This window comes from Lutjanus erythropterus, chromosome 23, assembly GCF_056507025.1.
Source record: "Lutjanus erythropterus isolate fLutEry1 chromosome 23, fLutEry1.hap2, whole genome shotgun sequence".
Taxonomy (NCBI): domain Eukaryota; kingdom Metazoa; phylum Chordata; class Actinopteri; order Lutjaniformes; family Lutjanidae; genus Lutjanus; species Lutjanus erythropterus.
Window position 1 is genome coordinate 28,165,189 of NC_139339.1, and position 144,179 is coordinate 28,309,367.

General features: G+C 38.7%; 4 protein-coding genes, 1 long non-coding RNA gene, 2 other non-coding genes and 2 pseudogenes across 8 annotated transcripts; 7 read left to right on the plus strand and 2 right to left on the minus strand.

Moving 5' to 3' along the window:
• Positions 1 to 12,950: 12,950 nt before the first annotated feature.
• Positions 12,951 to 13,618, minus strand: LOC146306328 (uncharacterized). Its single transcript, XR_014769111.1, has 2 exons — positions 13,537 to 13,618; positions 12,951 to 13,347 (listed from the first exon to the last, which is right to left on the minus strand). It is a non-coding gene; the product is annotated as an uncharacterized LOC146306328 (long non-coding RNA).
• A 754-nt stretch (positions 13,619 to 14,372) lies between these two features.
• LOC146306329 (uncharacterized) lies at positions 14,373 to 18,510 on the plus strand (annotated as a pseudogene).
• Positions 18,511 to 19,534: 1,024 nt separating this feature from the next.
• Positions 19,535 to 24,779, minus strand: LOC146306330 (uncharacterized; annotated as a pseudogene).
• Positions 24,780 to 42,359: 17,580 nt separating this feature from the next.
• LOC146306331 (uncharacterized) lies at positions 42,360 to 46,638 on the plus strand. Its single transcript, XM_084712595.1, has 2 exons — positions 42,360 to 42,709; positions 45,434 to 46,638. Exons 1-2 carry the CDS (start codon positions 42,526 to 42,528, stop codon positions 46,534 to 46,536), a joined length of 1,287 nt encoding a protein of 428 aa, XP_084568721.1. The 5' UTR covers positions 42,360 to 42,525; the 3' UTR covers positions 46,537 to 46,638.
• Positions 46,639 to 53,670: 7,032 nt separating this feature from the next.
• Positions 53,671 to 87,887, plus strand: senp3b (SUMO specific peptidase 3b). Of its 2 annotated transcripts, none has more exons than XM_084712593.1 (12): positions 53,671 to 54,026; positions 59,626 to 59,751; positions 61,282 to 61,995; positions 70,309 to 70,422; positions 70,854 to 70,965; positions 72,718 to 72,865; positions 75,078 to 75,125; positions 76,257 to 76,334; positions 79,640 to 79,777; positions 80,589 to 80,672; positions 82,879 to 82,929; positions 86,309 to 87,887. In XM_084712593.1, the coding sequence occupies exons 2-12, from the start codon at positions 59,664 to 59,666 to the stop codon at positions 86,417 to 86,419; spliced, it is 1,686 nt and encodes a 561-aa protein (XP_084568719.1). In that variant the 5' UTR covers positions 53,671 to 54,026; positions 59,626 to 59,663; the 3' UTR covers positions 86,420 to 87,887. The 2 variants fall into 2 exon arrangements, with proteins under 2 accessions (XP_084568719.1, XP_084568720.1); XM_084712594.1 differs by having other exon boundaries at positions 53,673 to 53,756.
• Positions 87,888 to 92,789: 4,902 nt separating this feature from the next.
• LOC146306333 (eukaryotic initiation factor 4A-I) lies at positions 92,790 to 106,768 on the plus strand. Its single transcript, XM_084712596.1, has 11 exons — positions 92,790 to 92,904; positions 94,239 to 94,281; positions 94,781 to 94,913; positions 95,715 to 95,854; positions 97,575 to 97,743; positions 98,658 to 98,767; positions 99,052 to 99,195; positions 102,027 to 102,164; positions 103,397 to 103,486; positions 103,976 to 104,055; positions 105,002 to 106,768. The coding sequence occupies exons 1-11, from the start codon at positions 92,882 to 92,884 to the stop codon at positions 105,144 to 105,146; spliced, it is 1,215 nt and encodes a 404-aa protein (XP_084568722.1). The 5' UTR covers positions 92,790 to 92,881; the 3' UTR covers positions 105,147 to 106,768.
• On the plus strand, positions 96,664 to 96,802 carry LOC146306334 (small nucleolar RNA SNORD10). The gene has a single exon (XR_014769195.1). It is a non-coding gene; the product is annotated as a small nucleolar RNA SNORD10 (small nucleolar RNA).
• Positions 97,994 to 98,134, plus strand: LOC146306335 (small nucleolar RNA SNORD10). The gene has a single exon (XR_014769196.1). It is a non-coding gene; the product is annotated as a small nucleolar RNA SNORD10 (small nucleolar RNA).
• Positions 106,769 to 130,671: 23,903 nt separating the features above from the next.
• Positions 130,672 to 139,661, plus strand: LOC146306336 (transcription factor Sox-19b-like). The gene is made up of 2 exons (XM_084712598.1): positions 130,672 to 131,700; positions 137,615 to 139,661. Exons 1-2 carry the CDS (start codon positions 131,039 to 131,041, stop codon positions 137,874 to 137,876), a joined length of 924 nt encoding a protein of 307 aa, XP_084568724.1. The 5' UTR covers positions 130,672 to 131,038; the 3' UTR covers positions 137,877 to 139,661.
• Positions 139,662 to 144,179: the final 4,518 nt, after the last annotated feature.

Genomic DNA, 144,179 nt, shown 5'->3' on the forward strand with positions numbered 1-144,179 from the left:
ATACCTGCTAACTAGCTATCTAATCTACATGTCAATAAGGTCCCCTAGCAACATCTTTTAACCATTGTCGAAATGTCGTTTTCTTCTCAACATAGACGAGCCAAGCACAGAGTGTATCTAAGTTTTTGGGGTTTTTTGGTTTTTTACTATGGTCGTGTCGAGAAGGGAACTCCAGACATATGAAAGAGAGCGATCATTTTAACCCAAGCTATGATCTCTGTTTTTGTCCCGAAGCAGATTTTAACCACAGCATTGTGATATGACAAAACAGTCAAGTGTTTTTGCAAATCAAGAGTTCCTCTTTTAGACATGATCTTTTCCCAGGATGGCAAAGGAATGACCCAGCCTACTCTGATTGGCTTACCCTGATTCTCTGACCCTTACCCCACCCAGTTTCATTCCTCATGCCTAACCCTAACCAATACAAACAAATGCAGCTACTACAAGTCATTCCTTCACCATCCTAGGAAAAAGAAAAATGGCATACAGGAATCGGGAAAGGAGAAAGTTGACTAGGCTTGGTCAGCTGTTATTGGAGCACAGAGCAAAAAGGTTCCGCCTTTGCTCTGTGTCAGCTTATTTATTTTTATTTTGCTGTTTGAAACTGTGATTCAACAGCATTCGGTTGCAGTAGCAAATAGAAAACTGTAGAAAAAATGCAGGAAAAAAACACCTAATTTGTGCCAAAAGTTTAACAAAATATTCAAATGAACCCTTCATTCATTCGTGGCCCTCAGGCGGCCTCAGCAGCCTGTTACTTTACTGATACTTGAAGTTGATTTTGATAAGTGCAGAACCCTGAAAGTCCTGAAGGATGAAATCTTATGTTCTTATCTTATGTGCACTGGATAGTTACATACTGCAAGTTCGATACATGGTTTACACGTAAGTTTTTAACCACAGCTAAAAGGTGTATTTCCTAAGGTATAAGATGCATCTTGTGTTATAACAACTGTGCAAAACTTTAGGATATTATAGGATATTATCATGGTATTTATCAAAAATCTGAAAAAAGAATGCTATCACTCAAGTTCATATTTAACTGTCTGCATTTTGTCCCTTTTTTGGCAAATGAATTACACTCAAAATATGAGTGTAGGGAGGTGGAGAGATAGTTTGTAACCACAACTGTGGTAATGTACAAAAAGTGCAATTACATTATTTACATTACACAGTATTAGAGTATTATTATCATAATATAGATATTTCATTTAAACAAATAAATCGTGGTTATTATTAATACCAATGTATTCTCTTATGAGAGCAAAATCCATGTTGTATGCACTAAAAAAGTATTTCATCATAATTAATTTATAATCCTTGTGCCCTCATATGATCATCTAGTGCTTCAAAGATAAGTAATCTTTCAGGACGGGAGAGAAATTCTTTGAAGAGTTGAATTTGCTGAACAGACTTTGGACTGTGGCTGCCTTCTCACTCCTCAGTGTGTATCATCGGTCTGTCTGTACCTACCGCCCTTAATATCAGCATGTGTGTGTCTGAGTATGTGTGTGTGTGTGTGTGGTGTAACCACTGTACCAGACTGTCAACCATTGTGATTTGACTGGCGGAAGGGAGGTGACTGAGCGCTGTGATTGGCTGCTGGCTGTCTCTGTTGGCATGTGAAGCTCTATTTGTGGACTGGATTAGTTTGTAGCGTAGCTTTAAAAAAAAAAAAAAAAAGAACTCAGTCTGAATAAAGGGATTGTACCTGATGTGAGGAATGCATGTGTGACTGGCTGTGTGAGTGACAGCTCCTCCAGCTCCTCTCATCCAATGGGAGACCCCCGCTTAAGCCCCACCTCCCCTCCTTCCCTCCTATCAGATCCTTTATGCATGTCCTGAAGTCGACCCCGTCCCCAGTATATCCTCCCAAACTCGGACTGTTATTTTCTGTAAAATTTGTACTTTTGAACAAAACTATTATGATATATCTCTAATGTTAGGTACGTTTGATGTTAGCAATAACGTAAATACATCAGTAAAGGAATATATTTGATATTTAAATACAGTGAAAATATAAAGTGATAAAACAACAATGATGACGGATAGAGGTTGTGTTTTCAAAGCAATATTATTCTGAGTATCCACTAAAACTGAGTGCCATAAATCTTCTTTCTTGTCTGTTTCTGTTTGTTTGACTTTGTTTCAGTCCTCTGCCTCATCGTTGTCTGTTCCACTCACTAGTACTGTATGTGTTCGAGGCTTCTGTAGCTGCCCAGTATGTCTCTGTGTATCATGAATGCTGACTTGGTTAAGCTATAGCAACAGAAATAAAGACATCCTGCTGCTTCTGTCCACCGCGAGCTTCTGTTCATCCTCACCACGGCGCACCATCAGCTGTGTCAGAGGTTTTTAACTCATGAATCCAGTCAAAAAGGTTCAATTTTCAGATATTCTCCCACACTGCAAATTACAGTTTTATCAAGATCGCAACAACAGCAATGACCTCAAATGCAAAATATACAGTCATCAATATTTAAAGTTAAAAGTAGTTGTGACTTTTAAACTTTTAAACATTGCATCTACTGAATAAACTGTGGTCCTCTTACTAATCTTGACATTAGAGTAGAGATGATAACAATTAATCGATGATTGATTAATTGGTTGTTAGGAATTATAATGATTAAGTAAAATTTAATCAATCTTCCTATCAAACAAAGATATGAAAAAAGTGATTATTTTTATGACCATGTTAAAGTATATGTGTTTAATACATAGACTGACATTTTCAAATGTCTTCTTTTCTCAAGATTTAATAATTTATTACCATCTTAATGAAGTATTAATTGGGATTAGTCTTGGTGTGTCTTCAAACAACCATACAAAGACATATCAACAAAACCAAACCAAACAAATTGGAAAATGGAAAATGTCCAAAAAAAATTACATGTCAAGATAAGATAAATATTCACCTTTAAAATAATCAATAAGAATAAATAAAAGCAGATGCATTCTGTCCATTCAGTAAAAACCCACTCGGGGACACAGTTAAGTAGAGTTGATGAACAGACCTGAAGGTGAGGAGTTCAGGGTCCTCACTGCCTCAGGATATATGCTGTTACAGAATCAAGTGGTACTGCTCTGAATACTGTGTAAGCTTTTTCCTGAAGGAGGTGGAACAAAGAGTGTATTGGCAGGGTAAGAGGGCTCTCTAACCATTTTCAGACCCAGTATAAGCATGCTTGTCAAATCTTGGCCAGTGATTTTTGATGCTATTTTCACCACCTTGTTAGGCTCCGTCCTATCATGAGCTGAGCAGTTACCACACCACAATGTGACAGAGAATGTAAGTGCACTCTATCACACCTCTGTAAAAGTCAGGCATCCCAGCCTCTGATACATTAAACCTCCTGAGCTGCTGCAGAAAGAAGTATCTCTGATGAGCTTTCTGTATATTTCTGTAATATGATCTGTACTCATCATTGATAACCAAGGTCTGAAGCTCACAATCTTTGTTTTTGTGGAAGTCCACAATCATCTTCTTGGTTTTGGAGATGTTTGAGGTGAAATTGTTAAGGACACACCACTCCTCTAGTGAGGAAACTTCTGCTCTGTATGTAGATTCATCAGTACAAGAGATCAGACCCGTCACATCCACAAATGAATAAATGATTAAAGAATAAAGAATGAACGAATGAATAAAGAAGAGGGGACAAAACACAACCTAGGGGAGCACCAACACTAATGGGTGGTGACTGAAAATGAGATCTGTTGGTCAAAAAGTCAAAGGTGAGTTCAGACGGGCAACTAACACCAATCTTTAGGAGTTTGTCATGCAGCCTAGCTGGAATAAAGCAGAACTAAAATCAATAAAAAGGACACGAGCATAAGTAGCAGTGGCTTCAAGGTGCTGCAGGATGGAGTGACTGCAAAGGGATGCTACATCTTCTACAGATCTACTCTCCCTGTACGCAAATTGAAACAAATCAAGTGACACCCTGGAAAGATAACTAGTTTTTCAAACACTTTCATAATAACAGAAGTCAAAGCTACAGGTCTATAATCATTTAAACAGCTCACATTTGTCTTAGGCACTGGGACAATTATGGAGGATTTTAAAACAAGCTGGAACCTTACATGAACTCAGAGCGTAATTAAAAATATCCAACCAACAATCCAAAACCCAACAAGGCTTCCTTTACTGTCATAAATGACAAAGAAAAACAGAAAATCCTCACATTTAAGAAGCTGGAACCAGCAAATGTTCGCTTGTAAAATAGCTGAAACAATTTATCAATCATGAAAACAATATTTATTTTGATCGATTAAACAGCTAATCGTTGCAGCTCTGATGTGACTAAGGTTTTCACAGTTGAGTTAGTGCCATTCGCTGTTGAAAACCATTTGTTGCCGTTGAAAGGTCTGAAAAATCAAGTAAGTGAGCCTGAGTTGAAATATTTTATCACTCATGCTGTTCGCAAGGACGAGATTAAACTTTCACGATCAAAACTTAACTTCCACCTTATATGATTATTAGTTCAGATTTATTGAGGGTGAAAATGCTTTTGGTATAAGCAAAATTTTATTTTTTTTTAATAATAATGATTAATTGATTGATTGATCGTTAATTTTTACTAATGATAGATTACAATTGTAAATATGTTACAGTCATTCCTACTTTTATACAAGACAAAATGATGAAGCTAATTCTCCTCAGGACTGATAAAGAAACTGATAAAGAAGATGTAATCAGATTTTAGATACATTTGGTAAAAAATTGTGATTACTAGTAGGATTACAGTTTTAAAATAAAGAACTACAGTATATCCTACCATGCACAGTACACACACAGCTGCTAATTCATTATCATGGTCTGTAGTGAAACAGCTGGACAAACTAACAAACATGAAACACTTAGAGCTGCAACCATAAATCTATTATTGATTGACTATTAAATTAATCTCCATCTATTTTGATCATTGATTCACTAACAAAGACCACGCCAACATAGATATGCTTTTGAACAGTTTATTGGTTATTAAGGATGGAGGAGAGCTTGGTTGATGAAGTGGAGGTCTGAAGGGGGGGTGCGGGATGAAGGGAGAGGGATGTACGGGATGGGAGGAAATGGGGAGGGGATGTAGGGTTTAAGGTGTTGGATGGATGGATTGGTATGGTGGAGTCGGCTGGTGGCTGGAGGACCATTTGGACCCGGGCGAGGTTGAGACTCTGGGTGGGGGTACAGTCTCTTGTAGTCTCCTGGTATTTGGAGCCTCTATGGTTCCTATATTCAAGCATAGGAAAAAAAAAAAGAGGTGGTCAGGGGAGGGAGGGATGTGGAAACAGAGTCAAAGGGTAAGGAAACGATGAGGTGTGTTTTGTTCCAGAATGTTGTTATAAAACTTGTCATTTTTTAATGAAAAAAATGTCCAAATTCCCTGATTTCAGCTTCTTAAATGTGAGTATTTTCTTTATTCTTCTCTGAATATAAACTGAATATTTTTTTAGTTGTGAACAAAACAAGATATTTGAGGATGTCATTTTTCACCATTTTCTGGCTTTTAATGGACCAAACAACTAATTAATATAATAATAATAATAATAATAATAATAATAATAATAATAATAATGATGATGAAAATAGAGAAAAAAATTGACCCACTAATCAATGATGAATATAATCATTAGTTGCAGCCCTATAAACACTATATAAGGCTAAACAATTTCATCATATTTTATATTGAGGCAATCCAAATGTAACTGAAAGTGATCAAGTTTCATTACTTTAATATTGTGATACTTGGATAACATTAGCAGGTAATTAGTAACTGTATCAGAATACATTTTTGAAGTAACCCTCCCAACCTGGTCAGGATGATATTGATATCTTGATATGAGACTTTTAAAGGTTGTATTACAGTAAAGTGATGCCATTTTCTATTATTTGCCTTTATGCACTTTGTCATTAAATCCATATTACTGATGATTATTGATCAAAAATCTTTATCATCACGCAGCCTGAACTGCTTCATATACTGTTGGCTAGTTTAACTTACAGCAAAGCATCATTTTCTGTAAGATCATCATGTGTCTGCATTATCTGAGAAACTACTTTACATTATTTTAGAGAAAACATGTATATCATATATTACAGAATAGCCTAAATATATCAAGTTATTGTTTATAAGCCATGTTGCCCAGCCCTAATTCACACTATGGAGGAAGAAGAGTAAAGCAGATGCAAAACTGACAAATTTAAAATACTAAAAATAAAAATGAGATACCATGTCAGCATTATGACAGAGAAAGAGCAAGAGAAGGTAGAGAAACAAACTCGTTTCCAGAGCTGATATAAGAAGTGGTTACATGCTGCCACCTAGTGTCCTTTTAATGTACCTACAGCAGCTGAAGAGCCTCATACCAACTGTATTTCTAAGTCCTGTCAATTTTTTTTTAATTATACATGATTCAAGACTCAGAAGTGACATTTTAAATTTCAGTTAATTTGCTAAAGATAATGAATGGACAGATCATGTTAACAATTTTATGTTCAGAGCACTGTCTTTAAAAACAGTTAAATTTGCTGAAGCTGCCACACACATTTACCTCAATCCAAGTTGTTCTACCTTCTGATTGGTTAGTTCAGTTACATGTGAGTCATAACCAGGAAGTGTTATTGTGAAGCTGCTGAAGTGTGTAGAACTGTAAATAAAAGTTAGGTTGTATTTCTGCTGTTTCTTCTTAAGAGTAATCCAACCAGCATGCATCAAACCCTCACGTCACAACTGTAAGGAATGTTTAGTGTTAATTACCATGTTACCGTGGTAACAGTCAGAGCTGCCAACAGATCAGCAACACACAACAACAAAAAAAAGAGGAAGACACCTTTGGTGCTCCTCTACACAGTGCGATTAACTCTGTTTACTGTCACTGACACTTTTTTCCATATCAAGTGAAATGTCCCTGTAACTGTTGAATTCCTCCAAAAGACCAAAGATTTTCTGACAGGGTAAAAGGAGCTAAGCACTTAGTTGCGTCCACTTTTCTTTTTTTTCAAGTGTGACTACCTGTTATATCTAAACTACAGTCAGAGACTGTCTTTGTGGAACCGGCCCCTGGTTCAACATATCTCTCTATTAGCAAACACAGCAACAGAGCAGAACAGGAAGTTATCAAGTGACATTTATGATAGTTATAAGATGACAAAGCATCAGCTTTCACCATGTGCTCTGTGGTGTTTGATGAAAACAGACAAAACCAACAATATATATATTTTTTTTTTTCATTTTCATCAGAATGTGTCAATGACCAATTGAAAGTGACAGCAGAGTTGCTGAGTTTGTGTCCAACACACAGCTAACTAATATAGTATATATGAAAATGTATAGAAGCTGCTGTTTGTATTTATTTGTTAAGTATAATGAGAATGTACATTTTCAGAAATATTGCACCTTCTTGCAGCCAGTTTGAGAACTTTGAACTTTTAAAGTGACAAAATCACTTGTGTGTGTCTGTGTGTATTCCTGAATGTGCATGTGTCACATTATGGTTCAATCACTGTCATGGTTGCAGCAGGTGTAGCTGCAGCCTGTGTGGGACCAGAGCTGACCATGTCCAGACCAGACCTTCGTCTAGATACTCCCGACTGCTTTGGGCCTACAAACCCAATGTTTAGGTTCTCTTCACTTAAGAACAACCTTCCTCAGTCAGTGATGTGGTTTCTCCAGTTCAGTCATTAAATGAGGACAGGTTCTGTCTCCCATCCTGTCTCATCTGGTCCCATCCTGCTCTCAGAGTATGAAAAATGACACTATGATGAGATTTTCAATGACAGCAGGATGTCTTTAAAATCACAGTTGTTTCACAGTGTTTCGATGTGTGATGGAGGATCTGAGAGGCATCACACTTTAAAAAGACTTTATACTCTCATGCAGAGTGAGGATGGGAACATGATATCAGCACATCTGCATCTGAATAGACAGCAGTGATCAGGAAGTCAGCTCAGAGTGACATGTGTGACACACAAAATGATCTAGCAGCAGACTGGAGCTCACAGAGGAACATGATCTGATCTCCTCCGCTGTTCTCACATTTTCAGGTTGTGTCAGAGATAACATCCCTGATGTCTTTCCTCCTGTGTGTCCCACAGTGGACCTGCTCTCATCATACTGCTGTGACTGATAATAAACTGATAATAGACTCTGGACTGCTTTTCATGTAAAGATGCAGTGTGTCAGATTTACAGATTGTCAGAAAAGGAAAATAATATGTAATATGTTTTTTATTATTGTATAATCATCTGCAGAGGTGGGAAGTAACTAATACAAATACTTTGTTACTGTAGTTAAGTGGTTTTCTCAGATATCTAGTATTCATTTTGCTTAAAACTTTTACTTTTTACCCACCTACATTTGAGCACAAAGATCTGTATTTTCTGCTCCTTTGATCATTTTTATTCTTTACAGAACATGCATTTAAAGAGCAAACACAAAAGCAGACAAATATAAAAACAATAGCTACAGATTATCCTAAAAATATGTAACGTATCCACTTCACTGGTAGGCTGCAGTAAACAGTAATGTTTTAAGCCCTGATTTAAATGAGCTGACAGTTTCAGCTGACCTCAGGTGTTCTGGAAGTTTGTTCCACAGGTGGGGAGCAGAGAAACTAAAGGCTGCTTCACCTTGTTTGGTTCTGATCCTGGGAACACTGAGTAAACCTGTTCCAGATGATCTGAGGGGTCTTAATGATGTAACAAGATGAAAAAAAAGACAACACGAAGAATTAGAATCTGCATTTTCTGAAGATGTGTATTTGCTGTATCTGCCACTATTGCTGCCACTCGACAGCCCAAGTTCATGTCTGAAGATACCACTCAAAATTAAAGTGACATAATGATATTTCATTAATAGCCACAAGGTGGCACTATCGATGCCAGGCTTCAATATCTTATGGACATGCTTATGCAGGAGCCACGTATCAAGTATCATCTCATTTAAGGAAACAGAAATGGAGAAACATCGAGTATTAATGTTACTGTAGCACCCCCTGTGGGGACGATTATTTGAAACATGACAGGTTTTAATGTGGCTGCACGTACAATATTCACAAATTTGGTTAAAATCTAAAGGCATCAGGCCACACCTCCAAAAGTCTGATATCCAATTACAGACAAACGTGATATCAGAAAGCAAGCTTCTGGTGCTCTAAATATGGTATGTAACAAATTTAGTGAGGATTGGATGGAAATGTGCCAAGTATTTACCTGTTAGGCACCCATACAAAGCTCTGTTGTACAAAGTTACTGAATGTGGTGAAGGGCTGCTCAAAAGCATTGAGTGAGACAGGGCTGTTGTTGAGTCCCACTCTATTCAACATCTCCAGTATGACACACAAGCGAGTACACCCCTACAGCTTGTATAGCAGTATAGATTTACTGTCCTCTGAAAATAACTCTAACACCATTATTGTCTAAATAGCTGGCAACTGTCCAAATTTTGCCCAAAGTGTCAATATTTTGTGTGGCCACCATTATTTTCCAGCACTGCCTTAATCCTCTTGGGCATGGAGTTCACCAGAGCTTCACAGGTTGTTACTGGAATCCTCTTCCACTCCTCCATGATGACATCACGGAGCTGGTGGATGTTAGAGACCTTGCGCTCCTCCACCTTCTGCTTGAGGATGCCCCACAGATGCTCAATTAGGTTCAGGTCTGGAGACATGCTTGGCCAGTCCATCACCTTCACCTTCAGCTTCCTCAGCAAGGCAGTTGTCATCTTGGAGGTGTGTTTGGGGTCATTATCATGTTGGGAAACTGCCATGCGGCCCAGTTTTCGAAGGGAGGGGAACATGCTCTGCTTCAGAATGTCACAGTACATGTTGGAATTCATGTTTCCCTCAATGAACCGCAGCTCCCCAGTGCCGGCAGCATTCATGCAGCCCCAGACCATGATGCTACCACCACCATGCTTGACTATAGGCAAGACACAATTATCTCGGTACTCCTCACGAGGGTGCCGCCACACCTGCTGGACGCCATCTGTGCCAAACAAGTTTATCTTAGTCTCATCAGACTTGGACTGTTTGTCTTCAGCAAACTGTTTGTGGGCTTTCTTGTGAGCCAGCTTCAGAAGAGGCTTCCTTCTGGGACGACAGCCAAGCAGACTGACTTGATGCAGTGTGCATATGGTCTGAGCACTGACAGGCTGACCTCCCGCTTCTTCAACCTCTGCAGCAATGCGTGCAGCACTCAGGCGTCTGTTTTTTGAAGCCAACTTCTGGATATGATGCAGAGCATGAGGACTCGACTTCTTTGGTCGAGCCTGGCGAGGCCTGTTCAGAGTGGAACCTGTCCTGTTAAACCGCTGTATGGCCTTGGCCACCGTGCTGCAGCTCAGTTTCAGGGTGTTGGCAATCTTCTTATAGCCTAGGCCATCGTGGAGAGCAACAATTCTATTCCTCACATCCTCAGAGAGTTCTTTGCCATGAGGTGCCATGTTGAACATCCAGTGGCCAGAATTGTACCCAAAGCACCAAATTTAGCAGCTCTAATCCATGACACACAAATTTGTATGGTTCAGTCAAGCAGGCAAAAACATGAACATGATGAATAGGACAGGTGCCTTTGCATGTTTGAACGACATGTACAGGTATCACTAAGGGTGTACTCACTTGTGTTGCCAGCTATTTAGACATTAATGGCTGTGTGTTTTGTAGAATTTGTAGAACAATGACAATTACACTTAGACTAAAAATGAGAACAAAATGACCAAAATAAAAAATGAACATGAAGAAAAAATGTTTTGTATCTTATAAATAATTCCTGGTGAATCGATTGTTGCATTTAAAAATATTGGTAATTTGCAACCCTAATTTGGAGTGGTGACTGTGACATCAACGGTTAAAAGTAACTAATACCCCAAGTAGTTTTTATTTAAGTTTATTTCGAACACTAGTACTTTTACTTGTAATTGAGTATTATTTTAGTAATGCAACTGTACTTGTACTTGGTCACAGATTTTCAGTCGTCTGATTATAACAGAAACAAAACTACTCCACACTGCAAATTGGAACACAAAGACAAAAGCACAGATGAAAATTCAGACAGACAGTAAAGTGTGGCAGATTACCTGAGCACAGTGACTCACTGTAAACAAGGAGCTACGCTGACAAAGTACAGACTCACAGCCCAGAAAAATCATGGCTGCCCAAAGAGGAGTGCTTCTGCCAGCTGTGCAAAGAAGAAAAAGTAGAAACAGAGCTGTGTTTTCTGACAAAATTCACAAAACTCCAGCCCGTCTGAACCGAATGTTTCCCTAAGTTTAAACAGATCCTGAGGACATACAGAGAGCTGTAATGTAGCAGCAGAATATGTCTCCAACTGCAACACTGTGAGTTAGCGACAACCCCCAACACCTCTACACACACACACACACACACATACACACACGCATGTGATTTATTGTCAGTGTTATTACTGTTATTACTTTATTATTCCGATTATTATTCCTATCCCTGCTTGTGCTTTAATGCTACTGTAAAAGTATGTTTCATTACTTATAGCCTGTGTTTTATTTGTGTATTTTGTATTGTGAATATACTTTTGCAACACTGTATTTTGTCATGGTCAGATCAGAGCATGGCTCATAGAAATTAACTGAAAAGACAGCTCTGAAAAAACAGACGTTTGATGATGATGATGATGTAAATTTTTTGTTTGTAGTGTTAAAAATGTGGCCACACTGGCGATGTAGTGTTATGACCCAGGTCGTTACATCAATGTTTTTCCCCTCCTTGCCGGAGGGTGGTGTTATGTTACTATTTGTGCTCTTTCCTCAGCATGGGCGTCGGATGATGATTGGCTCTGAGGCTGAGGCTGCCTACTTGAAAATGGCACCTGCCGGCGTCGAAGCATCTCTCCTCTGTCTCCCGACTCCCAACCTGACCGTGCCACGCCGTCCTTTTGTGCCGTGCGGCCTGGAGAAGGCTGACGCTGTGGTTTATGTGTTGCCTGATGCAGATGTGAAAATACTGAACAGAGAGCAGTCCTGGTAGCAGTAGGGGTGAGAAGCCCGTTTATTTTGTAAATACCTTTTTTCTCCTGTTTATGTTAGGGAGGCAGGTAAGATACTTGTATTTCGGTTATTTTACTTTGAGATCTGTGTGGTATTGGTGTTTTTACTGAAGTAAAGGATGTGAATACTTTATCCAGTACAGCTAACCTGTCTGAAGATTTATCATCTTCCTCTGATTGTTGTTGCTTTATAATGTCAGCTGATCAGGTTCTCTTCTCAAAGTTGTTTATGGTGACTTCCCAGATTTTCCTCCAAGACTCCATTTTATCAGCTAATGCACTAAACTCTTCCAACTATCAACACATCTCAATCTGCTGTATTAATTATCAGCTGTACATTGAGCCAGTCACTCTCTGCTGAGGTTGACGATGTGTAAACCAGCAGCATTCAGATGAATGCTGAGGGCGCAGGTTCTGTGGCCCCACCAAGATTCTATCTCTTGTATGGAGAGGATCCAACTGCGCATGTACTTGTAGTGAGAGGAAATGGGCCAGAAACACGTGACCTATCTGTGACTTTGGATATTGTAAGATATTTTTTACAACACATTTTAGTACAGATTCTATGTTGTTGCTCATTTAAAGAAATATACAGTATATATTTTAAAGTAATTAAGTAAATAATTCTTCACTGAAGTTTTAGGATGTGGGGAGATGTGGGGCGGCACCCTAGTGCCCTCTATTGACCAGCCACCACTGGTCAGATGGAAACATTAAAATGTGAGTTGGAGCATCACACTGGGACTGGCTATGAAGTGGAGGCTTACCTTGGGCAGGGAGGCTTTGGTTTTGTATCCCAGTGCCGCAACACTCAAACAGGTGAGAGGGTGGCCATCAAGGTTAACAAAAGTCACCCCGATGTTCTTCGTATGGTAAAAACAGAAATTGCCATGCTGTCAGGGACCAAGCAGTGAGGCAATGAGGAGAACAGGAATTTGCTGAAAAGAGGGTTTTTATTTACCCAAAAAATAATGCCAGACAATATAAATCAAGAACTTAATAATTAGGTCTATAAAAGAGGTCAACAAAATATAACTATACTCAAAAATGACAGCAACAAAACTGTGTTAACTGAACAAACTGACCTAACAAAATGAAATGTGAGGGAACATATATACCGGCTTGGCCAAACCAACTAACACAAAAAGGGGAAAACAAAATGGTATCTACTAAAACTAATACACAGAAAAAACAAACTAAACCCAAAAACCCCCTCTGACACGGCTGCAGATGGTACGGCCTGATGAGCTGGCCACAGGATTTAACAGGTTCCACTCCTGTGCCACACCTTTTGCCCGTCCAGGAGGAAACCACCCCCACCAGCATGGTAACTCAAAAAGAAGAAAAAGAAAAATGATTAATACAACAGAAAATTACTAAATCTAACCTTACAGTGTGAAAATGTGTGCACTCCATTTAAACAGTGTAAAGCTAAAGGAAAATAAAGAAATTATAACTCAAATAAACTGTAGTGTGGACCTGAATTGTTTGGGGTGTGGTTGACTGCAAATTAAACTAACCTGTGCATTGAACAAAGAAGTGAGGTGAGTGTGCATGGTTTTACCCTCAACTGTCCATTTGTGTGGCCTTGGCCATCACACATGCTGAGTCGTCTGCACGGTTTGGATCTAGACACTTGTAACATCATCAAGTGGAAGGGATTTTTCTTTGACAAGGAGCAAATTTATCTCAACTTGGAACTCCTTGATCAAAGCCTGTGTGATTACTTACACCTTACATCATACATGTCTCAAAATAAACTTATTGGGGCAAAACACTGACAACAGCTCTCACTTAGAAAACACACATTGTCACTCATAACACACTGACCTAAAATCACTAACAGCAGGGAGCATTAAATGATAAGAATAATAACACATTTTCACTTCATTTGTTGTAATAAAGTATATGTGACAAGAATGAATCAGAAATGCTGTTTCCTCGTTTAATCTTTGCATATAGTAATTTACTAGTGAAAAATAAAAGCTTTGTCTCTTTGGTAATGAGACTAAAAGCAGGACAAGTTGCAGTATATAATAATATTCTGGTAAGATTTTCTACATAACGTCACTGTTGGGCAGAAACTTTGTATTTCCAAAACTGTTACTTTTCAGGAAATGAACAGTGAAAACTGTGTTTTTACCGAAAGCTGCTTAGTCAAAGTCAGTAGCTCTTTAGAAAATGTTTCAACAGTTATATATTTGTAAAAAACTCACACACAGACATAAAGGGTGACCAATAGCAATGATTTTCTGCAGATAAAAAGTGGTTTGCAGGTGGTGGACTATGATCGCAAAAAGAGTTTGGATTTTGGAAACATGGTCACCGACTGCATTTAGTGTGAAAACAACGATAAATGATCCACAGTTTGGTCCATGTAGACTTCTGTTTCACTGACTGTGTGGCAGAGATGGGAAGTAATGAAGTACAAATACTTCATTACTGTACATAAGTAGATTTTTCAGGTATCTGTACTTTACTTGAGTATTTATTTTTCTGACGACTTTTTACTTTTACTCCCTACATTTCAACACAAATACCTGTACTTTGTACTCCTTACATTCTCAAAACTGGCTCGTTACTTGTTTCAACCAGTGCAGATGACGACATGACGTAAAAGACGTAACAACACAGAGAGGGAAAATCAACCGCGGAGAGAAGGCGAGGCGAGTTGAGTGAGTGTACAGTTTGTGACAGAGAAAAACACCAGGAGCATCATGGACGAAGAAAGTGAAGCAGGAAACATTGCTGACAACAACGGAAATTTTAATTAATTTAGCACTTTCTGTAGGTCAGTTTACAATATTAGCAATGCTATGGGAACACGTTTTGATAGCATTAGCAGCACGCAGGCCTGAGCTAACACTAGCTAGCTAGCATCTAAAAAAAAAACCCAGATAACCCTCAATTCATTGCCATCGTGCCACTGTTGGGAGACGTTACTCTGCAGGGCTATCTGCCAGAGGTCCCTCTTGGGAAGGTTTAGGGTGAAATGGTGGTTTGGGTTATAAGAAATATGTTTTCTGGCAGAAAAGGCTAACGTCCCCTGTGTGCCACTAGTAGTCTATCTACGGCAACTCCTCCCAAAGAAAACATATATATAACAGTTGTAATTCTGTCCACTGAATTACTTTTCTCTTCTCTTTGTGTATATGTCACTCCTAGAGAAAGCACCTGAAAAGGTATAAGACCTCACTTCACCTACTTTGAAGAGGAACTCAACCTCAGATGAAGGCCCATCCAAACAACTTAAACTGTGGGAAACCAAAAGAGTGTCACAAAAAAGTGTGGATGATGCCATTATAAACTTTGTTGTTCAAGATCTGCACCCTCTCAGTATTGTCCAACAGCAGGGGTTTAAAACTCTAGTGCATCACCTACAACCAGATGTGGTTGTAATGTCCCGAGGTACCATGAAAGGCTGCCATGAGTGAGGTGGAGTTCATTGCTACCACTACTGATTGCTGGACAGCACACAGATGAAGTTTCATTGGTGTCACAGCACACTGGATAGAGCCTGAAACAATGGATAGATGCTCTGCTGCTCTAGCATGCAAAAAGCTTAAAGGATCACATACTTTTTCTGCACTTGCTGGTGCCCTTAATGACATACACACAGAGTACAACATCTGTGACAAGATTGTGCACACAACTACTAATTTTATTAAAGCTTTTTGAGTCTACTGAGAGCTGGATGAAAATAATACCACTTGAGGGGGCAAGGCCGAGTGAAACAGCAGAAAGAGAGAACAGTGAAGAAGAGGAAGAGGGGGAAAACGTTGCGGATCTTGAGTTTGTTGAAGCTGGAACCATGTTGGATGAAGATGATGGCCTGGAGTACCAACTGCCAAAGCATCACCGCTGTGCCTGCCACCTTCTGAACCTGGTGTGAACAGTTGATGCTTCAGAAGCAAATGCCAACACCATCTACAAGAGACTCTCTCGTTCAGCATTTTCAAAGTGCTGGAGTCTATGGAACAAAAGCGGTAGATCCACTGCAGCTTCAGAGATAATTGAAGAAAAATGCAAACTCCAGCTCTTGAGGCCAAATGAGACGAGATGGAATTCTCTCTTCCTGGCCGTGGAGAGGATTGTAAGGATCATGAGAGAAAAAGGAGAAGGAGCCATTATAGCTGTGTGCAGTGCGTTAAAAATTCCCATGTAAGTACCTGTCAAGTTCTTCTCTAAGCCTTTGTGCACTTCCCCACTTGAAAGGGTGAAGACCCCAACTCAGAGTTTTTAAACTGGATTTCACTCGAATGATGAAACAGTTTTTCCTTTTTTCTTCCTTTTATTTGAAGATAGTTCAGGTAGTTCGCTTAGTTCAGTTAATTCAGTTCATTCAGCATTTAGCTCATTCAGTTCATCATTTAGCAGTTCAGTTCAGGTGAAAAAGCCTCTAACAGAAAAAGAAAATGCAGAAAAAAGACAAATATTAAATACTGCATGTAAACATTTAAATCAGAGTAATGCAACCAAGTGCCACAGGTAAATAAACAAATAGATACATTCAAATATTCTTTCTATATACACAAGTGATTAAATTATATCAAATGCAAATGAACTTAAATGGTTCACAACAACCCATGTTTTAACACTGCATTTTAGCAGTTATTATAATTAATTATTTTAAATCAAAGTTATATTTCTCAAGTTTCTATTAAACAAATTAAAACTTCTCATATTTCAAATCATGCAACCATGCAGTGGTTTAAATTATGTAAACACCCATGAAATGTTTTAAATACAAAATGTTTTTAACTCTGAAATGTTTTTAACACCCATGAGTTGAAAAATGTACGATTTTGGTCAATCTATCAATTAGCAATTAAATGCATTCAATAACATTCATTCTTATCACAAGTAGCCCCTAAAGTGCCATGAAGAAAAAAAAAACTATATCGTGCGCACGAGATACTAAAACGTGCGCACGAGATATTAAAACGTGCACACGTTTAAGCTAAATCTTGTGCACGAGATAATAAAACATGCGCACGAGATCATAAAGGTCCCTTTGAAAAGTACTGTCTTCTGTGAAGTCTCCGTCGCTGTCTGAATGCAGACCCCTCTGGATCCAGCTCGGACAATATGACTCTTACTTCTTCTTTTTTAACTTTTAGGCCATTTTCTTGGCACTTGGTAAACATCCATTGATATCCATGTGTGATGCCCACTTAATGAATGTTGTTCATTTTGTTGTTGTGTATTATTTGTTTTGTTTGGGAAATGCTATGTTCATGTTGGGTCAAAGTAGATAACTGCAGTGTCGGCTTTGCGTCAGTGGGTGGCAGTGTGAGACCGTTGTTTGCACTGGTCTGTGGCCAGGACCGTTGCTCTGCTGGTTTCCTCTCATAGCAACAGAGGATCCAGTTGAGTCCAGTCGCGTCTTCCTGCCTCATCATTGTTCCTTGCATTACAGGACACACACATATAACTGTTCATGGGTGCCGCAGCCCGGTACCTGTAACACATGCATCTTCCCCAGATGCAGGACCTTCCTGGATGAAGTCAATAACACGGCCTAAATCTACATAGTCCTTCTGTCGGCTGAGCCTATTGTTCTTCAGTATGCGCAGCAAAGTACTCCTGGTGATGATTATCCTATGTCTCCTGGCAAGAGCAACAAGAATGTCATTATATGACATTCCTGTGAACATCTGAAGGGGTTACTACCGAGAGCCGTATGCATGGACAAGTCAAAGCTGGGAAATAATTGTATCTCGAGCGCACGTTTTAGAATCTCGTGTGCTTGATATAGTATCTCAAACGCATGTTTTAGTATCTCATGCGCACGATTTAGCTTAAACGTGTGCACGTTTTATTATCTCGTGCGCACATTTAAGTATCTCGTGCGCATGATTTACTATCTCATGCACACGTTTTCATATCTCGTGCGCTCATTTTACTATCTCGTGCGCACGATATATATTTTTTTTTCTGCAAGACACTTTAGGGGCTCCGTATCATTTCAAGCATTTTACACGGCAGGTAAATTATAGACACGCTCCCAAAGGGTCAGCACAATAGCCACGTGTTGCCGAGCAACCGACTCTGTGGCTAAGCTAGTGGTAGCAAACAATCGCTGTGATAGAGTCTGGCACAGTCTAGGCTTTTAGCCCTGCTAGTTTACCGGCTGCCTCTCTGATGTTTGTTGGCGTCTTCAGTGCACAAGGTTTGAGTAAGTTCTAACAGGCCATGCCAGCTCCTCGTTCACAATATGTGAAGACGGTGAGCCCATTTGCAAAGGCAGTTGATGTTCTTCAGGGACAGGCCAGTGTGGTACCCACAATAACACTACTCAAGACTAAACTCCAGCACCTTCGACTTTCCTCCAAGTTCTGTGGGCCTTTGGTAGATGCTCTTCAAGCAGGATTTGAAAGGCGTTTCAGGCAGATGCTCACGGATCCAGAGTTTTTGCTGCTGCCATTTTTGTCCCCAAGTTCAGGACGTGTTGGACAAGTGACGATGACATCCTAAAACTTGGTAAGTGCTAAAACATTTGCTTAATGCTTATTGAATATAATAGAGGAACGTTTTGAATCTGAACTATCCATAACATACTGGGTAGTTGTTTGTCATACAATAATGTAAAGTGAAAGTCACATTCATTTTTGCAAACAAAATCACAATCCTATGCTAATCATGTTTTGTGTTTCAAAAAATCATTTTACAAAACATGTTGGCATAAAAATATTGGGAGCACTTCACAATAAAGGTCAAATCATACACTTAAGTATGGCTAACTAATGCATGATTCATGAGTATGTAATGTCTGAATTAATGGTAGGACGTATCATGAATTAAATTCAATTAATGATCAAGTCACTATGACTTCATGTAATTAGTTCACACTCTCAATAGTTAACAAATATGTCACTTAGTTGGCACCTAGTAGTGAAGCACGATGGCAGTTGTGATTCAAACTGTGGTTGTACCTGAAACTTGTCCGCAGCCAGTCTTGCATACTCAGCCTATTTTATTTTATTTTATTTTTTTGTGTACATCCATGATGTACTTTTTTTTTGTTTCCATGCCAGCAACATGGCCAGAAGCATGATGTCATCCCATTTTATTGTTTCTGTAGCATAATACTACTTCTTCAGATCTTTATATATTATAATTTACATTACATAGTACATTGCATTTTACATTTACATTTTAACTGACCTGTTTTTCTTTAATAATGAACTCTAATTCCTGGTACTGTAAAGAATCAAAACCAGACATGAGCTTTAAACTGAAATGAATTAAACTTTTACATGATAATACTTGACCATAATTTGAGATATTTTATTGAAGGAAAAGAAGCAGAAATATGCATGAATTAGCTTTAAAATTAAGTGGACAAGAGTACATGACTAAGAGAAATTGTGTGAGACTTAGTTGGAGACTTATCCAGTGAAAAAATATGGTCCAACAGCAGTTTCACAAGGCTGACCAGTGACTTCCACCTCACACAGTGTGAGGTATTCTCGCCTTCCAGGAATCACAATGTTTATATAACGGCCTTCCATTCCATTACACACATAGGTTTTGGAGGTCCCATGTGAGGTAGACGTGATCACAGCACATCTGATGAAAAGAATTATGAGAAAGACAATGTTAACATAGATCATAGATCACACCAGATCCCTCCAGAAATTTCATGATACTGTTGACCCTTCCTAAGTCATGCCCCTTTTGACTCTGCTCCAATGAAATTGAGCCATCTTTGTATCTCAGCAACTTTCTCCTTTCCTATCTACGATATTTACATAAGCTATATGTTAGGTTTGTCTGTTTTGAAAAGGAAAGAAAAGTTTGAAGACATATGTGACCATATGTTGTTTGTACAGGAGAAGAAGAAAGATAACAAAGGTACCAAACTGGCTAAAAGGGTCATATGTTTGATGGTGCTGTTACCTGGGATTAGCATTGCCATTGTTATTGAGGGAATTTCCAATGCGTATCTCAGCACCATTGATCCTTCCTTCACAACAATCTCCTCTGTTGGTGATGGTCACAGTGTTGATTTTGTACGTCTTCAGGATGTCCAATCTCCACCATGGATCTTTATCACCCTGTGTGTGGCTGCAGGATCCCTGGCGCCAGTTGCTATCACGGTTTCCATCGACAGCTTTTTCAGGGACAGAATTCTTATACAAGGAGGACTGAATCACCTTTCCACCTTTAGCAATGTTTTTATCATCTGAACAAAGTCCTAAAATTAATAATTAAAGTTAGTTGAGGAAGGCACAGTATTATTACATGTCTTGATCTGATCAAAGTCGCTAAAGAACAGGCAGTCACATTTGATCGAACATTTACTGTGATGATCTGCTCAAAGACATCTAGTGGGTATTTAATATAGTGCAACTCACCAGTTGGAGTAGTCTTTTCACAAGGCTGACCAGTGACTTCCACCTCACACAGTGTGAGGTATTCTCGCCTTCCAGGAATCACAATGTTTATATAACGGCCTTCCATTCCATTACACACATAGGTTTTGGAGGTCCCATGTGCGGTAGGCTTGATCACAGCACATCTGATGAAAAGAATTATGAGAAAGACGATGTTAACGTACGAACACTGTGGATAGATCTCACCAAAAGTTTCATGATACTGTTGACCCTTCCTAAGTCATGCCCCTTTTGACTCTGCTCCAATGAAATTGAGCCATCTTTGTAACTCAGCAACTTTCTCCTTTCCTATCTACGATATTTACATAAGCTATATGTTAGGTTTGTCTGTTTTGAAAAGGAAAGAAAAGTTTGAAGACATATGTGACCATATGAAGTTTTTACAGGAGAAGAAGAAAGATAACAAAGGTACCAAATTGGCTAAAAGGGTCATATGTTTGATGGTGCTGTTACCTGGGATTAGCATTGCCATTGTTATTGAGGGAATTTCCAATGCGTATCTCAGCACCATTGATCCTTCCTTCACAACAATCTCCTCTGTTGGTGATGGTCACAGTGTTGATTTTATACGTCTTCAGGAGGTCCAGTCTCCACCATGGATCTTTATCATCCTGTGTGTGGCTGCAGGATCCCTGGCGCCAGTTGCTATCACGGTTTCCATCAACAGCTTTTTCAGGGACAGAATTCTTATACAAGGAGGACTGAATCACTTTTCCACCTTTAGCAATGTTTTTATCATCTGAACAAAGTCCTAAAATTAATAATTAAAGTTAGTTGAGGAAGGCACAGTATTATCACGTCTTGATCTGATCAAAGTCGCTAAAGAACAGGCAGTCACATTTGATCGAACATTTACTGTGATGATCTGCTCAAAGACATCTAGTGGGTATTTAATATAGTGCAACTCACCAGTTGGAGTAGTCTTTTCACAAGGCTGACCAGTGACTGCCACCTCACACAGTGTGAGGTATTCTCGCCTTCCAGGAATCACAATGTTTATATAACGGCCTTCCATTCCATTACACACATAGGTTTTGGAGGTCCCATGTGTGGTAGACGTGATCACAGCACATCTGATGAAAAGAATTATGAGAAAGACAATGTTAACGTACGAACACTGTGGATAGATCTCACCAAAAGTTTCATGATACTGTTGACCCTTCCTAAGTCACGCCCCTTTTGACTCTGCTCCAATGAAATTGAGCCATCTTTGTATCTTAGCAACTTTCTCCTTTCCTATCTACGATATTTATATAAGCTATATGTTAAGTTTGTCTGTTTTGAAAAGGAAAGAAAAGTTTGAAGACATATGTGACCATATGTTGTTTTTACAGGAGAAGAAGAAAGATAACAAAGGTACCAAACTGGCTAAAAGGGTCATATGTTTGATGGTGCTGTTACCTGGGATTAGCATTGCCATTGTTATTGAGGGAATTTCCAATGCGTATCTCAGCACCATTGATCCTTCCTTCACAACAATCTCCTCTGTTGGTGATGGTCACAGTGTTGATTTTGTACGTCTTCAGGAGGTCCAGTCTCCACCATGGATCTTTATCATCCTGTGTGTGGCTGCAGGATCCCTGGCGCCAGTTGCTATCACGGTTTCCATCAACAGCTTTTTCAGGGACAGAATTCTTATACAGGGAGGACTGAGTCACCTTTCCACCTTTAGCAATGTTTTTATCATCTGAACAAAGTCCTAAAATTCATAATAAAAGTTAGCTGAGGAAGGCACAATATTATTACATGTCTTGATCTGATCAAAGTCGCTAAAGAACAGGCAGTCACATTTGATCGAACATTTACTGTGATGATCTGCTCAAAGACATCTAGTGGGTATTTAATATAGTGCAACTCACCAGTTGGAGTAGTCTTTTCACAAGGCTGACCAGTGACTTCCACCTCACACAGTGTGAGGTATTCTCGCCTTCCAGGAATCACAATGTTTATATAACGGCCTTCCATTCCATTACACACATAGGTTTTGGAGGTCCCATGTGTGGTAGACGTGATCACAGCACATCTGATGAAAAGAATTATGAGAAAGACAATGTTAACATAGATCATAGATCACACCAGATCCCTCCAGAAATTTCATGACACTGTTGACCCTTCCTAAGTCACGCCCCTTTTGACTCTGCTCCAATGAAATTGAGCCATCTTTGTAACTCAGCAACTTTCTCCTTTCCTATTTTCCGATATTTTGATATACTATATGTTAGATTTGTCTGTTTTAAAAAGGAAAGAAAAGTTTGAAGACATATGTGACCATATGTTGTTTTTACAGGAGAAGAAGAAAGATAACAAAGGTACCAAACTGGCTAAAAGGGTCATATGTTTGATGGTGCTGTTACCTGGGATTAGCATTGCCATTGTTATTGAGGGAATTTCCAATGCGTATCTCAGCACCATTGATCCTTCCTTCACAACAATCTCCTCTGTTGGTGATGGTCACAGTGTTGATTTTGTACGTCTTCAGGAGGTCCAGTCTCCACCATGGATCTTTATCATCCTGTGTGTGGCTGCAGGATCCCTGGCGCCAGTTGCTATCACGGTTTCCATCAACAGCTTTTTCAGGGACAGAATTCTTATACAAGGAGGACTGAGTCACCTTTCCACCTTTAGCAATGTTTTTATCATCTGAACAAAGTCCTAAAATTAATAATTAAAGTTAGTTGAGGAAGGCACAATTTATTACATGTCTTGATCTGATCAAAGTCGCTAAAGAACAGGCAGTCACATTTGATCGAACATTTACTGTGATGATCTGCTCAAAGACATCTAGTGGGTATTTAATATAGTGCAACTCACCAGTTGGAGTAGTCTTTTCACAAGGCTGACCAGTGACTTCCACCTCACACAGTGTGAGGTATTCTCGCCTTCCAGGAATCACAATGTTTATATAACGGCCTTCCATTCCATTACACACATAGGTTTTGGAGGTCCCATGTGTGGTAGACGTGATCACAGCACATCTGATGAAAAGAATTATGAGAAAGACAATGTTAACATAGATCATAGATCACACCAGATCCCTCCAGAAATTTCATGACACTGTTGACCCTTCCTAAGTCACGCCCCTTTTGACTCTGCTCCAATGAAATTGAGCCATCTTTGTAACTCAGCAACTTTCTCCTTTCCTATTTTCCGATATTTAGATATACTATATGTTAGATTTGTCTGTTTTAAAAAGGAAAGAAAAGTTTGAAGACATATGTGACCATATTTTGTTTTTACAGGAGAAGAAGAAAGATAACAAAGGTACCAAACTGGCTAAAAGGGTCATATGTTTGATGGTGCTGTTACCTGGGATTAGCATTGCCATTGTTATTGAGGGAATTTCCAATGCGTATCTCAGCACCATTGATCCTTCCTTCACAACAATCTCCTCTGTTGGTGATGGTCACAGTGTTGATTTTATACGTCTTCAGGATGTCCAGTCTCCACCATGGATCTTTATCATCCTGTGTGTGACTGCAGGATCTGTGGCGCCAGTTGCTATCACGGTTTCCATCAACAGCTTTTTCAGGGACAGAATTCTTATACAGGGAGGACTGAGTCACCTTTCCACCTTTAGCAATATTCTTAGAAACTAGACAAAGTTATAAAATTGTTAATAAAGATAGAATGAAAGAGGATTTATTTACTGATTTTATCAAAAGTACTCTCTACAGCAGGGGTGTCAAACTCATTTTGGTTCAGGGGCCACATACAGCCCAATTTGATCTCAAGTGGGCCAGACCAGTAAAATTGTGAAAGTAAAAGTGTCTGTACTGTACGTGTGTGTATGGAGGAGCTGCATTGACGCAGAGAGGAGAGATGCTGCAGCCATGTGATAATAAATTACATCAAAATTTAAATGTTGCTGCTCATCAATACTCTGGTCTTTAATAACCCCCACATGTGAAACACAGTGTGCTGTACAGTTGTTTGGATTTAAACGGATTTTTGTAATTAAAATACTCGAATTATTCTAGGAAGCTTTTCGACCCTAAAATGAATGTATTCTCTGTAATTTTCACACTTTGCAAAGTCATCCCGCAGGCCAGACTGGACCCTCTGGCGGCCGGTTTTGGCCCGTGGGCCATACGTTTGACACCCCTGCTCTACAGTAAAAAAAATAATAATAATTGGAGGTGCAAAAATATTCTGCTTGTCTATATGATACAGATTTGTGTGTGTGTGTGTGTGTGTGTGTGTGTGTGTTTCTTTGCCTATTTTTGTTAGAGTGAACCGAGCCCTTAAAGATGCATCTCATTTGTTTACGATTTGATTAAACCAGTTTAAAGAATAATCTCACCAACAAGGCCATTTGTCTGTCCTAGAACAGCCAAAACGACAAAGACCAGAGTCAGAGTCATCATCCTGTGGAGAAAGTCACATTTCTACAGACCACTGATGTTATTAAACCTTAATTTAAACATCTATGCATTTATACATATACACAGTACACAAGTACATTTCAAAAATTGTTACTTCACAAGTTTCATAATTTGAACATCAGAGAGGAAGCCCTGCCTTTACATCCCATTTTCATCTTTACGCTGAAATCTAGCAAGTGTGGACTTTTCTTGCCCCACACCATCATCCCCCTCCATAGATCATGAAGCGCTTCAAACATTAAGTGCCTGGTAAATTTCTGGACAAAGGGTGTAACACAAAGCTTCCATCTTTTTAAGTGTTAGTTTATGTTTTCTGTTTGGATTACACCAGAAGTGGGTCACATTTTCTGCATTTAATAGTTTTTTCTAAATGTACTGCCTCCTCAGTTTATTGTATGTGTGGAAACAGTGAATACAGAACAGAAGTTAGTAGAAAAATGCAAGTCGGAACTGAATTGGACCATTATAAGCAAGAGTTCCTTTAAAAAAGTCTAAAATGAAAACTTGGTCCATTTACTTACACTTTGTCTCTGTAAGTCTCTGAGCATTTAACTTAATATTACAGTGATAATACAGATGTTTTCAAACATCTGTTTAGAGCACATCATGTCTAAATGTGTACAGGTAATGTGCTCTGTACCCTAAATCAAGGTCCCCAATATGAATATGAAAAAGAAAAAAAGATGATGACCATAAGAACAACAGGAAAGTAACGATATAAAAAAGTTTCTTTCTACCATGACAACAATCTTTACCAGGTCAAACATTTAAAAAAACTATCACTAGACTACCAGTATATATTGGTCACATGCATTTTTTTTGTTATATACCCTTATTTTAACATTTGAAATAAGACTTTCCTTCTCTCTTGCTCTGTGCTGAATTGTGCAAAGCAGAATTTCTGGCAGCTTGTCTTTATTAATATCAGAGATGTTTAAGGACTGTCTCACAAAACCTTCACCCTCGGTCAGAAAATTAATATAGCTTCATCATCTGTAATACTAATAAAGTATAACCCAAGTACAGTGATGATTATTGTCACTTAGTCCTGCTATTGGACTATTTGTTGATGAATGAGTAGCATCAAATATTCTATTCATTCAAATTTATTATTACCCTCACATTTTCACATTTGAAACATTATAATAACCAACTGCAAAAAATGAAATTAAATATGGGAGAAAATAAAAGAAAGCTGTCATCAGTCAGTAATTCTACCAAAGACCTACCTCTCTCAGTCTCCTGGAAGTATCTGTGATGTGCATATCTGCACAGAGAGCAACTCTTTTATATTTTTTTGTAGAGTTACTGTTTGATTAAGGAACATCCTGGTCAAATATAACAGTTTTGATTTTCACACCTCACCCAACCATGTTTGATCACATGTTTATGTCCTCTTATTTTAAAAAGGCATGCATGTATTTGTGATGTGTGTGTGTGTGTGTGTGTGTGTGTGTGTGTGTGTGTGTGTGTGTGTGCGCGCGCGTGTGTGTGTGCGTGTGTTGTTTCTGGCTTATTTGCTGGCCATGTGTTCATCTTTTAAATTCCCGCTGGAAACTTTTTCTTTGTGTTGTCCATGTCTGGTTGTGTTCTCTGCATTTTGCTGTACTTGTTTTGTTATATTTTCTTCATTTGTTTGTCTTTTGTCTATTTCCATGTGTTTTCTTTAGTTTCAGCTTGTTGATTTCTCAGTGTCACCGTAGTTTTAGTATACTAACCTTATCTGCTTTACCTCTACTTTAACAAAACAATATTTTCTTGTCTTTAACCACAATAAGATCAGATACAGAAACAAATCATTTTAACAGATTTTTTTCTGATAGGCCTGGGTGTAATGCCTGTAGTCATATTGTAATTTTGTTTGGCAAAGAACAAGGAAATAATGAGATAGGCAACAGTTGCATAGGCACTGATGTCATGGTGAAAATGTTAGTCAGTACTCAGGATTTTATTAAGCAGACGTTGTACATAACTTGCACAGTACAGACCTATTAGTCCAATCTTCTATGATACACATAGCTACAAGCACTACCACCTGCAAAAAACACAAAACACACACCTTCTGCATTTGTTTCTACAGGGATTTTTGAGGTGGCTTTTATGTTTTTGTTGTATCTTTAGTATGGCACACCATTCACTGGTTCGTTCATGCATGACAAAGTCAGTTTAATTTGTCCACTGATGCAAAGACAACCGGATAACTGAACAACCTTTTTCTGAAAGGCGTAGCAACTACCAACAACACAGACGAGAAGAAAGAACAATCAACACTTCTTTGGAAATACACCGCTCCTCTCACTTTGCTCATGGTCACTTTGCCCCTCCCCCTCCTCTCCTGCTATGCTGTGAGTTGTTGCCTTCGTGCAGTTACACGACTCAGCAGAGGCGCTGCTGGCTGTATGATGGCAGAGAGGAAGAGGAGCGCAGTTTGGAGTTATTTTACAGTTGCAGACAAAACTACTGCAAGCTGAAAGAATTTTCTCAAAGGCAGGACAGTAAGTAAGTCAGAAAAGAAGTGCAATAAAAGGGAAAAATGTAAACGTTATTGTTTCTGAACAAAAACCTATGAATCTGTAGTTCTCAGCATGGGGACAGGGCCCAAAAGGGGACCTCAGGGAATAATTCCTTGGACACAGGAGGACTTTGGGGGTTAGGGGGTCGTGAATGAGAGTCAATAGCAGTTTTTGCTTTTCTTTAGCACTTTTTTTTAATTTGCACTATTGACTTTATTTTTCACAAACAATTGTGTATAATGAAAGGGAATTTTTTTTTTGTTATTTTGTTATATTGTTTATGAACAAAAACTGAACTAAACTGAACTGAAAAAGTAAAATTTAAATTTAAAACATTTCTCAGTCCTCGGTTCTCCAGTAATAATTTTGTGCAGATTTCATTTGCAAATTGAGTTTGTTGATAAAATTGCAAATATTGAGTTAGTTAATACAAAGTATTTTTATTTGCTTGTGTTTTATTATGATCATAATCATGATCAACTAATTAAAGGAAAAATCATAAATTCATTCAATGATCATGAAAATTCAAAATTTGCACATTGATGATGCATTCACTTCATGAACTATGACGCTTTGCTCTCCCCTACACAAAAGAAGTAGGGCTGAAGGATTTATCGTTTTCCGATCGAAATTGCGATTTCAGACAACGCGATCACGTGATCGCCAAAGCTGCGGTTTTTTGCAGTGCTCCTGAGGGCTGTACTACGAAGCAATCTCAACACAGCCAGGCTTTCTTTGTATGATCTGGATCAACAAAGCCTAAAACTGCAATCAGAGATAACGGGTATCATGATGGTGGTTATCAACTCACTTTCTTAATCCAGGCTTTCGTCTTCAAACTCTGTGCGCGCTCACATAAAAGGGGCGTTTGTTGCTCATTTCACTCTTCTTCCGCATGAAATGAAGCGATCGCGAGCCACTTACTTAAGTCAAAATTATCAAGTTGTTATAATTATGAGCTGTGGAAAGTATACTAAATACATTACGGCAAAAAACAACATTGTTGCTGCAAATAAAGCAGGAGAAGAAGAATGATGTCAGAAAATGACTGATGGACTAAATGCGGTCTTAATGCTGCCGTTTATTCTAACATGAAAACCGCACATTAAACAATAAAACTCCATACAGCAGATTTAAACATGATGAAGTCTGTCTGACACTGTCCTATGATGACAGAGACGTGGACATCACTGAAGTTTTTGGCTAAACGAACGTAAGATGAGTGTAACTGATTTAAGATTGTCCGTGATAAATGATGATGAATTTTCTGATCAGTGATCTGAGCTGCAATATCACAAAGACAAAACAGATAACAGTAAAAAGTATTCAAAGTGTCTGTAGTTGCTTCATCATTATTTTACTGTGTGGATTATATACGATGTAAATTTAAAGTGTTAATATGATCTGGAGCAAACGGGAAAAATGACTCTGCATCACCAAACGGAGGTTACCATCATGACAGCGCGATGTATACCGTTTGTGCCGCTGTTTCATTTTTACATTATATGGATTCGTTCTGTGATATAACGAACATACAGCTCAGCAGCTTTTCATTTTTAATGTCTTCCCTCAGTTTAAAAGCTATATCGCTCATAAACAACCTTGTTAGGACAATTATAAGTTAAAGAACGGCGTGTTTTACTGACGATTTAATCATAAACTCTGAACATAACCTGCTGCCGACCAGGTTATGAGTTTAGCATATATTACCACGGTGATCTAGCAGGTTAAAAGAGAGCCACTTTTGTGACGCTGAAAACCCTGGATTTAGACTCAACATAGCTCGCTAACCCATTTATCTCGCTTCGTAGTTACACTCCTCTGACGTGCATCACAACCGACAATGCAGCGAACGTCATATGGAACTTAATGAATGGACCAGACCAGTGTGTGTGTGTGTGTGTGTGTGTGTGTGTGTGTGTGTGTTTGTTTATTAATTTATTTATTTATATGGATTTAATGTGATGATGTGTGCGAATTGTCTTCAGTATAGTCAGTAGTTTTTCTCTTAATGTTATTTTTCTTTGAAGCCCTCACAAATACCTAGTTTGAATAATTAATAATGATTGTAAATGTTACTATACATTGTGAATATTGCACTGAAGCTTGATTTGAAGAAAAAATCGTGAATCGAATTGAAATCGCAATATCTGCCAGAAAAATCGCAATTAGAGCTTTTCCTAAAATCGTTCAGCCCTAAAAAGTAGATACGCTGCTTTTCTAAGTAAAAAGTATTGGTATCGGTATCAGCAATGCTGGCCCTGTATTTACTTGGTATCGGATCAATACCAAATTTTGCAGTATCGCACACCCCTAGCTGGCATCAGGGCCAAGGAAGAAGTCGAAGAAGTAGATAAAAATTCTTTAGTATGTGGTTTCTTTGGAGAACATGCCTGACAGAGCTGCATCGTGAAAGACAGTTTCAGAGAACCAGTCTAAATGCTGATGGTGTCAGTATTCTATTGGTTTTACACTGTGAAATCAACATTTACTTCATAATTATAAGTTAAAGCCAAACACTTGTCTGTTGAGAGTTTATCAGTTTGTAAAGATGATTTGTGCATCCACCCTGTGATTCGGATCTGCTCCAAAAGTTTATGGGTTCTTTCTTTGGCTCATGCTACACCTCTCCATCAAGTTTCATGACAATCAGACCTGTAGTTGTCCCATAATCCTGCTGCTGAACAGAAAAAATGGCACTGAAAACATAACTTCCTGGTGGAACTGCCAAATTTTAAACAAATTTAAATTTCTTTAGGTCAAAATCTGACTGTCTCAAGTATGAGTATAATGGGAAACCCCATTATCAGAACAGGATGGTTAGACCTTATGTTACCAAACCTGAACTCTGGTCTGGGATTTTGCAGAACGTTTCTCTGTTGATGCCTTGTCTGCCAACAGAGTTGAAATACAGCCTCATTATTACACTAATTTACAGATCCATAAGATGTTCCCACGTTCTCAGGAAGAGTTCCCCCTCACTTTTTAAAGTGTAAGTAAGTTGATCCAGTTTCAATTGTTCGATATTTGTTTGAACAAATTAAATGTTGGAGGTCTTTGTTGTTTCCATTTGAGCAAAATGCACATCTTTGCTACGTATGATATTATGTAATCCTCAAATAGTTTCAGTTTTCTCCATTCCCAGAAACTATGGATGAAAGCTGTGGGAAGCTGAGTGTTGTAAATTACATGAGTGGATGAAGGTCATTTATATTATATTATTAATAAATGGTAAAGAGGTCGATGAGATTAAAAGACAAAGTACCCAACTAATCAGGCCTTTTCTCTGGGCAGCCCAGTAGTACAACTGGGCTGATCCAGTCCACCTCTCTCTTTAGACTTAGTTCAAGTGTTGAAAGCTATTTTGGGTGAGATGTTCTTCCAAATAAAGGAGCTTATTGATCTGTTTATGGATTTAAAAAATGCTTTGTCTAAATAAAAGGGAAGTGACTGGAAGAAATAACTGAAATGTGGCAGTATAGTTCATTTTGTAGTCTGATATCCTTCCAAATTTGTTGATGAGATCTAACACTGCTGGAATTGACCCCTCTGGGCTGGTTGAGTACAATCATACAATGAGATTCTATTTTCCCAATTTCAATTCCAAAAATGTCTTTACTCATCCATCTGGTCTCTGCAAAATGGGGATACTGGATACTGGGGGATAATGGACACCCCTGTCAACATCCTCTATAAAAATGTACATTTTTCTGTTAGTGTCACTTACACATATTTGAGTTTGTGGGTTGCTATACACAGACACGATCCACCCAATACATCTATCACCAAATAAATATGACCACTCAACCCTATCAAATTCTTTTTCTTTCTTACCTCCACTGAGGAAAATGGAGAGTTCAACTGATCCTGATGATCTTCAGAGATTGAGGCCAAAGATATCTTTTCTAAGAATGTGCAGATATCTGGGTCAGCAATACCGTTTTTTAAATGAACAGAATCATTTTAAATCAATATTTTGCATCAAATTGTTGATTTATTTTAGTAAGTAACCAGTAATAAGCAGAATAATGCACAGTGAGCAGGTAAATATTGTGAAATAAACCATGACAGGGTTGTGAGCCCACTTGAAAAGTAGTGAAGTAGATTACATAGAGTAATGTAGACTAAAGCAAGAGCAAAATTATAAACTTGAAAACACACTGAAATATGAAATATTAAAATACTACTATAAATATAATAGTTAGAATTTGTTACTTCTCACTCATGAGTCATTTCAAGTGTCCAAAAATGACATATGTTTACATATGTAAACACAACAGGTGCTCTTGCGGTAATATGATTCTTGTTTTGTAGCACAAGAAAGTTGTTATGATGACTTTGAAGAGTGTCTAAGTACACACAGGAAGGAGGTTGTGATGGCCCCTATCACTTTCTACAAACAGTGCTGTATAGACTACAGTACAGTTTACTGTGATGGTTAACTGCAATTATCATGGTCAAGCCCATTTCGAAGAAGTAGTATATTTACTCTTTTAAAACATCCCGGAGTCCAGCCTCTCTGTCCAAAGCAGGGGTGTCAAACTCATTTTGGTTCAGGGGCCACATACAGCCCAATTTGATCTCAGCTGGGCCAGACCAGTAAAATTAAAGCATAATCTATCCATTATTCTGCCGATTAATCGAGTAATCAGATAAAAAATATTGTGTGTTCTGCATTTTTTTCTATTACATTTCTTTTGCTTTATTTAAGAACAATGGTAATATACAAAAGAGAAGATAAGACAGGTCTATTAAATGAACAACTATAAATTACTAAAGTAAACGTGTACTGTACGTGTGTGTGTGGAGGAGCTGCATTGACGCAGAGAGGAGAGATGCTGCAGCCGTGTGATAATAAAATACATCAAAATTTAAATGTCGGTGCTCATCAATACTCTGGTCTTTAATAACCCCCACATGTGAAACACAGTGTGATGTACAGTTGTTCAGATTTAAACAGATTTTAGTAATCAAATTACTCAAATTACTTGAGGAATCCTTTCAACCATAAAATTAATGTATTCTCTGTAATTTGCTACGGTTTGCTGCCATACGTTTGACACCCCTGCCTTAGCAGATAAATAAAGGCTTATTTCATGGTAGTCTCACAATACTGGAATTTCTAATTTTGAAACAATACTTTTAAAATTATTGATATTCGATAGAAAATTAGAAATGATGGAAAGAAGACAACACTGTGATTAAATAAGAAAAGGTGGAACTATGTGGGTACTGCAGCGATGTGTGTCAACACACTGTTGGTGAGAGGAAAGAGTGAAAAAATACAGCTGGTACCAGAGTATCAATACTGTTAAAAATGAATATTAAAAGCATTTCAAGTATTCAGTATCAATATTACCAATATTTGGATATTTTTGATAACACTATTTCCTAGGGTTAAAACTTTGGAAATACAAGAAATAGAAGAGGAAAGCTACAAATACAAGAAAACATTTATTTTTGAGTTGCTATGATACAAAATATGTTGCCACAACATAAAAAATAATTCTGGATGAATATAGAGTTGCATTTTATAGTGCATCAGCGTAAGTGAATGTATCATTTATTTTGTCTACAATTAATCATGGGACCTCACTGAATTAAAACCACATGAACTACACATTGCAATTTTATTTCCTTTTTACAAGGTTCAGAGATGGCTTGAAGTCTCTAGGTGTCCTAGAGGCCCTGCAGAGATACCCTCTACAGGTGAAGACCTTTTTCGTGAAGACTGAAAAGGGTCTTACAGCAACTGATGTGGAGAATCTCTTCCACATCATTCACTCTGAAAGAGGGAGTAATAGATTCCAAGAGGAGTGCTGGACCCTGGCTTTCTGGCAAGACTATCTTCAGGATGCTGAATGTAAGTATGGCATTTAGCACAATTTGAAGATAAGGCATTATTCTCTAAATTGTTTTGACCGCATCATAGTTGTACATGGTATTAGTAAAAACTAACATATAGTGTTTTAATTTGATCAATTTACTATGTAGTACAGTTGATATGTACCATAAATGTACTGCAATTACATTTAAAATTAAGATTGATTCATAGAAAACATTGCATTGTATGGCAAATTAGCAAATGCACATCCACCACCATGAATGGCTGTTCTGCGCAAATAATATCCTACTTATATATCCAGCTGACTAAGACAAGATTAGCCTGGATTCAGTAAGGCTCTTACCAACTCTTTTTGTCTTTTATTTGCTGCTAAATTAATCAGTATATTGACCACATTGTTGTGAACTTTGCCTATGACATTTTCAGCAACCCATTTTCAGAGACAAGATAAACAAGTGGTTGGTAAGCAAGTTTCAGCTCTTGTTTTTTATTTGCATCATTTTACACAGAGCAATGCAACAGCATGACAGGCTGTAAACTTGACAAACCGAGTCTCTAAGTCACCACAAAACTAACTGTGATGGAAGCAGAGAAGAGTGATAGAAATGCTGAGTAGCATGACATGCTGTCAGACACTTCATCAAGATGCACCCGCAGAGCATGCAGGGCAGCTGATGCTTGTTTGCTTCCCTTTTTTTGTGTTTGTTTTTGTTACTGACAGGCTCAGATTGTTATTGTCAGTGTCTGAAACATTATTGAAAGGATTATGACAATGAGAGACCTTAATTTAAAGACACAACACAACACAGAGCAAACAGAAGTGTTCATCCAGACCGGTTACAAAGACATGAAAAAATATAAAGTAAAACAATCTAAGTTCTACATTTCTGCATATATTTTAAGCCATGTTTTGTATTTCAGATTCAATAAAGTGCAGTGAATGAACTTTTCTTAGTTTTTTTAAAGTTGATAAATATGAGACACTTTCTGCATTGTAGTCAAACAGTCCTCTAACATGTCAATGTTATCAAACTGAATAAGAACTTTAAAAGGGTTTAATCAATACAGTTGTACTTTATGTGTAATGATACATAAAAAATATACACTGCACTTGTATAGTGGTAAAAATTTTGTTTTTCATAAAAGAAAAGTCTATTTTAAGCATTTCTACAATGTTTGTACAAGTATTTGCACATCTGAGGACCTGTAGATTTCTCTTGTACATTGTTTTCCTTTAAAAGGCCCTTTGAAATTGAGTATTTTACAAAATAACACTTTATATTTTGTGATTCTCTAAATTACTTAACATCTAATATAACAATGAAGCGTGTTTGTCTGACACCACAATGACTTCTATATGATGAACAGTAACATAATAACTTAGCTATTCAAGCAAGTTCAATCCCATGGTTTCCATCATCAGTGAAGGGGTTAACTGCCCTTAACTGGTGGTGGTGATCATAAGGGGGCTGCACAGGCATATGATTGAATGGTCTTTGATGTTCAGGAAGTTGGAGCATCCCATCTGTCCACAGTTGTAGTGGGGAGCGACTTTCCATTGTCCTCAAGCTGTGGTGGTTCCACTGGTTTACAAACTCATCCACAGATCTGTTTATTCTTGGGAGGTAAACACGGTGAAGACCCCTAATGTGAAGTGGGTCGGTGCTATCAAAATTTCAGCATTTTCCGATATTATCAAAGCTACACAAAACACAATCCCATGTTGAGGCAGAACACCAGCAGTCATCATGGCAGCAGCCTCTGACTCCTGCTGCCTGCACAGGTGCTGTCAGCGCCTCCATCAGGTCAGCTGCACCTCATGAGCAACCAAGGGTGGAGTAGAAGAAAGCAGAGGACAACAGCAAAAAGAAGACATGTAACACAGCTGATAAACAAAAGTGGTGAGTTATTCTCATCTTCAGAATTCCTTCAGAAATTTGAAGTACTGGTGAAGTCCCTGCAGGTTCTGTTCAATTTGAAAGAACTGTAACCTTGCAGAAAGTAACATTATCAGCTCTAATCACATTTTCATTGGTGATATTGATATTAGAAATAAAAGAGGACTGATTTGGACTGTTACAGACCCTGCAGCAAAATTCTTTTGGTTTTCTATTGTCAGTGATTTACAGTGTTTTTTGCAGTTGAGATAAAGAAACAATATTTCATGTGTTTTACTGTGATAATTCAAATGCATTTTGAAGAAAGATGCAAATCTTTATCAATTTAAAAATCGGTATTAATGTGCAGATGAATGTATTTGATGTGATGTTGTATTTTGTGTTGAACAGGTTGACTGATTATTCCTGGTAAATTCCACCTCCACAAATTAAAATGGTCTGGCCCCAAACCTTGTTTTCATCGATCTGATGATGAACTGAAACAATACAGTACCTTGACTGAATGTGTGAAGACTGAAAAAAGCTAGAGACTTTCAACATTTTAAATGAAATCCACTTTATTTGAACTTTTTATCTATTTTTATTCAGACTCTTAAAAAATGAAGTAATGAATGACCCCTATGACATGTACAAAGTTATTGTACATGCCAGTTGTTTTTTTATATTTGTACTCTGATATATCCTTTTGTACCTCTTTGTTGTAAATAAATAGAAGTTAATGACTATATGTACATATATATGATTTATCTATGTATCAAACGCACATCGCCTGCTCATCATTCTTCCTCCATCCATTTAACTACTACTAAAATGTAAGAGTTTCTCAAAACAGTGACTGACGTTGGTTGGAGAGTGTTGTGGAGGGGTTTATGACAGTGACACTAGGGGTGGGAATCTTTGGGCACCTGCCGATTCGATTACGATTACGATTCAGGGGCTACGATTCGATTATAAAACGATTATTGATGCATCTTTATGTATATTGATGCACTTTTTCACAAACACATTTCTTTTTGTCTCACTGAATAAGCATTCGTCACTTGCAATTTTTAAAAACAGCGCATTTGTAATAAGAATTCATTTCGATTATATTTTATTAAACTATTGGAAATATGTGCAAACTGGAAAGTACCAACAGTAGCCACTGGTAGCCGCAGCAACAGCAGCCTGCCGTCTCCCCGACTCCTCCGTCGGGTGGAATCGAGTTACGGCTTCTCATGTTTGTTGTGTTGCCAAAGTATTTTATTTTAGCTCGACACAGCTTACATATAACGTGGCTCTTGTCCAGTTCGCTTCCGCCGTCGACGTTGTAGAAGCCGAAGTGTTTCCACATGGCTGCTTTTAAATTAGAAGGAGCTGTTCGGACCTCATGGCGAGGTGGCTGCCGGTCGGCCATGTTTGTTTTCCGCTGTGCGCGTGTCGCTCCAGGTGCGCGTCCCAAAGTGTCCCGGCGATGACGCGTACCGCGCTTCTTAGTTCCACATTATTTAGAAGCTTCTGTATCACTTTAATTAACAGATTTAAGTAATCGAAATTTGGACGTTTGTGAATCGATTCAGATTCGTCCACGTCCGAATCGCGATGCATCTAAGAATCGGAAATTTCCCCCACCCCTAAGTGACACAGAAGGGGATGGTGGATAGTGGACTATATGGGCCCAGTAGCTGCTTCCTGTTGGTTGCTGCACTGTGGCAGGGAAGGAGAGAAGTGGTAACAGCTGAGTGATGAGGGAGAACACTGGAGTGATAATGGGGACAGTGGATGGGAGCAGGTAGTGAGGGGAAGCAGGAAAAAGAGGAGAAGGATAAGGACAGCCAGGGAGGATCAGAGAGTGATGAGTGGGAGGGGGAAATGAAAAACCTTGTTTGGAGGCCTTCAACTAAAACTAACAAAATTAATGAGAGCACAACTTGTTGATATTAAGAATGTGAGAATGCTTAGGGATGGAAAGTTGTTGATTAGGTGCAACACACACAGCCAAGTAGAAAAAGCAAGGAAACTGCAGTGTGTAGTAAAAGTTAAAGTCACAAAAGCTGTGAGAGTTGTGAGCAGAGACCTAGTGAGTGTAAAGTGGTAGTAACAGGGGTTCCCCTTTGTGTCAGTATGAGGGAACTGGTCAAAAATCTGAAAGTGGGTAACAGCCAAAGTGTGCACGGGTAAGAGAAGATGTGCAAGGTGTGATGGTGATCGTGTACTAGAGTGGGTGGACAGGGTGGGACACAGGAAGGTGCTGATTTGTAGTGTCAGCACTGTAAGCATTAAATCAGGATTAACCGAATGCCACCAAGACATACTATGTGAAATATCGTTCACAACTTATGAATAACCAAGCAGGGGAAAGAAACTGTCTTCATGGAGCGGCAGACACAGGCATCACAGGAAATGAGCAGATAAATTAGCCTTCTCAATTTAATTAAATTTATTAATCAAAAAGAAGGTAACCACGAGAGAACATGTTGAAATAAATACAAATATAGGGAAAAGTTTACATACACTTGTAAAGAGCATGCATATCATGGCAGTTTTGAGTTATGATTCCTATAACTCTTAATTTTCTATGACTGAATGATTGAAACGCATTTTTGTCACAAAAAACAATCATGCATTTTGGTTCTTTCATGAATTTATTATAGGACATTACAAGACACAATACACATACAGCAACTTGAATTATCAGTTTTGGTGATGTAGAAAGTTGTGTTAATCAGCTTCTTGTGAGTGATTAGACTGCAGATGATTTTTCTGAGCTAATTTAAACAGGGCCCATTTGATTCATTCATTACACAGACAATAACCGTACAATGGGAAAGTCCAAAGGGGGCTGTTTTTCTGCCAGTGGAATAACGAAGGAGGAGGATTACCTCCAAATTGTTCAGGAGAACCTAAAATCATCAGTAAGAGGGTTGGGTCTTGGACACAGTTGGGTGCTCCAACAAGACAATGAACCCAAACACACAAAGACTACATCAGGCTAGAATTAAGGTTTTAGGCTGGCCTTCCCATTGTCCTGATTTTACCCCCATCAAGAATCTGTGAACTGTGCTGAAGAGACAAGAAAGAGAGCCAGAAAGCCAACAAATTTAGTTGTACAGTGCCAATTCTGGAGTGGAGTGGTCAAAAATACAACCAGAAGCTTGTGGATGGCTACCAAAAGAGCCTAACTGAGGTGAAAATGGCTAAGAGATATTTAACCAAATATTAGCATTGCTGTATATATTTTGGACTATCCTATCCTTTGGATATTTTGGATTTCCAGAAGACCTGTAATACATTTATGAAAGAACCAAAATGCATGATTGTTTTTTGTGACAAAGTGACATGTGACGTGTTTTCAAAGTTATAGGAATCACTGTAAACTCTTGTCTTTTGACCACAAGTGTATTTTAAGTGTAATTAAAATTCAGGGGGGGGGGGGGGGCATCGTATGAACAAGGGGTGTCAAACGTATGGCCTGCGGGCCGAAAACGGCCCGCCAGAGGGTCCAGTCTGGCCCGCGGGATGACTTTGCAAAGTGTGACATATTAATTTTAGGGTTGAAACCATTCCTAGAGTAATTTGAGTAATTCGATGACTAAAATCCATTTAAATCCGAACAACTGTACAGCACACTGTGGTTTGGATGTGGTGGTTATTAAAGACCAGAGTGTTGATGAGTGCAGACATTTAAATTTTGATGTAATTTATTGTCACATGGCTGCAGCATCTCTCCTCTCTGCATCAATGCAGCTCCTCCATACACACACGTACAGTACAGACACACAGAGGAGGTCAGTGTGATTTTCTGACCCTGTCTGTATCTTTTTTTGTATTTTCCCTACATATTAATTCACCCGCGATTCAGTTTTCACAGCAGCAGAGAAGCTGCGTGTGGAGGAGACTGTTGTTAATGACAGAGTTTATTACAACAGAAACTAACGTGATGGTTAATGACATCGACACCAACCAGATGCACTTATAAAATAGTGTCAGTGAATGTGTTATTTCAGCGAAGTTGCATGTCTGAGATGCTGTGAAGTCTGTCAGTCAAGATCAGCACCTATGACAGTGATCTGTGTGAGATATCCACCTAGGATTGGCAGAGGCTGAATGAGGGAGGGTTGTTGTTATTCCTGCTATTCATGTGTGTGTGGGGTAAGCTGACGAGCGGGAAGTTGTTGAAGGAAAAAAGTGCAGAGAACACCTTGTAAAAGCAGACATGTTTTTTTATTTTGGTGTTGGCTACGACCCACAATAGCCTGTGTTAAAGTTCAGCAATAAATAGCCGGCAAACCGAGGTAAGGGACGCTACAGTATAAGGAGGCCTATACGTAAAACAGGAGAGTCTGTGTTTCTCTGTGAGAAACTTTCAGACCTTCTCACAGCAGAGTGAACAGGTGAGGGAGGAGGAGGGCAGACTGATCACTAATCAATCACTGATACCGTCGTCCTCTTGGACTGATTAAAAAAATAAAAATGCCAAATTGGTGACAAACCAAACCTGGGTGTCCACACAAATAAAGTCTTTCTGTGAAACACTGCAGAGTGTAACATCATGCTGTTTACAGACAGTCTGCTGTCTGTAGTTTGACAGAGAGACAGAGAGGGTCGTGTCTAGAAGGGAACCCTAGACCCGCGAAAGATCGTGCGAGTTTGATTATTTTAGTAGAAATAACGGACACAAATCTCGTGAGAGTTGTGCAAATACCTTCTAGACAAGACCGAAAAAGGTGTGCAGCGCGGTGCCGATGTTTTAAATGTGGCGGGCCGCCATAAATAAAACACTATTCACTGATCCACAGAGAGTCACTGAAACACTGATCACTGACCTGCTGTGATGGAAAAAATACTCAGATTCTTTATTTAAGTAAAAGCACTAAAACCACAATGTAAAAATACCTAATTACAATTTAAAAATCTTGCATGTTGTCATTTCATTTTTTGAAAAATCAACATTTTTATTACTTTTGTTGTACTTTAATGGTATTCTTATTGGTATTTTTTGATGACTAAATACAGACCTGCAAACTCGTAAGAGGAGAAAAAGGTGTCATGTTGGTAAACCAGTCCTCTGTCCTCTGGGGGTCTGGGAGCGTCTGTCCTGCTCCAGAACAAAAATGTTGTGATTTTAACATGTTAACAAAACATTCTGGTGACTGTTTCAGTTAAAAGAGTTAGTTCCATCTTCTCTTTGTGGTTTCTGCAGACATTACTACCTTTACTTTTACCTTTGTACTTGGAAAAAAAGTAGAAAGTAAAGTAAAAACAGTAAAAGTAAAGCTACTTTACTGAGTATTTTTACTTTAGCAATTTATAGTTGTTCATTTAATAGACCTGTCTTATCTTCTCTTTTGTATATTACCATTGTTCTTAAATAAAGTACTGTAATAGAAAAAAATGCAGAACACGCAATATTTCTTATCTGATTACTCGATTAATCGTAGGGCTAGATTGTATGACCCAAAATTCATATCATGGTATAAATTGAATCCCTTCACGGTAACGGTATTTATCGCAGTATAAATGTTGCGGTGTAAAACTTATAATGGAAGTGTTTCTGAATGGGTTTTGTAGTCCCTTAGCAAAACTAAATTGATTTTAAAAACAAAAAAAAAAGCAAAGATATAATGTAATTTTTTTGAGCATTTATTGTGCAGAAGAACAACAGAAGTAAGGATAGTGCCTCAGAAGTACAAAAATTCTTACAAAAATAAAGTGGATATTGTAAACAGTACTTCAAGTAAGAGAGGTTTTCAATAAGGCAAATGGCAAAAACAGTGAAAAGGTTCTGTAATCCTGTAAAAATCTGTACAAAATACCTAAGTAAAGAATGTGAGTATTTTTTCCATCATAGCAGGTCAGTGATCAGTGTTTCAGTGACTCTCTGTGGTTCAGTGAATAGTGTTTTATTTATGGCGGCCCGCCACATTAAAAACATCAGCACCAAGACATAATTTTCTATTTTTGGAGCTGCGCACCTTTTTCGGTCGTGTCTAGAAGGTAACTCTCTATTTGCTCGCGAGATTTGTTTCCGTTATTTCATCTAAAATAATCAAACTTGCGCGATCTTTCGCGGGTCTAGGGTTCCCTTTTAAGTCCCATAAAAAGACCCATAAACAGATGCAGCAGGGACTGCAGTTGCTGCACCCAGTAATCAGATGGGAGTTAACAAGAGAGTGTATGTTAAAACTGGGACAGTCAGAAATGATCAGGATCTGTTGAATGAGGTGTTGATTACTAATTCAAGAATGACTAGTCAAGAGAAAAATATTTCATTCACATGGGTTCCAGCTAGAGCTACACAATATGACGTTTGAGCATCGTCATCACAATGTACGTGTGCGCAATAGTCACATTGCAGGTCCTGCGATGTAGGAGGCAAATGAACTAAACGTGTTCTCAGCTAATTTCAAGGGTACCTGACACACACTGCGCGCAGCGATCCACCAATCACAATCGTTCTTAATCAGTTTGCCAAAGCAGACCACGCCCCTGTATATGGAGTGAGTCACAAGATCAGTGCAGGTTAATTGTCCACAAGATGGCAGCAGTGCAGCATAACATAAAGTGCTATTCAAGTCATCTGGTGAAAATTCCTGTATTTTTTCATGTCGCAATATATATTACAGGGTTAAAAAAAAATCCCAATGTCAGTTTTTTCCAATATCGTGCAGCCCTAGTTCCAGCACATCTGGGCATTCTGACCAATGAAAGGGCAGACAAACTAGCAGTCAAAAAAACGGACAGTGGAAGTCAGTATAAAATTATCAGAATCAGAAGGACAGGCATAGTGTGGAGAAAGGTAGATCATCAGTGGCAGCGGTACTTAAATAATACAGTAAAAGGCAGGCATTTACATTCAATCCAAAACACAGTTGGTTGTTTCAGAAGTAGAGGGGGAGCAGTACAGTTTACATAACTGGGAAGCATCCGACTGGTTTTTGTGGCCATTGTCAGGAAGTTGAGACAGTTAGGTATTAATTGTATGCAGAAAGCTTACGCAGGAGGGACAAGAAATGTTGGTACAACTACAGAAAATAGGACGGATAGAGAGGAAGGTCAAAAGTATAACTGAGTGTGCTGACAGTAGTCAAGGCATTAAGTGGCTCTTTACCTTTTTAAGGATGACAGGAGTAGATAAACGACTGTAAAGTGATGGTGACTGGGCGTAAACCTACAAGGGGGCAGTAGTGCAACAGATGGATACAAGCTGCCGATAAACAGAAGAAGAAGAAGAAGAAGAGAAGACTTTTTCGGCAGCTCTCATTGGACTAAATGGGCGCCATTTATGCATTCACTATGTAGCTCATTATAATATATGTACGTACATCGTCTCTTCCTCGTGCTGCCTCCATCTGTTTAACCACCCCGCGATGCTACGCCGGTGACGTTCGTAAGTGCGCATGCGCAAGAGTTTCGCAAAAGCAGGGTTCACTTCCAGACGTGACCACGAGTCGGGCCTCATTTCTGTTGTTCTCCGGTGCTGACACGTCACAATGTCTACAATCCAGTTACTGAGAGCCTTCATCAACCAGCGATTGACTGTCGCCGTTGAGGAAATAATCGGCATGTTTGAAAGAACAATAACTGAATACGAGGAGGAAATCGATCGCCAACGGAGGCTGCTGGGAGCTGAGCAGCTGCCCGGCGGCATGAAGATAACGTTAAATACCGACACAGGTTTGTCACAGTTAAGTACGAGGTCACATCGTCATTTTAGCAGGCGTAGCTCATTTGTCAGTTGAGACATATTCACTTTTGTGTTTCAGCTGTTATAGAAAACGGTTCAGCGTCAGCTGTCTGAAACACGCCCCCCTCTTCATCACTGTTGTGCTAACGTTAGCTCCCACAACAAGCTGCAACACCACAGAAGGCTTCAAATGTCAACAGATCTGTCAGCCAGACACTAAATGACAGTGGTAATGTTTCAGAAGTAGCGTTATCTCTCAGGTAACTGATACGTTACTTTATTGTAACGTTACTGCAACTGCTCTGACTAAAAACTAGTCAGCCAGTCAGTAAATACAGAGTGAAATATACAGTGTCTATAAAAAAGTATTCACAACTGTGAATGTTTTCTCCTCTTATTGCTTTTAGAAATGGAGTCATGGTTAATATAATTTTTTTAACAAAGAAATCTCTGAAATGTCAAAGTGAAAACAGATTTCTACTAAGTAATGTCAATGTAAAATATGTGACTGCATTAATATTCACCCACTTCAAGTGAATATTTAGTAGACGTACCTTTGGCCACAGTCACAGCACTGAGTCTGTGTGGATAGGTCTCAGTCAGGCTTGCACATCTGGACACTCCAATTTACTCCATTCTTCTTTGCAAAACTGCTCAAGCTGTGTCAGGTTGCAGATGGATCAGTTGTGAATGGCCCTCTTTAAATCCAGCCACAAATTCTCTGTTGGATTGAGGTCTGGGCTTTGACTCACCCACTCCAGAACATTCACCTTGTTGTCTTTAAACCATATCTGCGCAGCTTTCACTGCTCTTCCAATGCATAGTTCTCTTGCAGACTGAATTAGATTGTCCTATATTTCCCTATATTTTTCTGCATTCATTTCACCCTCTACCTTTACCAGCCTTCCTGCTGATGAGAAGCATCCCCACAGCATGATGCTGCCACCACCATGCTTCACAGTGGGGATGGTGTGTTTGTGGTGATGTGCAGTGTTTGGTGTCTGCAAAAAACACAGTATCTACTCTGATGGCTGAAAAGGTCCATTTGGTCTCATCAAACCGAAGAACCTTCTTCCACTTGACCATAGACTCGCACACTTGTCTTTTGCCAAACTCAAGTTCAGATTTAATATGAGCTTTCTTCAACAGTGGCTTTGTCTTTGCCACTTTCCCATAAAGCTTTGAGTGGTGAAGAACCCAGGCAACAGTTGTTGTATGCAGAGTCTCTTCCATCTCAGCTGCTGAATCTTTTACCTCCTTCAGAGTCATCACAGGTGTCTCCCTCACTAGTCTCCTTCCTGCACATTATTCAACTGAACTCCAGGGAATGTTCAGTGACTTTGAATTTTTTTGTTTCCATCCCCTGACTTGTACTTTTCAATAACCTTTTGGAGTGTTCTTTTGTCTTCATGGTGTCCTTTTAGCTAGTAATGCTGATGACCCAGTGACTGGAGCTTTCAGACACAGGTGTCTTTACTACAGTCACTTGAGACACATTCACTGCACTCAGGTAATCTCCATTTCACTAATTGTGAGACTATAAGCACCAATTGTCTGGAACAAACAAAATATATTTACCATGATTCCATTTATAAAACCAATAAGAGGAGGTGAATACTTTTTGTAGTCACTGTAAACACTGAAACAGGATAACCCAAACTGCAGCCTTAAAGTGACAGAGAGTTGTGTCAACACCACCTTTAAAGGGATAGTTCACCCAAAAATGAAAATTGAGTCAATGTCTACTCACAGTCATGTCTATTGAAGGTTGGGTTTCATTTTTTTAATTCTCAAAACACTGCTGGAGTTTCACATGAAAACATTTCAGAATCACCCGAACAATGGAAGTGAATGGTGAGCAGTTTATAAAAGATAAAAACAGTCTCCCCAAAATAAACGTAAAATGAGACCATACTGCTCGTCTGGTGTAATCCTCACACCACACACACACAGTACAGAGGGTGTGCATGAGCACGTGAATGTGGCTCCAAGCTAGGGATCTTCAGGCTAAAAACATGGTGTGAGTGACATGTTTCGAATCGGCTTGGCATGTCGGGGATTTAGGAGACTTGGATTACATCAAATGACTAATATGGAGGCATTTTATTTATTAATTTATTTGAAAACTGGTCACCATTCACTTCCATTTTTTGGGAGATTCCGCAACACTGTTTTCCTGTGAACCTCCAGCAGTGTTTTTTCAGAATTGAACTGAAGCGGCTGCTGCAGAGGACTAGCAGCCTCAGTGCATGGGGTGCATGCCCTACTAACTGAGCTATAGGGATGCCCCAGCACCAATATTTTTAGTAAAGAATATTCAGTTCTATGAATATGTTAACATGGAATATATGAAAAGAAAGAGCAGATATCCTTGTTTCAGACATTAAAAAATGTTTTGTTTGAGCTTCATTCTTTTTTTTATAAGCTGGTTGGTTGCATAAAAAAATCCACTTTTCCGACAGAAAACTGGGAAAACAGTTTTTTTTTTAAAGAGACATTTTAAGGAGAATATCAGTGTCACATTTTTATCTGACCCGGCTGCAGCACAAGTCCCAGTGGCTGTAGTCCCAGCAGCCCGGCTCTGTGGTTGGGTCATGATGCTCTCTGACCTGTGGATCTGCAGCTGAGCACTAATGTTTTCATGCTAGATACACCTTCTTCTTCTGCTACTGTTCAGTCCCTTTTGCATGACATTCTGTATGTTTGTATCTCAGGTGTGTCTCAGGACATCCGGTGTCTGATTGTCAATGCAAAGATTCCCCCAGATGAGCAGGAGTTGAGCCTCAGTCTGGACCAGGAAGCCCCAGAGGCTCCATGCATTAAAGAGGAGCCAGAGGAAGTCTGGATCCAACAGGGGCTTCAAGGACTGGAGGGGAATGATATCCCAGAGTTCCAGTTTCATCCTGTCTCTGTGAAGAGTGAGGATGATGAAGAGATCGCTCAGTCCTCACGACTTAAAAGACAAATTGAGGAGCACAGAGAGGCAGATCCTTCAGCCAGCAGTCAAGCTCAACAGAGAGAAGCTGGAAAGAACTGTGGAGGATCAGAACCAGCCTTTGACTTGGATGTAGCTGGTTTTTTAAGAGCAACCAGTGATGGTCAGTTATTCCTGTCACAGTGTTTTAAAACTGAGACTAAAAGCTTTGATGATGACTGGAACCACATGACTGAATCTATACCTGTCTCAGACACACTGAAAGGTAATGAGGCTTTGTTCCATAAGAGGTGTCATAATCAGAAAAAACTTTATAAATGCCCAGTGTGTAGGAAAACATTTAACCATAACACAGCCCTGCAGAGACACATAACATGCCATACAGGGGAGAGGCCATTTGACTGCACTGTGTGTGGTAAGACATTTAGACAAAAGGGAAGTTTGCATATACACATGAGAAAACACACTGGAGAGAAACCTTTTAGTTGCTTAGTTTGTGGTAAAAACTTCACCCAGAGTGGAACGTTAGCTGCACATGTGAGGATTCATACTGGAGAGAAGCCCTTCAGCTGCTCAGTGTGTAAGAAGAGGTACAATGAAAGAGGGACGCTAGTCAGACACATGAGAGTCCACACTGGAGAAAAACCATTCACTTGCACGCTTTGCGGTAAAAAATTTAGTGAAAAAGGCAATCTGAATAAACACAAGAGAATTCACACAGGAGAGAAGCCATTCAGTTGCAGCGTATGTGAGAAGAAATTTAGTTTGCTTTCACACCTTAAAAACCACAAGTGTCCTGGTAAGAAGAGCAGTGAAGGTGTGGAGCAGATGCTTCAGCTGAATTGTCCAAAAGTTACAGTACAATTAAGCAGGCACACATAGTAACCCAAATTCATGGTGTTTATAATGGATAAATTGACAATAGAGTTCAGCAGGCAGAAGAACTGAGCTTAAACTGCAGAGTGTGTATTTTCAGAGCAGTGGGCTTTTAACGGGCTTAACTTTACATTGACAGACAACTGACAGATGTATAAACAGCTGATCAACTTACAGCTCCAACCATTTTAATAACTGAGTAAGCAATTTGAGTCAGTACACAGATAAGTCCAGCATGTTGTTGTCAGCATACCTTTGCACTGGAGTGGTCAAAAAATCCATCTGCCATCAACACCAAATTTCTCAGATACAGTTTGTAGATGTACTGAGAGCTTCTAAACACCCTGAATATCAACCATCAGTTATTTCATGTCAGACTGGACTTTTGTTACTGTATGTTATTTAAAGAGGCTTTTTGTGACAGCTGCTTTAAATATTTTGTCATGAGTCTGAAGTTTGTCTGTGACACTTAAAGGGATAGTTTGGATTATTTGAAGTGGGGTTGTATGATGCACACACTGATAGTCAGTGTATTAAATACAGTAGTGCAGTCATTCCCAATCAAGTCATCATTCATGACCCACAGGTGGGTCACATGATAAGATTTTATTTGGGTCACCAAATAAATAAAAGACTGTTGAAGAAATTCTGCAAAATGTAATATTTATATCTGCAGTACACGAGAACTTTGATCAGGCCTGAAAAGTTGAGCCTGTAGCAGGCCCAAGCCTGAATATTCTGCCCGAAAAAGACCCGAACCTGTCCCTCATTAGCATATTTCATCCCAAACTAAGTTACAGCCCAACGTTTTTCTTGACAAGGACAATACATGGGGCGGGAGGGTTGAATTGGCAACAACAAAACTGGGGAGAAATAAAAAAATAACTACTTAACTAGATCTGTGCTGAACCTGACCCAACCCACTGGGTTCGAGTCAGGTCAGGTTTGGGCATAGATCTCAAGCTTTACAGTACACCTTTTCTAAAGAATTAGCATGTGTTGTTTTACTGGTGAGAGGAAAAAACAAGAGCCCGGTAATTCTTGAAGGTGGCTAAAATGTCCTTAATATGTTTAATATTTTCAATTGAAAAGATATTGTGTAATGACAACTCAGGTTCACAGCTCATTGTAAAAATTGAAATAGTATGTTTTTTTTTATCATTTCTAAACCTCAAGTTTTCAAGCTTTTCTAAAGAAATGATTTGAATTTAAGATTATTGGTCGGCTCAATTTTTTTTAGTTTATTTCAGAACTCAAGCGTTTGAGTTGGGCTCAAACTCTAAAAATTTATTACAGTAAGTTGCCTTGAAATTCTGAATTGTCTCAATTTTTTAAAGGTTTGTTTTCCTGATGAGAAGAAATAAAAACAATATGAGCCTGTTCACTCAGCCTACATGCACTGATTTCTCATATAGAAAGTATTTAACATGTCCATGTACATGTGTCAAGAAAATATAAGGTGATGTGGAAATGAGGGTAAAAAAAAGTCAGAAACTTTAATTTATTCTATTAGGCACCACTGTTTGACCAGCACCTCCCATCATCTGCAAGATAAAATGACTGATTTGCCCACAGAGTCTGCTTTGTTTGGAGAGAGCAATATTCAGCAATTTCCTGAAAGAAAAACTGTTTTGCTTCAGTATGTTAGTTAGCTTAGCTTCCTGCACCAATACTCGTGCTGCCTCTCCAAACTGTGGGCATGCCAACACTGAATACGTGTAAGTACCTTGTACAACCCTGCATTAAATAATGTGAAATATTCCTTTATTGGCAGAAGTGTGTGTGTGTCCTGACATCATTGTGTGTTACACTTATGTGTTTGTGTTAGTGTAAGTGTTTTGCAGTTGCTACATCTCTTTGAAACCTTTGTTTGACAGTATTAATCAAAAGAAAACATACACTTGTTGTAGTTTTGGCCAATTAAAGATGCTGCTAATCTACTGGGGAGTAATTGTATCTTTGAACTGTATGATTCATGTCTGAATTCATAAAATAAACATAATTCCTGTAACGTTATTTTCAATAAAGACATCCATTTTGTTTTGGTATGAGATACTGCACTGTCTAATGACATTTTCATCACACAAAAAGTGCTACTCCTGCATTTTGTAATAACCACCACATAATTTATTTATTTTCAGTGGTGAAATGTAACTAAGTACACTTATCAAGTACTGTACTTTATTTGAATATTTCCACTTTATGCTACTGTCTACTTTTAGGTGCCATAATCTCAGAGGGAAATATTGTTACTTTACAAATACACATTTTAATGGCAGCATCATTACTGTCATAATTGTAATGAATTTGTAATAATGTTGAGTGAAACAAACATTGTTTGGGCTCTGGGCAAGTGAGGCATCATTTTCAGACTTTAAAGATGATTGGAGAAAATAATCAATAATAAAAAATAATCATTAGTTGCAGTCAAAATGCAAAATTTTCAAAAAGAGCTCCACCTCAAGAAACTACAATAGGAAAACCCTGCTTTTACATTGCATCTTTTAATATATACTGTATAATGCCTCTGTCACTGAATACTTGTAGTATTCTATACTAAGGATAGTTCAGCCAGTCATGAAAGTTCAGTTATTATCTACTCATCCTCATGCTGATTGAAGGTCAAGTTTATTTTGTTAGTCCACAAAACACTGCTGGAGTTTCACAGGAAAACAGTGTTGCAGAATCTCCCAAACAGTGGAAGTGAATGGTGACCAGTTTTCAAACTTAAAAATCAACAGAATACAGGCACCCCATAGCTCAATTGGTCCTCTGCAGTGGCCACTAGTTTGACTCCTACCTGTGGCCCATTTGCTGTGTGTCATGCCCCCAATTTTTTTTCCCATTTTTGAGTGAACTATCCCTTTAACCATATAATGCTGATTTAGTTGCCTGACAAAGGCACCAACTAGCCTTACAGAGTAAACCCTTTTTCATTTACATGGCTGCTTTATGCCAGCTAGCTTGTTGTCTAGAAATGACATTAATTGCACCTCATTTGATATTGTTTTGTCTGGTGGAGCCGTTCATTGGCTAAAGAAACTTAAAATTAAACAGAGAAAAAACAAGACAAAAAATGATAAAGAGGAAAAAATAAGAGAAAACATGTTTTACATCTTATTAACTATTAATGAGTAATCAAGTAATCAAGAAAGAATTGAACTATAGAATTTAGCGATCAGTTAAGGAAAATGCACAAAATTAGCAGCCTTAATAGGAAGCCAAGTCTACGTACAGACAGGTGGCACATTTTCAAACATGAAAGTTTGTTCTTCTTTTAATGTGCTCCAAACACATGGAATAACTTGCAATGCACTTTAAACTTAAGAGTCCCTGATAACTCTGGGAGATTTTAAAATTATGCTTAGAAGTTTTAATGTTCTTACATGCACATATTTTAACTAGAAATTGTATTAATCAATTGTAAATTTCTTACTGGCTCCTTTTACTTTTTTTTTTTTTTCTGTCTTTTCTTCTTCTGTTTCTATTGTATTTCTGCTTTGTTGCCTAATTGTAATCTCGGCATCATTGAAAATGAGGGCCACCCCTCAATGTATTCCCGAGAAATACATAAAGGTTGAATGAATGAATGAATTTGTCAGACGTCTTTAGAATGCTATCATGAAACATAATTTTGGTTGATAATAGCAGAATAATGTCTGACTTAATGTGATAAAGAGGTGAAATAATAATTTTGTACATAAATGTGTATTTTACATCAGCAGTAAAGAGCTGGAGAAGTTTGGAAGTACACCTTAAAAATGTTTGAAAACTTTGCGAAATGTGTACGAACTCTGAAAATGTGATTTGAGTTCACATGTGCAGATCTGATCTTGAGGACTTCAGAACAAACAATGTCCTGGGGACCCCTGTGATTTCTGATGCCCCCCTAAGGCGGGTCCAGCTCTAAGGCTGGGTCACACCAACTAGGATTCATTATTAGACCTGATTTAATCTGACTTTAAATTATGTTGCACCAAACTTTTTCATTAGCCCAAAATTAGGTAAAATTCAATTTCAAACTGTAAACTTCAGATTAAATTGAACTCTGTTTCACCAAAAGTTTAAACTCCAAATTTGATCCAGTCTTAACATTAAACTCAAACTTGAGGAAGTTTAATTTGTAAAGTTGCTGCCTTTTTGAGATGGAATGAGCAGAATAATCAAGTTCAGTAATCAAATTTTTCTGAAATGAAGAGAAATAGAGCTTGCTTGAAAATAATAAAATGTTTTGATTACTTTCTGGCTAATGTTAGCTAGCAAACAATGTAACATATTATTAACTTTTTAGCTAACATCAGCCAGCGAGCTATGTAACGATTTTGTAAACTTTTAGGTACTTTTAGATAATAAACCAGGATTTCAAGAACTTTTTTTCTGGGGACCCACTTTTTAAAAATCAACATCACAACCCAGTTCACAATGTCCTTAATAATAAATCTTGTTAAGTAAATGAATGGTCCTGACCTTTTTTATTTCTATTTCCACATCCTCTTACATTACCTTAACTAGAGCTGCAATCACTAATCAATTGTCAAATTAATTGACAACTATTTTGATGATCAATTAATAGCTTGGAGTCATTTTTTAAAGAAAAAGAATGTCAAAATTATACGCACAAGACCACAATGCATGCTGAGGATGAAGTAAGAAAAGCACAAGTAAATAAAGATACAGTGGTTGCAGTGCATTTTGATGTTGATAAAGCCTAAGGTATGTTCTAATAAAGTTGCATTCAGTGGTTATTGGAGGTAAAATATTCAACTGGATTAAGGACATTTTAGATGGAAGTACTATTCAAGTGAAGATTGGGTAAGAGCTATCATGGAAATATGTGGTAGAAAATAGAACACCTCAGGGGAGTGTGGTAAGCCCAACTTTATTTTCCATAATGATGAATGATATCTTTGTAAATATTCCAGTCAATATGGGGAGGGCGTTCTCCCTGTGTCTGCGTGGGTTCTCTCCGGGTTCTCCAGCTTCCTCCCACAGTCCAAAGACATGCATTCTAGGTTAATTGGTGACTCTAAATTGCCCCTAGGTGTGAATGTGAGTGTGAGTCGTTGTCTGTCTATGTGTCAGCCCTGTGATGAACTGGCGACTTGTCCAGGGTGAACCCTGCCTCTCGCCCAATGTCAGCTGGGATAGGCTCCAGCAGCCTGCGACCCTTATGGAATAAGCGGTTACAGAAAATGAATGAGTAATGTAATAATAATTATTTTTTATGATTATTTATTTTATATTTTGTCGAAGACAGCGCCTGGAGCCAGCCCTTTACATTTTCCCGCTGTTTTTTATTGCACTCTCCAGGTTTTTTCCTGTTATCTGGAACAAAACCTACTCCAGAGCAGGTTAGGTGTTTAGTGCCATGGTGATGTACCACGGTAGAAGTGAACCACTGTTGTGGTATTGAAAACCCAGAGTTAGTCCTGAAAATTGCCTTGATAACCACAAATCCTGCTTCGTAGTACAGGCCCCAGTTTTCAAACATAAAACACAACAGAATATAAACACAAAATGCTTCCATACTGCTTGTCTGATGTAATTCAAGTATCCTAAACTCCCTGCAAGCCAAGTTGACTAAAAAATGTTATTTACACCATGTTTTTAGCCTGAATCTTCATTGTAGATCCTCAGTTTGGAGCAACGTTCACAGGCACATGCACACTGTCTAAACTGGGTGTGTGTGGTGTGATGGTGTGCTTTAGGAGATTTGTATTACACCAGACGAGCAGTATGGAGGCATTTTATGTGTTTGTTTCCAGTTATTTTTTTACGTCCAAAAAGTGGTCACCATTATTTAGGAGATTCTGCAATGCTGGTTTCCTGTGAAACTCCAGCAGTGTTTTGCGGACTAACAAAATAAACACGACCCTCAATCAGCATGAGGGTGAGTAGATAGAGAGTGAATTTTAATTTTTGAGTGAACTATCCCTTTAAGGTCACAAGGTTGGCAAGTATGCCTGGAGGCCACCACAATGAAAATCACTGAGCAGAATACAACCCACAGTTGCAGTTATCTCAGCCTAGACCAGGGGTCTGCAACCTGAGGCTCCAGAGCCACATGTGGCTCTTTATCTGTTCTCCAGTGGCTCCCTGTGACTTTGGCAAAAAATGATATGGAAATAAATAACATTACATTTTTTAAATATTTTTCATGTTTTGTTCTTGTAGGTCTATGAAAAAGTTGAGACAGCTCAAAATTTCAAGCCAATATCCTGCATACATAGTACATCAGTTTTGAGCCCAAGTCAAATTCTTCAGTTTTGAAAAAGTTTGACCAACTACTGATCTTTGGTTGGTTGGTTTGGTTTGGTTTACTTTTCTTCTTTAGATAAATTTAAATATTTAAATTTTAAAAAACCTAAAATGTTGTATTTAAAAAAATATAGAATTATAGAAACCATATAATTTTAAGGCAACAAAATAGTAACAGATCAGGTTCACAGTTAACTGTGACCAAAATTTTGAAAAACAATTTTTTTGAGTTTCTCTAACTTTAACTTTTACTGTAAATCTATCTAAGGAAGAATAGTAAATTATCTAAACTAAAGGTCAGCACAAAGTTTGTAAAGAGTTGGGCACAGAACTCAAAACTCTGTACACCAAATTTCAAAAAAGTGTTAATATTTCATCAACTAAAATATCAAAAACTGTGTCTATGGCTCGGTGTCTTTTCCTCTAAATTGTGATGGTGGCTTGTCTTCTTGAGTCTATGGCTGCCAAAAAAAAGTATGTGAAAAGAGAGCATTTGATAGTTTCGGCTCCAGACAGATGCCCCCCCCCCCCCCCCTTTTTTTTTTTAACCAAAAATGGCTCTTTTGATCGTAAAGGCTGCAGACCCCTGACCTAGACAGTGGAAGCAGGAAAGAACTAGTTTGTTCCAAGCCAAGACCCTCTTAAATTCTTAGCTAGAAAATAAATGAGGCTAATTCAAAGAGAGTGTATGCTGTAATTAATTGTATCATAAACTTCACAGAAATTAAGGGACAAATTAACAAAAATCTGTCTCAATCTAAGTTTGCCGAGAAATCCATAATAGAGGACGGGTGTATTACTGCTGATTATTTACGAATAGAACGAAGTTGGGGGTCAAAAACGAAAGGCTATCCTTAAAAACATCCTCTGTGACGCCATTGCTGCGCGACCGACTTGTAGTTGACATGAGAGCGAAAAAGCCCAGTGATTCGGCTCAGCGCATTCCTCGCACAGACCTTCTCAAACCGGTACAGATTGCTCCTGTCGACCTCTCGTAAATGGTTGACTGCGATTCACTATTTCTGTTCAATATTTGCGGTTTTCTCTGAACCGGAAGACCTTAAAGAAATCAAAGTTCGCAGGGAGGTGACATCTGGCTGCTCCACACCTGACTTCATTGAATGAGCTTTAACGGCAATTAGCATTTGTTTTGGTTCGACCCTCTTGCGAAATTGAAGGCGCCCAACTTTCAGTCGGAAGAAGCTGAACAAACATTCATATAAATCTGCAGGCTAACGGTAAGCATATGACTGCAACGGAAAGCTGTGTGTGGAAACCGGGCATTTTCTGTTGTTGCTAACATGCTATCTGCTTACCCTACGCATAGCTAGCTAACGACAACATGGCTAACCAGCCAGTATTTTAGCATGGATAATAACGGCTTATGAAAGAACTCTGCTTATTTCAGGTTGTTTTTAATCTCGCTGTAGCTGCCTCGACATCCCATAATTACTACAAAACAAGGTTTACAAGGAGAATGAATGTTATTTTGGATCAACTGTGATGATGGTGTTGATGCTAGCGCTAAAGGCGCACTAGCTAGCCTCGGTGAGGACTATTTCCTGCACCGGAAAGAATTGTTCTCATCATAGAGTCTCTCCTGCACGGGACACAGGCCGCACCAAACGATTCACTGTTATTAACGATATTTCACTCAGTGCCTCAGTTCCTCCTGTAGCCGTTCATTGCTTCACTAAATCTACTCAATGTAGCTAGCAGGCTAAATTGCACATACGCTGTCCGACCAGGTGCACACAGTATCAAGACTCCCGGTGATAACACAGTGGTTCTTTTCTGCATGTGAAACACAATGACGTGTATTTTGGATCAAGTTAGAGGAATGTATTCAAACTCGGGGCTTGCTAGGCCGTTGGACTCCATCCTCATTAAGAGAAAAAGGCTTCAGTTCTTAGTAAAGGGAATATTCGGCAATTTTTCACGTCCAGTCAGTGCTGATGATAAATGTCAGGTAAATGTACAATAAGGCTTATGTCAAAAGTTCTTAGCTACAACATCTGTTATTCTTCCAGTGATGTCACTGGATGTAAGGATGAATTATCTCTATCTATGCGTTTGTGTAGCCAGGGGGCGTGCTAGATGACTATTCTCATCACTCAATGCCAATTTTGGCCATCAATGTACTGGCTATAGAGCAGCGAAGTCACCCCCCTGCTGGTGTGTCCCATTTGACGATTGGAGGGAGAAAGTCATGTCGTCACTTGTGTGACTTCTAATTACATGTCTTCACAGTCTGATACTTACGGGGATAGTTGACCCAAAAATGAACATTAAGTTATTATCTACTTACTCTCATGCATGTTTAGAGTATTTATTTTGTTAGTCTGCAAAAAACTGCTGGAATTTCACAGTGTTGCAGAATTTCCCAAACAATGGAAGTGAAAAAATTTAAAAAACATAAAATGCCTCCATACTGCTTGTCTGGCATAACCCAAGTCTCGTAAAGTCCCGACATGCTGTTTGCACACAGTCACACCACACACACCCAGTTAAGACTGTGTGCATGTGAATGTGGCACCAAGCTAAGGATCTACAGTGAAGATTCAGGCTAAAAACATGGTGTAAATAACATTTTTAAAGTCAACTTGGCATGTTGGGGCTTTAGGAGACTTGGATTACACTAGACAAGCAGTATAGAGGCATTTTATGTTTTTATTCTTTTTTTTATTAGTTTGAAAACTGGTCACCATTCTCTTCAATTGTTTGGGAGATTCTGCAGCATTGTTGTACTGTGAAACTCCAGAAGTGTTTTGTGGACCAAAAACCTAAACCTGAGCTTCAGTCAGCATAAAGGTGAGTAGATAATGACCAAATTTTCATTTTTAGGTGAACTATCCCTTTAAATGATTTTATGATAAACTGTGACTTTCTTGAATTGTAAAATAGTCTTTCACATTTGCAAAATTTTATATATGTTATTCATGGAACGATTCAAATGGGATCAAAAAATTATTTGTCAGTCACAAGACATCTTTTTTTCGGAAGTACGGTTGTGTCAAGGGGTGCCACCACAACGGTGGTGATAACACAGCAACATAGGCCTGGTACAATGCTTTGTGGTACATGTAGGCTCTGAGCAGGTAAATGTTTATTACCTTCTCTTAGTGCACACTGAGGAATTTCATCCATATGAAAAGTGCAAAATATTCCTTCTAAAGGCATTGAACATAAGACAGTGTCTCAATAATATGCAAAATACAACTGGCTGCCACCTCACTAATGGTTAAAACTATAATTCAGCACAAAAATGACAACTGCCAACATTTTTCACCATGTTCAGAACAAACACAAAAACTCACAGAAGGTAACATTTGCATTTTGGCACATAAAATAGCACACTTAAACTGCTTGCTCCAGCACTAGGCTAAAAATGGTCTGTATTGGTTCCTAATGAGAAGAAATAAAAATGGTGAGAGGGCCTATTAATGCTGGAGCTGCAACCATCATTCAAGCATTAAATTAATTTGCCCAGTATTTTGATAATTGATTAATCTGTTTGAGTAAATTTTAAGGGAAAAAAAATCATATTAAAAAATCACTTTTTAAAAAAAAGAAAACATTTTCTGGTTTCTTTACTCCTCTCTGACAATAAATTGCATATCTTTGACTTGTGGACAATTGAGGATGTCATCTTGGAATTTGATTAACATTTTATGGACATAAGGAAATAAATATACTCATTCAGTTAGATCTAGAAAAAAAATATTTCAGTGAAGAATTTAAGAGGTGTTCAAATGATATTAAAACCACACGGAAAATCATTAATCAGCTGCTACAAAGAGAAAACCTCCAATCTTTTTGGATGGTGACAATTCTTTCAATCCATTTAATATAGCTCAAAAATTTAATGATTTTTTGTTAATATTGGTTATGAATTAGCAAATAAAATCTCTCCTTGTCATGGTAACCCATTGGAATTTATCCCAAGTAATTTTCCTATTATCTCTTCTTTTAAGCCCCCTGATATCCATGAAATAAATGACATAATTGATGAATTAAAACCATCATCAGCTGGTCATGATAATATTTCTGTATATCTTGTCAAACAGGTGAAACAGTCCATACTGCAGCCACTGGTTCATATTTTTTCATTGTCTTTGAAAACAGGCATTGTCCCTGAGGATTTAAAAATTGCCAAAGTTATACCTTTATTTAAAGCAGATGACCCATGTTGTTTTAACAACTATATACCTATATCTATTTTGCCATGTTTTTCAAAAATGTTAGAAAAAAATGTATATAAACAAATTCTTTTTCATTTAGATTCAAATTCAATTCTTTAGAAACATTAGTATGGTTTTCGAAAACATCACTCCACTTATGTGGCTCTGCTTCACCTGATGGACAAAGTTTACTCTGCACACTCTGAACAATGAGTATACTTTTAATATTTTCATTGATATTTCAAAAGCTTTTGATACAGTAAACCATCACATTTTATTAGCAAAATTGTATAAATATGGTTTTCAAGATGTTGCATTCAATTGGTTAACTAATTATGTCACTCATAGAAGTCAGTTTGTTTGTGTTAAGCTTTGCTATTCTAACAAAGCTAGATTACTGTGTGGGGTCCCCCAGGGGTCCATTCTGGGATCATCATTATTCCTCATCTATATAAATGATTTATCTAATGTTTCAAATATTCTTTGCCCAATAATGTTTGCTGATGACACAACTCTTGTTCTCTCTCATTCAAATTTTGATTCACTGATGAAGGATGCTAATGCTGGTTTAATCAACTATGCTACATGGTTCAGATTAAATAGGATGAGTCATCTTCTTACCATAGACTGTCTTCTAACACTTATTATAGTCTGATTTATCCTTATCTTTCATATTGTAATATAGTTTGGGCGAGTACTTTTCCAACTACTCTCTACAAAATTTTGGTCCTCCAGAAACGATTTGTTAGGATCGCAACCTGATCAGAGTCGCACACCTCATCTGCCCCGTTATTTCAGAGACTTCAGATTCTCACCATTTATGATATTAATATTTTTCAAATATGTGTTTTTATTAGGGATGTCCCGATACAACTTTTTCACTTCCGATACAATACTGATATTGCAGCCTTGAGTATTGGCCGATACCGATATCGATCCAATACGATATCATACATACTTTTATTACTTATTTTGTAGTGTGGAATGTTAGAAAAGGCTTGATCAAGTGATGTAACTCAAACAGAGAACAATAGTCAGCAACCAGAGTCACCTATGGATAGAAGTGCTGGAGCGGAAAATGGACTGCTTATCGGAGCGTTTATCGGAGATTTCAGATGCAGTCCGATAAAATCCAATACTCGTTTTTTGGCTGATATGGGACCAATATCCGATATCAATATTGGACCCTAGTTTTTATTTACAAAACATTTTTAATTGAAGGGAATATTACTGAGCAGTTCACAGCTTATTTTACAACAAATTCACAGTTGCATTCATATTTAACTCGTAAATCATCAGCTCTTCATCTTCCGAAATTCCTTACTTGTAGAGGTCAATTTTCAATAAGATTTAAGGAAACTAAACTATGGAATGATTTTTTCCACCTGGCAAAAACCTGTATCTCTATAAACTGTTACAAAAGATGCCTGAAAAAACATTTAACTGCTGTTTTGTAATGGGTTTTCCTTATGGCTTACTGTCCATGCTTAAATTTGTTTTATTCATTGTGAAGCTTTTTTACTATTGCTCAAGGGTCAACATAGTATAAACTGGTTTCCCATCACATACACATCATACAGGTTAACATCGTCATACATATCACATACTCACATTTTTTGCTCTTAAATTGATTTTATAATTGCTGTTTTTTGTTGTTGTAATCAAACATACTTTGTCACTAGTAGTTTGCCATCACTTGTATTATTTTATGTACTCTTCTTTATTTTTCTGTATTTTGAGTTCTTAATTACTTTGTGAACATTTTACAAGGTGGAGGCTTCAATTTTTTTTTTGCCTCTCCCTGCACTGTATTTCATTATTCTTTCCTTTTCTTACCTTTTATGTGTGTTTTAATCGTGCAAAAATAAACTAAACTAAACTCTAAAGGCTAATGTTGGACAGTTAAAATCTCACCTCCTGTTCTGGCTGAAGAATAAACAACCTGTGTTGATGTGTCTCCTCAAACATTTTCTCATCCAGACTCATTTAACTTCTGCGTCTGTTTTTCTCACGGCAAATTTTTACTGCAGCAAACTGTTGCAGAGCGTCTGTCTTGTTTAAATCTGCTTACACAGGAGATCACGTGAAATCACGTCCTGCGAATCCCATGAGATTTCATGATATCGCGAGACCACATTCAGCTGATTCATAATCTTAATATAAAACTATAATAAGCCCTGGCTGTAACCTGGAGGACTTTGGAGAAATTTTAAATAGTATTTAATGAACATTTAATAGTCAGTGTCTTATTATGAATATCCAATATAACTTTTACAAGAAAATTTGCAAAAATGTTTGTGAATGCTGTCAATTACAGTTCTTAGAAAGACTGAAAATCGGAATCAGCCAAAATCGGAATTGGTAGGTCAGACCCTTATAAAAATCGGAATCTGCTAAGAAAATTGAAATCGGTGCATCTCTACTAGCTACATGTCTATAGAAAGTAAAGTAGCTTGCTCTGACCTCTGAGGTGGTTTTCACTGTCTTACAGACAGACACCGGTCGAGTTCTTGGCTCACTTTGATGTGACAACAAGCAGGAACTGTGTGCCACGTCAGACTGATTTGTAAACTTCACAAAATTCAGTTTATCAAAGCAAATTGTGAGCTGACTGTATGGTTGCATTCCCACTGTAGACTGTGCTTGTTGTTTGTAGGTGACGAGCTGGCGCAGGTCGTGGGTTGTCCGTGGATAATGCGAGACAGTGGCGGTAGCCTGGCCCAGAACCGCTGGCAGGGAGACCTGGGTCTGACCGCTGTGGGGCAGGACGACACAGGAGGAGGTAGACATTTTACTTCTTGTCAATTGTATGTTCACATTCTCATTAGACTTGCATTGTATGACTTAGACCATAGGTGCTAACGCCTGGTCATAAGTCAACACGTGAACAGTCAAAAAATATGATCATACAAGCTGCTCTCTAAATAATGATTATTTTATTGTTTATTAATCCGCAGCTTATTTTCTTTATTAACTGTTTCATATACAGAAATATCAGAAAAGAGTGAAAAATTTTTGATTGAACCTTTTGATTACGATAATAAGCCAGTCCCTTCAGAGAATTGCGATCAAACACCAACCTTGCAATTTGGTCCAACCACAGCAGTTTTTCCACGTTTGACCAATCCACCAATCATAGCAGTCCACTGCTCAAATGTCACACGTGTCAATCTCAATGAGCTGACTTAATATTTTAGAATTTCCCTCTTAATTTCCCTTCTTAATAACTTTATTTATTTTTTTTGTCATGGTTAATGAAAAGTAGGTTTGTCATTGTTATTGACATTTATCAGTGCTCTGTGCACTTTTAGGTTTTATAATTTTGCAGACAGACAGTCTTGACTGAGCCCTGGGCCTTTTTGGTAAGGTTATTTGTAACACTCAGAACAGAGTGTGGTTTTATTCTCCCTGGAGGAAGGTGCCTTTGATTTTTATTGAATTATACCAAAAACAATCACAAGGTTGTTTTTTTTTGCAATTTAATTGCAAAGAACACTTAAGAACACCTCGATATACACTTTTTTTTTTTTTTTAGAAAAGCTGTCATGTCAGCATTTTAATCCTGCAATATAGGCGAAATACATTCTGTTGAATTAACTTTGCGTATTTATTGTCTAGTTTGCAAACAAGAGAGAATGTATTCAGTGTGACATCTTGCTATGAGCATCCCTGCCTTCTTTTAATGTTCTTTATTCTTTTTTAATGTTTTTAAACTGTTTGCCCTATTTTAAAACACTTTATATTGTTTTGAAAGGTCCTATATAAATAAAAACATCTGTTATTATTAGAAACTTTAAACTTTTTAGATTAAATTTCACCATCTGAACTGATACTCACATTGCAGGCCAGTGCTCTGTATGGCAGATCTGTTGACATCATCATCAGTGAATTTGTCTGTTTGTCCGAATTGTATATCAGTTGGTGGGTGATAATATTTTTATCAAATCTCCCTACCGAATCTGAATGTTGAAACCCCCTATCTAATTAGCTTTAGCTTTCACAATGTTCAAATAACTAAAACTAAATATTTCTGAAATTCAAGTCAGTTACTCATGAATCTTATCAACAGAATAATAATATACAATGAGTCTGATAATTGATAATTTGTTTAAGTGGTTTTACAGGAAAATATGCCAGACATCTCCTAGTACCAGTTTTTCAATTATGACAGTTTTCTCTTCACATATTATCTATGAGCTCTCTGCTCTGTGATGTCAAAGCCCAACAGTCTGTTCATTTGTATGTGAAATTAACTTGAGTAGTATGTAACTGAAATGAAAATCAGTTAATGACTGCTCATGTTTGTGTTTAGGTGGGATTCCTGGAGATCACCTGATAGTCCCAGTGTCAGGACACAGTGTGCCCAGCCCCATGCACCTCAGGCTGGGGCAGAAAGAGAAGGTGTGGACAGGAGAGTATTTAGACGAGGAGGAGGAAGATGGGATGGGTAGGATCGAGGCAATAGGAGACGAGGAAGAAGAAAACAATCTGGAAGGGGATGACGAGGGTGAGTTTGAGGTCAAGGGTTGGGATAACAATGAGGAGGAAGAAGAAGAGGAGGAGGAAGAGGAGGTGGAAGATGAAGGAGACCAGGCCCAGGTGGAGTGGGAAATCCCAGACTTTCCTTCCCAGTCCACCCAGCACCCTCTTTCACAACAGCACCAACAATATGGACCACAACAGAAGGCAGAAGAAAGTGATGATATCACTGTAGAGGATACTGTCTCCAAGGCTGAAGCAGGGTTCTTGTTCAGGTCCCACCTCAGCAGGTACAGGGCTCTGAGGAGGCTCAGGCGCTGGCAACGTTTGCGCCACCATGGAAGCCTTGGATTTCGGCTTGCCCAGCACTGGAAGAGCTGGCGCCAGCGGGCCCAGTGGGTGTGCTCGCAAGGACACCGATGGAGCCGGAGAGGGAAAAGGTACGGTCTGTATGGCAAGCAGAGGAGGACAAAAAGATACCAGCAGTCACCATACACCGATGGAGAAGATGACAGCGCTGATGAGAGGTTCTCAGAGTCTGGGAGAGGTACTGACATACACTACATTTATTTCTAAAAGCTAAAACCGACCATGTGTTAGTGCATTTAACTAATTACTCTGAAATCCCTACTTGTACAGATAATAAGACAACCTTTAAGGCTGTTTCATAACTGCTTTATCGGCAGCCAGCAATGTGCAACAGGCTTCATGTGCAACAACAGAACTTCCTGTTTATTTCACATTAAAAGCCCCCACTTCCTCCCATTACATATAACTATATAATCTATTAGGGATGTCTTGGGAACTGACAGTTTGGTACTAGGTTAGTGACAAAACTGAAAAATGTGACAGTTCTTGGTTTTTTCAGTAGTACCTATGGTACAGGAGCAGGGGTCGCGTTAACCGAATATTTTCCGTCGTTGACCGTTTTTTTAAAACGGTGACGGAAAAATCTGAAGGTCATCTGTCATTTTGACAGGTTGCAATTCACACCCCTGACCACTTGGTGGCGGGTGAGCATATTAATTAGCTATTAGGTACGTTCGAGATGAACTGCGCCTCGCCTGGAGAGTAGAGAGATCAGGCGGGCACAGCAGGAGGTGGAGACAAAAAGCTGCAGTCAAGTCAGACAGTTTTCAGTACACTTACGAGAGACTAGAGGAAGAGACACGAACATCCTGTTAGATCACCTGTAGGTTACCTGTAGTCTGCAGATCATGCTCATAGCTGAAGAAATGCGTTCTTGATCGATGATTGAAGTTAAAATAGAAGAGATCCTCCTTTTGACGCATGTAACATCTGTTCTTTTATCTGCCTTGTAAAGCACTAAACTGTTCTTTTGATAAGTCATATATATATAACCTTTATTATTATCAGACACAAAATATCTGCTTGCTGACAGATTAAAACTTCATTGCACAACAGAAGACCGATATGTCCAGCATTAAATATTACAATTACACAGAAATTTAGTATTTTATACAACACGTGGTGTTTGTTGTCAAAATTAGGAGCCAATCAGAGCCTGCCAGCTTGTCAATCAGGTGACAGCCAGGCATTTGCAGTCGGTGGAGAGCAGCTGCGGCATCTGGCTCTACAAACTGCGGCCGTCTCGATCTCGTGAGGTTATCGTTGCCCACATGTGCATGACGTCAGTGCAAGTCGGGATCAAGTCGGACACAAATCTAACCGCCATGCACTATGCGGCGATCACTGCTGATCAATTCTGCGCAGGCCTGGATCATCTCGAACGCACCTAGTGTCACAGCAACTGAGTGTCAGCAGCTGAAGTTTCTTCAAAAAGCCCAATAACATTGATGGAGTTGATAAAAGAGGTACGGTGTGGATTCTCTGTTAAGCTTGTTCGGACTGAATATTATTAATATGAATGAAAATTAAATGCTATTGAATATGTCATTATTATCATTTTAAAAATTAAAGTGACGGGTAAAAATAGATTATGACGGGATTTTTATGACCCTGTCAGTCAAAATGACAGACTCTAGCGCAACCTCTGTACAGGAGATGTAATTCTTCCTCACCTGACAGACGTAGTATATACACCTGGAAGGCGGCTGGATTTGTGAGATCACACAAGAATCCATCTTACCAGCCTCCGAGCTATCCGTTTGGGTCCGCACTGGAGGTGGTACAAGCAGGTTCAACATCCTCAGAGGGACTACTGGCAGCTACAGGTGTGGTTTTAGATTTCAGACAGCAAGATCATCCATGGAAACAATTTGCCTCGAACAAATAATGGTGTCTCCTGAAGAGGCTAGCATATATACTGTGATAGCATCAGTTGTATCAGAACTGGAGAGTAGAAGAAGTAGTGCAGCTGCAGCCACAGCTCTGCCTCAACTTGTCAAAAAGAAAAAAATATAAACAGTCATCTATGGAAATAGGTGTCCATGCATTCGAGGTGGATCATTGGGGATTAATAATAAATTTACAGTAACCAGAATACGAATTAGGCTTGGGCTGTATTCTTTTTTTTCATACCTTCAAACCCTCCTAATATTTTAACGGGATATACAGTGTTAGGCGCCATTTCTGTGAAATGGCTTAACTACATTGTACTCCACTGTACTCACTACTTCCACAAAGTAGTGGAGCTGATCATCAGAGTAGCACTATTCCCACATCTTGGAAATGATGCATGCATACATAAGATGCAGCCGTTATTCATTGACAAACTCAAACGTTGTCCTCAGTGATGCTTGCTAAAGTGTTAGATTTCCTTTATCATCTGGACTGAATCCAACATAACCCAAAACGGGGGCAGAGATTTTTCTTCTTTTTAAGTGGTTAGTCCTGAAACTTTATCCCCTTTATTTAACATTTGTCTGCTCTGCTGACCCCTGGTGACGTAAGCTGTACACTAAAACACAGCGTCTCCCAATCACTTTAATAGAAAGAGGAGTGTCTGTATTTGACAGTATTGAAAATCATACCCTCAGGATTTCTTGACACTCTGGTATACTGTAATACCTTTATACCACCCAATTCTAATGCAGATGTTGTCAAAATCTTCAGACAAAAGAAGGAAACACTTCCAACTTATTAACTTACCAAAGCAGCTCAGAGGGTGAGTGAGTGAGTTTCACTTCAAGTTAATGTTAAAATCACAACATATTAAAAGTTTTCACCTTAGTAGTATACAATACCCTTAGTTCTGCCTAAGGCAGCTGTGCTGCTATGTTGCCACTTATGTTCCACAACGTTTGCAATGGCCAAACTCCAAAGGCTAATGTAATGTAAATGCAGCTCATCGGCACTCGTACTGTCATCAGAATAACAAAATACAAAGTTAGCATTTTGTGTCTCATCAGTAAATTTACACTACTGCTGCACTCTTAGTTCAAATTATATTTAAAGTTTAGTTCACTTTTGCATTACTTTTCCATGGCTTAAATTTTTGTTTTTAACTGGGGTATCAAGTTGGACATCATGAATCATGGAAAATCACTGGTATTGGGGCCAACTACTAAATTTCTGGTATTGTGACATCCCTGTAGTACATAACTTAAATGAATACATAAATAAAACATATAAATTCTTATGCAGAGAGTTATTTTCAATCTAAAATCAATTAATATGAGCTTTCAATTTCAAGAATCAAATCCAAATGCAGACTTCACTTCAAAGACGACACAGTGTTGTTTACCAGCCGTTATATCACACTTTTTATCACATAGACCTTCCTTTTAAAGAAGAATTTGAAAACGTAAATGATAGTTGTCAGGACATTAAACCAGTGATTTGCTAATTTTTACAAATCAAGACTTGATAGTTTGACAATGGCAGAGCCATCAATTTTAAATAAAAAATGTTTAATTTTAATTGAATCGTGACCATTTTAAAGTCATATAGAATCATCTACACAACAAAACAATAACACCACATAGCATGTTTATATAGGCCTTGAGTATTGAGTAGTCTTTAAAGTGATAGTTCACCCAAAAATGAAAATTCACTCAATATCTACTCACCCCTGTGCTGATGTGATGGGGATGGGTGAAGATCTCCAGTTCACAAAACACTCCCGGGGCTTCAGTGGAAAACAGCGTTGCAGCCAAATCAAGTACAATTGAAGTGAATGGTGACCAGTTTTAAAATGTAAAAAAAAAAGAACCCAAAAATACTGCATTTATAAAATCTGACATGTTTACAGTCAATAAAATGTTTTCTTCTTTCACAATTTTAGTGTACATTTGGGTATTTAAATACCTAGCTGCTGGCAGGTAGATCAAAGATGGCAGGTAAAAGAGCCCCTACATGAACCAAATTGGAATCAGACAGCTGTTTCATGTGCACTTCCCAATTTATAATCGGATCTCCTGAGACACATGTTAATACTAGGTGTCAACAGGGCCTTAGTGATGGGTATCTGTGTCCTGAGATTTTCTTTCGGTGGCTCAAAAAAACTCAATGAGACAATATGCACTAAAAAAGGATAAAGGAGGTCAGTGTGGAACACTGAACTGAAAAAAAAAAAAGAGAAAATTGTTTTTGTATTTGACAAATTCTGACTGAGTACAGCCCAACGCTGTCTTTCTTTGCTTCATTCTGCATCCTAGTGGTCACTCCACGTGTGCTGCATTTGCCATAACTCCTGTGTGCTTCATTTTTTGTCCCCATGTGAATGCGTGCCTACGTACATATGTGATCATTGGAAATACAGCTTGTCTGCAGCTAATCTCAAATAATCCTTCACCGATCAGCTATTTTTTAATGCACATTTATGACTGTATGCTGAAAGATCTGTGATTCAGAAATCTAGAAAAAGCCTTTGTGCCTTTGTTTTTATGGCCACAGGCATCATGTTTTTAGGTCACCCCATTCTAGTGGCAGCAGCATCTCAAGAATACCTTGAAGGAATTTGCTCTGTCCGCCTGTGGAAAAATAGTCTCCAACTGAAGACAGCATGTTTCTACCTGGAAATTATTCACGGAAATCACACATATATAGCAAGAACTTCCATTTTGTCAACAAAAAACAAATCTTAATACCTTTTCTTAAATTCCTTCAAAGCTATAGGTCAATATAGAGATAAGTCTCATATTAAAATCCTTCAAAGTCTTCACTACAGACATTATATGAGTGTGGACAGACATGGATGTAAACTGTAACTTGACTGGTTGGTGGAGACAAACAACTGTGAGGCAGTAATTTTAGTTTTTGACTGCTCTGTTTTATACGACCACTGACAGCTGACGTCTGACTCTTCTTAACCAGCCACTAGGGGCTGCAAGCGATCAACAACTGCTTCAGTTTGACATGTTGTTTCAGCTCAGGGCAACATATGTGGAGGTCATGTTCATGTTGGCAGAACTTTATAAATCTCTCCTGGTTGCATGTGGCAGTTGCCTGGTGGGGATCTGCACTCTACTGAGTGACCTCCAGTTTCTGCTGTGCCCTCCCCTTAAATTTCAGCCATTCCTCGTCCTTGCTCAATGTCTTATTTTCTCTTATAATCCCTTGTTAAATGTTGATTCTTATTTTCTACATTAAATTCTCTCAGTTTTAGATAACAACCTAACACATGTTCCTCCATGTTTGAGAAACACCACTGCACCGTTCCTTTCCACTCTGGACATTTCACTTGTCAGCCATTTCATATTTCTCTTCTGTGTGACGTAGTTTTTTCTGCAGTGCTTTGATCTCATCAAGTCTTTGGTTGTGTCCCCCCAAAAGTCACTCAACAGGCCAAACCTCTCACCTTGTTGTATGCCTATCCCCATTGTCGCTGAATAGTTTGTGGGGTTGCCATGTACACAAGTAAATGGTTAAAAAATCTTACAAGTAGATCATTGGACATTTCATTTATTCAAGACTTTTAGGGGATGGATAAACTTTTAAAAAATGAGCTGCAGTATTTCCAGCAGTAGGACGATGTACATGGGATTGTGTGAAAATAAGCTGCAGTGTGTGTTTATGATAATGAAGGAACTTGTCACTCAGTGCATCAGTGCGACTCGTTCTAATACCTTTTGGACAACAATGGAGCTCTATGGCACAGAGGAATACAATACCAGGTTTTGATACACACACACACACGACAGTGTGATCTGCTCATTGTTGGTTTGGGTCTGCACATGTGGTTTGTTAAATAATTGACAAATATAGAATATCACTAGATTTGTCATTTATTCATTTGTGCTGTTCCGCCCAAAGTTAGACAAGAAAGCTGTTATCAATTTAATCACTGTGCCTTCACTAGAGCAGTGTTTCCCAGAGTCTTTCCTGGGGACCCAGTTTTAAAAAATGACAAAGCATCATGATCCAAAACAGAATAAGCCTTAATCAGTACATTCTGGGAAAAGGTAATTTGTGCATAAATGAACGTTCGTGACCATCTTTACTGCCTTTTCTGCACCTTGTAATATCTTGACACTTTACTGAAAACACATCCACAGGTTAAAACTATAAATGAGAGAGAAATTGAGCCCATCTCATTGTTATTGTTGTTGTTGTTGTTATTATTATTATTATTGTTATCATTTTTATTATTATCATTTTTATTATTGTTATCACCATCATTATTTCCTCTCATCACTAAAACAATACACATTTTAAATGCTTTATGAGAGGTGTACTGCAGATATAAATCCTAATTTTGCAGAATTTCCAAAGTCTTTCATATATTTGTTGACCCAAATAAAGCCTTCTGTGACCCACATGTGAATTCTGATCCAGTCTCTGAGAATGACTGCTCTCGAGCAGTATTACTTTTTACACCCAGTACCAGCATTATGACTGACATTAAAATACGGTGACACAGACCTGCCCTATTCAGCTACGGACAGTTTGTACAGGAGGTAGATTTATTCCTAATAAGAAGATTATTTATTATCGACTGTGTCAAGTCAGTGACTTGCTGCCATCACATTCTAACCTCTAGCTAATCATGGATGCAAGCTCTGTGCACCTACATGACTATATAAACCCGAGGATGTGCCAGGCTGTTGTGACTGTGTACCTGCTACTGAGGCTCCTGACTAATTGCATTAAGAAATTAAATATTCTTACACTTAACAGAGCAACACAACCTTTCACCTTCTGTATTCAACTTCCTCTCTTTTACTGAAATAAGATGAGCATAACTTCATAAAACACACTGAGTTTTACACTACACATGTAAAACTCACCAAAATGGTCTTTGTTAGTCTTTCCACTCCTCTAAACCCCACCAAGTCTGGTTTGCTTGAATTAAATCTTTAATTTACCGTGTGAAAAGAGTGTAAAGACTCTGACTCTGCAGGCTGTTTTCCTCTCACTCCTCACTCAGCTTAGAGCACTCATCGTTCAGCAGAGTGGGTGTGTCCTGTATCACTGGATGAGAGCGTGGCACTAGGCAGCGTCTGTCACTCTGCAGATGATTACATTGGCAAAATAAAATGAATATCACCACAAAAATCGTCCAAAAAAACTAGCAATGGATTCAGCTCATCATCAGTGGGCAATATATTCATCCAAATGCCCAGCCCAGTTTTGATTATATGTTTTTAATTTACTTCATTTTTAAATTTTTTAGAGATTCCGCAGTGTACCTGGAAGGGAAGCTCAGGTATCACCAGTGGAACTCCGGTGAATTTAGGCACCAGAGTGAAAAGCTGGTAAAGTGTTTGCTGTATCTTAGCAGGGAGGTTGAAGTAAGGAAACCAGTAAGCTCTTCCTCTGTCACTGCCTCCAAACCTCTGAATCTGTCTGACATAAAGCGTGCTTTTCATTACGTTGAATTTTGCCTCCTCGTCTCCTCCATCCTTCGTTGACCCAGAAGTCGTTTCCCCTCTGCCTTGATGAAGGATTTTCCAATTGCTTAAATGCACCTGGAGGAGACGAGGAGCGAGGAGAGGAGGCTTCTGGAGGAGCTCAGAGTGAGGCTACACCGGTGTATCCTACGTGGAAGTCTTTTATCAATTAAGGGGCGTGCTGTATAAATGACGTGCTATTTAATTAAATCGTTTTAATTACGCAGTTTATTCTCACAGTTATGTGATTAAACACAATATCATGCACTGTCAGTCTGTGTGTGATGTGTCTGGCACTTTAGGATATAAAGGTGACTTTTTTGAGTGATCATCAAACAACACAAACCCATGCATATGCAGATGATTTAAAAGAAAGTTTAAATGATCCACATATTTAAAACAAATTACAAAATTACAGACTACTGTGAGTTTTTAGAAATTGTTCATAAGTAAAGGCTTCTATGGGCATCCAGCTGCAATCCCTTTGACAGCTAATACAGCTGTGCAACAAGGCCTCAATAACTGACGCCGCTTCAGATTGACGCTGTGGAACAAAGATTTTTCATTTTGGAGTTTTGTCTCCTCCATCCTCATGTTTTTTCCTCGCATCCCTCTTTCATTTCCTCGCTGGGTGAAGCTAAGACGCGAAGAAAGGAAGCGAGTGGAGGGGACGAGGAGACCAATTTACCATGAAAAGCACCCACTGAGTAATCCACTCAGGTTGCAGCTAGGTCTTGAACAATGAAAGCAGAGCACAACCTGGCATGCAACATCTCAACATCCTCTCCTCATCATCAATTTACCAGCTTTATCAACATTTTTAGAACTATGTGAAATGCTCAAGTGAATCTTGGATTTATTGTGACAAGATAAACATCATTCACTATATTATCTTTATAATATTTCTCTTCAGTAGCATTTTGTGTCAGTTGTGGCAACATACAACAACTCCACCCAATGTATCAAGCTGTACCTGAGCAAGGTGTTCCACTACACAACATTGTAACTTTCTAACTTTAATTTATTGAAAAATATTAAATCTAAGAATAGAGAAATATCCATAGAGAAAAAATTGTATGTATAATTTCTTTGCTTTTCTCTGGCAGATAAACGGATAAATGGCTGCTCTCTAGACAAGCAAGAGGACAGAGGGAGACGAGAAGTGGAGGCCAAACCAGTGGAGCTGTCCCTTACTGAGGAACACATGAGCTGTGTGACTGGTATGGATCAGAGGAACTCATTTCGCTGCTGGTCAGATAAATTGAACACTACTTTTTTCCTGTCTTAAAGGGTTTTATCCACATTAGCATTATATCTTTGTCATTGTCTATAACACCAAAACAGTAGGCTAACAAAGAGCAATGTTTGGAATGTGAGGCCAAGACCCGAGCAACAAGTTTGTTTGTGGTGAAGTTTTGGACTTTTTCAGATTTTCTTAAAACTGAGAGATAGATGGATAGATTTTTATTCATCTTTATATGTTTACAATCAGTTGTAATTAATCAAGAGGGAACTACAACAAACTCATTTTACAACCTCGTAAGTGATAAATAAATTACCTTGTGTAGACAGTGGTTTTCTTTTCACCGTTGCGTGCTTGTCCAGCTTGTTGAGAAGATGGTGGTTTAATTATATCATCTTCTGTCTTAAGGTATTCTTGAAGAGTCTCTGCAGCAGTATGGCAGCTTGATCCCCATCCATGTGGACGACATTGCGGAGAAGCTTCAGGACATCTTCGGAGAAAGCTTCTCACAGCCACACAGGTCAGACCCAGTCTTTGGTCACTGTACGTCAATACTGACTGTACTGTCAGTATGGATGAAGTCATCTGCTCATTCCTCGTAGATGGTAAATTGTGAACCTTTTTGGCACTAATATTAGCCTTTTTATGGGGAAAAAAATTTTAACTGGTATATGAATATGGTTCATATTGCAGTTTGAAAATGTCTCAATGTTGTACTGAATTGTGTAATGCTTTATTCATAATGTTGGTATTCGAATTTTAAATTAAAATGAATGGAAGATTCACAATAAAAAATATTCTGCTTCAGTCCATATTTGTTGGTGATTCAAAAACATTTTCACTGCACTGAAAAAACTCCTTGCTCTCCCGCTGACCGCACACAAAGGGAGGCACATACCAGTTAAAAACAAACATATCATGTATGCACGCAACAGCCACCTCAGTAATGGTTAAAGTTCTATACACGTCTCCACCAGACTGAAGAGCAGCTTCTTTCCTCAGGCTGTGAGACTGCTTTATTCATCTTAAGCGCTCCACCACTGTTGCTGTAAATGATAAATAAATGTCCTTGTGTCCTTGTAAAAATGACAATTATAGCTGCTTGCCAGCAGTGAGTCGAGGCTGGGCATTTTGAGAAGGAAGAAGAAAACGGAAAAGGAGGAAGACAAATGGGAAATACCAGCAAGGGGACACTGCATTGATGAGGCTTAACAAACTGCATTTTTTAAAAATTCATACTGATCTTTTCCAAAAAAAAAAAAAAAGATATGTGGTAAAAGTACAAAGACCCTAAAACAAAATAAGAGAATATAATAGTTACGTGAGACATAATGATGAAGTGCAGGAAGTACTTTACATTACATTTATGCCTTTACCAAACGCCTTTACCCAAAGCGACTTACAAAAAGAGGATTAACAATCAAGCTACATAGAAGAGGCCCTAGAAGAGTATCACTAGATCAGGCGACAGAAACTGCAACACATCTGTAAAATATGCCAAAGTAAAATTACATGGCTACTGAAAGGATAAAAAATACCTAGGTATTTATTTGTTAAATCTTGTTGCACAAAGCCTAATGTTGCTTTACGTATAAAGAATGATCCCAGTCTCTTCCACACAGTGAGGCATGGATGTTAATAATTAAACACTGGTATTTATCATGGGTATGAACTGAAAAAAGTGGATTGATGCATCCCTTCTATAAAGTCAAATTTTTATTCTTAACCACCTCTGGTTGTTCAGGATAATTCACTGATCACATTATCTCTGTCTATGTGTCTGTTATTCATTATCTAGTATGGGGTCTCAGTTTTCAGTGTTGTAGTTTGTATTTTTACGTTTGATCTGGAAAAGTCTTTGGTCCTGACGAGAGATGTCCTGATGGTCGTGTAACAGGTCCCATAAAATTTTGTTATGATTCTCTAGATAAGGAATTCTGATCTTTTTTCTATATTAACCCAAGGTTAAAAATTGTCCATTTTGGTTCTTGACAAGACATTGTGAAAAGCTGTGGAGATGAAGAGAAAAGTGTGAATGAGCCAATGTGAAGTTGTACAGGAGAATCTGTCATGTGAATCCTTAAAAATCTTAACACTTTGTCATTTAACCACTGCTGAATCGTGGGCAGTAGAATTCCACACTAATCGTGTGATATTCATTAGGAGATCTGGAGGGTTGGTTAAATTAATTCATAACTACTGAAGTGACGCTGTGTAGGTAAATTAAGTAAAATACTTATTAGTGTGTCCATGTGCTTGATTTGTTCTTCAGGAAAGCAGTGGTCCAGCACCTAATACAATCCTTCCAGCGCTCGTCAGGATCAGCCCTGGCTAAAACTTTCAGGGTCAACTACAAACGCCACGTTCTGACCATGGATGACCTCGGCACTCTGTATGGACAGAATTGGCTCAATGACCAGGTACAGCACATCTTTAACTTTAAATACTGTTGGCTTTAACACAATGGACCTTTTTCCTGTCATTTGAAACGTCTTCGTGAGAAAAACACAGGTGAAACAAAGTTTTGTGAACTATGGCTCAGTTTTGTCAAGTGTGTCTGTGAGCTCTGGCAGTGAGCCTGCATGCACAATACCAGGACTCTGGAACAAGCTCATCTGAATGGAATGCATTCATTTTAATGTTATCAGTTATACCTGTGCTTTCATTGCTATGACATGTTAAAGTTTCTGCCCTAAAAAATGTTATATATGATAAAAGATGTGCTAGATGCGCAATTGTGATAAAAGATACTTCTTATTAGCGTCATGGTTATAGGATTTTTCCCATAACCATGATGTTAAATACAACCCAATTCTAAAAAAAAATTTAATTTGATGCTTGCAACACATTCCAAAAGAATTTGGGACAGGGGCATGTTAACTACTGTTTTCTCTGAATTTTGAAAGTGACATTTTTTCCCGTTGCTTGATTTTCTGCATGACAGTTTTTCAATAATCCAGGATTTCTGTTGTCATATTTTGCACTTCATAATGCGCTGCACATTATCAGTGGGATTCCTTTACTGTAAGGCCATGCTGCAGAATGTGGCTTGGCCTTCTCTTGCTGGAATAAAGAGGAACATCCTTGAAAAAATGTCAGGATAGCAGTAGGGCTGAACAATTAATTTTAATTTTATTGCAATACTAATATGAAATTTAATGCCAACATTCTGGCAATTTTCAGATTGCAGGCTGTGCAATATTTTTTAAAGGCAAAATGTTTGTCAAAATACCATTTTAATTTTAAAAAATATTGTGGTGTTGCAGAGGTGTCCTGACCAGTGATGGATAGTAAGAAAGTACATTTACTTGAGTACTGTACTTAAGTATGTTTTTTTGGGTCTTTACCTGATTTTTTTTTTTTTTTTGAAAACTTATGACTTTCCTTCCACTACATTTCAAAGACAAATATTGTACTTTTGACTCCACTACATTTCTATGAAGGTTGTCGTTACTCATTACTTTTAATCTAAGTATAACTTTGAAGTCAGCTGTTGCTGTTTTTTCCTTTCTAAAATGCAATTGGCCGCATGCTGTGTTCCTCACAGTACCCGCTCTCAACTGGGACTGATGTAAAACCAAAAATACATCATCCAGGCACTCTGTAACAGGCACAATCAAGCTCCCGGTCTTTCATTCAAACAAAACTCAGTAATAGTGACATCAGGAGAAAGACTTAATTGAATCCCAAGACATTATTAAAATTAGAAAAAGAGAAATAATTCAAGGTAGGCTTTTAATGTTGGATTGTTTTATTGGAGTGAAAAATACCACATAATTCATGTATGTACTGCTCCTCAAGCCAGAAAAAAATCTGCTGTGATTTAATACAGTTACATCAGAAAATGACAATAACTGTCCTTTTTGTTTTTGATTGTATTTCTATGCTTTAGTTTTTATAGGTTTTCTATAGACTTTGTGTAACAGAGTGATTCTACAAGCAAGTCAGTGCATCATTAGGTGGTTTCAGAGAGTTACAAGCTTCTGTAAATGCATCGTGAAAACAATACAGCAGTGTACTAATATTAGAAAATGTAGGTTGTAATCTGTATTTTTTAATACTTAATTTTTTTTTTAAAGTAGTTAAGTATTAAGTATTTTTAAAAGCAAGTATTCTAGTACTTTAACTCAAGTAAAATTTTGACTGAGCAACTTTCACTTGTAGATGAGTAATATTTGACCAGGAGTATCTTTGACTCAAGTACTGGGGTTGAGTACTTCGTCCACCACTGGTCCTGACCAACACATCATTTTCTAGACTTCAGAAAATATCTTTGTATAGTTCAGATCCCTGAAAAAAATATAACGCATTATAATTGTTTTAATGTGTTTTTCAATGACAGTGAGAATAATGATGTAAAACTGATGCTTTCCTTGAAACCAATAAATTATTAGAAATCTTCGGATGCCTTTTTTTTTTTTTTTTTTTAAATGGCATCCTGGGAAGTAGCAGGTCCCGTGTCAGGGTTAATGAATTACACGTTATCGGATTTGTGCATAGACATGTTTAGTCACCATTTTCTGATACTGATAAATCACTGTTTAGAAATCACTTTTAATCACTGCTCACGTTTTAGAAACGTTACTCCTTTTTCAAGTTGGCATCTTTCTTTGTTGTTGTCATTTTATTCAGGTTATGAACATGTATGGTGACCTGGTCATGGACTCTGTGCCAGAAAAGGTAAGGAAGTAAGAACAATGTCCTGTTAACAGGGCTTTCCACCATTAGAGTTGGTGGATTTCAAGCACAGGCGTTTACACTACACAGTGTGAAGAAACAGGAGGGTGACAGGCAACAAAGGCCTCACTCAAGATTTGACCCATACACATGAATGTAGGAGGAAATTTAAACTTTCACCAACATTCCAAGTTTGCAGATAAAACTCTGAAAAATGAAATAAATAATAAATCATGTCTGATTCATGTCGAAGTCAGATTTAAAACTGGATATGAAACTTGACATGAGTTATCACAGCAGAACAAACTATTCCATACGAGTGCTGAAGTGGAGCACCGAGTGACCTGTCCTCCTCCTGCAGCTGCAGCAGTGAGACATCACTGTTTACTTTCTGTCAGCATCAAAGCATGATAGACAAGGATTATTAACGTGTGGAACATGTTTCTGTTGGTAGAAGACACTTAAGATAGATTTTCTAGAAGTTTCTTCATCACCTTCATGTGAAAAGTGATGTCTACACTGCTGCTTTTAACCTTACACTATGCATCATCTGATGGTATAATTCTGCTTTTTTGTACTTTATTAGCCATGTATGAGACAGAAGTGACTAAAACTAAAACTACAGACAGTCTGTTATTTTCTTTGCTCCACAAAGTACTGATTGTCCAGTTTAATCTGCATCACAGCTCCTTTTGAATTTCAGGTCCAAAATTTTTTTGTTCAGGCACCTGACATGGATTCTATTAAACTGAGTGGCAAAATTTTAAAATCTGCCACTATTATCATTATTCTAATATGCTTTCTGTTTTTCAGGATTATGATTGAATAAAATGCTAAAATTTAATGAGACGGGTTTTGATATTTATTTTTGGGACAAATTAATTGTTACATTAATTGAATGATTAAAAAAATGTTTGATTGATAAATTAATCAATTGATCAAATAAATTAAATTGTTAGGTGCAGTGCTACTGGCTGTTGCAACTAAGAGAACACATATTTAATAGATTCAAGTATTATATCTAAATTTCATTACAACTGCAGTAAATAGTAAAACAATTTGTGACAGACCCTTGACAAAATTAGTTCAGGAAACATCACCTTACTTTTTACTTTTCTCTGTTCTCTTCCTCAGGTTCACTTTTTCAACAGCTTCTTTTATGATAAGCTAAGGACAAAGGGCTATGAAGGAGTCAAACGGTGGACGAAAAATGTAAGTGTGTGTCCAAACCTCCCCACTGCTTGAACTGTTTTTTAGTTAAGTTGTTAGGCAGGATATTCTCCGAGTCCAGATTGTGTTACACATGTTTTGTAATGTAAATATGTAACCATCTTGTCATTTTAAATCAAAAAGTAGAACAGTGTCCCATCCTTCCCAGCTGAGATCCCCTATTTGTTAAGCAGTTAATTCATTCTGTTATTAATTGATAATAAATAAATGGCAGCAGGCTAAGTAGATGTCTGTCTCCCCATCTCATGTCTTCCAGTCCTCTTCCTGGATGTTTCAAGGTTATATGGGATAATCCATTCAACAGTTTTTTGGGTTACAGACATGTTGAGAGAAGAGCAGACAGAAGAGAGGCTCTGTGGTGCACACTTGTACTCTCTCTGTCAATAACTTTTTCATCTTCTGTGATGTGAAAAATCAGATCTCCACACAGTCAAAAAAAGTAAAAATGTGCAGCATCATCATTTAGTGGAGCTACACTTTAAAAAATAGAATGAATTAACAGCCAAATGGACATCAACGGCCATTTTACTGACAAAATATCCCCAGTGATTAATTACATGTATAGTAGGAAAGCTCTGATTACAAGTGGTCACTCAGGACACATCTGGAGATGAATTGAAACACCCAACATGAACTGATGCAGCTGTCTACTTGTGATTGGATCCCTGCGGACACATTAATAACCGCAGTAACTCCAGGTGTCACATGCACAATAAAGTTTATATGTTTGGGGCTTTTTTGTATAGCTGAAGGGTACACATGAAATGGGGCAGAGAGAGAGAGACGTGATGAATTGAACCAGGCCACCCAAATCAGTGAATAAACTTAAAGTTGGGTTTTTATACTGTAATCAGATAGGCAGCAAATTTACTAATCATACTTGGCTTACCTTGATATTCTTACCCCAACCACATTCACTCCTCATGCATAAACCCAACCAAACAACAATGACAACAAGCACTAGCCAATCAAAGGCAGTGGGGCGGGTCATGCCTTTATTATATTAGGATTCAGTTGGAGCTCTATGAGATCCAGAGAGATGAAGCTGGACTGAGTTGTGCTCCACCCGTGTGTCTCTACAATGCACATTATTATTATCATTTTGGATTTAACTGTGTCTTAATACCTGTTCAAGGACTCATGTTCTGTTAAACATTTATTTATCTTAAACTCCCTCCTCTCTTTTTTAGGAGGATATTATTTAACCATAGTTTTATTGTGCTCATTTGATGTGTTACTTTTGTTAGTTCCAATACTCAATTGTGAATAAATGCAGAGTGTAATGGTCTGTAAATTAAAATGTACATGTTCTGTATTTTTTGCATAGTTGTTAGGGGTGGGTAAAAATATCGAAAAATCGATGCATCGAAATTATCCGCCCCCTAGTTCAATATCGATTAAGCAAACCCTCTGAATCGATTCACCTCCTGGCCATTGGGGGCGCTGTGCGCAACATCTTCGTGTGATTCACGTTTTAAGGACGGAGGCTGCACGCGGCCAAACAACAACAATATGTCTGCAAACTACCGCCAAGCTCTGTCCGCGCACAGAAGAGTCCATGGCTATCTTCATTTGCAAGGACCTTCGACCGTACAGTGTCGTGGAAAATGAAGGTTTTAAGAAGATGGTACACACACTTGAACCACGATACGCTATACCAACACGAAAACACATGACAGAGGTCGCCATCCCGAAGCTGTACACAGAGGTGAAGACAGAGGTTTATATGCACAAGTGAGCTATTATGGTGCTGCTAATGTTTTATTTTCAGATGTTTTATTGCCCAAAGATGTGAAGTAACGTACCACATGTGTTATGGGCATGAAAATAACTATTTAAAAATTGCCAACAGGTACTCTTAATTATTTGTGTATTTCTACTTCTTACTGAATCGATATTGAAGAATTTAAATCAATATCGAATCGAATCGAAATCGAATCGAATCGAAACGTTAAGAATCGAATCAAATCGTGAGGTTCTTAACAATACCCAGCCCTAATAGTTGTGGTTATTAATATCCTAAAATTTATAACTGACTTTAATTCATTTCACTAAGTTATCTGACTGATCCAGGGTCATCTAAAACTGGTTTAAACAGCCATTTTGAGTTTTGAACATGTCAGATATGGATAGAGCATCCTCAGTAACTCCAAAAAGCACAAACTCATCACAAAAGGGTTTTTCATGCTGCATATTCTTAGCCCTGGGCTCTCCTTTGGCTAATTTACCCCCTTTTCACACACATATTGCTAAGCCAGGGTTAAGCTAAGCATAGGGTTATATGATCCACACTGTCCTTCTACTAGCCCTGGCATTTTAGAATGTTCTGTGACTACCCCGCTCTTATAGCCCTGTTTCACACTGGCACTTTTCAGCCCTGAGTTAAGTCGATTTTCAGGGGATAGCCCCACAAACTCGGCGCTAACCCTGCTCTGGAGCAGGGCCAACTAGCCCCAGGCCTGAGTCAGGGTTAGCCCACTTTGGAATGCTCTAGAATTGTGTCAGTGAAAGCTTTCTTAGCCTGGGGCTAAGTTCAGTGTGAAAAGCCCTTAAAATTATCCAAATCAACCAAGCAGTTGTTGAGGCATTGTCCATATTGGTGATTATGTAAATTGCCCTGCATATGGAAGTCAGCATCCACCTGTTTCTACATGCTTGGAACCCATACTGTACATTTCTAACATAAAACTCTGAGGTACTCAACATTTCCTGGTTCAAAGTAGGGTTCTATAGGATTGCAAATAGACTAGTAAGTAAGTATCTAGTTATCATGGTAGATTACCATGTTTTCATGAGTCTGGTCACACTTTTTTCGGCCCCCACAGTGACTGCTTCTAGAAGTTCAGACTCTTGGACGAATGTAATTAAAGACCCCTTTTAGCACTGAGGAATTACCGTCATTTAGTTATGAAGAGAAAAGCTACATATTTTTTAACTAAGATGTCTTCATTCCACACTACTTCCAACTACCTTAAAAGTTGGGCAGAGGATTTGAAAAGATTCTGATTCCGTAAAATGCTCTAGACGCCCATCCCTACTGGTGTATCTGCTTCATCCTCTTGAATCTGGTAAAGAAGCATACAGTTAGACTGTATTGTGACTGTATTCAGCTGCTGGTAAATATTCAGCTCAGTTACATTGCTAGGTGGACTTCTCTTCCTTTTGTACTTTCAAGGGGTAGTAGTCTGAGAGTTGATCACTTCTTACAGTACTTTACTAACATCTGTTATCTCTCCATTTATTTTTTCCTCCCATTCTCTCCTCTCACCTTTCTGTGCTTCTGTCAGGTTGACATCTTTCAGAAGGATCTGTTATTGATCCCCATCCACCTGGAGGTCCACTGGTCACTGGTCAGTGTCGACATTCCTCGCCGAGCCATCACTTACTTTGACTCTCAGCGGACCCTGAACAGACGCTGCCCAAAGGTAGGACCAGACAGGTTCACTTTGTTAGGAAATCATTTTAACATTAATTTATTAGTGGATAAAACTCATCTCACTGAGACAGTTTTTACTGAGCAAATTTAACATTTCATAATTAAAATGAGTAAACTGTCGTTCCCAAACACTGGGTCGTGACCCACAGATGGGTCACAGGAGCTTTTATTTGGGTCACCAAACAAATAAAAGATTATGGAAGAAATTCTGCAAATTTAAGATTTATATCTGCACTTCACCTTTAATAAAGTACTTAAAATGTGAATAAACAGAATATTTTTGAGTTGTGGACAAAACGAGATATTTGAGGACATCATCTTGGATTTGATCAACATTTTCTGACATTCTTTGGACCAAACAACTAATCAGTTAGTGGAAAAATGATCGCCAGATTGATCACTACTTGAAAAAAAAGACCAAACGTGAAAACAGATGGAGGCTCCACCTGTTCTCACGTTTTGACCTGTTTTTCAATTGACAAGATTGTGACAGGATTTATTAATTGATTTTTCACTATTTTCTGACATTTATGGACCTAATTGATTAGTGGAAAAAGTGATCAGCAGGTTGATCAGTAGTTGAAAAATAGGACCAAACGTGAAAACAGGTGAAGCGCACAGATGTCAGAATTTTTATTTAGGTCATGATGGTTTGTCATTTTTAAAAAGTGGATCCCCAGAAAAAAAAGTTCAAAAGGGAAACACTCTTTTTCTGTTAGTCATGGAGAAAGTAAAGAATAAACTGCCTGTGTCTGTGACCTGGTTGCTTTGATTTATCTCACATCTTTTGTCGTTTCTAGCACATTTTCAAGTATCTGCAAGCAGAGGCCATCAAAAAAGACCAACAAGAGTTTTTGACGGGATGGAAAGGCTTTTTCAAAATGGTGAGATGGTTTTTTTTTGTTTGTTTGTTTTTTGACTTTGACACAGATTCAGAATAAATTTCACAAAGCCTCCCAAAAGATTTAAACTTAAAATTTTATAAAACTGTGATTCCCATTCTTTTTCTATACAGTGCAGCCAAACACTAGCCTAAAAAAGCCAGTATAGACCTACACATGTGGACCACTGTTAAAATTCACTGCTCCAGTGTGAAGAGTGGGAGGGAATAAGAGGTAGAAAAAGCGAGATACAGACTTGTTTCACTGCTATTCAATTGAGAATCACTGCTTCATAGCAAAACACTTATTTTGAATTTCAATTTGGCAATTCATGGCACTAGTGATGTACGGATCAGGGCTTTTTAAGACCTATACCCACCCTACCTATTATGACAGCCAATCCACCCTTACCTTGTGAGGCAGCTGGATTCGCAAGATCACACGAGAATCCATCTTGCCAGGCTCCAAGTTATCCGTTTGTGTCCACACCAGAGTTTGTCCGAACCAATCAGCATCCTAGGAGAGGCTATTGGCAACTACAGGCAGGGTTTTAGGTGCGCCAACAGTGAGAAGCATCCTTGGAAACAACTCGTTTCAAACTAACCATGGCAACTCCTGAAGCTTAGATACTGTGATAGCATCAGTTATATCAGAACTGGAGAGTATTTCTTCACTCAAAGATGAGCAAAGAACAACACTGAAGACTTTTATCAATGGAAAAGTTTTCGCCCTTCTTCCAGCCAGCTTTGGTTCGGTGAGTTGATCTAATTGGTTTACAGTATAAATTTTTAAGTACAACATTTTGGGTTTTCTAAAGTTCAAATATTTAAATGATCTAAAGAAAAAAAGTAAATTGTCTCAACAAAAGTTCAGTAGTTGGTAAAACTTTTTCAAAAATTTTGAAAAATTTGACTTGGGCTCAAAACTGATGTACTATGTACGAGGGTAATTCAAAAAGTCCTGAGACAAATTGAAAAAAAACTTTATTTATGAAAGATACAAAATTATTTTTCAACATAAGATCCACCTAACTCAATGCACTTCTGCAAGCGATGTTTCCACCGAGAAATTCCTTCTTGATAGAATTCTGGAGCTTGTCTAGTCAACCAGGTCACAACCTCCCTCTTCGCTTCAAGTATGGACTGAAATCTTGTTCCTTTCAAATGTTCCTTCAACTTTGGAAATACAGCTCTAGAAGGTGAAGAGTCTCCATAAACATTTTGCAAAGCTTCAATGATTTCTGTAGGTTTCCATTGAAGTTTTGTTAGAAATTTGATGTTTGCTCGAACTTCAAATTGGCTCATTTTGGACGGTCAAAAAAGTTGGTTTTGTAATATGTAACCTGGAACATTGAATAACAAAGTTAGAATGCTGTAACTTGTCAAATTTGTTTATAAGTCATCAGTGGTACGATTCAAGGTCATTTTGTTACACTATTTTGACTCAGTTTGAATTTATGTCATTTGTCTTAGAACTTTTTGAATGCCCCTCGTATGTAGTATGTTGGCTTGACATTTTGAGCTGTCTCAACTTTTTCATAGACCTACAACAATGAAACTATTTAAAAATATAATGTTATTCATTTCCATATTATTTTTTTGCCGAAGTCAAAGGGAGCCACTGGGGAGGAGCTGAAGAGCTGCATGTGGCTCTGGAGCCTCAGGTTGCAGATCCCTGCTCTGTACTGCCTTTTTTTAGCCTGGTGTTTGGCTGCACTGTGTAGCGTGCAGCCACAGTTTCAGGATTTAACCTGTTTTGTTGTACTTTGAGCACCAATCAGCTGAACACAACGCTGCAGCAGTGTGTGTGTTTGACAGAGAGAGGGAGACAGACAGCCAGCAGCAAAAATAAAGCCAAAACATTGACATCACAAAACTTAGAAGTGCTGTGCCAGAACTAATTGAAGGGTGCTCTGGAGCACCAAGCGACAGTATTTCACATCATTTTGCTTTTTTTGGTGGTTGTTGTTGTTAATGGGTGTTAGCTATAAAAAGCAAAATAAATCCAAACTGACATCCCTAATTAATGTGGTATGGATTTGAACAATTACATTGCATAGTCGAATCTGTATATAAATTAAAAATGTGTTGTTTTTTGTGAGTAGTAAAAAGGAATCACAGCTTAATCTTGTTGTACAATCCTGTATTATAGTATATTGATAAGTAAATCCACCTTGTATTTGTAATATGTTGTGGCTTGTATGTTGCAGAATGTGGGTCGTCAAAACAATGACAGTGACTGTGGGGCTTTTGTGCTACAGGTGAGTTTCTCACACACATTATCCAGGTCAGTGTGAGGTCTGGTTGTTTTAGCTCTATATTCAAATCAATACCATGTCAGGACTTATATTAATTAAGGCATGTTTCAAACTGTGTTACGTCACACTTTTGTTTAACAACGCTCAGTAAATGTTTGGAAACAGGACTGAGGAAATTTATTTCTTGTTTGATATACAACTTCAGCTGCTGAACAGTCCTTGGTCTCTGTTGTTGTATTTTGTGCTTCTTAATGCACCACGCATTTTCAATGGGAGACAGGTCTAGACTGCAGGCAGGTCAAGTCTAGTACATGAACTCTTTTACCACAAAGCCACACGTCCACATTTTTATTTATATTTTACACAGTGTTCCAACTTTTGGAATCCAGGTTGCAAGTATACTGGAAAGTGTGCCAAACTACACTATAAAATACACTATAAAGTGTACAGAACCACACTAATTTAACACTAAGTAAGAGGTGCAGCTTTAATAACAACTTCAGCAATTCTTTTGCAAGAAGTATGATCATATTTGTTAAATTGAGGAAAGGCTCCTGTCATCATCAGAGTTCTCCCTGATAGATGTCCCTGTCAGAGATAGAAATACACACTGCCAGGTGATGTGCTTGGCATGGTGTCACCAAATGCTACCCCCCTTTACACTCAATTGTCTCTAAACGTTTTTTGGCTGTCCAGCCCCTTGTTGGAATACTTTTGAGTGAAATACAACCACACTTTAGACCATTTAACATCTTTTGGCATTTTAACAGAGCTTCGGTAACCACAAGCTGACATTACCTGCTGCCAGAACCATGTGGAGTGAGTGCTGCTGTAATGTAAACTGGCACATCCGGTGACGCTTCTGTTTTCTGTAACATCTGCCCCAGAGCACACCTCTGTCAATAGACAGCCCAGACATTTCAGTGGTACCGAAATGAGGCACCATAGTCTGCGCTGTGACTCGGTCCAGTCAGTATAGGGGCCGGGGAAAATACTCAAATCTTAGATGCATTGTGATGTGTATGTGGAAGATCCTGAATTAGTTCACGAATGTCAAAAAACAATTTTTATGTCTCACACATGCCAGAGTTATCTTGTAAGGGAGTGATGTACTTCATCTTCTTAAAGCAATAGTTCACCCACAATTGAAATTTCACTCAATATCTACTCACCCCTGTGCTGATGTGAGGATGGGTGAAGATCTTCAGTTCACAAACCACTCCTGGAGCTTCAGTGGAAAACAGAGTTGCAGCCAAATCCAGTACAGTTGAAGTGAATGGTGACCAGTTTTAAAATGAAAAAAAGGAACACAAAAAAACCACAGTGTCTCCATACTGCTCGTGTGGTTTAATCCAAGTGTGTCCATAAGTCACGACATTAAAATTTGACCCAAAAAGATGTCATTTACACCATAGTTTTGGCCTAAATGTCAGCTGTAGCCTCTCAGACCTGATCCTCGTGCACACGCCTGAAACGGGTACACAGGTTCTGTGGCGCGACACGAGATATACAAGATCTCACGATACCTTCACATCTGTGTTTACATGCTACCTGGAAGCAACTTGGACAACAGAGAGAGATCTTCTCAGAAATAGTGACTTGTTACTCACAGAGTTGACTTTGCAAACTTTCAACAAAGAAGAAATGTCCAAGGACTTCGACATAGAAGAGGAACATCATGCCTTTGCTGCAGCTGTGCCACTTGGGCAGAGCCTGTGTACCCGCTTAAGACGTGTAAAAGGATCAGGTCTGAGAGGTTATAGCTGACATTTAGACTAAAAACATGGTGTAAATGGCGTCTTTTTGGGTCAAATTTTAATGTTGCGGCTTACAGACACGTGGATTACACCACACAAGCAGTGTGGAGACATTTTGTGTTTTTTGTGTGTGTGTTCTCTTTTTTTACATTTTAAAACTGGTCACCATTCACATCAACTGTACTGGATTTGGCTGCAACGCTGTTTTCCACTGAAGCTCCAGGAGTGGTTTGTGAACTGGAGATCTTCACCCATCCTCACATCAGCACAGGGGGAGTAGATAATGAGTGAAATTTCATTTTTGGGTGAACTATGGCTTTAAAAGGCACTGGTTTTACAAGCATATTTTGATTTAGTGTCTAAATAATTGTCTCTTCACTAAGTCCCGCAAAACCTCTACAAACAGCAACTGTCCAATCAGCTGAGCAACTACGAGGACTGTCAAGCATTCCATTTCTCTCCATATTGAAGGTGTGCAGGAGGCACTAAGAAGAGCAATACTCTGCATTTCATGAGTCTGGACAGTGATGTCTTTTTTTTTGTTTGTTTTTCATCTCTCAAAAACATGAAACACAAGAGAACATGTGTGGTTGAATGGATTAAACTCTTCATCTGCTTTAATATAAGCTGCAAACATTAGCATGTCTGGCTAACTAACACTAGCTTACTAGCTGCAGTAACTTTACATCCAGACAAACTTGTTAGATCCCACTGCATCTGCATTTGATTCTGCATCAGCCCACACCCTCCTCAAATCCCCACAGAACAAAGTGGGCTTGTAACGATGCATCTCTCCTTGGCATCTATCCCAGCTTTCTTTTGCGATCGCTGTCCAGCTGGTCTGCCTGGGTGACACATCTCAAGGTCTGCTGCACTAATCAAGTCCTTGTGCTTCCTTTTCCCACATTAATGAGTAGGGGTGTGTATCTCACTGACTGAGACAATTCAATACGTATCTCCATACATGTTCAACAATATGATTTATTTTATAAATCTTTAAGTGGCCAACGATCAGTTCAATACGATTCAGCTCTGTCACGATACGATATGATACAATTATCCAGCTACAGTTACGAAATCTGCATGCGAGTCATACATTTAGCTGACAAAATCCACCATCATCAGCTAGAATTGAAAATCTGCTTTTGTTTGCTTTCAGTGCATCACAGACCAAGTGTTTCAACAATTACTCCCAATTTCACTGTTAAATCTGCCACCATTATCACTGTAAACTGCATAAAAGCAGTGCAAGAATGGGAAGCTTGGTAGGCGTAGCAACAGTAACTAAGGAGAGCGGTTTGCGAGACAAACGTGAGGTGTGCTGTGAAAACTAATCAACTTCTTGAGTTTTAGTGGGGATGGCAAGTATGAGAAAAATTTGGATGCATCGATAATTCTTTTATTGTCACGTCGTAGCCCTCTGAATCAGAGTCGAAATGTAAGGTAGAAGAGATTTTCACCCCTAGTAAGGATCCTCGACATATAGTTATCCAACGATCTCATTTCCCATCACTCCCCACCCACCCAAACATTTTCTTTCTTGTTTTACATGGTGTTGTTAATCTGTTGTTCCTGCAGGCCACTAGCTTCTTTTCTTGTCTTCTTTTCCTTCCACCATCCCATAGTACTGCAAGTGTCTGGCACTAGGGCAGCCGTTCAACTTTGGCCAGCAGGATATGCCCCGGCTGAGGAGGCAAATGTACAAAGAACTGTGTCACTGCAAGCTCACCCTGTGACCCCCACCCGCACCCCAGCCCGCCATCTTCACCTGCTCCGACCCCTGACCCCAACAAGATGGAGGGACAATGATATAACAAGAAGAGGACAAGGGGAGCAAATGATTGACTGGAAAAGAGAAACTTTTCAAAAACTTTATTTTTCTCTGCCAACATCCAGAGAAACTACTGCTTCTATTGTAGGTGATGTCATTGTTTCACTTTGTTTTGTCTCTCTTTGCTTCCCTCTCTCCACCCTTTGAAAACTCTGATTTAATTTCCATGTCATGGTTATTCCTTTGTGGTTGACAGAGGCCAAGACTAGCTTCCATTTTTTGGAATGTGCTAATCTTCCATCCTATTGTAGTCCACTTGAGTTTTTCAGTCTGAATGGGAGCATGAAGAATATCATAAAGATATCTAACAAATCCAGCCCGGATGAGGGTTGGACCACAGTTACTCAAACCTGACTACTACTTTCATGTAAGATGCCTGAACACTGAGCGCAGAGGTAACGTGGGCGTATGACACAGTGATTTCAACCCGTCTGTCTAAGCTTGTGGTTAAATAGTACCAGTGGACTTTCATGCCTTCCATCCATCCAGCCGATACAGTATATTGTGTTCCATTCCAAATGTCATAAGTGTGAAACTCAGCCAACATCTTTTAAAAAAACACAAAGAGAAACACACAACATCAAAAACACTCCCCCATGCTACAGCCGATGTTATGTTAATGATGCTATCTATCTAGTTAGCACGTTTGCCACTGCAGTGCGATGTGACATTTCCGATGTATAATATTTGTTTAACAGTTTCCTACATGATGTTTAGATGGATTTAAAGTGATGCCGAACATTTAGGATGCATAGTCGAGGCTGCCATGTTGTTAGAAAACAGTTTCAGCGTTTGAAGAGCCATTCTAGTGCATTACAGAATTTACACAATATCTTTGGAACACCCCTGTACCAGAAACTTCCTCTGTTCCCAGTCATACAAGCAGAACAAACATGTGGGAGACTGGATCTGCATCTGCGGATCACTGCCCAAACAAGCCAGAATCACACATTGGCCCAAAGAAGGGGTATCTTTACATTACATTTATCTTTTTCTGTGTTTTATCTCTGTCAGTAAATGTGTTGATATGCTTATTGCTTTAAACAAATTGTGTTAAAAGGAGGACTACTAATTTGTGTTTTTTTTCAAGTAAGTACAAAAGAGATCCTCTGGTTAGTGTTTCTTTAAAAGTTCGAGAGCCATTTTGGTGAGGACCATGATTGCTACACAACAGATCCAATATGTCCACAGTGGAGTTACAGTACCCTCCTCTTCTTTTTATAATGAAAGACTAATTTGTTGATAGCTGTGTGTTTTTGATTTTTTTTTTCTTCTTTTTTTTTCAAACAGGAGTTGATGCAACAGAGTTGACAGTTTTATATATCTTCTACAATGCATTATGGTTGCTAAAAATAAAAATACACGGCAAACAAGTGATTGTGCTTTTTATCAGTGCAGCTTCATGGGCATGAGCTGCTTATGCCTACATGATCAACTGCTCTCTCGACTCAAGTGTAGTACATTTCTTAAGTACTGCTCTTAAAGGGATAGTTCAGTTTCACAGGAAAACAGAATTGCGGAATCTCCTGAACAGTGGAAGTGAATGGTGACCAGTTTGTGAACATAAAAGAACAATGGAAAACAAAAGATTAAATGCCTCCATACTGCTTGTCTGGTGTAATCCAAGTCTTCTAAAGTCCCGACATTCAAAGTTGACTTGTAAGACATCATTGACACCATGTTTTTAGCCTGAATCTTCACTGTAGGGCTTTAGCTTATAGCCACATTCACATGCACATTCACACCGTCTGAACTTGTTTTCTGTGGTGTGACCATGTGTACGTGCAAGTGAACTTGCATGTCAGGGCTTTAGGAGACATTTTCTTGGGATTTTTTTGTTTGAAAACTGGTCACCATTCTCTTCCATTGTTTGGGAGATTCTGCAGCGCTGTTTTCCTGTGAAACTCCAGCAGTGTTTTATGGACTAAAAAAACTAAACCCAACCATCAATTGGCATGAGGGTGAGTAGATAATGACTGAATTTTCATTTTTGGATGAACTATCCCTTTAAGTGCACTGTTGGGGTACATGAGGTTTTCCCTTTCATGCTACTTAGTACTTCAACTCACTACATTCAGACAGAAGTATACTTTTATGTGACAGCTATACTTACAAGTTACTTTTTAAGTCAGATTTTAACATAAAAGATATATGATGAGCTGACGAAATACGATTCATCGTCTTCTAACAATACATCAAATGCCCAATGTTTAGGATTTTGTGGCATGTTGTGGTGAAGCTGTAGATTGCAACCAACTGAAAATGGTTCAGTGAAATTGGTCACCACAAAAGCTGCAAAAAACTTGCAAGGTTTCTCTCGAGCCAGTGTTTGGTTTGTCTGTAGAAACACTCAAGTCTCCATAGAAGAAGAGCCGCTCCCTCTGCAGATATAAAGAGCTCATTTTAAGGTAACAAAAACTTAGTGATTCTCATCTTCAGGTGATTACACACTAATGAAAACCTGCTGATGAATATTATTTTTCTTTCCTGCCATATTATGCCAATAGGTCCTCCTGAGTCTTCCACTCTGGGCTTTGAGGTGGTTCAGATTAGCTCTGTGGAGACGTGGTAGGCTGATGTGATGTGTCAGTACTGTCTTATTATGTCTTGATTGTGATAGCTTTAGCGCTTAAGAGAAACAGAGGAAACAGGAAAATTGGATATGATAACATACAAAGTTTCTTAACTGTAATGGAACCATGAAAGTAACACAGTATGTTTTTATAATGTCACCAAGCTTCTCATTTTGGTTGTTACACTGACCAGAAATTTAAAGCAAAGCTCTACAAAATTCTCTCTTGACACTTGAATATAAGTATAGAATATTTCATGACTGAGCGTGCAGAAATGACTCTTTATGGTGACCCAAAATGTTCAGTTATTTTTCATAATAACCAAGAAACAATGAAATGTCTGCCAATTTACAAAAAAAAAATCTGATTACTTATAAATGGATCCATTCAGCATTAAGAGGGTTTGTTTTGCAGAATGATGACTGACTGGCTCCACTTGAGCTTTGGTGTTACGTGCAGAATGAATGACCTAATTTTGTTCTTATTTTTGATATTGAATATAAGTGCCATCATATGATGGGACTGTTAAAACAATGGGCCTGATTAAATATGGTAAGGAAATATGTTCTAGAGTGTGTGTGGGAGGAAAAAGGATGTTTGACATGAGCCATTTTGTCGTGTCAAATACAAAAATACACTTTAAACCAGTCAAAGTAAATACTGTTTGTAGCACTAAAGCAGAGCGCAAAATGACTTAGATTAATTGTCAGGGTAAGGTTAGAAAAACAAATGAATATAACTTCTGACTGCATGAAATGCTCATTTATGAGGCTGTGAGCTTAACAGTGCAAACGTTTAGATAAAAAAAAAGATACAGTGGGTAGAAGTTGTCTTGACAATTCAAATCCATGAGCAAGACTGTAAATATTATCGACACCGAAGCAGCCACTGAGGACAGAGCAATGGCCCCGGAAACTGGAAATATGTCTTGTTTTTTGTTTTTTTTTTAAATCAGTCTTGGTACATACTACAGTACAGTACATACTACAATTGATAGCCTACACATGATGGTTATTTTGTGGGCTGAGTTTAGTATTGTTAAACTGAATACATATAAATTTGACTGCTCATAGTCTAACAAATGGATTAATAAAAATGAAAACATTAAGTATTCAGTAGTTCTGGCAGTGTGGATGAGGCTTTGAAACAACTTCATGTTGATAAAATATCATCTACAGAAAATATAATTAGCCTCGGGTTGGAAAATGAACCTGAAGTCTTTGTTGCCGTGCAAAATGTACTGAAAACAAGTCACAGTGACTGACATCAGATAGTTTCTGATTTAACTTATTATTTTAACATTTTAAGTCTTATTTAAATTCTTGCTCTGGACACTTTAACTTCATTATTTCTGAAATCCTGGCTCCTGCTGAGTGTTATATGCATCAACAATTCTCAAAGTTAATATGAATTATGTGGTGGAAAAAAAACAAAAAAAAAAAACAGAGTTTGCTGAAGCTGTCATGTTGACCTTTATTTCACTAAAATTCAACTTACATCTTTTTCATTAGTAACTACTCCAGAAGTTGGGAACCTCTATAATTTACAACTTTACATCTAAATGTGTTCAAGAATTCACATAAATCCAAAAAAACATCACATTAAAATGCAGAATTTTAATAAGCAGTTACTTTTGAATGTCACCACGTGAATCAAAACACATCAGAGAAACAAACACTGTTGGTGAGTTCCCTCAGATCCAGTGACACAAAACCGATCAGGTTTTTGAAACAAAAAACGTGATGTGGGAGACAACCTGCACCACTAAAAGCTTGAATGTGTGGTGATGAAATGTGACTATATACATTACATTTGGATTCATTGGAGATTTTTCTCATTTATTTGACAAAGTAGTCCTTGGGAAAGTGTGAATAATCAGATTTGGGGTTTCAGTTACAAAAGGTTGGGTCTGTGGCACTGTGCCAACAGATTTTGCAATGTTATTTTTTACAAAAGGCTTCATTTATTTTATGATTAGATTTTTATCAATCATTACTTATTTATACAGACTATTTCTTTTCAGAAACAATATTTTAGGTCTAAGTCCCAGTCTGGTTCTTTTTTTGTTTTTAATTAGGCCTATTTATCTCGTTTACATTTTTATATAGATTAAAGTTTGGATTGTACATAATTTTAAATAATCAGAAAATGCATTGATTATTCCATGATAGCCTGTCCATCCATCCCATTCTGATGTATGTGATATCAGGAATTTCTGAACAGAATTTCTTCAAACTTGGCTCAAATGTGCACTTGGAGTCCAGCATGAACTGATTATATTTTGGTGGTCAAAGGTAAAAGGTCAAGCTCACTGTGACCTCACGTCTGTCCCATCCTTGTGAATGCAGTATCTCAGGAACACCTTAATGGAATTCCTTCCAGTTTGGTACTAATGTCCACTTAAACTCCCGAATGAACTGATTAAAAATTTACAGATTTTGGGGCATAACTCAAGAATTCATACACTAATGATGACAAAAGTTTCACACAAATATCTGATCGTATAAAATTATGAGGTGTTGACATTTTATACCCAAAATGTCAAAGGTCAACTTCACTGTGACATTATATTCCATGCTCTGTCAGTCCTCTGTCCTCCTCTGTAAAAAATACCTTTTATTAAACTCCTTCAAAGTCTTCACTATATATGAGTCTGGACAGACATGGTCGTAAACTAGAGCTGAGGTCTGTCCCCAAATCCAACAGGACTCAATGGAACCCAATTAGACCCAATGGGTTTGAGACATATTTCTCACATAATTCATGGGCTTACATCCACTTACATCGTCATTGCCTATTCGGTTGGTACATTTGGTACACAGAGGGAAGCTTGTTAAGAAAAATGTCAGGCTGTAATCAGGCTCAGGCTGAAATATGCAAATGAGGGACTGGTTTGGGTCAGTTTGGACAGAATATTGTTGGGTTTGGGCCTTTTCGGACTTGACTTTTCAGGCCGGATTATGGTTATGCAGTGCTAATGTAAACTGTAACTGGACTGATTGGCTGAGGCATATGATGACGCAGTGGCAACTCTAGACACAGTGCAAATATTTGAATATGTGTCTAATATCTTTCTAATATTTCTATCTTGAGTTGTTCTTTCACACAACTAAGTAAAAGTATAAAAAATGCCCAACGTTAAATAACTCCAGGGGACATATCCATCCAGGGGAGCCCCCGTTATATTTTCTATATATTTTCTAAATAACAAAAAATTGACAACCTCTGTTCTAACGGATTCCAATATAGGACAATTCTATTCCAAGTTTCTCTCATGAATTGTGTTAAAATATGCCAGAAATGACTCCAGTCTGACACATTCCCGGTTTCGTGTTATGCAGATTACATCACTGAATATGAGATGTGTCGCTGCTGTAAGTTTCCATATTTTCAATCACTAGACACGACAGATAACAAGAAAATGTGGTTCAGAAGGAGAAATTCTGCCCTAGGGTTCGGCCTTTTGTCCGCGCTGACAAATGGCTGAACTGAGAATGACGGAGCTCAGATATCGACGCCGAGGCAGCCCAGGTGAGAGGAGTTTGGTCACTGCTCAGGTAGTCAGTTTAGAAATTGCAAACTCCGCCCGCTTCGCATGCTGATGGTAAAACAATCGTGCGCTGCTATGGATGCCACGTTCCGCCCAGTTTTATGTGACGTACAGGATGACCAATCACACGTCTTTGTGGGCGGGATTACAGCTAAATGACGGCGATGTGTTGCAATGAGAAAGCCTCTTTGTGTGTTGTCAACGTATATAAGACATTTCTGCCGCAGTTTCTTTCTTTGGAATAATGTCGGCTGAATATGATAATAGGTGAGGAAATATTTTTGTTCTCATTTGGCTCCTTTTCCATTTCGGGATTATATTTGCATGTTTACGTCGAAGTGTGTTTTTGTTCGGGATGACTGTTGGTGATGTGGACGTTAAACGAACCATGCTGTCGTTTCTGACTACCGTTAACTGTTGAGGCCTGCCGATAGCCTGCTGAAGACTAACGTCTATAACTGCTTCTCACTTGTCGAAGACCAGTGTGGTGTATTATACTATTCCGTTTTGCCAAGTTAAAAGTATGTGTAGCGTCTTACATTGTAGCTTATTGAATGAATGTTATCGATGGCTGATGGTCCTGAACGGAACTGAGGCCAATTAAATGGCACCCGGCGCCTTGTGTAGCACGTGAACGAGCGTGGTGTAGGCCTCCCTTCTTTCTATTTCACATTTCTGTCGCTTATACCCACAATGGTAAACCTAACGCTATATTGGAATGGCGAACTTTCCGACTTATTGTACAGTGTGTTTAAAAAAAAAAAAAGTTGGCAGTGGAACTCTGAAGATATTCCGGCATATTGTACGACGGGCGCACATGGTCGTGGTAGTGAAGCGGCGGCTGGGACAATGCCGGTAGTGTAGGCCGCAGCTCAGCGCTGCTGGGAGCTTTTCTCCTCACAGTAGGGTCGCCCTCAGTAAAAGCTCCCTTGATGAAACAAATGCTTGGTGTGTGGCGGTATTCGCGTCGTTGATGAGTTTCGCTGAATTGACAGGGCTGATAAAAGGCTACATAAAGACGGGCAGGGCCCGTTGGCTCCGGCGGTAGCGGGCCGGGGCTGTAATAGCGGAGCTTTCCTTTATTGATACCATCGTACATTTTACACTCAAACTATCTCTTAAAACCAAAAAAATCACCATAACCTAGTGTTAAGTCTCAAAAGGTCACGTATTGTTTTCTCGCTGGCCGTGTCCGTTGTTATTACCGACCCGCTCCGGTCTGCTCAGCCCTAACTAGAGAAACGACCATCTTGGATGTATGTAGTAGAAATGGCGGACAACTCCTGAGAAGGCGTTTGCCTCAAAGTACGAGGATGAAACGGCAAATTAGTTCTGAAAGTCTCGATTTAACAGCCCAGGAAATTGTGTTTGTCGTGTTAGTGTGTTAGCATATTGTCATAAATTATAAATGTATTATATAATTATGCAGGTATCTACAAAGATTAAGTAAAGCACAATTATTTCAGTCATTTTGTGTTTGTGGAAACTGAATATTAATGGAAATATTTCTGTGAGCCATGTTTTTTTTCTGGTCGTGGAACTTTAAATTGTGATGTGGTACAAAACAAGTACCAATGACTTCATTGTCTTGTCATTCTCAGAGACAATGGCCCAGAGGGCATGGAGCCAGATGGGATCATTGAGGTAAGTCCCCTAGAACTGTGGTAATAGACAATGGTCAAAATAACCCCCTACTCACTTAGCTGGTGGGGAGTGTGACCGTTAAGTGCCTGAATATATATTTTTGAGGAAGCAGTAAGGGGGTTCCATAACAGGGAAGTAAAGAAGGGCCACTGCCTTACTGTGGAACAGTCTGTGATTTGCTTGTGGAGACTCACACTAAAATCCAACATATATGTTTTATGACCTTTTGGCGAAAGACCTTCAAAAATGAAAAGACACACTTGAGAGAATAACAACTTGTAGAATTGGTGCCCATATGTGGAGTATAGTTTTCTATAGAGATGTAATATCCCTTTAATGTTCATTGGTTCCTTGTCGCCTCAGAGTGATCTTAACCATTACCAATGTGTTAATGTGAGTGTATGTAGTGTCATATCTGCATGATCGTATGAATGTTTTTTATTTTTTTTAATGCCTGAATATGTTTTGCCCTATTCCTTGTTTGTCTTCCGCCCTTCAGAGCAACTGGAATGAGATTGTGGACAGTTTTGATGAGATGAGCCTGCGCGAGGCTCTGCTCAGGGGAATTTATGCCTATGGTTTTGAGAAGCCTTCCGCTATCCAGCAGAGAGCCATTGTCCCTTGTATCAAGGGTAAGTAAGACAGTTTTACTAAAGATATCTTGTGAAGCAGTTGAAATTGGCAAAAGCAAATATGGATGGAGGAGAAGATTTTGTTAGATAAAAACATGTAAATTGTGGAAGTGAATAATCTATCCTTTTCAATAAATTTGGACTAACACCCCAGAGTTGCAATTCTACTCAGCCACCACTGGAATCTAATTCTACAAATGGTAGAACACTAAACTAGTGAAACCTGATCTTTATCTCAAACTGCAGGGATGAGTTTAAACAAAATAACTGGCCATGCACTTGCATGTTCAAAATGTATGTCAGTACTTGATGTATTGGTCTGTGGTGTTGTAGGCTAAAGGCTATTTTACCAGATCCTTGATTTGCTTGTTTGAATTAGTGTCAATGGAGTCTGACATTTCTTTTCAGTATATCTTGGGCTGAGGAGATCATGAGTATCTTAATGTCTTAGCTTGAGAATACAGTCACCACCCTCTAAGTTGACCAGATGGGGAGAGAACCTCCACTAAATCCTGTCTGAAGTTGATACGAGCTGTCAGGAAGCCTAGAAATGTATTGTTAGTCCAGTTTAACGCTGTCATTATAATCTGAGACTCACTAGCATAAAAACAAAGCTACAAATTGTAACAACTCTCTGGAGGCACTCCTTATATTCAAATAACTGAAAAGCAGGGGTTATATCATTTTTTTAAGGCTAAACGGTCGCATTTAGCTTGTATCTCTGGATTTACTCATCTAGTTGATCAATAACGTAAAATTTATCCTTGTGTTTTTTCTTTTGTTTGTTTTTTTTAACCCCAGGTTACGATGTGATCGCTCAGGCCCAGTCTGGCACTGGGAAGACTGCCACATTTGCCATTTCCATCCTCCAGCAGATTGATGTGGACCTGAAAGACACCCAGGCTCTGGTCCTGGCTCCCACCAGGGAGCTGGCTCAGCAGGTACATTCACTGTCCAATACAAATATGGAGTGGAAAATCTGCACTGACAGTGTACTGTAGTGGGATTTTTTGTTTTGGCCATCTTGCGATTCATCGGTTCATGAAATTGACCGTTTTCAATGCAACACACCTCCAGGCTTTGAATATTTGAAGCTTTATTTTCTGCTCACTAGTGAGTGACCATGGCTTGGGCTAAACAATTTAAGAGCTGGGTGACTATCATGTGACACTGCTTTGCTTGAGTACTTCTCAAGGTGCGAAGTGAAATATGGAGCAGTTCATGAAGGTGTTCCTTTCTGCTACACTTTACTAGATTAAACTGCAGTAATTGTATCAAAAAATGGAAATGTTGTATTGGCATATTTAAAGCCAACTGTAACCTGTTAACTACTGTAGTAATACATCTATAAAATATCTGAAAGGGAATTCTATGGTGCTGAACATGACTTGAGTAGACTAAAGATCAGCCTGTGAAAGATCCAACTCCACAAGATGAAAATCAAATCATTCTCTTGCATTCCATTTACGCCTGGTATTAAAATGTGATCTGGATGTGTTGTCCAGATAAGAAATATGGTTGTTAAAGCAAGGTGATGGGAATGTGATCACATCTGCATGTCCACATTTGGAGCCAGTCTGGCATGCAATGTGTTCTGATCTTGGGTAGGTGTAAAGTTGTAAATGTACAGATTCCATTTTAAAACCAAGTGTAAATGGGGTTTAGTCTGTCCCTGCTGTGACACACCTGATGTCTGAAAAGTGCAATACCAGACCACGATGGCGTCTACAATCCATCAGTAAGAACTGCTGTATAATGATGAAATCCATGCGTGTCAACTGACTGTGTAAACTCCTGGTGTGTTGTTGCTCTGGTTGGTGTTCTGCTGGCTGGAGTCTCAGCGCAGTAGGGGTCCAGAGGCATGATCATGAATCACTACTTCTGAATACAGCACCCATCACACTTTGGAGGGGAGTAAAATAGTCTCCACTCTTTCCTTTCTTCTTGTTGAAAAGGAAAACAAGCCTAAGTTTATATTTTGAGCTCTGTTTGCTTCATATCCCAGTTGATTAACACGCTTGGATGAAGCAAACTAACAGAAAAGTGGCTCAGTCTTGACTTTAGAAACTTTTTGCACTATGGACGCATAGTTCTGACTATTACTGAGACCAATTACAGTCTACACACTGATGCCTCAAACATGATATTGTGTTTTTGTGAAGTTTTTCAACAATCCAAGCTCATGGAGTAACAAAAACCAGCACAAGCGTCACCTGCTCTGCGTGTTCCAGCGTGTTCCTTTCTCACCTTTTTAGAACTCCCATTTCTATCAGTCTTTTGGTATGTGAATTTTGAGATTTGGTTTTTAAAAATGTTATGCATCGCTATGTGTAAAATGACACAAATAAAAGACAAGCTGAAACTTGTTTATTGACCATTTGTTTCAGTTCAAGTGTCCAGCATGGTTCATAGGTTCAATGCAGGTTAATAGGGGCAAGTTACATGGGCTCACTAAGGTTAAAAGTTGACTCTGGATATGTTAAGTGTTTGGCAGGAACCCCAAACATATTTAAGATTAATCTTTGGTTTGTCCTCAGTCAAAACTCAGCACAGTTTGTAGAATGTCTTGTTTGAACATTTACTTTTGATTGCCTATGAAAACCCATGAATCAACAAATGGTGTTCTCCACTAAAATTCTTCTACAACTCTTAAAAATGTAGATCCAGAAGGTGGTGCTGGCCCTGGGTGACTATATGGGAGCCAGTTGCTACGCCTGTATCGGTGGGACCAGCATTCGCAATGAAGTCCAGAAGCTGCAGGCTGAATCCCCTCACATTGTGGTGGGAACCCCTGGCCGTGTCTTTGACATGCTGAATCGCAGAAACCTCTGTAAGTCATCATGCAAAAAGTAATTCAACAAATATTGAGCTGCCAGTAAGTTGACTCGTTTTAGTATCAATTTCTAGAATATTAGCTGTCACACTATAAGAATTGGTTATAATTTCATATTGTGTTAAAGTTGGTCCACATTTATGCAGTTGAATATGAAAGTTGAGTGAGTGGTGTGATTCATTTGACATTTAACAAGAGCTGAGTCAGTCCACCCCTAAAGCTTTGTGCACAGTCAGATACAACTGCTGTATGATGACGAAACCCATGCGTGTCAACTGACTCTGTCAACCCCTGATGTGTCGTTGCTCTGGTTGGTGTTCTGCTGGCCTGAGCGCTCGACAGAGAAAGGGGTCCAGAGACATGATCATGAATCACTACTTCTGAATACAGCACCCATCGCACTTGAACAGGAGTCATTAGCTGGTGTTGACAGAAGAGTTTTAGAGGAATGTTCTAGAACAAAAAAATGTGACCGTTTTGAAATGGTAAATTCAAAGGAATAGTAAATGTACAAAATTTGGTTTCATTCTCTAAACAGGAAACACGAGTACCAAATTATATAAAGCTTGTTTCAGTTGTAAATAGATCTACTATTCTGTAGAACAAATGGAGTCTAATTGTCTTAGTAGATGCCAAAACGGCCTCAAACACTGTCAGGCGTTTTTTTGCCTGATTGGATGGGGCTGTATAGAGGTAGAAGGGTAACAAGGGAACAGGGGTATGAACTGCAGCACAAGTCCCTGGCTGAAATTTAATGTCAAGATTGTGTGGTATACACTGTAAACTTGTTCTTTTGTTGGCCAAATGAACACTGGAAGGGTCACCAAATTCGACCACAACCTGGCTGATGTGGGACAATGTTGCACCACAAGCGCATGAGGACATTAAACATTAGCTCTGTTCTTTTTCAGCATCTAAGAACATCAAAATGTTTGTGCTGGATGAGGCTGATGAGATGCTTAGTCGAGGATTCAAGGACCAGATCTATGACATCTTCCTGAAACTGTCAAGCAGCACACAGGTAAGCGCTCAATGTGTCTTGCTGAATCACATTCAACAGTCATCTTAAGTGAACACTTGAGGTGAGCCATTAGACAGAGAAGCTGCTACACTTGTTTGTACACTTGTTTCAGTTGAATTCTGTAAGAGTCTGCATATGGATAGGTTAATTTGCAGTGCTATCATAAAGCAACAAGGGATGTAAAATGCATTATAATCTGGGAACCAAGAAATTTTTCAGAAAAGTAAGTCTCAGGTTTTAACCAGCCCACCCATGTCCCCTTTATTTTTTTGTTTGTTCTTTAGGTTGTCCTTCTGTCGGCCACCATGCCAGCTGATGTTTTGGAGGTCACAAAGAAGTTCATGCGTGACCCTGTCCGAATCCTGGTGAAGAAGGAGGAGCTGACCCTTGAGGGTATTCGCCAGTTCTACATCAATGTGGAGAAAGAGGTGGAGAAACATTTTTCATATGGGCTTTAGTCAGCAAACTAGTCAGATATGACTAGTATGTTTTAAGTTCATATACAGGATGACAAGGTGGATCTCCTATGGGAAAGTGATACATACCAAATATAAAATCTGTGCAAATTTGTGAACACCGCACACAGCAGCACAACCCTGTGCTAATAGTGTATTCAGACCAAATCGGATGTTATGGCTGAATGTGTCTAGTTTTGATAAACCCATTCTGTCATTTCTGTAGTCTGTGGCCCAACAGGTCGCCTATGTTAGTTAGTGAAAACACAAAACCTGTATTTTAGATAACTAAGGTTTAGAAATGTGACTAAGGTATTTGCTACTTGAAAGTTATTATAAATATTGTGATTCTTGCTAATAGTTTCCAAAAATATGCTAATGAATTCTTTGCATGTTTTTATAAGAAATCACAGAATTCAATGCTGTCATACTGTCACATGAAGCACAGACACAGTTGCATAGATTAAAGCAAATATAAAGTTAAGTTTGTCTGCAGGATTCTATCAGCTGTTTGTTTAGTGTTCTATTTTTGAAGCAAGGCTCCAGACTAACTTTTTTACTAGGAGCACAGTGGCCCCTAACTTAAAATTTTAGGAGCGCAAGCAGAAAATTTAGGGGCGCACACCGAAATTGACTTGCAAAGTAAATATTCACCTTTCCTCATTTTCACTGTATTATATTATATCACAGTGTTTCCCCTAGCTTTTTTGCTTTTGGGGGGGGGGGCTTAGCTGGAATTAGCGTGGTCCATCATTGGGGTCCTTGAAGAACCCTCTCGCCAAAGGACCCCATTACCATGATTACAGAGCATTTGGACCTGAATAAACAGTTAACACTGATTTTGTTTTTTATTTTAGCAGTGGAACACTGTTTTTATTTAATTATTCATTCATTCATTTATTTATTTATTAATGCACCTATCCATCCATCAGGCACAGCATTATGGGTGGGCCTAACGGGCCTGGGCCCACTCATTTATACAACTGGCCCACCTTAAATGACTGGGAGAACATGTATTTTCTTAACTTTTATTTTTAATTATTAAAATCAGCATTTTAATACACCCTTAAGACAAAAAGTTTCTATTTGACAAAAAGACAACATTTATTCGGCGAGTATCACATGTGAGGTCTGGGCCAATCGGTGTGCCATAATTCGTCGCACCAGATATGTTACCCTTCCACATGCACATCACACTATGGCGGTTGTTCAGCAGAAATGATGACCGGTGTACTGAGGAAAGCTTATCATTGTCTTATTTTATATCTGCAAATGCCTTTTTCATCAAAACTAGAACGTCTATAAAATGTAGACAATACAGAAGGTAGAGCTGAATATTACTGCCTGACTTGATGTCTTCAGATTACCTTCACAGCACAGATAGTTTATGAGTGAACAGCGCATCGCACCGCACTCTCTCTCCTGTTAAAAGTCATTGTAGCTCACCCATCATTCTGATCGCTTCATTTCTCTCGCTCTCCTTACAATCAATTTAAAGAGTAATCCAGCCAGATCAAATGGAAATGCATTAAAAGGAATAAAATGAGTTTTCTTAATGAATTGATATACTGATCTACTTGATCCATAGTGAAAACATAGATAAGGAGATATCCTGTGCCATTTGAAATAAATAAACTGCAGACTGAAACTGTTAAAGATTTTAAGTGTCATTATCAACTGGAAGTGCTAGTCGGCATTCACAGTATGATATCAGTGATTTTTGTTAAAGTGATATTACCAGTTGGAAACGGTGTTAACTTTTGTAATTAAAAGGCCCATCCGAAGTTAAAATCCTGGCGCCATGCCTGCCATCCATCTTCATTAATCAATTCACTCACCAAGTTTGGTCTTGTACAGCCATGCGGAGTATCTACAGTCTGACAGCCATGCTGGATCAAAGCCAGACTCACAGTGGTGACCCGTCTGCAGCTTTTTACTGCATGCTTCAGTGGGAGGGCTGGAACACCGATATTTTTGCTTGGCGGGGCGAGCGGTTGGGGAACCACTGGTCGTCCATTTACAACTTTTGTTTGTTGTTGTTACTGTAACGGTGGGAAACTCTCTCCTCCGCTCTCTGAGTGTGGGTGAGTGTCTGTACCGGTGCATCGGTGTGTGCTGTGAGCATTGTAATGAATCTAATGAAACGATAGCAATGCAAACCAGCTCATTTGCACATTACTGTCAACTACTGGGCTGAAGTGTGGAGCAGAAGTTTGTCAGCAACAAAAATATTCAATAATAATGATAAAAAAAATCGGCAAATTTACTGGTTGCGCATGCACAAGTAGATGACAAATTTACTCGCACCGTCTCAAATTTTAGTCGCAAAATGCGACCATTTAGTCGCAGTCTGGAGCCCTGTGAGGTCTTTTTTTTTTTTTTGTGTATGTGTACAAACGCTACGTTGCTGCCAATTTAAAAACGTACCGAACAAATATTTATCTACAAGTTGCAATCTAGATGGCATGCACTGCTCTTTCTGGTCAGATGTCTGTGTGTAATTCCAGACTGTCAGCATCCACTGGCCTGTTTGATTATCATCAATAATGATTTCTGAAATTTTTGGTGAGAATTTGTTGGTCCTTGACTCTGTATAATTCCTCCCAATTTATATTGGAGCGTAATTTTGAGATGGAGTCTGCTGATGGCCTCATTGCACTGAATAGTTTAAGGTTGCTGTTTTTTGTTCTAAAAAGCAAATGTTACCTCATAGTGTAAACTGCCAGCTGAGTGTTGTGGAGCCAGATGTGATGGCAGACTGTGTGGATAATCTGAACTTTGTCTGTCCTGGTGCTTGTCCACAGGAGTGGAAGCTGGACACACTGTGTGACCTGTACGAAACCCTGACCATCACACAAGCGGTCATCTTCATCAACACGAGGAGGAAAGTAGACTGGCTCACTGAGAAGATGCATGCCAGAGACTTCACTGTCTCTGCTCTGGTAAGAGAATCCAACCTTCATTTCTACACAAACTGAGCAGCTTTGAATTAGGATTGGGAACAATAAACCGATATGACCGGATATCCGGTTTTACAGGCGAGAGATACGGCTGTGTCAGTAGCAGACTCCCCAATCGATAGTAATTAACCACTGATCTTTAGATGAATCGATTGTAGAGCTATGGATCGGCTATCGCAAGACTAGGAGTCGGTTGCCTGAGGCTTTACAGTTTTCATCTCTAAAATAATACGAGAGCTGATGAAGACGACGGTCACACATGCTCCGTAACATTATCTTCACAGCCCAACTGGACGCCCGCTGCCGCGCTCACAAAACGGTGCGCCCTCCTCCCTCTCCTGTGTCTCCTTTTCATTTGCTCATAACAGACTGCGCTGAAAACAGCAACAGAAGTGACGTAAGTTTGGGTTTTATAAGAAAGCTGAGAAACGCTGCTGCAAATCATTTATGCAAAACGTGTCTGACCGCAGAGTGCAGAGCCACGAGTCTGACCCACAGAGACGTCATGTCACTGTGAGAGCAGGTAACACAGAGCATCACTGTTCCTCCACACTAATCAAAACTACACCACTCTTCATATGAAACAGAGCAGCAGATCATCTTACTGCAGAAATACTGATATTTTAAACAGTTAAGTTTCTCATTTATCTCATTTACACATGAGACTCATAATAAGATATAAACATCACTGTAAAGTCTCCTTCTGTCTCTACTGTTACTATATTTAGTAAAAACTATCAATTTTTTGGCAACAACAGCACTCTACAAATGTAGCATTATTGAATCAAAATGTAAAGACTGACACATTGCATTGTCTTGTATTGTGACAGAGCTGAATCATATCGAATCGTTGGCCACTTAAAGATTTATAAAATATATCGTATCTTTGAACATGTATCGAATCGTCTCAGTCAGTGAGATACACACCCCTACTTTGAATCTTGTCAGAGGCCCTGGTCAGTGTTCAGCATCATAGATGCTGTTAGTCTTCATATGTAACATACAAAAACCACACATTGTGACGTGAAAATAGCCAAACATTTTTGTTTTCGATGATGCATGCATTTTATTTTGGGATTTACATATTACATTAATTTTCACATGCTGAATTATAAATACAAAGTCTAATTGAGCCTTTAGTCTGATCAGACTGTTCTGAGTGCTCTGTAGGTTTGGCCCCATCTCCACTTGTATCCTCTGATCTTGTCTTTCAGCATGGTGACATGGACCAGAAAGAGAGAGACCTGATCATGAGGGAGTTCCGCTCCGGCTCCAGTCGAGTCCTCATCACCACTGACCTGCTGGTACGTACACAACAGCCATCCTCAGTTTGCTAGAATCCTCCCTTGTTCAGCTGCTTGATTTTGAGCTTTTTTTTTAGCCAGCAAGCACGTCATACGTGTGCACACTTGAAGATGAGTGCTCTGTGCGGGCCAAGGTTCCCTCTCCTCCCATCTGCAGTGTTGGTGAAGGACTGAATGTTCCTTGGTAGAGAAGCCATCTGCCCTCCACTGTGACTGGGTCCATGTCCTTGATTCACAACTAAATGGCAGATTACACTCAGTCCTGTCCTTTTTTAAATGTTTGAAATTTATTCAGAACATTTTTAAGGGAAGTTCCTTTTTTTTTTTTTTTTTTTTAAGATGAACATGGGACATGTCTTCATAGTTAATCTGATGTGATGATACATTATTGATGCAGAGGGAAGTTTAGGATGACGACATGAAACTGAATGTGCTATATGGATACAAGTGATGTGCTGCTAAACTAATGATCACTGTGTTCCTCCTCAGGCCAGAGGTATTGATGTCCAACAGGTGTCCCTAGTCATCAACTATGACCTGCCGACCAATAGGGAAAACTACATCCACAGGTAAAAACACAGCCAACAATGTCAAACATTTGGTTGAGCAATGGTAGTAAAATTGTATGCTAGTGTTCTCTTGGAAGCAGAGCAGGGTGCAGAATGACCTTTTTTGTCCACTGACTACATTGCTAGACTGTTAGAATTTTACCAGCCAATCAGTTGATAAGGTTTTTTTTGGCTGATGAATGCACCAAATCTACCAGCTATTGTAGTTCATACTCTGAAAACCATGACACCAAAACAGTTGGCTACGCAATAAGCTAAAAAGATTTGATTACAGCACACCATGTCTACCAGAGAGGAAAAGTTAAGATGGGCAAACAATATTGAGTTGTCAGTATGAGTGTTCCTTGCTTTTCTTGGAGAAATGATCACACCAAATGACCAAAAGTGAAATATTTTGTACAACCATTTCATCAGATGACTTGGTCAATCACCAAAACTAGAAACAACAGCATCAGGCCTTTCATAACGTAGTGGGGTTCAAGCTCTGCAGCTTGTCTGACCAGATTAGCACCTGTAAGTGAAACCTCATGCCTTACTGCACTTTTGTCACCTTCAAGGCTCAGTTTTGTGCTAACTTATTTCTTCAGTCTTTACACTGTTGGTAGTGTATCCCACCACGGCAGCTTTTAGGCATTTTTACCAGCAGCCACAGTGAAGCTGGTTGTGGTCTCACTACTGTAGTGGGAGCTACTATAAAAGTTCAAGGATTTTGCCAGGTACAGACTTGGTTAACACGACGGCATCTCAACCATGGAAGATGCAGTCGCACAACTTTTCAGGTGTGTAGTTGAGATTAAAAGGAAGGCAGAAGATCACCGTTGCAGCTGGAATGATTGTCACAAAATGGTCTTGTAAAACCCAGAGGTCTCTCCCTTCCATCCTGTACGATGTGACCCCTTGCACACGGCTCTTTGCTCAGTGAAACTTTGTGCTTGTCTTTTGTCAGGATTGGTCGAGGTGGTCGTTTTGGCAGAAAGGGAGTAGCCATCAACATGGTGACTGAGGATGACAAGCGAACCCTGAGGGACATTGAGACATTCTACAACACCACCATTGAGGAGATGCCCATGAATGTGGCCGATCTTATCTAGACGAATCCACATGCCCTTCGTCCACCCCACCCTGCTTATTTTAGAAGTTGAACCTTGTTTCTTATACGATCTGAATTCTTCAAACTTTCTTTTGCTAAATTCCACCATTACTCTCCATTCGAAGGGAAGTAAAAAATGCAGCCATTATTCCTTCCTATTATCTGAAATAGTTTTTGGCCATCTTGGAAGGATGAATTACTGACCTGCTTCATCTGCTTGCCATACTCAGTTACCCCGTATCGGCACCTAAATTCTTCCTGCGGCTAATCCTCTCCTCTCAAACTTAAGTCATTCATTTGAACATTTCCACATTGATGTTTTGCAAACCGAGTTTTAAAATAAAACGACTTGACTTTGTAACTGGGTCCGAACAAGTGCAAAACCTATGTGTTTCTGAAAGCACATTTTAAAAAATTATGAAGTGGAAGGAGTCTAGCTACATGAAGTTAATAAGTTTGCTCAACTGATAACATGCACAATGCTAACACACAGATGACTGAAGAGTTTGTGAAATGTGGCTTTGATTTTTCAGCATCACTAGGTTGATGGATGGATGAGTGGTTCTAGACTGCAGTTCAGATTGGACTAAACACAACCATGACTGAAATAAAAAGTGCTGCATTTGACCAGATCAGTATTTAGACAACCTTCAGTGTACTTAAACAGCCTTTAACACAGCCATGATCATGTGAAGGTTTTGGGGGTAGAGTACACAGGGCATGTTCAATAAAGACACCTGTATAGTAAAATCCATCATGAATGAGTTGTTTACCGTTTTGATCCTTTACTGCTGTTTCATATATTTTTTATTGCTATTGTACATACTGCTTGACTTGTACAGTCATTTGTGCAGTAGCATTCAGTTGAAGACTGACTGGTGGCAACAGATGTTTGGAGGCAAAAACGACGGTGAGTTGTGTGGAGACTTTGCCTCCCGACCCTGACGACCTGGTTGGATTTTTCACCTCTAACTCTTTGACATTATTGTTCACTTAGATTTTATTTTTAAACACAATATTGGATTTTTTTGATAAGGTGGTGGTGACTTTTTGTAACCTACCTCACCAAAATGTTGGGGGAGGGAGGGGGCCGTCTGAAATGAAAGGACCAAACTACAGATGATTAAGTATATCGATTCCCTACTTCCCAAATCTCTACTCTTTCTAAGCGCTCATATTAAATGCCTGTCATCATGGGGTTTGGTGTCTGGTTTAGGAGAACTGTCATGTTTTGGGGTGTATAGTCAGTGCTATTTTTTAAAATGAATTTACGGAATTGTTAACCTTTTTGAGACAGAAACCGTGTAACAAGTTTTCTACATTGGATTCTGTATAGTATTTATTTTAATGGTCTTAAAAAAAAAATAAAGGTTTCTCCTTTAACAGTGTAAACTGGCCTCTGCATTGTTGAATAGCATGAAAGCTTTTCTGGCCAAATCCTGTGTGGAAGGCGAGTATGTAACACATCTCCACCATCTGAAGCACTCGCTCTGTTGACTTGAGACAGGCCTGTGCTGCTATGTGTTTGTGACTGCTGACCTGCTCTGAAACCAACACTGCAGTTTGGTCCAAAATATCAACGATGACAAACAAAATAAACCAGCCACGGAGGTGTGATATTTATCACTGAGTTTTTGACTTGTCTTTCTGCTTCCCTTGGTTAAAACAAGTCTCAGTGAACTGTCAAACAACTTGAAGGCCCTCGAGCTTGTTTTTTCCAGAGCTGCTGTTGACGGCTGAGTAGCAGCCTGGACCTTAGAACATTCTAGCATGTTTACTGATTGTTGTCTTTCCACAATAAACATTGAATTGTATGTCGGTGTCATGTCCATTCAGTCACATGCGCCCTGATGTTTTAGATGCATCATCTGGATATTTGAGGGGCGAATAGATGGTGCAGGTAGAGCAACAGCACTGGTGGTGTGGCCCCCAGAGAGAGTGGACCCTCCAATGTTTTGGGTGGGGAGTGATTCACATTGTAACTTTACAAATTCACCTGGTTTTATGCTCGAACATGTTATATATTATATGTTATTTATTTCCTTAAAAAGGCAAATGCATCTCCATCATTTTGTTATGCAACAACTTTCAAAGCTTATTCAACATAAACTATGAAAGCTATAAATATTTAAACTACTACTATATAAGTATTCAGTTTATGTTTGTCATATACAGATGAGACAGAATAATAAATTATGCATGCAGATGTGTAGTGGTGATTGCTGGGTAATTTGTGTGTTGATGATGTGCGAAGTCTCTATTTGTAAAGTTTCGGTATGATGACGTGACAACTTCTTTTTGACCAAAACATATCAGTCCCTCCAGGACTTTGTGGGCTCTTTTTGGGGTTGTTGCGCCCTAAATTAGCCAAATAGTGAAAGAAAGCTGTGATTTTTTTCATTACAAAGGCAACTTGTTCCAGGGAGAACTTGATAACTTCACCAAAAAGGCTCACAAGTACAAAAACTAAAAAAATGTGCACAGTGTTGATAACTGTCAATAACAATGACAAACCTAGTCTTTTCAATATCTGTGACAAAAATATAAATGATGGTAACAGTGCTCGCTGGGGCTCATCAAAACAGTCCAGACATGAAATGTGACACTTTAAAAAACTTTATTCACAAAATATTACATAAAACAAGTGCTTGATCTCTCACAAGGCCAGGAATTATATATAACAAAATAACATGTAGCCAGACAGACAGCAAAAGAGAAGAATGAGTATATTATATTAACTATAAAACTGTAGTGTGTTTCAGCTTTCTGAAGGATTCATAGCATCTTTGGTGTAGAGCAAGAGATAGTATAGAATGTGTGACACCAAATTCTTTGGTGATGAATTTTATCCAAGCTGTTTTCCCAGAGTTGTTTGATATATTCTTTGATGTATTGATATGTATTGATATGTATTCTTTGCTATAAATGATGAGGTGTGAAACTGCTGCTGAGGTTTTGTTAATGTATTTGTAATTTAGCTGCATATTGTAAGTCCAAAACACGGTGGCACAGTGTTTTCCCTGTGAAGCAAAGCATCTGACTCTTTTTAGCATCAGCCAAATGCTAAATTCTAGTGTTTAACACTGTTTATTCATTAAAATAGTTTAACAGACCTATCTATCACCAGCTGGGACTGATTTTCTCCTCAGACTTGATGAATAGTAGTGATGTGTCGGTCGCGAACGATCCGGATCTTAGAGCCGGCTCTTTGAAGTGAACGACGGGAACCGGCTCTTGATTGGGAGCCGATTTGTTTTTTCTCCTCTTTTTTTCTATTATAGTTGCACATGATCATGTGGATCTGTGTCCACACTGAGTAGAAGGGGGAGGGGAAGGGTTATGGACACACAACACAGTGAGCACATGAACAAGTGGGAGGGAGACGAGAGAGAACATGCGCTACAGACAGAGACAACACGCTTGAAAGGTGAGAAAATACACTCGTTTGAGATGAACTGCACCTCGCCTGGAAAGTAGACGAGATCAGGCAGCCACAGCAGGAAGTGGAGACGAAAATCTGCAGTTAAATTGGACAGTTTTCAACAGAGTTAAGAGAGAATAGAGGAAGAGATCACCTGTAGGTTACCTGAAGTCTGCAGACCACGATCATAGCTGAAGAAATAAAGTGCATTCTTGATCACTGATTGAAGTTAAAATAGAAGAGATCCTCCTTCTGATGCATGTAACATCTGTTCTTTTATCTGCCTTGTAAAACCAAGTCATATATAAGTCATATATATAATCTTTATTATTATCAGACAAAATATCTGCTTGTTGACAGATTAAAACTTAATTGCACAACAGAAGACTAATATATCCAGTGTTAAATATTACAATTACACAGAAAATTAGTAATTAATATAATGGTGGTGTTTGTTGTCAAAATTAAGCACTCTGCTTAATATTGTAGTACTCTCCTCCATGTTGAGTATGTTGAGTGTATAAATAATAAACATTTGATATAATGTATGTTTTTTACATTAGTAATTCATTTTACATCATTTTGGGTAATAAATTAGCCATGTGGGAGCCGAAAGAGCCGGCTCTTTTTAGGGAGCCGAGCCAAAAGAACCAGCTCACTAAAAAGAGCCGGAATTCCCATCACTAATGAATTGGACTCAGGGTTTAAAGTCAATGAGAGGCTCACTCCACTAGGGGGAGACATTGTTCTTTCTTCACTATATGAAACCATTCCAAACCTTCCTGCTACCTCATACTACTCAGGATCAGTCAGGAAGCCTTTTAATATCAACTTTTATACCTCAGCGCTCCTCTCTGACAGGAGACTAACAGGACTCTGAAAGTGGTCATGGTCATTAACTGTGATATCGCAACTCATATTGCAACTGCAGTATCAATCAAAATAATCAAAATGAGATATTTTTTCCGTATGGTCCAGGTCTTGTATAGATGTGAGTAACTTTGTACTGAATATCTTCCTTCATTTGCTCAGGCAGTCTGTGGAAAGTCATGTTCAGGTTCAGGCAACAGAGGGTCTGGGACCCCATGGAGGCCCTCAGAGTTGCTGCAGGGTGTCCCCCAAATTATTGCGTGTTGATTCTATTTATTATTATTTTTTTTTTCAAAAGTTAAAATATGTCTAAATATGCACTTTTACATGAATCCAATATAGCAAAGTCAAGCATTTAATTTGCACAACATTGACAAAATGAGTTTTATGCAGTCAGCTGTAGCTGTTTGTGCGGCTTCATAATAAAAGCGTTCAAATAACAAAACAACACAGGACTTTAATTGTGAAGAATTTAAGGAAACGGTATGGTTATCCCAGAGACATAAATGAATGGTTTAGCTTGATGAGTCAAGGCTCATCAAGCTCATCTTCAGATAAAAGACTCACCTTCGAGCAGGTAGCCCTGTTATAATCGAAATGCAAACCGATGGGCCGAGTCACACCGAGTCCAGCCAGGCCATCTCTGTGTGTAGAAACGCTAACGTTAGCCTCGCTGCTGACTTACCAGCTACAGCAAACAAGAAGATCCAAAAAAATTCAGTGCAATATATGTGTTAGGGCAGCATTTCCCAAACTGTTTTTCTTTTTAAAAATGACAGACCATCGTGACCCAGTTCACAGCAGGCTTTATCAATAAATCTTAAGAGTTCATTTGGGCAAAAATGAACCTGAGCATTGTTACTGCCATTTCCACATCACCATATATTATCTTGACACATGCGTATACACATTACTTTATGAATTAAAAAAAAAGAGTTACGAATAAGACAAAATAAGAACATTTAGATGGAATTAACAGGCTCTTGTTTTTTTCCCCCTCATCTGTAAAACAATCAACACATTTTAAATGCTTTATAAAAGATGGACTGCAGATATAAATCTGAAATTTTGCTGAATTTCTTCCACAGTATTTTATTTTTTAGGGGACCCAAATAAAATATCCTATGTTTGGGAATGACTGCTGTGGGGGGGGGGTCCCTGCTCCTTCTCTTTAGTCCCTGAGCTGAAAACACCGAAGACCCCTCTTCATCAGTGCTGACTGTCCTGGATAACCAAGAGAGAAATAAAGAGTGAAATAAAGTTAAATGATATCATTTATGTAGGGGGAATAAACAATCAAACGTTTGGTGATGCATTCATGTTAAAGGGACCGTTCACCCAAAAATGAAACAATAACTATCTGCTTACTCTCATGCTAATTGAAGGTCAGGTTTAGTTTTTGGGTGAACTTGGGTGAACTATCCCTTAACCTTTATTCCATTATTTCACAAAAACTAAACTGGAATCCTTTTCTATCAGTTAACCAGTTATTGCTATTTATTGTAGGATTGGGGAGTCATCAACCTTTTTGGCTTCTTTTTCTTCGTCTATGGCAGAAAAGGTTTAACCACTGAGTTCAGACATGTTTTGAATTAGACCAGGAGGAAAGTCACTGCAGGGTGTAAATAGTAGAGGCCAGGCATAAACTCAAAGAAAAAAAAAAAAGAAAAAGTACATTTATTTTGATGTATTTTACATTTTGTAGTAGAGCTACATTCACCTCAGTTCAGGCCATCAGTGGAGATTTATTTATGGGATGGGAGCTTCCAAACATAAAGACATAAATGTGAAATGCTTTGACTCTGGAATAGACTTGTGAGGATGTCAGATCAGAGACTCACCAAAAATTTCACAGATCCCTGGACTAATGAGATGAAATCCCTGTTTCATTTGAATGATTTGTCATTCATTTTCCATAACAGATTACTTTGTAATATTCAGGAGATTAGAAGCAAAATGTGTCTAATGCAAAGAAAAAAATGGTTGAACTAAGATGTTGTTAAGGTGTGCACTTAAACTGATGTTGTCTTGTGATGTTATCACCTGTGATAGATGACATGTGCAAAATAAAGTGTCTCTCTTGCCCGTTCAAGCAGCATATGACAGCGTAAACAGATTCCAGGCCCAGGAGGGAACTTGAAGGCTGATGGCTGTGGTTATGTTTCTGACGGAGACGAAAAGAATCACAAGTTATGGGAGACAAAGTTTTTGGGCCACCTGTGACTGCTGAGGCTGAAAGAGACTATACCGAACGCTCTCGCTCTCTTCATCCTCACCAGGCCCCTGGTGATGGCAATTTTAGCACTAAGAAATGCTGAAGAGACTCTAAGTGACCGGCTGCTGATTGCAATGATTCTAAAAGTTTTACTCAAGCACCAACAATATGGGATAAAACAAAATTACAAACGTACTTTTGCACAAAGAAAAACAAAGGTTGTCATGTCCACGTAACTGTATCCACAGTTACGGTCAGGAACATTCCCACTGGCCTCAGAGGAAGGCAGGTTTAATGTCCCCTCCAGAGGAGGACACACTCTGTTTGTTGTGTGACCTTGGTGACCTGTCCTGCCTATGAGGACTTCAGAAATGTACTTTTCACTAAAACATCCCCTATTTATGCTGATTTCAAGGAGAAGGAAAATGTTTGAACATTGCAACTGTATTTGGTATCTTAAGCAATGAGGGTTGGGCACTTTTTGTGCATGACGAAAAAATAAAAGGACATCAATCAATCAATAGTAATTTTATTGAGTTTGCCAGATGTCTATCATGTGTTGAAAAGAAAAGTCACGTCTTGCACCTCACCCTTCCATTCATATTTAGACTTTAACACCATTTTAGGGAAATCTTGTCTGTATATATGTGATGTGCTTTTCTTTGTTTTACATTATATTGTTTAGATATTACATGTTTTAGCTTTCAGTGGTGGAATAATTTATTTTATTTTATTTTGTATCCCATCCCCTCAGCTGAGGGAGAGGTGTACTCTGAGTGCATCTTCAAAATGACATCCATACTGGACAAATCTGCAGGCCAGAATTTACTTTCAGTGCAAGAAGTAGTCTGTGCTTTATGTAGTGAGGTGGAAGATAAAAGTGTGGAGGATGAGGGACAGTTCAGATGTTTGGGTTTTCAAAACCGGCCATAAACCTTTCCTGACATGAACCATACTGTAGCTGTCATGAGCAGATTTTGTAAGGACAAATATTTTAAAGTTGGCAATAACGCGCTACCACAAAACAAACTCCAGAACTCCGAACACAAACATTTGTTATCTCCATACTGAGTGCTGAGCACAGGAACTTTGGACTGCTGTCATCAAACTGGCCTCCATCAGACTCCATCAGACCTGTGTTCGGTCTGTGGTCCGGCTGTGTTCAGTGGGAGGTTGTTGAGCCCATTCTGTTGCCTATTAGTTTTGGTGCCCATTCCATTGCTGCTCACTGCCAGCGTTCCCAGTTAGATCACCCCCACCTCCAACCTGAAGACCCCCCTCTTCCCAGCGAAAGCTCCGGTACTACTACATATATATATATGTATATATATATATATATGTATATGCCCCCCCACCTCTCTCTCTCTCTCTCTCTCTCTCTCTCTCTCACACACACACACACACACACACACACACACACACACACACACACACACACACACCATATCAGGTTAATAGCTCCTAGCTCCCCTGGTGTCCCAATATGACGTCCATCCAGCCTGAAAACATGTTATGTCTCTTTGCTTTTTGTTCGGCCCTCAGCCTTGGTGGCCCTTCTTCTTCCAAAGGCACTTTCTCTGTGGTGAAGATACCCCATGCCCATCCCCCAGCTACCCAACACACATACACACTCACACTACCCACTGCACCCCCTGTAGGGTGCTGGATTGTGGGGTTGAGAGATGGCGGGGTGGGGTTGGGGGGGGGATTATGTGAGTGTGAGGCTCGTAAAGGGCCTGCCATGGTCTTTCTGTTGTGTGACGGATGGCTGGGAGGCTGAACAGGCCTGTTTTGCATGAGAAGAGAAGCCAGCAGAGGGGAGAAAAGAGGTCTATTCAATGAGGCCTGTCACCCAAAACCACCCTCCTGCACCAAACCCTCACACCCCACCCCTTCATCATCCATCCCTTCATCCTTTCGTCCCTCCTCCTCCCTTGTTCTCCCTCTCCATCTCGTTCTCCCTTTCTTCCTTCATTTTGTGGCTTTCATTTGCCCGTCTTCACTGCTTTTTTCTCACCCTATAATCTACACCCTACCCCCACTCTGCTGCCCTCCTTACCTCTTGATTTCATCCCACTTAATTTCTGTTCATTCAGATTTTCCCTCCTTTCCATCAAGCTGTTTTTATCTCGGTGGTTCCATAACATTTGTATCCTCTCATTACTTTGTGGGTATTGTGAATGAGAAGCTATAATGGAAATGTCATTGTCAAAGTTCTTTAACACTAAAAGAAGTCATGTGACTCAATGCTCTGACATGCTGTCCACATTTGAGTCAGCAGGAGATATTATGGCATAATTAGTTTAAAGCTGCATTCAATGATTTTTAGCCACTAGGGAGCAGAGAAACATCAAAACAGACAGCTGTAAAGCTTATATGACAAAGATTAAATATCTATACATCCAGCAAACTCATGTGCGTTTGTGTCCACCTGATGAAAGAAAGTTCACTCTTCTTGTAGCTCTGGTTTGGCCAACTTCCTTGAAAAATATCTGTCTCATTAGTTGTAAAAACTCTATACATTCTAAATATCTGCTGTTTGTTTGTGTGTAGTTACCAAGCAGCAGACAACAGATTATCGGAAGCTTTTTGCCTGAAATATAGGGACAGATCAGAACTAATGGAGACTGTAACGTGCTAAAACAGAACGATGACGCTTTTTTAAAAAAAAAAAAAAAAAGCCTGGGCACTGCACCTGCAGTTTTGAGTTAATTCTCTGTAATACCGTTATTCCCTCTCTCATCAGGTCAGCTTTGGTGTTTTTCAATATTTTTGTGACTAATAGGTATAACAGATTTTGAAAGTGGTCCAATATTACAGTTTTTGTACAATCACTTAAACACGATTTCGACACTACACACAATTCACACAAACACACAAGCAACTGTCAGAACACCTCAGATCTTTTGCAGAATGAAACACTTCAAAACTCTACAATAATTCGTAAAAACTGTTCATTTTGTCAGTGCATGGTGTACATAAGAGTCATAAGATCTGTTTCTGTTTGAACCAGTTACACACAACTGAGCTCAATCTAAAACACTTTTATCATTTCTACTTTTATTACTATCTGAGTTAGATTTTTTTCAGAGATATTGTTATAATAAAGTACATGAATATACTGAACAAACACAATACATAATGATCCAAATGGTGTTTTTTTCCACAATATAAAATCAGTCAATAAACCCATGCATTTACAAAGGTTGCGTTTTGCATTGAAAAGAATAACATATTCTAAATATCATATAATATACTAACATAACAAAAACATTTGTGGAAACAAAAAGCAAACATGGATTACAAAAATCCTAAGCATCATCTCATCCATCCTTTTCATCCATATCATGTCAGGGTATGCAGACAATCAAAACACATGTAAAATTTCACAGGACAGTGCACCTGATGTTATTTTAGCTTTTTTATGATTGCTTACACACTGACATCAAAAGTAAAACAATTAGTGAAACCGTTAGTCCAGATCTGCACAACTATAAGCACATTCTCAGCCTCACACGTTTTACAAAACGCTACACAGAGTGTTTTTCAAATCATTGAACACACTTCTGTACATAAGACACAGAAATATTACATGATATCACATCTTTCAACTTTTTTCTGCTTCTGAATATATAACAATACAATATAAAATATAATAATCCAGTGATAATGGCATCTGTGGATGTCAACATTTCCCTGCAACTCCCCCTGTACTCCTATCCAGAATTACATCTAGACATATACATTTATATTTTGAATGCTTAAAATCTGTGCTCTAAAGTGAAGGACAAATATATGTCTTAACCCACATACACAAGAAATGAATAAAGAAAACAATCAAACCAAATTGAGTAATTATCAGTAGGAATTAATTAAGTTTGTGTTTGATATTAAGAGCTGTTAAAAGCTTAGAATAATAATTTTGATTCTCTTTTGATTTTTATTTCTCTGTTTCAGTAGCTCACTCACATACAGTTAAATGTAGCATATATCTCCACTAATATTATACTGTGCTGCACTGAAAGATTCTCATGTCTGAAAACTGCTGTCAAGTTTACCACAAGCTCGTCTCTATTTGCTTCATCTACAAGCAGGACAGTGCTGGCCTTAGGGTAGACCTGGAGCCAGGGTTTTTGGTCCTGTCCTCTACAAATAGAAATACGATCGGTTAATTCACCTGTCACTTTCAAAACAATCACCTGCAGCCCTCTGTTCTGGTAATACAGTCCTGACCAATGTATTTTTTGGTGCAATCTTTTTCTCTGCCAAGAGACCACAAAATAGGATCTGATAACTCTGTTTTAACAGTAACCATTTCACTTTAATTTCAAAATTAGAATTAGAAGAGAATGATTATTAAATAACAGAGATGAAATATAACATCTGCAGTGCCTATATGTTTGGCCTTTGGTTCCCTCTGGTGTTTACATCAATGATTCTTGGTGCTTAATCACTGTTAAAGTTGAAGGACACTATCTATTTCAAGATGTTGACCATATTGTCATCACCATCTTGTTGCTGTGGTTTCAAACTGATGCAAATTCAAACTAGCAGAGGTCACTCAGTAGAGTGCAGATCCCCACCAGGCAACAGATGGTGAAGCACCTACTGCAATGCCATCACATCTGCCAGGTGCAGCCAACAAAGCAGCTGTTGATCATTTGCAGCCCCCAGTGGCTGGTTAAGAAGTGACAAGTCAGCTGTCAATGGTTGTATAGAACAGAGCAGTCAAGAAATACAACTACTACCTAACAGTTGTTGAGATTACAAGTTACATTTTACATCCATGTCTGTCCACATACAGTTGAGGACAAAATTATTAAAGTTTTTTTTCAAATTTTTCCCAAGTGCTTTTGTAACAGAACAAGGAATTTTCAACATAGCATTTCTAAACATACTAGTTTTCTTAAGAAAGCATAAATCATTTCTATTTGCACACAATAACAGAATTATTTCAGAAAAAAACAAAAACGATCAGGGTCAATAGCCCCCTTAAGAAGTAACCTTTTTATTGAGCCATAACACAAACCACTGTTGTGCAATGATGTACTTTAACTTTGGAATGCTCAAAACGTATAAAATCAAGTTAAAACTGAGGGTTATTTTCCAATTTACACACAGTCTAAAAACTTCAGTAAGGGTTTGAGCTGTCACTTAAAAAAACATTATGCTAAAAACAAAGGAAATCAGTTTTGACTTGATAAAAAAGAATTGTTGATGCTCACAAAGCAGTTAAAAATCTCTTGCTCTGTTTAACAGCACTTGGGAAGTACTTAAATAAATGAAATTTTCATAGATGGGCTATTAATTTTGCCCTCATCCATGTAATGTCTGTAGTGAACAACTGAAGGAATTTAATATGGAACTTACCTCTATATTGACCTGTAACTTTGAAGGAACTTTACAAAAGGTATGAACTATTTATTTATTTATTTATTTTTTTTTTTTTTTGTAAAATGGAAATGATCACCATACATATATGATTCCAGACCTTTGACCACCAATATACTGAGATCATCCTTGACTCCAAGTTGACACTTGTTCCAAGTTTGAAGAAAGTGTCCCTGAGATGTCGCCTTCACGCCTTCAAGGTGCACAGGCCACAGTGACGACTTCACAAAAATAGAACGACCTAAAACATGATGCCTGTGGCCGTGGCTGTTGTCAGCGTGGAGCCATAAAAAAGGTTTTTCAAGGGTTTTCCAGCTTGTGAATCACAGAGGTCCTTCAGCATGCAGTCATGAATGTGCACAGAACAATGCTGATGGGTCTAGTAGTATTCAAGATTAGCTGCGAACAAGCTGCAGGTCTGTTGATCATGCACACAGACATAGGTAATCCCATTACGTTTAAATGCACTATAGAACTACTACCAATTCCCAAAAAATTGTGTTAAAGGTAAATAAAAATAGAATGCAATGATTTACAAAAATGACTTATAATACTTTAAGTAGCAGCACAAAGACAAGATATTTAATGTTCATACTGAACTTCACTATTTTTTGTAAATATACGTTCTGAATGTGATGCCTGCAACATGTTCCATATAAGCTGTGATAGAGACAGGGACACTGTGCTCCATCACTGTGTCCTCAACTCAGTAAACATTTGGAACATTGCTGAAGTTTTCAAAGTGGAACTCTTTCCGTTCTTGCTTGATATAAGACCAGAAAAAAAAAAATCCTTCTCAGAACTTTCATAAGCAAGTTTTTTGTGCTCAGCGGTTTTTATGAATCAAGCATAAGTGTGGAATGATCTTAAGACTACATCCACACTACTATCTTTTTTTGTAATGTGGACATTTTGTTACAATCCACCTGGACCTGAGTGCACCAGCTGGGCGTATGCCTGGGTGTAACAATACATCCGACTTAGAATGGAAAGTCATGACCAGTTTAAGGTTAAGATGAGCGCACCAGTTAGACTTAAGCCCAGTGTGTGTTCCGCCTGGGTCTAACTTTTACGTGTAGTGCGGAGCAGGAGTAAGTTGGAAATTCAGACTTGTATGCACAGTAATTTTAATGGATTCACACAACCAGAGAAGAGAAACAAAGATAGCAGAGCATCTTGTTTACAGGATGATGAGCAAAGAGGGCATTCGGAAGAGAAAGAGTCATCCGTGACAGGACAAATCCTCTCAATATATATAGTGATAGTGAAATTTGATTTTAGCAGAGAAGCGTTGTTTGTTAATTAAAGTGCTCTCTCCCCTCAGCTGCAGCATCTGTCAGACAGAAACGCGGCGCTGTCCTCCACCTTGCAAGTGCTGATTGCGAAGGCCTTTACACTTTATATCCAGGGCTTCACATGTTTCACCTGTCAACATACTAAATGTGGGTAGTAGCCACTTTGGCGGGTAACTTTGAGCTGGGTGACAATCTCAATACAGCACTGTGACATTTTTTAAATCATCCCTGTGTTGCCTGTTTGCTCGACAGTGGGCCTGAGCTCCTCCAAGGAGAGCAGCAACAACTTCAGAGCAGAGCTCAGAGCAAAGGGAATGAAATAAACTCAGGATACGTTTTATCAGAGTCAGTGATGGTAGTACTTTGAGACCAAACTGCACAGCTTACGAGTCCTGCTGCCGTGTTGTATCTTGTTGTATTTTGTACAAACCCTGCCTTATCCTGGCTGACTGACATTCTGACAACCCACCACACATTTGTCTGTGTTTCTTGTTTTTTTCTTTGTTTTGATTTCTTTAGGGTTTTTTTTCTTTCACACTTCCTTGACTTCCCTGTTGCAGAGGACAGTCTCCCATTCTGCTAATATAGTCGTGGACTGGTGTCCTTGGACCAATCTTGAGAGCCTTGTCTTTTTTTTTTTTGTTATTTTATATAATGGTGTTTGGTGTTTTATGTCTATTGTGTGTGTATTTGTTTTATTATGAAAAAAGTGTAGACTGACGGCTGTGTATGAGAGAGAAAACACCTCAAACTGACGTTCAAGACTGTTTTTACAGCCTGTACATTATTTTCCTCGCCCCAAACTGCTGCAATCAATACATTTGTCAGTGATTATCTTAAATGCATATTGCTTCAGTGAGGAAATAATCCATGTCATAACCATTTTTAAGTTTTAAGTCCAGTACTTAAGTACAAACACTGATTCAGTTTAGGGAGATGGTTGAAATGAGATACATTCATACAATGGAACAGCTGTGTTTTGCTCAGGATCTTAAAGACCTCAGACCTTTAGCTCTCACTTCTCAGTTCATGAAATGTTTTCGAAGAATTGTTCCAAGATCCACTCCAGTTTGCATATAGGAGGGGTGTTGGCGTGGATGATGCTCTGTCACAAAGTCTATAGGCACTTAGAAGAGTCAAAAAACAAGCTTCTAGCAGATGCGCCAGCTGACTCTAATGCGTTTAATACAATTCAGATGCATATTCTAGTTAGTAAACTTATTAATTATAATGTAAACAACACTACAGTTGCATGGGTTACATGACAACCTTACATCGTACATCAACACAGGAGCGCCAAAACGCACAGTGTTGTCTCCATTTTTTTAAATTCACTTTGTATATCTCTGACTGCAGGTGGAATTTGGCACCTGGCTGTCACCTCCAGAAACTTTCAAATGATCTGGCACTAGTTGGTTGCATACCTGTCTTATCAACAGGCGGTAGACAGCATTGTCAAATGGCGTGGTGAAAACCATCAAATTTTAAATCCTGGTAAGATCAAGGAGCCTATTGTTGATTTTAGAAAAAGACTGCAGTGACTCCTGTCTAATGAACTCTTTTCTCTCCATTGATGAGATATCTTGTCAGTTGCTGCAGTAGGGGAAGCTGTGATGCATCAAATTATTAAGAAGACAGGATCCATTAATGGTTTGACCCCTGACTCGCTAGAAGTGTCATGGAAAAAAGAACAGATAGGAAGCTCAAGAGTGTTTTGCAAAATGAGGATCGTCTAATCAAAAATGTTTTCAGTGAGTTGAGGAGATCTTTTAGTGACAGACCTGTGATGCCCATGAGCCCCTCAGAGAGAGATTCAGGAAATCCTTAGAGTTTCTCAACTAACATTGTCTGTGACTGTCACTCTTGATGATGACGATGATGATCTGTGACCTTTGCCAACTTTGACCAGCAAACAGAAAAAGAAAATTTTACAGCCACCAAGAAGCGGAGAGAACACAGCTCTGTGATGGATGGAAAGAGAGGAGGAAACCCACTGCCATGTTGGCTTTTTCTGTGTCTGATGTGACACACAAAGATGCAACATGTGCACACAAGCGTAAAGTATGGGTGTGCAAGGAGACAGGGGGAGCTGAAAACCTCTCGCTGCCTTTCCATTCCATCTGAAGCCACAGAAGTTGACAGACAGATGAAGAAAAGCTGAGAGTGTGAGTGTTGGTGAGTTGTTTTTGAAAGAGGAAAGCCAGGGGAGCAGAGAGGACGAGGAGGGAGGGAGAGAGGGCAAGGTTTGGAAGGGATTCCACATGAGGTTGTCATGGAGATGGAAACGGGAGACTAGAGCCTCACAATTCCCAATTAGTCACAAACACATGGTCTCAAACACACACCTGCAGCATGCACACACATATCTGAATAATACACTCTCCAACTGACTTACAAAACACACTGACACACACACACACACACACAAATTCATGTATTTATCAGTCAAGTGCCTCACCATCTGTCTCACCTATGTGTGTGCGTGTGCATGTGTCTGTGTATGTGAGGATGTGTCACTACTTGCTAGTCTTGCTATTAATTTTTTAATCTTGTTTATTTTTAGAACTTTCAGTTAACAAGCATTAAAGTTTGAATTATAGTTGCACGTAGGGCTGCAACTAATAATTATTTTCACCATTGATTAATCTGTCGATTTGATCAGTTGATTGGGTTACAAGATGTCAGAAAATGGTGAAAAAAGTTTTCGCAAAGTCCAAGATGACATCCCTAATGCCTTGTTTTGTCCACAACTCAAAGATATTCACTTTGCTTTTGTAGAGAAACCAGAAAATGCCCACATTTCAGAAGCTGAAATTAGAGAATTTAACAAAAAACATTTTTGAAAAAAGTACTCTAACTGATTAATTTGTTATCAAAATAGTTGGCAATTAATTTAATAATTGATCATTCAATTAATCATTGGAGCTGTAGGTCTGGATATCATTTGGGGTCTTTTCTGGTACCAGTGCATCAATAGTGCCTGAACTTTAAAAAAAAGATGACTGTTGTCAGAATGTTAACTAGGCAAGTTTGGTGATGTGTCTGAAACATCTGCACCTGAGGGCAAACTATTTTAAATTGACAGTACACGTATGTGGCTCTGAAACAGGCACCATAATCTACTCTGTGAGTCAGTCTTGTGGGTACTGGTACTCTTGAACAGCCATACCTCTCTCAGTGCAGGAGAAAGGCTCCATACATCATCATTCTGCTCTATGGGAAAAAAATTCTCTGGCTTGTGCCCCAAAGTGCCCGAAAATGAAATACATTCATGATGAAATGATAAAGCCATCAAGTGGCCATTGTAACTATGACCGAAATTCCCAAAATGAACTTTTTAGCTCATCAGCCAAATGTCTGGTAAATGAAAAATTCTACCCACCAAACTTTTTTTTTCCACATTTGAAGTGATATGGCACTGATACCAGTAGCTGAAGTACCAGTACCCACTGGAACCTTTTTTTTGTACTTTCATAAAGAATAAGTTTAAGTTTACCAATTTAACAGTGTTTTTTACTTTTATTATTTTGTTATCTAATTAGAGCATTTTACACACCACAAAAAATAAAATCCCTCCCTCTCTAATTTCAGATGTCCCTACAATCTGCAGCCTCTCAGTCAGTCAAAACGGCAACACTGCTGTTGTTGTTGACGTCACTGTGTTTTGACAGTCTGCAGTTCACAAATAATGGTCTCGGACATTCTAATAAAACTTCACACACTGTCGTGGCATAATGAATATGTTTTTGAGGCTAATGCTAGTAAAAGTGGATCGGGGTACTTGTATGCATTTAAGTTATAGGCCAACTGAAATGAAAACAGGGAATGGGGAGAAAGTGGGGGAAATGGCATGCAGGGTAAGAAACTGAGCTTTAAGTTTGCAAACAGCATGTTTATCCAGCTAAATTCTCAGCTCACTGGCTTCTCCTTAACGAATAACTGTTCTCAGTTCACTCGGCGAGCTAATCTGAATGATCAGCCGTGTTTCAGTTCAGTGAGCGGGGCTGTGCAGTGGAGCTCTGGTCAAGTTATTGTGACCAGGGACGAGGTGTCTGACCCAAACCTCAGACTGCATGGACCTGACAACGCCGTTTCATCCAGAGAATATACACTCAATAGATTCACACATCAGTTCTTGGGTAAGAAAGAAAGAGCAGAGATGTGCATTTCAAGTTCAATAAGGAATCATTTATTAAAATTCAAAGGCAATTAATTTTAATATTGGTTCCCTGTTAAAAAAGGAAGAGACTGTTATTTAAAAATATAAATTTCTTTATTACAAAACTAAACTTTATAATTCTAAAAATGGTTGCAGGGATTATATTACCAGTACAGGGGGGAAGGGTGCTAAGGGAACCCACAGGTTGAGGGAAGTGAGAGGAGACGGTCAGGGTGCTTCACCAACACCACCAGCATGCAGCAGCATGCAACTGGTCACACTCAACACTGCAAGACAAAGGCACAAAAGGTGAACTAGGCACAGCAAAATGGGATGCAGTACAAATACAAATACAAATACTCACACTCCCTATTAAAAAGAATGGCACACAGATTGGAGACAGAACAGAAGAACATGCAAGAAGAAAGGAACTTGAGGAAAAGGTGAACCCACCACCAGTGGGCCTAGCAACCTGACCAGCCTGCTACCAGCAAGACACTCAGCAATACAAAACTTTCAGACAGTTGGTTTAGAGATAAAATAAAGCCCTCGTTCACTACCAGCAAAGCAGGCTGTGGTTCGGGCCTCTGCTATGATCACAACAAATAAACAAATTAACAAACAATAAAACCAAAAAAAGGAAAATGCCAAGTAGAAAACAACAAACAAAATCAAGTACAAAATACAGAAAGTAACCACTGATAATTATGGGTAAATTATCAAACAAATAACTATGGGACAAAAACAGCAGTGGCGACAAGGCTCCTCCTAATAAAAGCAAAAAAACTCACAATATTAACCACAGACCAATACAACATTGTGCAAAATAGACTCCTAGGAGCTATACTGTATTACCTCAGGCAAATAGAACGGGGCTAAATCATCTGGAAGCCATTGCCATGTTACCTCATTCCTATTAAGAAGCGCACATCAGTACATGTATATGAATTATAGTTGGTATATAAAAAGGGGCGTACCTTTAAGCTGCAAGTTACGTGTGATCATCTGGGCACAACAGCATGCCACACGTATCGGCCTACATGTGTACGGTACAAATGCGTTGAGGGAAGCTAATGCTAACACCAGCCAGATGCAAACAGCACCTGCAGGGAGGCCGGTGAAATCAGATTCAGTTCAGCATGCACAGATACATCTCCACAGGAACCAAGTACAAAGCATAGCTTAGTATGATGTTCACCCTTCAACAGTGGTGACGAAGTGGGAAGCTCCACTCATCACATATTATTCTAGTGATTCAGTACACTAAAAATAACTGCTTTTCCCATCACTGTTCCACCAACACAAAACCTCGGAATGATTGTCCTTGGGTGTCTTGAACTCGATGTAAGCTGCCACCTCAACCTGAGGCTGGAAAACTTTATCGCTGGAGTCCTCCACATCGACCAAATCATCAGCTGGTGATCACAGATGGGGTCTCTCCTCTTGTGATGGAGGGGTCAGGGCATTACTGGAGAAGGCTGCAACATCCCTCCTTAATTCTTGAATAGTAAAGTAAATAGTAAAACTGAATTGTAAGGTCAATGCTATTTTGAGGACAGGCAAAGAAAAAAGAAAAAAAACAGAGGGAAGGGTTAAAATGGCAATAAAGGTAATAGCAAACACACATTTAGTATACTGTAGGAAAAAATAGCTGCATTTAATACAGTTATGCCCATCTATGACTTGATTTTTTGAACTCCTAATAAACCAAATGTCCTTGCAAGAAACATAAGAACACCTTCTCAGCTGTAAATTGTGAATTTTTGCCTTTAGATAGTATGTAAAGTAGGTAAAAATTCAGATTTGATTGCTGAAATGACTCATTTGGCCCCTCTATAATTTGCGAGACTGCTATTCTCACCGGCATGTGTTGCAGGACTAAAACTGTAGTTATAAACTTGACAGGACAAAGGACTCTCCATAGGACACTGGATGAGATAATTAAAAAAGTTGTGCTGTTGTCTCGTGTGTAAATGTGCACACAGTATTTCTCTCCCTCCGAGAAGGTGCACCCTGTTTCCCACCAGCGACCCATCTGCCATTAATTAGAATGTTAAATTTTATGACCCCACTCGCCCGATGAGCAGCTTAACCGCAGTGTCTGAACTTGTAACTGCAGTCTGTGCATCACTTAAAGGTAGACTTGTGTTACCACCACAGCAAACATCTGGACAGCAACTACAAAAGCTCTCTGTGTGTTAACGGTTCTCTGGATCAGCGGTTCAACTTTGGAGTGCAACAAGGCTGCTAACAAGGTACAAAAGTAATGTAGTAATATAAAGAGTAACATAACTTATTACTTTTGATACCAAGTAAGAAGTAAATTAATATTATTACTTTTAAATTACTTATTACTTTTAGTAATAAGTAAAAAGCAACTTGTTACTCTTCCTGAGTAACTTACCAAACACTGCCTGGCATAAACATTTTATCTCTAACCAGGTTATGGCTTTCTTGTTTCTCAACTTTCTTATAAAGCCCCAAGTTATTGCACACTTGTGTGTTATGAAAATTTGGTGGTGTGACATCAGTTTTGAGGAAATGAAGAGGAGAGGCAGGAGAGGCGAGGGGGGGGCGCTTGTTTAGTGTCAGCAATACAGCAGGTGTCCAGGCAGAGCAGTGTTTTTCTGATTAACATCCAGCTTTTTACATACATAGGCCATCTGAATCGATGCATTCGTATCTTACATATTAAAGACTGACAAATAGTTCCACCTCTCCTAGACGCACATAAACACCCTTCAAAAAATAAAGTAGGACAGAAAGAAGGCACAACCTGATCACCTATTCTATTCGATGGTTCTAGAGAACCCTAGATCACATTATGTAATGTGTTTTTTTTACATCAGAGGGCACAGTTTTGATGCTTGGTTTCAGCAAAATCTGGCCATGGATATTAAAGTATATTTAACATTAGGGAAAGATTATAAACAATTCCAGACAAAATAAAATCTGAAAAGAATGATTAGAGTTGGGTAACAAAAACACTTGAATATGGTTAGGGAAGGGTCTTAGATATGAATAAAAAAAATGGTAAAACATTAACTACAGGTCAATCAACTTGCCACATTTATAAACATTTCAGCAACTCCTTCATAAAGCCATAATGTTGCGAACGTTTCCTCCTTGTTCTCCTGTTTTGGCATTTTGAGAGTGGTGTTCTGGAAAAGTATCAGCAATGACACCCCTATCTCACCTCTATCAAAAACTAATACTTATTGGCTCTTTTTACAAGCAGCACAGCCAATAATGTTGTTCTCTTATCACATCAAATTTCTCCCAAGCAACTGACTTGCATGATTTGGTATCGAGCACTGGTTTTTGTGTCGTCCATTAGCCGACATTGCTGTCAGATCAGATGCAGCTTGATAATATGAGTTGATCTAGATTCTCCAAATACTGCCCGCCTGCATTTAGTTAATTTTTGCCTGTACTCATGCTGTCAGTTTATATAAGTATATATTTACTTACAGACATGTAACCAGTCCAGGAGTTTTATTTGCTTCCTCTGTCACACTTACCTCTGCTAACAGTGGTGCTTTTGGTGACCAGAGAAAAAAACAGAGCATAGTATGGCTAGCAGGAACTGTTAACACATTTTTTTTAATCTATTTTCTTTTAAGCTGTTAAAGGGAATTTTTTTTTTACCCTTTTTATGTGGATGTCCAGAATCAGTGTTGATGGTAAATGTAGGACAGTGAAACAATAAATACTTCAGTGCTGCTATATTGACTCAGAAAGCTGAATTCTCCTCCTTCAGATTCTGTTCTTCTAGCACCAGCACTGTCACAGTGATGTCACAGTGATGTCACAGTGATGTGTTGGTGTTAAGGAAGAGCTACAGCTTAGATTTCTAGTCTCCTCTGAATAGCCAGGGGGCATGCTACATGAATATTCTTGGCCAATGTAGCAGCTATAGACCCAGGTGGTGATAACACAGCAACATGAGCATCAGATGCTAGTACACAATACATTCTGGTACATGTACTGCCAGACAGCTCCACGAGCAGGAGAGCTTTTCATACCTTCATCTGGCCCAGAGGTGTGATAGTATCAACTAGCTGAAGTTTGCAGGTGAGCAGAGGTTAAAAAGATCAGTTCCTGCAGGTGATTATGCCATCATGTGATCTATTCTGTGAATTTAAAGGAACACTTAAAGTTAAATAAAGAGTTCTTTTAGTCTTTGAGGAAAGGTCAGAGCTATGAAGCAATGCCAGCAACAACACAGAAAGCCCACTAATTAATTCAATAATTTTAAAAATGACTGATCTAGGAACAATCTATCTTAAAATCAATGAAAATCAATATACTCTGCCTTAATAATGAATAGATGTGTGCAAATGTTTAATGAAAATTAATATGGGAATGTGCTTCATTAATGAACTGGTCCTGCTTTATTTCCCAATTGTGAAGAGAAGCCCTTTGATCGCGCTTTGTGTCCATGTTGCATATTTCTATTAACATGTTTAACTTAATTACCACCTGACAAGTCTTATAAAGCATTAAAATCATTATACAGTTGTCCAGTTGCTTGTATACAAGTAAATAATATTCAAGCAGTTTGGTTTAGTCCTGTTGGTGTTAGAATAAATAATATATTTGGGTACACATTTGGACAATTTAACGCTGGGTATTTTGTTGTAGGCTGAATCTGAGGATGATTTACAGAATATATTAAATTTGTTAAAAGATCTAGTATTACAAATGGAGGTTATCAATAAATCAAAGTAAAACACAGATTATTCATTTTACGAAAAACCTATTCCAAGAAGTAGGCAGTTTTGGTACTGTCACACTGGAATATCCACCTGTATATAAATATTTGGGATTTACCTCTTGTTGAATTTATGACTTACAATAAAAATTCATTCATTCATTGTATCCTTCCTCTGCTATAGGACGAGCACTTCCAGCTCTTCCAGCTAAGTGTGCCTGACTGCACCTGCAGGTGGATCACAGACAGGAGACAGCACGCGCACACACCTGTGACCAGGAGTCACACACTTTGTGGGTACCTCATACACCACATTTTAAATAATCTGAACTATCTCTTTAACATTTTGGTCTGTATCATTGCATCACGTTAATGCAAAGTGAAATTTTGCATACTCCCTGGACAATAGTTTGCACATGACTGCACAATCTGTACAGCTCCTTCACTGACATAATTCATCATATTCTTCTTTTCTTTTTACATTTTTTTTTATATCTTACTGCCAATTTTGTATTTAAATTTCTTGCCTCTTGATTTTCTTGTACTATATTTATTTATCATTATGTACAAACATACCACAGCAAATTCCTTTGATCTGAAAACTTACTTTGCAATAAACCCTGATTCAGTTTCAGATTCAGATGTTGAAAATTAATCAACTTTAAAAAGGTTCAACAAGTGATAAGTAGAAATATATATTTGAGCTTTTGTATGTGATTAAAATGTCAATATTTAAATGTAGATTCAGGAAACACTGCTTCTTTATTATTAATTAAAGAAGATTCTGTGTAACAATTCTAAATGACACTGCTGACCGAGCTATGCGACTTAACATGTCAGGCTAAATGTGCTACACTTCATGTAAAAAGGATGATTTCTTAAGACATTGTTTGAGTGGACTCAGAGGCAGCATGGTCCTTGTAGTTTTGGAGAGCTCTGCTGTTGACAAAGATTCTGGAGGGCAGAGAAGGAAGAGGTCTGTTTGACCACAACAACAAAGATCTTCCTCATTCTCTCCAGCAGGAGCTCTAAAGTCTTTCTGTGTGTCATTGTAGCTGGATCAATAGGGACATGTCTTCAGCACAATCACTGAAAAGAGGGTCAGGCTTCCTAAAAAGCTTGGCCTTAAACAGGACACAACAATCATTTGTTTGTGGTGAGCTGGACAAATGTTGTGCTTTTTGATTGAGTTGGACAAGTTTACTCTGCTGAAGAATAAAATAAAAGTGGAAGAATAAAATAAAAATAAAAAAGTTGCAGTGTGAACAAAAGGTTCACTGACATTATGTAGCAAAGTTTTAAACAAAAACTCTGCTGAGCCATTACTTCATCACTTTTCTTGATCACCAACCAGGCAAAGTTGCCAACTGCCCAGGAGCCTGGAGCCCAGGACTTAAGGGTCCTGATGAATGCTGCACATCCACGTGGCAGTTACTTTGCGGAAGTTTGATTAATTTCAATTATTTACATATTTTTGGCCTGAATCTTCACTGGAGATCCTTGACTTCGAGCCACGTTCACGTGCACACTGTCTGAACTGGGTGTGTGTGGTGTGACAGTGTGTAAACGGCATGTGGGGACTTTAGGAGACTTGGATTACACCAGATGCACAGTATGGAAACATTTTGTTTTTATTCTGTTGTTTGTTTGTTTTTCCTTTTGAAAACTGGTCACCATTCATTTCCACTGTTTGGGAGATTCTGCAACACTGTTTTCCTGTGAAACTCCAGCAGTGTTTTGTGGACTAACAAAATAAACCCGGCCCTCAGTCAGCATAAAGGGGAGCAGACAACAACTGAATTTTCATTTTTGTGTGAACTACTCCTTTTAAGGCATGAAGCTAACATTTTTGTTATCTTCACTGTTTCCTTACATTTTGTTTTGTTTTGTTTTTTGGAAAAGCCTGGCCACAAAAAAAAAACTTGGTGGTAAAACTGTGGTTTTAAAGGAGAAGTGTGTGATTTCCAGTGGCATCTAGCGTTCAAACCTTAGATTGCAACTAAGAGGATTTACCCTGACACCGCCCCTCTCTCACCAAGAGTACGGTGGCCGTCAGCGGACAAAATGGCGAGCGAAAGCTATCTCACAACAAACTACAATTATGTGTGTAGGATGAATTACCTGTCCAGCAGAAAACAGGCAACCTCGGCGTCACTGTGAAAACGTTTGTCCTCCATCAGCGATTTCCTTTGTGTAAACGCTATGCCGATGTTGATTCGTGTCTTTGCCGTTTCCTGTCATGCTTGCGTTTACTTTCTTTGCGTCTCCGCTTCTTGGATGACGGGGATTCACCGTCCGCTGCTTTTTGTTCTGGTACAGTGTATGTATGATCCTCCATTTGTCAAAACTGTGCCAGTCAAGGTTCACAACGCTAAATGGTCTGCCAGCAATCACCCGCGTCTATCCTCCCCGTCTACTTCCGTGTTTACGCTGCAGCGTCTACGTAAGGTCGCCATGGGCTTCCCAAGACTCACTGTTAGTGCAGTTTGTCCACTCTACGCTGCCGTAGACGGCGCAGGATGATGATCTCTGTAAGTCGACCCGACAGTATGTAACTATAAATGGCTATTTCTAAAGTAACGGGAACATATAGATTATGAGTTTATGTTGATTGATAATAATAAATAACATACTTAGATATATATATATATCTCATGTATGTACATAAATTCCTGTAATTATTACACACTGGTCCTTTAAGTCTATCCAGCTCACTTTCCGTGCAAAAATTAACATTTGCAAAAAGCCAAGATTACCCTACACAAGTATTTCAATAATGTTGTTGGTGTTGCAGTTTTGCGAATTGCAGTGTGATATTATGAATAGGAAGTAATATATTTTATTCTAATATTTTGTAAAAGTATACATATTATATTTTGTTGTTTTAGCTAGTCCTACTCCTAAATGTAAATGTATCTATAAAAACAGAACAAGAATAAATACACTGGATTTAAAGCATTATGGAAGCTCATTTCTGCCAATAAAGGAACAAATATCCTCATGATCCTTATGAAGTCATAATTGTGAGATAGAAGTTATATTTTATCCTATAATGACTTTACATTTCATTATTTCAACTTAAAAAACTTATTGAGCCATTTATCTCATAATTTCGACTTAATATCTTAATATTTTTTTTTGACTGGTGGAAAGAATACGTTCGTGTGACAGAGAGCAGTGTGTGTTTTCACTGAATGAGGGTAGACCTTTGTGTGTGTGTGTGTGTGTGTGTGTGTGTGTGTGTGTGTGTGTGGTCTGAAAAGTCTGGTAACCCTTCTGTAGATCAGATGTGATCGGTCTGATCAGTGTAGGTTAGTTGATGGTCGATTTTGAGGACTTGTCTCCCTGGAATGTCTCCCGTCTCTCCACCTCCGCCATCAACAAGTGTCTCGCGCACCGTCGGAGTCCTTTCAGTTGCAAATGCACGCGCACAGACTGAAGCCTCGCGCTCTCTCATTGGTCCACAGCCGAGTGAGCGTACGAGGACAGAAGAAGTTTTGGAGTGAGGCGGCAGAAAAGTTCAGTGTGTGAGCTGAGCTGTGTCTCAACAACAAGTGGTTCCACGGGACAGACAAACAGAGAGTCTCACAGTAATGACGGACACAATCAGACAAATCATTTAAGACAAACACAAAGTCCGCTGCGGTGTCTCGTGAGCGTCGTGAGGAGTCTAATTAAAGAGTTAATTTGGACCACCCGGCGCTCCCAGTGAACCCAGCAAGGAGACGTGTCCACCAGTCGCCAGGTGGATAGAAGGCGACACACGGCTGCTTCAGGTGTGCTTCAACTCTTCTGGACCTGAGCTGAAACTTTCCTCCACCTGCCGACATGTACAGCATGATGGAGCACGAGCTGAAGCCCACCGGCCAGCCCCCGTCCCACCAGACCTCGCAGGGACTGTCCCCGGTCACCGGCAACATGACCGGCAACATGGGCAGCAACGGCAACTCTCACCCGAGCTCCAAGACGGCGTGTGCACCCGGAGGCGACCCCATGGATAAAGTCAAGCGACCCATGAATGCCTTCATGGTCTGGTCTCGCGGCCAGAGGCGCAAAATGGCTCAAGAGAACCCCAAAATGCACAACTCCGAGATCAGCAAGCGGCTGGGGGCCGAGTGGAAGCTCCTCACCGACGCCGAGAAGCGGCCCTTCATCGACGAGGCCAAGCGCCTCCGGGCCGTCCACATGAAGGAGTACCCCGACTACAAATACAAGCCCCGCCGCAAGACGAAGCCCCTACTCAAAAAGGACACCCAGGTGGGCAAGTACCCGCTGGCCGCGGGGAACCTGCTGGCCGCCGCTGCACAGGGCCAAGGTGGTAGTCCGAGGATGGAGAGCTACGGCTGGGGCCCCACCGGGGGGTACGCCGGCATGCAGGGCGAGGCGCTGGGCTACACGCAGCAGTTGCACCGGTACGACCTGTCAGCGCTGCAGTACCCGCCCGCGATGACGGCAGCTCAGACGTACATGAACGGAGCCAACACGTACAGGTGAGTGTCTGAGAGCCGGGCAGGTACTGCCTCTATGTGTGTATCCTGTCCTGTAAAGTAACTTAAGTAACTACTGTAGGCTACTCAATTGCAATTTTGAGGCAGGTTCACTTGAATTTTAACTTTATTTTTTGTTACTTTTTGCTTCTACTCCGGGCAATTTTGTACTTTTCAATTCTCTTAATCTATTTGATAAATTTCGTTCCTGGTTACTTTACGGAATAAATTAATTAAAGCAAAATGTTATCTACACTCAGATAATATTGTTAGGTTAAACTACACAGCAGTATATAAATCAATTTAAAATGACCCCCACCTTTGCCAGCTCCACCATCAAAATCCAATAATATAATATACATTATTCTGAAATGGGCCATTCTGTATAAATTTGTACTGGAGTTAAATTTTGATTGGTTCACTTTTACTTGAGTATTTCTACACTGTTGTATTGCTACTTTTACTTGAGTAAATGATCTGAGTATTTATTCCCCCTGCTAGTTGTACAGTTGAGGGCAGTTTGCTCAATAATTTACTAACTGATTTTAAACTCTTCTTAATCCTGCTGAAGAAAGAGTAGTGAAAATATAAAGTTAGGTGGGCTGCAACAAGATCATTTACAGTAAATTTAAAGATGAAATGTACTTTTTGAATTTTTCAAGACCTTTTGTGTCCATCAAGTAAACCCCTCTGAAACTCTCCCACTGGAATCAACATTAACTTTGAGTCAGTTGTAAATTTAACTTTGTTTTATAGGTTAGAACATTTTTTCTTTCCCTCAGAGGTCATTGATATTGTTAATATAAAAAGAAGTACATGCTTAATAAAATGAGCCCCCAATCCCACAGAAAACCATCAATGTCCACAACATGCTCTGCAGGACAGATCCACACGTCCCCTGCATCAGGCACAATTTTGCACAATTTTTACTTTAAAGTTTTAACAAATGCACCAGTTCTACTGACACTTTCCTTTTTTAGTTTACAAAAATAAAAATTATATAGTCATGACTTTTCATGGTAATTTTTTTCTTTTTGTCACTGAAAAAATATAAAAACGATGATGATGTGACTTTTGCTTGGATCTGTACCAATCAAGCATATTGTCTTGATATTATCTGTCTGGTTGTGGATAAAACAAGACATTTCTGAATATCATCTTTGTCTTTGGGAGACACTGATCAAGATTTGTTCACAATTTCTTTGGCATTTTATTGAACAAACAAGTAATTAATTAATTGAGAAAAATAAAAGTAAATAAAAAAATCACTGATAATGAAAATGACCATTAGTTGCATCCCTGGTGATTTTGATCATATTTAGATTAATCCTTCAGGTCAAGTGAAGACTGAACAAAAGGCCATCAGTTTATCACGTGACCTGATGATGGCTTTCCAAAAAAAATTGAATAAAAAAGGATGAGTGGGTCAGTGGGTCTATGTAAGACCTAACATGTTAAACCAGCTGACAAGGCCATAATTACACATGTCTATATTCCTCCTTCAGGGACATTCACGTATTTTTTCAGTTTTTATTAAAAGTTTGGGACTTGTTGGTCAAAAATACACCTCTCAGACTGGAGAAGTTGTCAGCCTACAGTGAGTCAGGTGTAAAACAGATGTAAAGAAGAACTGTAAAGTGAGATTGAATCAGGTGGATGAAGTGTTGAGGTGAAGCACATTCAGAGCCTTTGAGTCACTGAGGAACTGTGCATACGCTGAAACAACAGGCTTCAGTCTGTTGTCTACTTGTTATGCGTGTGACGCTTCGCTCTGGGCCGGGTCCTGCCTGGAATGTTGATCAGTATGACTTGATGGCAGGCAGGGCCGCTCTGTGTGTGGTCCTCTACCCACAATCCCCTGCTCCTGCTAAACCATTGTCCCTGGTTTCACTCCTGGGTCTTTGCCTCCTGCCATAAGTCTCATGTCCCCCAAACTACAAAAACTCCACAACTTTGATAAATGTTGTGGTCCGAGGATGGATGATGCTGAAATTTATTCCACTATCTGATCATTTGGTCTTTTTGATTTATGACTGCAGTGTTAACAATTTAGACAACGTCTTTGTTCTCATATAGTTTTTTGTCCAGCCGGTGAATCTTTTAAAGTGTCCATGAAAGACGGTTCAATGTGTGTTATCAGTCAGTGTTTTAGACGTCAAAAACTTTGAGTTGTGTTAGGAGCTAGACTTGTAAATGGCTAGTAGTTTAGCTTGGAGCTCTTGGTTTTAAGAAAAAAGTGAGAAAAATGAATATCATTACACCAACTAAAAAAATATACTTCAACTCGTAACAAACCAATGGGTTTATTTTTTCAAAAAGTTAAGTTTAATTCAGATGTACTTAACTATATGATTGCTTTCAAACAGTTTGCACTGATGCAGCTTAAATTTGAGCCAAGTCAACTTAAAAGTTTCCAGTTTTCCAACTAAATTATTTGCTTTACATCAAAGTAAAATACTGGTCCTCAACAACCTGATAGTATGGGTTCAGGAAAAGTAAGAAATGTGTTTTTACTGTAACCTTAGTGTGTTATTTTAGTTTGTTAAATATATTTCCTGTAATTGCTAACATCAGACTTAAAACATAATATGTACCATTTCCACTTTAAAATGTACTAAAATTCTAGACATATGTTCAATTTTTTCTTGTGAATCATGTTAGAGGCCAAACTTTTTGATGGCCGTCCTTTCCCACATAATTATAGCGATTGTGTTCTAAGCATAGTCTATAGTTTTAAAAAGTAAGAAAAATGAGATTCGTTGGACCAACCAAAAACAGTCTACTTCAGTTGGTAACACACCAATGGATGAGGAAGTCAAAAAGTCAACAAGTACTTAATAATCTGATGGCTTTCAAATCAACAGTTTGCATTAATGCAACTTATATTTTAGACAAGTCAACCTAAAAGTTTGGGTTTGAAAAGGTTTTTAATATATTAAAATTTGCTAACGTTAGCCTGATGTAATGTTAGTGTGCCTTAACATTAGCCTGACTCAAACATAACATGTAACAATTCTGCATTAAAAGATCTTAAAATCCTAGACATACGTTATATATACATATTTTTTGAGAGTTGTGTACATTATTCCCAAATGTTCCCGACAATGTTCAAACGCAGAAAAATGCATAGTTTATTCAAGCTAACAGTGCGTTTCCTGCTAGCTGTTGCTGTAACTTCTGGAAAAACGCGGCATATGTTCCGTACTACATAGAGTGAGGAAGGAAGTCATGAACATGACTAAAAGTAATGTGAAATTAAATGTTGTCTGTGAACATGATTTAACCCTGAGTCATGGCAGATATAGCAATGGTGGTTGTTTTGAATATTAAGACAACTCCCATGATCCCACACTACTTCAAAGCATCATCAGACTACGTCTTTGTTAGTTTTAATGTGAGAGACCCCTAGCGGCCGAATTTACATACTGTGCAGTTAACAACAGCTGGTTTAGTTCAGTGAATTTATGATAACTTAAGGAACACAATTTAATAATACATTGATCTGGACTGATATATTGATTCAGTGTTCAATGATCCAATATTAGCAATTCAAAGTTAAAATATCAATCTATATTGTTGTCTTTAAGATACACCTTTATTTTAAAAAACCCATGATATGTCTGTAAGTTCAGTCATAAATTCTTCAATTCTTCAATCATAATTTTGCTTTTTTGAGTTGACATAAATGTAAGTGAATGTGTTAAATGGACAGATGATATCATCTGATAGCGATTGCAGACCCCTGAATTGAGTTGTGGTGGAGATCGTTTTGTTGTCCAAATAATCTATATAATATTGTATTGTGATGAAACTTGTAACAACTTGCCTTCTTTCTGACTCACTAAGAGAAAATGTTGGCTCAACTGCAACTGGAAAAATCTGGAAAAGACGTGAATGTCATGACATCAGATACACAATGCTAAGAGAAACCCAACTGATGCACTTTCATAAGAGCAGCAGTTGTTATAATCTACAAAAGTCTGTTATCTCCAAAGCAGAAAGCAGAAAAAGACTCAGCAAAATGAAAAACGACATGACTTCAACTACTATACAATTACACTTTTTAATGTGGAGGTTGGTCAGGACTATTTTTCAACTGTATTCTATGGATTATGACTAAGCAGTCATTTGGCAAAAATCATAATCTTAACAAAATGACAAATTAAATGAGCCTTTTAAATGCTTTTCGTTGTATTAACAGTTTCTGTTGTGATCTATTATAAAAATAGACCTGTTGATGGCACATAGTGTAAAAGTTGTGCACAGAGACATTTGAGTGAGTGGTACGTTGTCTGCTGGCAGGTGTCTCTACAGGGACACTTCAGTCCACATCACCATGGCATCTGACTGCACTGCACTCTTCTCTCCTCAGTCATATGGGAATTAAGTCCTGTTAAGTCTCCTGTGTCCTGTATTTGCTGCACAAGAAAATTTGCTTTCTAATTTTCTAAACGCGTCCTTGTCCATTTGGTACCAAATATTCAGTTTTGTGTGGATTCTGCATTACGCTGCACAAGTATGTACCTTGTTACTCTGAGTCAGCTTCCAGAAGAATGATCTGTCCTCATGTTTGAGTGTCTTGTACTGGTCAGAGTTGTAGTGGCTGTAGAACAGCTCAGATTTCCTGTTCTCCAGACCAGTCCCCCATGCTGGATTATTTTTGTTTGACTATGACAATGACAGGTTGGCTGACAGGTCCGTTAATTTAATGAACGTATTAAACGTGGAGATTATGTCAAATGAGAAACCTCTCCTCCCTGTTGAGACCCAGGCTCATTGAAATGTTCTCTATAAGCCTGGGTAAGCCTCACTCCCTTTCCAAGTATGTATGTATGTTCTGGACTGCCATAGCAGCACTGTAGCACTATACAGTTGGAGACACTGCTGGAGAAATCAAGCACTTGACTTTCTCTATCAAAGTGATATCTCTGTAAAATGCTAAAAGAAACCCTATTAATGCAGCAACATATCTGCTTTTTTCTTTTTGTTTTTCCACGTGCATGATAAAATGAAATAAAATAAAATAAATAAAATAAAATGTATGAAATCATTAATGCAGCAGCGCATCCATCTATCAAATCCAGGTGTCTTCAAAATTAGAAGACAGAAGTCTGGTTTCTTCTTTTAAATGTGGATTTTGGACTGTGTTGCATCAATCTAGGATTAGTTCTAATCCTGGTTTTGAAAATCCAGATTTAAAATGACAAAATGCAGATTAATCTCAGTTCATTTAGTCTCGGTTTACATCAATAAATTTACCAGAGTTTAATCAGCTTACCCAAATTAGCATAACTAAAAAACAAATTTCAATGTTGTGGGACCAAGTAAGTATAAAACAGGGGGCAACTGTGTTCCTTAACAAAACATTGCATTGTTTGCTAGCTAGCTGAAAAGTTAATGAAAAATTGTAGTGTTTTCCGTCTAGTTAAAAAGTTAACAAAACAACCTAAAAAGTTAACAGAATGTTGCATTGTTTGCTAACTAGCTAAAAAGTTAATGAAACATTGCAAAAAGAAAGCAAAAAACATTTCATTCTTTTCCTGCTAGCTAAAAAGCTGATAAAATGTTACACTGTTTGCTAGCTAGCCACAAAGTTAGTTAGCCTCGTTAGCCTACTCATGGTGACTTGGTGAAGAAGCTTGAATTCATCCTCCTGTGAGTGAAGCTGGCTGAGTTTGTATCTTAACTTTCTTTGAGGAACTTGTTCACTTCGCTCAATCCATATGGCAGCCATTTTAGAATTTATACTTCAAGTGTAATTTAAGACAATTTTTGGTGCTACAGTGTTAATTTTAATCTAGGTTTAGAGTAAAAACTAAACCTAGGTTCCAGGAGAAGAGGGTATGCTCTATTTTATTTCTTAAACCAGATGTAACTCAGATGGCATCAAACTTGTATTGTCTCATCCACTCCACAGCCCCATGTCCTACAGCAGCAGTCCCCAGCAGCCCAGCCCCGTCACCATGTCCATGGTGAAAGCAGAACCAGTGTCCCACTCGCCTCCAACGGGGACACCAAATCACCACCGGGGACCTTTGCAGGGCGACCTCAGGGACATGATCAGCATGTACATTCCTGGACCAGGAGGGGATGCCGGCGACCCCACAACACCACAGAGGGGCTACACCAGCGTCCAGCAGCACTACCTCACTGGGACTGTCCCACTCACACACATCTAGAACTGAAAGAGGAACCGTGGGGGCGGAGGGTGAACTGGGTGGGAGGACCAGAGGTGCACACAACTCACAGCTGGCTGGACAGGAGATGGAACCAGCTGTGGGGGACTTTGGACCGGCAAAGCAAAGAGACATAAGATGTGAAAGAGAGAAGGCATTCAGCTTTCTCACAGGTCCACATGTGCCAGAATTACAGACACACAAATGCTGAGTTTTTATAGAATTACAAATCTGTTTTTCTACCTCTTTGGTGCCACATGGGTTCAGAAAATGCTCTACACACACCACCATCAAACGTCCAGAGCTGAGACTCGTCCCCACCCACCACCACCACCACCCTCCAGCAGACTTCTCTCTATGAAGGGTGTAAAAACAGATGGGGGGCAACATCTGTTTATTGTGTACATATTAGGAAATGCTACTTTTGTCTTTTTATATTTTTTAGAACTTATCCATAATAAGTCAAAAGACTCCTTGATACCACCTGAAACACTTGTGACACTGGCACCCAGCTGGTGTCCTCTGTGGAGCTAGTCCACAGCAGAGACAACCCTGTCGATGGATCAAACTCTCAGCCGATGACGGACAAATCACCTGTGCTGAGGTGCTCTGGTTGTCGGGTGTTTGTTGTGGCCGTCCTGACGTGTGGGCGGAGCTGGAGAGCAGCTGGGTGCCAGCGGGGGAGAATGAAAAGGAAAATGCACAATGTGAATGACAGAGCTTGTTTTTAAAATCAACTCTTTGTGCCTTGGCTTTGGTTTAGTACTCTTATAAATTTTTATACCTTATTTTTAACTGATGAAATCCTGTTGGACAACATGGAAAACACCTGTTGGACAATCAGCACTGCATCCACAGGACATTAACACAACACACTCTGCCGTGTGATTCTGCTGCCTGTATGGGTTTTATTTGCTATAAATAGTTTTAGATTTGACCTTTTCATGTAAATGTTGGGATGCGTTTGTTCTGGCAGCATCACTGTCACTTTGCTTTAGGCAGAATTCTGTTGTTTTTAGACTTTTTATTAAGGTATTTAATCTGAAATGCTGCATTTCAGTCGAGTTGTTTTATTCCAAACAGACACAGAAGTTAGCTCTTCCACTGAGTGACACAAATCTTTCCAGGTATGTTTTTAATGACCTATCACCAGTTTCAGATTAAAACTCTAGTAAACCTTCCATCCTATTTCTAACCTTCTTCCAGACAATTAGCATTCTATGAAATGATGATCCTGGTTCTCTTAAACTGACAGTAATGTCACATGTCGTTTTTTGTCTGATAATAGTGCTGCTATGGACCTAAAGGGAACTTTAATTTTCAATCTACACAACTGTGAATATTGAATGTGTTAGTTTCAAACAGCTGGTGACTCTGAATCATTCCATTTACTAACTGAAACTGATGCCTGGCTGAGTTTTTTGAAAAAAAAGAGAGCAGTTTTATTAAAGTAATGCCTGAATGTTTACATCAAGTATTTGAAACCTTAACTTTTATACTGACTTGTATCTCTATTTTTAGAATGAATTCTCCTTTATGTAAATGCTGCCATATACTATAGTTACTGTATGTAGCATTCATGTAAATAATGTATAAATGTGTGGGCTCTTATAGTAAGAGTCTGGATTCTCTTTTTGATTAAAAAACTCTTTGTTATGGCTTTCATGACAATATTAATAAAAAGTACAAATCCTTTTTTCATTACTGATGTCATGTCAAATGTTCTTTGTACATTTAGTTCAGAGTGTTCTATATTATGTAAATAATAAAATCACACTTTCTCTTTTTAATTTTTTATGTATGACTTTTTATCTGAATTTGGGCTTTTTATCTCATAATTTCATTTTTGTAATCTCAATTTTTACCTTTTATCTCATGATTATGACTTTATCATGATTATAATTTTTTAATCTCTTAATTATGATTTACCATGGGGATATTTTTGTCAGTGGTGGAAATATGCTTCCATAGAGACCTAACCTCTCCAGAGTTCATCACATTTGACAGGAAAATGCACACACACAGTTCCATGTACAAGTTAGTAATATTCTGCTTTAGAGGTCCAGACCAGTGATTCTGTCAGTTTAACCTCTTGACAAACATGTAGTTTATATTTTACATTTTTAAAATCATGCCATATAGTTTGCTTCACAGAATAGTGGATATGAATGAAATGATTGTCTAGAAAGATGGAAAGATACACAAACGTACACTTGTTAAAAATGACACAGTAAACATCAAACCTGCAACAAGTTTTGTATAAGTTTTGGTGATAGAGCTGCATTGATTCATCGATGAGTCGATCTAAAGAAAATAAGTTGATAGCTATTTTGACAATCACAATGTTGACATTTTATGGACTAAATGATTAATCAGTTCATCATGAGAATAATCAGAAGCTTTATCAATAATGAAAACATCTTTTAGTTGGAGCCTAGTCTGATACATTGTTTGCTTAGTTTCAGTCAGCCTCTACTATCTATGTTTTCAAAGCTCCCCGGACACAAGAGCAACCTGCGAGACAACAACCTACATGCTGAGAATGACAAATTAGCACCTGGGTCGCTAATGTGTTACCTTGTTTTTTGCAATTTAGACATTTTAATGCCAGGGCTCTCCTCCCAGAGTGCTAATGTTCCACCAAAACAAGCTCCTGCCTGGTGCCATCTTGCAGAGAAACTGGTCGCTGCATCTGGGCTTAGCTCCACCCAAGACAGTTGTGATTGGTTTAGAGAAATAAAAAGCAAGGCCAGGCATTTTTCCCCCCTTTATATAAGAATATCAGTGTGTGAAGCCAGACTTTTCTTCAGCGCAACTAGTTGCAGCCCTTGTGTCCAGTGTGTTTTATTACAAGACACAAGCAACTTCATGTTTTCATATCTTAAAAATCTGAAGCACAACAGGAAGATTATCAAAATGATTTGCTTTAATGCAGCTACATGATTTCTTGTAAACTGAGTAAAACATCTTTAAATTACTGTGACCCTCTAAATAGACCTACTTCATTATTTCTCCATCCACACATTAAACTGTATTTATATTACATGAAATATATATCAACAGTGTAGCTGATTAGAGCTGGGTAATAAATGGATATTATACTGTCTTAGATTTTGGATATGGTTATATTGTCGTGTGTCTTATGTGTATTCTTTTCCTGGCTTTAAAGGAGTAGTTCACCCAAAAATGAAAATTCAGTCATCACCCTTATGCTGTTTGAAGGTCAGCTTTAGTTTTTTAGTCCACAAAACATTGCTGGAGTTTCACAGGAAAACAGTTTTGAAGAATCTAACAATAAACAATTAAAAAACAAAACAAACAAAAATAAATGTAAAATGCCTCCATACTGCATGTCTGGTGTAATCCAAGTCTCCTAAAGTCCAGATATGCAGTTTGCACACACACACACACACACACACACACACACACAGTTCACTGTGCATGTGAATGTGGCTAGATCTAGATCTAAGATCTACAGTGAAGATTCAGGCTAAAAACATGGTGGAAATAACATTTTCTTTTAGTCATCTTGGCATGTTGGGGCTTTTTTATATTGGTTGTGTGTGTTCTTTTTCTTTTTGTCTTTTTTAAACCAATCACCATTCACTTCCATTGTTTGGGAGATTCTGCAACACTCTTTTCCTGTGAAACTCCAGAAGTGTTTTGTGGACTAAAAAACTAAACCTGACCTTCAATCAGCATGAGGATGAGTAGATAATGACTAAATTTTCATTTTTGAGTGAACTATCCCTTTAAAGGCTGCATTACAGAACAGCTGTGTCATTTTCTGAACTTATTAACTGTTCTAGCTGTTGACTTTACCCACTTTGTCATTATATCCACATTAGTGATGATTACTGACAAAAAAAAATTATGGCAATATTGAAGTATTTGGTCAAATATTTTTTTCCTTTTACGAATATATTATGTTTTTCTATTAATATTTCTGCTGCATTCATGTTGCCTTTTACTGATGTTTAACTAGTTTATATACTGTTGGGATGTTATATTAAGTTAGTTATGATGTTATTATGTTTATTATTGGCTTATTAAATCCTTCTCCTCTCTGGAGACTGGATTGAATCACCGGCCGGACCTCCTCCTCCTCCTCCTCTTCCTCCGCAGGTAAACTGTCCGTGTTCCTTGTTTCTCAGCTGTTGCTTCAAACATGACCTCATCGATCCACATCATGAGAGAAGTCAGACTGAAATACCAGCAATCAGACCGACTTCTGTTCACTTTCACCGCGTCTTCACAGGCGGAGCCGGCCGCGCAGCCTGAGGCCGCCGGACACAGGCCACATTAGCGGGGGAACACGGGTGTCTTGCCGGGATGGGGAGATGTGATGGCTGCGATTGAATGGGGGCGGTAGTCTATAGTGGCTGGAATGATTTAAAGCTCGATTATTTACTTTCTTATCTGTACCCTCTTTAAAAATTCACTTTCCCCGCTCCCCCCTATCCGTCCCCCTCCTCCCACAGTCTCTCCACAGAGAAAGCGGGTGGATGGCCCATTCGTAATTGGCCGTGTCGGAGGCGCATTGTCCGAGGCTTTTCAGGCCGCAGGTGCATATAGTAAAGCCGGAGTCTCCGCTCCTCCCCCGGGCGTCTTTGTTCCCTCTCCCCGCTTCCCCCCACTCCCCCGCCGGGCAGAAAATTAGGGCTGCTTTTTGGGGGCTTCGTCCTCAGGCTTAACCCTTTCACCGACCGCCGCCTTTCTCATGGAAATGGGAGAGAACCCCGCACCGGCTAATCGGTCACTGAGGGGAGGGGAGTGGGAGGTGGGGGGGGGATGTAGGGCGGGTCGGAGGATTGCGGGGGGGGGCAGATGAGGGCACCAGGATCAACAGGAGGAGGAGAGCGGTGAACAGATGCAGGGGAGGTCGGCCAAAACCAATAGCTTCTCAAACTGTGATTCACTTTGGTCGGTAATACAGATTGTTTTAGTTCATGAATTATGACTGTAATTACACTGTTAATCATACTCTGTAAAAACAAGCAGTGGTCGAAAGAGTACTTAACATCTATACTCAAGTACACCGTTACACTGCTAAAATGTTACTCAATTACAAGTACTGGTGTTAGATATATACTTGTGTATTCATTACAAAAACTACTCAGAGAATTAGTTACCATTGATGTCACAGTCACCTCTCCAAACTAGGGTTGCAAATATTGTTTTCCTGAACCAATAGTTAAGAACGCTGACAACAGATAAATCATTAACAATTTATAAAATACAAAACACATTTTCCCCCTCATTTTCTTTCTTTCTTTTTTTTTTGTTGTTGTTGTTGTTGTTGTTGTTGTTGCTCTGGCTCTGCCAGACAAAGCAATGTCAAATGAGGTACACATTACTGCCATGACTATTGATTAAATAAATAAATATTTTTTTAATTGGTTAACTTCGTAATGGCAATTAATTGATTAATGATTAATCATCAGCAACCTTACTTATCTTACCAAATGTGTGCTACTGCACCATTTTGTTTTGTCTTTCATTTGTATGTCTTTGTTTTCATTGGTCCATTTGTGATCAGATCACCTGACTGGCTTCTAAAAGGCAGATAAAAAGTCTGGATATTAATTCATATTGTACTCAGTACTTCACTATGGGTTTAAAGGTAAGTAAGTAGAATGTAGCTTGTAATTGCATACTTAAGTAGGAGAAAAAGTTCAGGCTTGAAAATCTACTCATAAAAGTATGAGTACCCCCAAAAGCTACTTTATTACATTAATTTGAGTATTTGTAATTAGTTACTTCCACTCATCATCTTGATGAAAATTATGTACAACTTTTATTTATTCAGTGTTCAATAACTTTTTCTACTTAAAGTGGTTTGACTTGAAATGAGTAGAATAAATTAACTGTACAATCAGTTCATTAAAGAGTGTCCAAAGACACACGATCAGCATATGAGCAGGCTTCTCACTATGTATTGTAACAGAACAATTAAAACTTCTTTTCATAGTTCGAAGAAAACATTTAGGATGAAAACTGTTTGAAATAAGTTGTTTGTTTTTGCAGTAATGAAAACAACATGCAGTGTAAAAACCAAAAGCTCAGTATAATTATTTGTAATAAAAAGTAAAAACTTACATTTTGTTTAGAAGTTTTACTAACTGAAAAATGTTGAGCGCCAGTAGAATTTTATTTGTGTGTGTGTGTTCATTAAACACATTTTTTTTATTAAATAAGGAAATAAGGTAATTAAAAACATCACTAAAACACCACAAATCTTTTAAGTTTTGAGGAAAATGATTCTGAATTTTTTCTTAGTTCAGAGATTTAAAAAAAACAAACAAA

Coding starts and splice junctions, on each gene's coding strand:
- LOC146306333 (XM_084712596.1), top strand. CDS start 92,882: ATGTCGGCTGAATATGATAATAG. Junction 102,165..103,396: donor ACTTCACTGTCTCTGCTCTG/GTAAGAGAATCC, acceptor CTTGTCTTTCAG/CATGGTGACATGGACCAGAA. Junction 103,487..103,975: donor TCATCACCACTGACCTGCTG/GTACGTACACAA, acceptor GTTCCTCCTCAG/GCCAGAGGTATTGATGTCCA.
- LOC146306331 (XM_084712595.1), top strand. CDS start 42,526: ATGTCTACAATCCAGTTACTGAGAGCCTTCATCAACCAGCGATTGACT. Junction 42,710..45,433: donor AACGTTAAATACCGACACAG/GTTTGTCACAGT, acceptor TTTGTATCTCAG/GTGTGTCTCAGGACATCCGG.
- senp3b (XM_084712593.1), top strand. CDS start 59,664: ATGCGAGACAGTGGCGGTAGCCTGGCCCAGAACCGCTGGCAGGGAGAC. Junction 59,752..61,281: donor GCAGGACGACACAGGAGGAG/GTAGACATTTTA, acceptor GTTTGTGTTTAG/GTGGGATTCCTGGAGATCAC. Junction 61,996..70,308: donor GTTCTCAGAGTCTGGGAGAG/GTACTGACATAC, acceptor TTTCTCTGGCAG/ATAAACGGATAAATGGCTGC.
- LOC146306336 (XM_084712598.1), top strand. CDS start 131,039: ATGTACAGCATGATGGAGCACGAGCTGAAGCCCACCGGCCAGCCCCCG. Junction 131,701..137,614: donor AACGGAGCCAACACGTACAG/GTGAGTGTCTGA, acceptor TCCACTCCACAG/CCCCATGTCCTACAGCAGCA.